The sequence below is a fragment of the Lathamus discolor genome, chromosome 1, assembly GCF_037157495.1.
Source record: "Lathamus discolor isolate bLatDis1 chromosome 1, bLatDis1.hap1, whole genome shotgun sequence".
In the NCBI taxonomy this organism is placed as follows: Eukaryota; Metazoa; Chordata; class Aves; order Psittaciformes; family Psittacidae; genus Lathamus; species Lathamus discolor.
In genome coordinates, this window is record NC_088884.1 from 127,156,486 (window position 1) to 127,300,664 (window position 144,179).

Below are 144,179 nucleotides of genomic sequence, written 5' to 3' on the forward strand. Positions count from 1 at the left end.
AAATATACCAATGTGAAAAATGTTGCATCTGTGGGGTTTTTTTTGGTTAGCTTTAGCTGCTGGTGGCATGTTGTGTTGTGACTTCAGTTTATATATACCCAAGGAGAATGGCAGTTTTCTCCCTGTGGAAGATCAAGTAGGTGATAGTTCTTTCAAATGAGCTATATTTTATAGTTCCTTAAACTAGAGTATGAGTTGAGTTGTGGAGATAGGTGTCTGGTGCCCATATGACTTCACAGCAAATTTTATGTGTTGCTGAAGTTGCTATTACGACCTGTGGTTAGAATCAGCCTATAAACCCTATTGCTTATGCTAAGCCAAATTTTTTTTCCTAATGGCTATTTTGCTGTTCTCCTTTCCTTTGCTCACTGGCTTTTTTGTTTGATCTGTTGTATCTATTTTTATTTTATTATAGTAGTGAAGAGCTAACATTAAGGATGGACACAATGGAGTTTGAGAAGTTCATTCTTGTCTCGTATAAGTTAGCTTTTCTGGAAAAAGAGAAAAGTAAGCTTATCAAAATACATGAGAAACTGTTAATATTTGTGGAGTTTACTTAATTACTTTTTTTTTTAAATGCTTAACATTCTTTAATAATCATTGGTGAACAGAGGTTAAAACAGATTTTTCCGTCAGGTGCTTGTTTTGACATCGAAGTTAGCCGTCAGTTTGAACAGTTGTAGTTGTTACATATTCCGCCCTAAAATTATTTGTTTGGCATTACATTTATCTTTCCAAGCACTTTATACTACCTATAATTGCTCTTCGATTTCTTTCCAGAATCATTGTTGTTTGTTTTTTTTTAACTCTCTGTGGTGACAAATCTCAGTTGTTCAGTTATAATCCTCAGGCAGCAAAAAATGCTTCTTCAGGAAAGGTATTAAATCTGCAAAAATTATTTAATGATAGTATGTTGCTTCTGTGTTATTTAGGCAGATTTCTGTGTGATAGAGGTCTGTGATGTGTTCTGTGTAGGATACTTACGATGATGCAGTCCATCAGCTATGTCATTTGAGCAGTTGATACAAGGATAGTAGTTAAAACACTTCTGACTTGAGTTCCAAATGCGGAGAAGTCATCACACTAAAACAGTGATATTCCTTCCCTCAAGCAGCTTGCAGTTTATTTCATGAGGTGTAGTAAGCTTAATAGCTCTGTTTATGCAATGTGACTAGTTACAAAACTCATCCTGTGTAGACTCTGTCCAGAGCTGGTTTGGAAGAAGTAGCACTTCTCACTATCTGAGGGAAAACTGCTCTACTTATAGGTGCATAACAGGAAGCAGTATTGTGGAGTGCTGGTGTTCAATACAGCTATGTGTGTTGGTTTTCCCTACCCTTTATCTTTCCAGTTATTGTAAAGGAAGCTTCATATGCCATAAAGCAAAGGAACTTCTGATGACAGCAGCAGATACTTCATTTTGCCAATGTTAGATTTATAATTATTCATTTTTAGCATAAACTATATCAAAGAATATTATGCCTCAGGGTATTTTAATCAAAGATACTACAATATTTCAAAAACATACTGCAAGGTCTTCGTAAGCTTTCACACTTGTATGTCAGTTCTCATCTTACCTGGTGTTGCTACACTTCATTGAGTGCGTGTTGAAATATGAACTGGGATTAAGAGAACTGCAGTTAGAGAGTCTTGAATACGTTCTGTGTATGCTGAGAATAGTTTCACAAAGCTGAAATTTTTGGCAGTTTAAGGGATTTCCTCCCACTGCTCCTCATTCCCATCTGATTATGCTATGAACTGCATTTTGTAACTGCTGTTACCTAAGTATACTGTTCTGAAAATATTGGTTGTGGTTTGGGGGTGTTTGGTTTTTGTTGTGGGGTGGGGTTTTTGATTTTTTTTTTCTTTTGTGTGGTTTTTATCCGTGCATGTTCATTTATTTTATAGGTGATCAAGTTGAATGCCTTTCCTGTCGTCCTGACTTATGATCTGGGATTACACAGTTTTTATACCTAAATCTTTGCACAAGTAATTTATAGTAACTTCTTTGTCTGCTTCCTCCAACTATAAAATTAGGTGATTACTCTTGTTTTCCTCCTGAGAGTATTATGTGGCTTGTTTCATTGTGTATGCCCACTTTAAGAATTACAGGGGGAAAAGCTAATGCAAAAACCTGTATTTGGGTAGTAAGAGTTCGCTTAATTGAAACCATTCCAACCATTCGAACCTATGGAACGAACTAAAGGGTGAGTTCATGAACTTACTTGAGCTTATGTATTAGTAGTAACTTAAGCTCCAGCTTCTTGTAGTTTTAAAAGTAGTTGACAGCTGTGATAATTTCAGATGAAGTAGTTGTGCTTTGTGTGAACTACAGAAAAATAGGTGCTGATTTGGTGGAAGATTGCTGGCCTAAATACTTTATCAAATTCTTTTTTAAGCTGTGATATAGCAACTTAAGAGCATGTACTCAAGTTTTCTGCAAGGTCTTTTACCCATGACTGTTGCAACATTTCTGTATTCTCTATATTACCTACAGCCTTTTTCATGAGGATATACCAGCAAACATTTATTGCTCCAAGTATTTTGTGATTGAATGTCAACTTGAAGCTGACTTCGACTTGTATAGTATTGTTTTGATGCACTTATCATAAATTGTCTTCAGTGTGAAATACCTTCTTAACTCTATAAGAGGGGGCACAATCGTTTTATTATTTAAGCATGAAAAAAAAACCAGCAATTGTTCTAGTGACTGTGGGGGCACTGAAAGAGATTTGATCTCTTTAGTTACTGCATTGTTGATCTCACAGCTTTAGCTTTGAGTGAAAGTATTTTTGTTACAGGCATGGCTTTGATATACCTTTGGATTTTTTATTTAGTGAATTTTGTGATGGCCTTGACCCCAATGTAAAAGATTGACATAAATATGTACTAATGCTGATCTAGAACTACAAGAAGCTGCAGTGATCTATAGGTGTTCTGGTAAGGTTTGTGAGCTTTGCTGTACAGGTAGTTTTACCTTGTTAACAAATAAGATAAATCATCATGACCCATGAATTACAGAATCAGAAGAGTTAGGGTTGGAAAGGACCTTAAGATCATCTAGTTCCAACCGTCCTGCCATGGGCAGGGACACCTCACGCTAAACCATATTGCCCAAGGCTCTGTTCAACCTGGCCTTGAGCACTGCCAGGGGTGGAGCATTCACACCTTCACTGGGCAACCCATTCCAGTGCCTCACCACCCTTGCAGTAAAGAACTTCTTCCTTATATCCAATCTAAACTTCCCCTGTTTAAGTTTGAACCTGTTACCCCTTGTCCTATCACTACAGTCCATAATGAAGAGTGCCTCCCCAGCATCCTTACAGGCCCCCTTCGGATACTGGAAGGCTGCTATGAGGTCTCCATGTAGCTTTCTCTTCTGCAGGCTGAACAGCCTCAACTTTCTCGGCCTGTCTTCACACGGGAGGTTCTCCAGGTCCCTGATCATCCTCGTGGCCCTCCTCTGGACTTGTTCCAACAGTTCCATGTCCTTTCTATGTTGAGGACACCAGAACTGCACACAATACTCCAGGTGAGGTCTCACAAGAGCAGAGTAGAGGGGCAGGATCACTTCCTTTGACCTGCTGGTCACGCTCCTTTTGATGTAGCCCAGGATAAAGTTGGCTGTCTGGGCTGCGAGCGCACACTAAAGCCGGCTCATGTTCAGTTTCTCATCGACCAACACCCCCAAGTCCTTCTCCACAGGGCTGCTCTGAACCTCTTCTCTGCCCAACCTCTGGCTGTGCCTGGGGTTGCTCCGACCCAGGTGTAGGACCTTGCACTTGGCATGGTTAAACTTCATAGGTTGGTATCGACCCACCTCACAAGCGTGTCGAGGTCCCTCTGGGTGGCATTCCTTCCCTCCAGCGTATCAGCCGAACCACACAGCTTGGTGTCATTGGCAAACTTGCTGAGGGTGCACTCAATCCCACTGTCCATGTCAGCGATGAAGATGTTAAACAAGTCCGGTCCCAACACCGATCCCTGAGGGACACCACTCATTACCGGTCTCCAGCCAGACATTGAGCCATTGACCACAACTGTTAGTGTGCAGCCATCCAGCCAGTTCTTTATCCACCGAGTGGTCCACCTATCAAACTGACGTCTCTCCAATTTAGAGACAAGGATGTCATGTGGGACAGCGCCGAATGCTCTGCACAAGTCCAGGTAGATGACATCAACTGCTCTACCCCTGTCCATCAGTTCCGTAGCTCCATCATGGAAGGACACCAAATTGGTCAGGCAGGATTTCCCCTTATTGAAGCTATGCTGGCTGTCACCAAGCACCTTGGTTTTCATGTGCCTTAGCATGGTTTCCAGGAGAATGTGCTCCAAGATTTTGCCAGGCACAGAGGTGAGACTGACTGCTCTGTAGTTCCCTGGGTCATGCATTTTCACCTTTGTGAAAATGGCATTCATATTTCCCTTTTTCCAGTTGTTGGGACCTTCGCCCGACTGCCATGATTTTTCAAATATGATGGCCAGTGGCTTAGCAACTTCATTCACCAGCTCCTTCAGGACCTGCGGATGGATTCCATCAGGTCCCACAGACTTTTGTACGTTCAGATTTTTGAGATGGTCTCAAACCAGATCCTCTCTTGCAGTGGGCCCAAGGTCTTCATTCTCACAGTCCCTGCATCTGCCTCCCAAGACTTGGGTGGTGCGGTCAGAGCCTTTGTCAGTGAAGACTGAGGCAAAGAAGTCATTAAGAACCTCAGCCTTTTCCTAATTCAGGGTAGCCAGTTCTCCTGATAGCTTCTGGAGAGGGCCCACGTTGTCCCTAGTATGTCTTTTATTTGCAAGGTACCTGAGGAATCCCTTCCTATTATCTTTCACATCCCTAGCCAAGTGTAATTCTAACTGGGCCTTAGCTTTCCTTACCTGGTCCCTAGCTTCCCGGACAACATCCCTGTGTTCTTCCCAGGCTGCCTGTCCTTGCTTCCACCTTTTATAAGCCTCTTTTTTCATTTGAATTTTCCTAAGCAGCTCCTTATCCATCCAAGGAGGTCTCCTGGCCCTCCTGCTGCACTTCCTTCTAGCTGGGATGTAGCACTCCTGAGCTTGTAGCAGGTGATCCTTGAATATCAACCAACAGTCTTGGGCCCCCCTGCCCTCTAGGGCTATATCCCATGGAACCTTACTGAGCAGGTTCCTGAAGAGGTCAAAGTCTGCTCTCTTGAAGTCCAAGGCAGTGAGCTTGCTGCACGGTCTTCTCTCAAATAAAAATGGAACTGTAAGTGAAACAGGAAAACGGCTCTGGATGAGCTAAAAGCAGGTGCCAGCAGAACGTATTTTTTTAAATAATGCTTAAAATATTAGGTTCATAATGGAATGTGTCTGACAAGCACCCTGAAATACAATAATAATATTGAGAACCATCTGAAGTTAAAATCGTGCAAACGAATAGGCGAAATACACTATAGTATGATGGCCATACTGATAATACAATGGAACATATCTTTCCATGACCAAGGCAACATGAGAATTACAATATAATCTTCAAAGGTAATGTACGGAAAGAGAGAAGAAAGTTCAGACACCTAGACTCTTCAGAAGATCAGCAAGCTTTCCACTTAGGAACACCTCTGAAGCTGGGAGAGTGGTGAGCAATGGTGTAAAAATGAAAATGTTTGACATAATTCTGTTTTGTGTCTGAGGAACAAAAAAAGGAATGAGGCTGTATCCCTTTGGTGGGAGGTGATTGGACTTGGAATCTGAACTAGTGCTTCTGTTCAAAGCTTTTATCTCTGCTCTGCTTCCAGGATTTTGGTAATCCCCTCTGCATTCTCCATGTTTTCATCAGAACACTTAACTCTCTGTTAAAACAATATCAAAACCTCATGCTTTAGAACATAAGTCTTCAAGGTCAAGGAGGAGTTTGTGTCCAGTTCATGCATGATTGGTAAGGTGTATTGAGGTCTTTTGTGTGATGTAATGGGGTTTTTGTTTGTTTAAAAAATATATAGTCCAATATTCATAGCATAAATTAGCATTAGCAAATATCTAAATATAAATTTCATGGAAATTTTAGTGCAATTTTTTTCTTGGCATGTTTTTCCTGCTTTGCTGACAGCCATATGGACAGCTGTTCAGGGTCCCCTCTGACTTACAGATGGAGTGTCAGTCTTGAGTATATTTTACTTTCTCTGCTTCATGAAGTTGACTTTTGCTTTCTAGCTTTTTTGGGTCATATCTCTGCTAATTGGTGCTGAGACACTGAGCAGGTTTCTCAGAGAAGCTGTTCCTGTCCAGTCCCTGGCAGTGTTCAAGGCCAGGTTGGATGCGGCTTTGATCAACCTGTTCTAGTGGAATTTGTCCCATGCCCACGGCAGGGGTGTTGGAATAGGTGAACTTAAAGGTCCCTTCCAACCTCAACCATTCTATCATTCCATTATAGTTTTATATATCAGGAAACTGCACATGGAACAGTGTGAACTGGTCAGTTCATTGCCGGAGAGGGAAAGATTTCAGCAAACTGAATTGGCTAGGCACAAGGTCAAAGCAACACCAGAGCTAGAAGGCAGGAGTAGCAGTTGGGGGGCAGCCTAATCAAGCTTGGGGTGTGTACCCTCGTTGGCAGTAACAAACTGTGATATTGTTGCATTGCGGTATTTATTGCACATCATACTCAATTTCTTGGGGACTGAAAATCCCTTTGCTACTACTTCTTGTTACTAGATTGCTTGCACAGGTTAATTTGCCTTTTTTATGACTTATGAGGTGAGTGAATACTCTGGTACTTCGGTTTCCTGTTATAGTACCTCCTCAGAGAGGCTCGTCTCAACCTTCGTTTGGTCTGATGTGATTTTTTGAGTGGTGTAGCATTTTAGGATCTATATGAGGTCAGGTCTAGTGTCACAGATATCACAGTCACCTTGAATACAGTGAAAACTAAAGCATCATTCTTGGGTTTTGGGGGCTTTTTTTTAGGTGTTGCTAAACAGCTGGAGTTGTATGTTGCAGTGTATGTCTATGTTTTTCTTTTCCTGTCTTAAAATGACAGCCATGACTACATAGCTGTGTAATAATGAAACATTGCAGTAGTAAGCATAATAATAAATATGGTCATTGTTCCTAGCTCTATAAAACACACAAAACACTCTCCTTTGATCAGTGAATTAGTAACATTCACTTACCTTTCATTAATTTTTAAATACCTTCCAGTGCTTTCTAAACTACTTCATTTTGTAATGGGCTAGAAAAGGAGAAATAAATTGTTAAGGTAAACCAAACACTAGCACAGTAAGAAGCTCAATGCTAAAACAGTGATTAGTACACAAAATGAATTAGCTTCAAGCCTCTGAAATACAGCAAAATGAATTCCAGCTATCCATTATTTAAGTGCTTGTAGTTGAACTGGTGTAACAAATGCATACTCTTTAAGGTCTTTCCAAGTCCTTTTCCAACAGTTGACTGCAAGGTTTCACTCACTCTGTTCAAGAAGGACAGGGAATTGCTTGAAGGAGTCCAGCGCAGAGCCACAAAGATGATTAAGGGAGTGGAACATCTCCCTTATGAGGAGAGGCTGAGGGAGCTGGGTCTCTTTAGCTTGCAAAAGAGGAGACTGAGGGGTGACCTCATCAATGTTTACAAATATGTAAAGGGTAGGTGTCAGGATGATGGAGCTAGGCTTTTTTCAGTGATATCCAGTGATAGGACAAGGGGCAATGGGTGTAAACTGGAGCATAGGAAGTTCCACGTTAACATCAGGAAGAACTTTACTGTAAGAGTGACAGAGCACTGGAACAGGTTGCCCAGGGGGGTTGTGGAGTCTCCTACACTGGAGATATTCAAGGCCCGCCTGGACAAGTTCCTGTGTGATGTACTGTAGGTTACCCTGCTCTTGCAGGGGGGTTGGACTAGATGATCTTTTGAGGTCCCTTCCAACCCTTGGGATTCTGTGATTCTGTGATTCTGTGACTCTCCTAAGCGTTTTCTCACCTCAAGAGAACTGTTCCAGAGTTCCGTGTTTTGTCATTGAAATGGGTGCTTTGTCCCTGCAGGAAACCTTTACAGCTGCGCACCTATGAAAGGATGGCAGGAGTTCCCTGAGAAAAGCAACGGGACCAGGACCAGATTGGCTTACCAGATAGTCAGACTACATCACTGCATCTTCTCAGGGAACCTGTTGTTTGTCTTCTGATTATCTGGTATTGTTGTTTATATGCTTTATTCTACACCAACGTTACCTCCTGTGCAAGTCTGTTCCTGTATTTTCTTGCAGGCTTTTAAAGTGCTACAGGTTATGTAACACATACTGTCTCAGTAGGGCAGTAATACTGCTGCAGCAAATGATTTCATAGACTTTTAGTCCATGTGAGGATTGAATGTGACAGTTGGTATCTTGAATGTTGCACATGTCACAGACGTGTGAATGAGAGGAGACAAGTTAATTTGGCAGGTTATTTAAAATTGCACAGATGTCAGGGCGTTTTTGGACTTTGGGTAATAGGCCTTTCAGACCTGTGTTGACCCTCAGCAGCACACTTTAGCGCATAGCTAACTTAAGAGAAATCCATCTCAGTTAAGTTGTCTTGATTACTCATTTTGCTTTCTTTGATTGCAATGTCTTCTGCATTTATCTCACAGTATGAGTCCATCAGGTATGCTAACAGTATTTATTCCTGTCATGTATTTAATATTGGGCAGGGGAGGAGAATGTTTGGGGAGGGGGGATTTATTGTCTGCCTGAGTTAGCTTTAATGTGGACACTTAAACCCCAAGTGTACTCAGCAAGCAACATTAACCTGGCCCAGATAGTCTTTAGTCTCTTCACTCTTAAGTCCATTTGAATAAAACTATGACTGTAGCATATGTAAGCATACCTAAGTTATCGGTAAATTAAGGAGCTCAGGTCCTGACTTGTTGCAATTACTGACTTGTAATGTTGAGGTCATCACAACCCATGAGACCCAGGAAATCTGTTGACCAGAGCATGCTAATCTCTCTTACTGTAACTGTGCTCTTACTGATAACCTGGCTAGTTTGATAACTCCAGTCTTAACAACTGGGACAGAAGCATATATATCATTAACTGAATGGGAGATCTGAAATGAAATGATATTCTCAGTAATTCATGTTACGCAGTTGTAATATCCCATGCATCCCACAATGATTGTTGTTATATGTATATTTGTGTTTCACTATGGGAACTAAAGGGAAAAATACATTTTAAAATATGAATAAAAAAATCAAAAACTTAACTTAGTTAATATTGGGTTTTTCCAGAAATTACAAAATCAGGTAAGAAATAATCCTTTGAGCTTTAACTTAAAACTAGTAAGTTTTTACCAAGCCTGAACTTGCCTGAACTTACCTGAACTCAAGATTTCTATTTTTAAATGGGCTCAGTGCTTTCCTGTTGAAAATTGAAGTTGTATGTGGAGTGATTTAAGGAATAATATGTTGTTTCATGTAAAGTAAGCCCACTAATAATGCACAAATAATACTTTTTAATCTGAACATTAAGTCAGATAATTTACTAAAGGATTGTTATTTTTTTGTTGCTCTGGTGTTAGTCATTATACAAAATTAAAAGTTGACTCTTACTGCAAATAGAACCTATAGCATGTTCATCTAAATAAATCACAAATTGCGATACATGTTTTCTATTTCAGTGTAGTTTGTTGGCAAAGGTAGACAGACTTGTCTACAATAATATGAACAATTTAGTCTTGAAGCTACATTTTCTTTATAAAAGATCAGCATTTGCTGCTTTTTCCAAGCAACAGCAGCCAAGGTTGTCTTATCAGGAAAACAATTAGCTGCAGTCCTGTAAGTCATAGAGAAGGTAAGAACAGCTTTGAATAATGAAACGATGGTGTGAGCTTGCAGCAAGGTCCCTGTGTTTGGGAAGATTAAAGAACTTCCCAACAAGCTGACAAAATCAGCCCCTTTTTCCATGTAAAAATCCTCAGATGCTTAGAAATATCACCTTCAGATAAACATGTTAAATTATACAAGTTATTATTAAAAGCTTAAGCTTAAACTGTCTGCAATATAGAGAATATTTTAAAATTGTGGAGGTTTTTTTCAGGTAAATTTTATGTTCACTCTTTGGTGTTCATGTGGGCTCTTATTTATAACACTGACCCTGAGTTGCAGGTATTTAATATCTTTTGACTTTTAAGAGAAGATGCCCAAGAATGTTTTCTTAAAAATCTCTGTAGAAATTGCTGGTTTATTTCTTGCATTTCTAAATGCCTGTCTACTCCCTCAATAAGAAATATTTTCCTGGTGGCAATGACAAATTATTGCACATAATGGTGGATAGGCTCCGTTAGTTCTAGCTCTCTTACTGTTGTTATTAGCAATTATGTTACATAGTCCTTATGATAACTTCAGTTAGAACTATTTTTGTAGCTGAAAAGGAGTCTTACTCCCTTCTCTTCTCCTTTACTTTTCCCGTACTCAGCCTGCTAATATTTTCCTTCTTTACAAGTTGAAGCTGTGCTTTTCTCTTTACAGAAACTGCTTCTTGCATTTAATGTCTGGAATACATATCTGGGAGAAGAGAGAAAAAAGAATTCATTGCTTTTGCTACCGGTGCTAAAGCTGATTCTCCTTTCTAGTTTTATCTTGGTATTTCTTGTTGTTGAAAATGAAAAAAAGAGGAAGATCAACACTGCCTATATTTTAGGATAAACAGAATTTACTCTATGATTATTTGAAAGAAAAAGGATCCAAACCCAGGATCTTTAAGTAATGTTAAAAAATACTGTTTTCAGCTGTATTATTCTAATATGGTTTTGAGCATACCTGTTACTTTAAGCCCTTTAACTTTTCTGAATAACACTGCACTTAAGCTGATCCCTTTTTCTCTCCTTCAGTAAGCAAGAGGTAAATTATTAATGGTGTTTACCACAGTACCAGGTGAATATGTATTTTGCTTGCCAGTACTTTCACTTATGCCTTGCATTTCAGAAAATCTTTGTCCTGACAGCTTGCTTCACCTTTTTGTTGTCTGACCCTTAACAAAGTGTCACTCTAGAAATTTCAGGTAATTGAAAGAAAGAAAAATTCAGGAATGTCTATTCAGAGCTTTTTCCACATTACAGCCTTGTAGATCCCTATATTTGTTTTTCTACCTGTTCCCTCGATTTACCCAGGTGAAAGTTTTACCTTTTCATTTCCTTTTTACGTTTCTTAGGACAAATACTGGGTTCTTTTGACATGTTAGCTCTGTATGAACTGTGAGCCTTAATGGGGAATAATGAAAGTATAGTACTAAACAGAAATTCTCTCCTAAATATCTCTTTAAAATTAAGATCCTTAAAAAGGCTTCTGCTTCTTCTTTGAGACCCTTGAGGATATTGCATACCTAATGTTTATAGGACTTAAAGTTAGACATTTGTCACAGAAAAGTGAAAAAAGACAATATAGATAAACTTGATGGATTCTAATGAATGAGCGTTCCTCTCACATAATTGCGGAAACCACAACTGTAAACTGACTGCAGCACCCTTCAAAGGGAACTTAATTTCATGCTGTGAGTGGTGTAACATAACTTGCTGTTTGGTACTTAATAACAATTTCAGTTTAGGGGTAATGATTTCATATTTAAAGTCCCATTAAGAAAATAAACACCTTTAAACTGACCACTCAGATCACTTAACAGTGGTGTCTGTTCAGTAGAAAGACTTTATGCATTTTATCCTCTTTCTTTTGGGTTTTTGAGGCCCTCTATCTGGTAGTAAGCTTTAACAAATTGTCTGTGTGAGACCTTAAGGCTACTCATGAAATTCAGGAAGACTCAGAGCTACTTACTTACATACATAAAATTGCATCAGATGACCTGCGAGGAACAGGTACCATTGCAAATTCAAGTTACTCTTAAGATTCCTGTCAGCAATTTCAGCCCTTTCTTGCAAAAGCAACCAAATAAAGTATTACTCAAACATCTGTCAGCAGAGACTTGAGGGTCTAACCCTCAGCTAAGCTAGAAACCCGTAATGAAGGACAGCTGGTCCAAACTGCTTCTGCTTACGTGAGGCTTCAGCACTTCTTTGATGTATAGGTAGGTCATGTTTGTGACAATATAATTTCCTAGAAGTAATCTGTCTAACATAATTTATGCAGTCTGCTTAACTTCTTTTCGTTAGACAGCTTTGTTATTTATCTTCAGATTCTTAAAATACTCTTGTGTCCTAATGTATCATGTCTTTCTTTAAAACTGCTAAAAATTGCTGTGCTAGTCTTTATACTTATAAAGCAATGAGGTATTTCATAATTTCCAAGCTAAGCAGAAGCCTTCTGATCTCCTTTCCATATCCCTGTCCTCTAGCAAGGCAGTAGAGCCCACTTCCTTCTCTAAAATGGTAAGCATTCCAGCATTTATCCGTAATATTCCCTGTGGCTTTTTCCTCTGCTTTATTTTAATGTGCATACATGCTAAGAGCTGGGTTTTTTTTCCCCCTTTAGATTCACCTTGTTTCCAGGTACTTGGATGCTTCCAGAGGTTTTTGAAAGCTCAGGATGATCAAAAAGTTGAGAACTAAGAAAAACTGAGATTTTACATTGCATTTCCAAACGAGGTAAAAGGGGGAAAGTGAAAGGCTGTTCTTAAGAGAACAGTGGATAATTATTGTCATTTCAGTAGATGGTTTAACTGACAAGAGATGGGATAGTTAATTTACTTGGAAAAAACATAAGAAGACGATTAACAATTGTTTACAGTGCATGACACATCTTATAATTACTATTATTATACTAGCAGTAACCTGAACCTCACTGTTGTTTTGGGAGGTGGTGGGGGATCCACATCCCCCAGAAAACAGTGTCTTTGGGATCTTTTGGGTCTCTCACACACCACATCATCCCTGCTTTTAAATTAAATTACTATTTAGAAGCTTAAATATAAATACCTAATGGCTGAAGCTGTTGCTGAACCTGAAGATTTTTTTAATTTTTTTTTTTTTTTACATTGCTGTTCATTTTACTGTTCAAATTTGACTTTTGCAGATTTCTTACATTGCAAACCTCCTGTGTTTTCTCTTTTGTGGCTTTCCTGTTAGGATCCCTGAGTCTTTGTTTCAAATGCCATGTAGAAACTGTTGAACAGGATATTTTTTTGAAAGTGAATATATACAACCAGGGTCCTTAGTTTCTCAACCTTGTATCTAGAAACCCTAATGGAACTAGAATCAGGGTTAGCTGTCATATAAAACTGTCACCTTCCTCAAAAAAGCATAGAAAGCTTTTGTAGGTGGAAAGTGGTTCATTGGTGTGAAAAATCTTGTATAACGCTGAGTAATACCTGACCATTTCAGGAATTCTTTAATGTGAATCCACGCTAAAATATTACTTCCATGTTTGAGGGCGAGTTTGCTACAGCAGGGCCACGTTTTTGCTTCTGAGACCATGATGGAGAGGTGACCCTAAGAGTTGCTGACTTACGGTGTGTAGGTAAATTAATTTTTTGTTTTTATTCCAATGTCTCTATCCCTATATTAATTTTTTATTTTTTTTTTTTTTTCATATCTCTGGGCATTGTTTTAGGTTACCTTGTCCCTTCTTAGCATGTGTGAATATGACTCTAAAGCCTGAAGCACAAAGATATATCTGAGGTGGTTTGTTTGGGTGGGTCTTTTTTTTTTTTTTTGGTTTTGTTTTGTTGTTGTTTGTTCTTTGTGTTTTTTTTTTTTAATTGTGTTTTTTTTTGTGGGTTTTTTTTTTGGTTTCTTTGGTTTTGGTTTTTCTTTTTTTTTTTTTTTAATAACAAACCCTGAAGGTGGTTCAAAAACCTCTGTGAATTTTATGCAGACTTTTTGCTTCTTTGTAAATTTAATTAGGCTTTCTGTACAGCTTTCATGCTTGAAAACTACATGAGATTTGAAGTGCATATATGAATTGCGGTTCTGTGTGTGGAGGGGCTTTGCAGTGTTCTGCTGTTGATGAAGTAGCTTGAACTATGCCAACCCTTACTTTAACAGTGACCTTTTCAAAATTTGCTAGTGTTTACTGACAGTAGCTTTTTATGTTGCTAGGAAATAAGTCTTAACCTCTGTGCCTGGCAAAATCTTGGAGCAGATTCTCCTGGAAACCATGCTAAGGCACATGAAAACCCAGGTGCTTGGTGACAGCCAGCATGGCTTCAGTAAGGGGAAATCCTGCCTGACCAATTTGGTGGCCTTCTATGATGGAGCTACGGAACTGATGGACAGGGGTAGAGCAGTTGATGTCATCTACCTGGACTTGTGCAGAGCATTCGACACTGTCCCACACGACATCCTTGTCTCTAAATTGGAGAGACATCAATTTGATGGATGGACCACTCAGTGGATAAAGAACTGGCTGGACGGCCGCACACAAAAAGTTGTGGTCAATGGCTCAATGTCTGGCTGGAGACCGGTAACGAGTGGTGTCCCTCAGGGATCGGTTTTGGGACCGGTCTTGTTTAACATCTTCATCGCTGGCATGGACAGTGGGATTGAGTGCACCCTCAGCAAGTTTGCCGATGACACCAAGCTGTGTGGTTCGGTTGATACGCTGGAGGGAAGGAATGCCATCCAGAGGGACCTTGACACGCTTGTGAGGTGGGCCGATACCAACCTTATGAAGTTTAACCATGCCAAGTGCAAGGTCCTACACCTGGGTTGGAGCAATTGCAGGCACAGCCAGAGGTTGGGCAGAGAAGAGATTCAGAGCAGCCCTGTGGAGAAGGACTTGGGGGTGTTGGTCGATGAGAAACTGCACATGACCTGGCTTTAGTGTGTGCTCGCAACCCCGACAGCCAACTTTATCCTGGGCTACATCAAGAGGAGCGTGACCAGCAGGTCGAAGGAAGTGATCCTGCCCTTCTACTCTGCTCTTGTGAGACCTCACCTGGAGTATTTCGTGCAGTTCTGGTGTCCTCAACATAAAAAGGACATGGAACTGTTGGAACAAGTCCAGAGGAGGGCCACGAGGATGATCAGAGGACTGAAGCACCTTCTGTATGAAGATAGGCTGAGAAAGTTGAGGCTGTTCATCCTGGAGAAGAGAAGGCTACATGGAGACCTCATAGCAGCCTTCCAGTATCTGAAGGGGGCCTGTAAGGATGCTGGGGAGGCACTCTTCATTAGGGACTGTAGTGATAGGACAAGGGGTAATGGGTTCAAACTTAAAACAGGGGAAGTTTAGATTGGATATAAAGAAGAAATTCTTTCCTGTTAGAGTGGTGAGGCACTGGAATGGGTTGCCCAGGGAGGGTGTGAATGCGCCATCCCTGGCGGTGTTCAAGGACAGGTTGGAGAGAGCCTTGGGCGATATGGTTTAGCGTGAAGTGTCCCTGCCCATGGCAGGACGGTTGGAACTAGATGATCTTAAGGTCCTTTCCAACCCTAACTCTTCTATGGTTCTATGATTCTATATTCAGAAAAGAAAATAGTTTATAATTGTTACATGTCCCGCAAACTTCTTTGAATAGCTATTCCTGTGGATGTTGCAGGTATATCTTTGCTGATGTAAAATAACCAAGTTCATTAACATGTAAGCTTTGTCATCTTTCTCACACATGCTAATAAATTTATATTTTAATCAATAGAAAAATGTTACTTGACAACATATTTTTCTCACTGAAAATGTTCCACTTCTGGAAATTGCCAAGGGCTGTTTAAATCCATTTCTAAATGCACAACAGATCGAAGACCCCAAACTGGCAGTGATAAACACGTTAGTGTAATTTTGTTACCTATTCTGAGGTGCAATCTAAATAAAAAACTCAACAAGAAACATACTGTCCTGGGTTCAGCAGTAGCTGTCTTTTTTTGATCCTTAGTAGCTGGTGCAGTGCTGTGTTTTTGACTTTTGGCCTGGGAACAGAGCTGGTAACACCGATGTTTTTAGTTACTGCTCAAATGTTTAGACTGGCCATAGGACTTTGTGAGTTTCATGCTCTGCCAGGGAGGAGGGGAAGCCGGGAGGAAGCAGAGACAGGACATCTGACCCAAACTATCCAAAGAGGTATTCCATACCACAGCACGTCATGCCCACTATATAAACTGGGGGCAGTTACCCTGAAGGGTTAGATCACTGCTTCATTGGGCTGGGTATTGGTTGGCAGGTGGTGAGCGGTTGTATTCTCTTCCCTTGTTATTTCTCTTATCATTATTATTATTGGTGGTAGCAGTACTGGTTTGTGTTGTACCTTAGTTACTGGACTGTTCTTATCTCAACCTGTGGGAGTTACATTCTTTCGATTCTCCTACCCATCCCTCCAGGACCGGGAGTGGTGGGGTGGGGGAAGGAAAGAAAGAGGGGAGGGGAGTAGAAACTGTGTGGCTGACTGGGTTTAAACCAAGACAGTTCTTTTGGTGTATCCATTCCTTCCCCCTCTACAGTATGTAAAAGTTCTGACTGGGCTGGGCCAGCCCTGTTGGCACATCCTCTAGTCTTGACCAACCAGGTGGCCTTTGGCAAATTGACTCGATTCACCCTCTCCTTCAGCAGTTTCTGCAATTTGTCATCGAGGACTCCATCCAGCTGGCCCTGGACATTGCTGAATGAGAAAAGTGGCCACTACTTTATAGTGACTCATGGATGGTGAAAATCTGACTGACCCTGGCTAGCTCAGTTGTTAGAGCATGAGACTTAATGTCAGGGTTGTGGGTTTGAGCACCCCGTTGGGTGCCAAAAAGAACTGTTGTGATTTAAACCCAGTCAGCCACACAGTTTCTACTCCCCCCCTCTTTTTTTCCTTCCCCCCACCCCTCCCTGCTCCCAGAGGGATAGGGAGGAGAATCAAAATAATGTAACTCCATGGCTTGAGATAAGAGCAGTCCAGTAACTAAGGTATAACACAAACCACTACTGCTACCACCAATAATAACGATAAGAGAAATAATAAGGGAAGAGAACACAATACCACCCACCAAAACGAGCCCAACCGAGAAGAGAATGCCGTTCCGGGTAACTCCCAGTTACCTCCCTGGGCATGACGTGCTGTGGCATGGAATACCTCTTTGACTAGTTTGGGTCAGGTGTCCTGTCTCTGCTTCCTCCCGGCTTCTCCTCGTCCCTGGCAGAGCATGAGGCTCACAAAGTCCTATGGCCAGTCTAAACATCTGAGCAGTAACTAAAAACATCAGTGTTACCAGCTCTGTTCCCAGGCCAAAAGTCAAAAACAGAGCGCCGCACCAGCTACTAAGAAGGATCAAGAAATGACTGCTACTGCTGAACCCAGGACCCATACCAACAAAATTCTTCTGTAATTTCTCCTCCTTGTTTTTCTCTTCGTAAAAATAACCAGGTTTGTAATAGCCAGACAAATTACTGATGCACAGTACTCCAGCATGTTTTCTACTTTTAATATTTAGTACTACTCTCATTATGTTCTTGATAGTATATTTTACATATTTACCATATATTTGGAAGACATTCACATTGTGGTACACACCTGTGGTTGAATCATGTGAATAACAGGTGTCAAGCACAGAGCAGATCTCAATCTTGCTAACTAATTTTCAGAACTGTGAATGAGGAGGAAACTCTAGAAAGTACTGCCTGTTCATGTATGTGTATGTGTACCAGTCCATTTTCTAAAGCTAGGAAACCTGAACTGATATAAGAATCTGAAATACCATAAGGAAATTTGGATGGTTAAATTATTTGTACTCTACACTTGGAACTCAGTAGGCTAAATACAACACAGAACCCATGGTAACTGACAGAAGTGCAGATAAAATGTTAACACTATTCCATATAATTTAAGTCCAAACTATTGGGGCTTTTTTTTTTTTTTTTTTAATACTTTTAAGTACTTTTAAGTACTTTAAAAAAAAAAAAAAAGGAAAATTTGAAGAATTGTTAGTTTTACTAAAGCAAATGCTATTAAATGTCTATTGAGACTAAATCAGAATGGTCAAAAAATAATCACTCTAAAAGTAACTGGGCTATTTTCATTCAATGAGTTACCTAATAGTGGATATTTTACTGTTTCCAAATATTAAACTCTCAGCATTTCTAGTGGAAATCTCCATTACCCATCTGTTGTTCTGAGGTAAATATAAAGACAAATGTACGTATTTATAAATTTTTAGAGAAAGCAATCTCTGGTCAAGGAATGTCTTGGCTGGTGTGAACAGTATATGAGCATTATTCAGGCAGTCTACCTCAGCATCGTGTCTGTAGAGAATTTTAGTTATTTTTTCTTCTAATTAAGTAAACTTGAATTATATCACTGAACCTTTACCTTCCTGGAATTGAAACATAGAATATAATATGACTGACTGAGTTGCTTGCTAATCAAAGCTATCTGTCAAGATAATGAGGGAGGTTTTTCCAGTGTGAGGGAATGGGATGGGAGGATAGGGGAGACATTCAGAACCTCATTGAAAGTAGAAACATGATTAGTGGGTACAGGGCTTGGGAGCATTTGCATTAGGGTTGGCAGAGAAGAAGTTTTGCACTCTACGTTCAGTACTGATGTTTGAGACTTAATTGTTTATATTTGTCATGCTGAGCTGTTTTATATGCTCACTAGGCATGTTTTGCTGATACATGGTAACCACAGAATAGCTATTGACTTAAATTGGAAGAAAACTGCAAGCTCTAATTTAAACTGAATTGTTACTTTAAGGTGAAAATTTCACTTGCTTACTGCAATACTTACAACTAAGTATGCAATTTGGGTGCTGTTTAGCCCTCATTTATCACTTTTGCATACCCCTTTTACAGCTGGATTTTGAAATCCGGTTTTAAAGTTTATTTAACATGCCTTCCAGAAAGTAAATATGTCAGTAAGTTTTGGTTTATTTTACGTACTCATTCTTTAAGGTAGTTTAACTTAGTACAAACCGATGCTGCATTCAAACTTTATTTGGAATTGGTCAAGACTAGTTTATTTCAGATTATGGAAAGTGATTCAGAAACACCTGGAGCCAAGATTTATATCCTTACCTAAATTCTGAAAGCACTGTGTTTTTATAGCTCTTCAGAGGAAAGGCAGGAACTGCATTAACACCTGTTAGAGCAACAGTTAATGCAATGCTGACTAGAACTTCAAAACCCCAATATTAATGTTAAACTGTGAAGGGGGACAAAAAAGAATGTTTTATTTTTAATGCAGGAAATTATTTTTCTCCTTTTGAAAAAAAATCAGTAAAATTTTTAGGCATTTAAGGGACATTATATTAATGCAAACAGTCTTGCTTCTTTATTTTCTGTTGTATTGGTATTGAAAATGAAGACCCTGGGGTACTTCTGAAAGTGATTAATGGGAATAATTATGTGCAGATTTTAAATCCTCACAGATTATGTACCCCACTTGGAGACATGGAAACTCTTTTATTTCTTAAAGAATTGAAATATCTCTTTCCTACTGAAAGTTACCTTGTGCTTTGCTTTTTATTGTAGCAGAGATTCATGTCCAATATGTCAGAAATCTAGCTTTCAAGTTGCATGGATTTTAAAATATCTGACTTTGAGTGCCTTTGTATAGTAATGCTACATCAATTGGAAAAAAGTTGTGTCTGTGTAAACCTGTACTGATGTTTAAATTCTTCTTCAGAGATGATGAAAATTACACTGTGTATGGCCTCAGGCTCCATAATCTACACTGTGTAATTCCCTTGCTTGAAGTAGATAGTGGAAGGCTGCTAGTTATAGAAATTTGGTCAGGTTTCAGCACTCCAGGTGGCTTTTTCAAGGTTTAAGATAGTGCAATGATGCCATCTTTTACTTTCTTCACCAAATTTCAGTCATCCAGAGTTGTTGTTCATCACTGACAGCACTCTATTCAGTATCATTTCACTTGAGTTAGGGTTATAAATCATACTGTGCAATTTCTCTGAAGAGTATAAAACCATTCCAACACTACATCTGTTAAGAATATAATGCTAGTCTTTCCATGCAGCAAAACGCTGAAGATTTAATCATAACAGCACCATTTAGAGGTGTCCGTTCATGTATTTGGATACTTTAACTATGAAAGATTGGTTGCTTCCTGAATGAGAAACAAATACATCATGGGGCAATCTCTTCTATCCAAGCTATTTTCTCTATGAAATGGAATTTTGAGGTATAGTTTTTTAAAATACCTTCAGGAGCTTGAAAGCAACAAGTGTTTCCAGTATTTCTACAGCTGTGTGAAATGGTTTGCATATAAAAATGAAGGTGATGAATTATGGTTTCAAAAAAGGCACAAGCAGATTCTGTTAATACTTTCAGCAAAAGTTGGTTTTGTAACTTTCTTGAAGAGCATAAAACTCGGGTAACAATTGCTACAAAATACATGAAAATTATATATTGGGTTTTTAACTTATTTTTGTAACAACATTGCATTATTTTTGTCTGCCTCCCTAAATATGTTCTGGAGAAAAAGAAATTTCTTCAAGTATTGGAGTGAACAGACAGGAGTTGACAAATCTGTCTCTAAATAGACCATACTCTCTTCTTTTCTGCTGCCTAAATTCCCAAGACTAATTTATACATTCTGTTGTCCCCCTTTTCCTGTATCCTCATCTCCACTTAGTCTAGTTTGTACTATGAGCAGGTACCTTTTGTAGCCAGTGTGATATTAGCTCTCTTTTACACGTTTTAAGTCTTCTTTACCGAAGAAATATTTTTTACATGCCTTTTGTAATATGTAAGTCTTTGGGTACTGTTATATTTAAAAAAATCCTCTGTGCTCGTTCTTACCCCCTTTAGAGCATTGATTCAAAACCTGCTGAAAAGCTTTATTTGGTCACAATTCAGAGAAGTGGGGTTTTTTCTGTTGTTGCTTTTGTTGGTTTTGGTTGGTGTTTTGTTTATGGTTTTTGTACGTTATGTGTGGTTATTTTTCCCCATTAAGCCATTTTCTGTTCTTTTCTGAATGTGCAACTATCCCATTTGAAGATTATGTTGTAATGCTTATGGATGATTTCACATTATTTTTTCCTTAATGTAAATATTGAATACTGGATTTCAGAATAATTAATTTTGTGCTAAATATAAGTCTTTTACAATGCTTTTTTACGTTGTCATTTGGCCTAGAATTGGAACATGTAAGATTATAATAGATGTACTGGGCAGGGCAGTTGTCAAGATGTTAAAAGAGAATAGGTTTCAGAAAGTATGTTACAGCAAAAAGTAAAGTCTTGTGATTAGGGGAGAGGTAATTTTTGTAAGGTGATGTCTATCTTGGTAAGCACTGCAGTAAAACTAGGTCTTTGGGGTGAAGTAGTTGGTAATATGGTCCCGTAGACTGAATACCTATCAGTAGTTGAATATTTTAACTGCCCCTCAACAGTTGGCAAACTGTTGCTTTTGTTAAATCTGAGCAATTTAACACTCCAAAGGTATCTGAAAATTTGTCAAATATATGACAAGAAATGAAACCAAATCTAGTACTTCTTGTGAGGTTAGCATGCAGTTAGTGGCAAATTAATTTCATATATATCCTGTCATTTTATCATGGTTTGTACTTCTAATTTTACACTGTAACTGTAGTTTGGACAAAATGATGCCTAATGTGCAGGGTTGCAGACTTCTATAAAATATTTTCAGAGAAAAAACATTTCCTGCTGTTTGCCTTGCTCTTCTTGGCATATATGTTTATTATTCATGTATCTTTCAAGAACTGAATTGTTTTCACTGATTAAATTAAGTCATGAAATGTTCTCTTCTCTGGGGTCAGGAAGGAAAGGCATGGGAACATCTTAAACTGGCTTTGCTGACTGAAGACAAGACAATATGTCATGTAACTATGCCTTAATACAGATGTTTGGATTCTTTTGTATTCCTTTGAGGGAGAAGCCAATCATGTGCTTAAGCAGTTCTGCAGCACCACTAAACTTTTTAGATGTAAAATTATAATTCATTGGACTGTGGAGTCCTTCACAGTTCCTGTCAGAATTAAGTACTCTCAACAGTACAAAGGAGATTAATTGTTATAAATCATTTTAATACTTTTGCATATAGCCCCGAACATAAGGCTGCGTATTGTCCTAACAAGCAATTAAGGTATTAAAATAAGGTTGTATGTAAAAAGCAAAAAAACTACCCAAGCAAACCATTTACATATCACCCAAAAAGTAAGAAGTACTTTGGTAATACTTTGGAGACAAGTCTGCATGTTACTTTTTTTCTTTTCTCTCCATGAACATCTTGGAAACAAAAGCATAGATTCATCACCCTTGGCCAAAGAATTCCTGTTCAGTAAAGACATTTTATGGGGAATTAACTTGTCTCCCTGCTACTATGCACTTGGATTTCAAGTGCATACCAGGTGCTTTCCTGACTTGGGACCTCTATCAACACATAAATACAGAGGAAAACAGGTAAGATTATAAAGTGAGTTTTAAATAATAGCTTAAAGTAGAAAGATGGTAAGATGGGGGAAAGCTGCTTAAGGAAGATCATTGTATGATAGATATTTCCATGCAGTATGTGTGTGTATTTGCTGTTATCCATCTTAGGCAGTCTTTGCCAAGAGAGATTACTTGTGTCAAATTGCTTTCCTCTGGTTTACTTTAAATTAAACTGGTTTATTCATTTTGTCTCCATTCAAATGGCATAAACCCAATTAAAAAGCGGATGCCTTTATTTTCAGAGAGCATGTTTGCTTCATCTACTTTTTTCTAACCCATTTCATGTTTTCTTTTTAACTTCTCTTTTTTCAGTTGTCTTTTGAACATATGCTCACCTGCTTCAGTGGATCCAAAGCTAGTAATAAAAACACCCCTAAATATATAACAGATGCAGAAGTGAATATAAGTGGAAACAGTTGAATAAGGGAAGCAGACCCAGAGCTGTCATCAAGGTCTTCACAGTCACTAGATTTTTTTTCACCTGCTCATGCAGTGCTTGCTCAAGATCTGTTGGCAGTGACTATGTATTTCATATCTCACCATTTTTTTTTTCTCCTCAACCTCACAGGCTTTTCCTGAGAGTTTGTGACTATATTAGATTCATCTTTAAATCCTACTAAATGTGCTAAACAACGTTAAATGGTTGCCATTAAAAAGGCAAATTTATATGCTGCCAATACTGATGTAGGGCCTCCTTCTAAAGTTTGTTCCTGGAGGCTCTCTGGAAATCTTCCAGCTTGTGAGAGTCTGGTGTGGAAGGGTGTGTGTCAGCTTGGTGAGTGGAGAACTGAAGAGCTAGGAGTTCTTGGGTTTGTTTTCCTATATAAACAAAATGCATTTTGTAAAGAAAGGTGGAAATACCAGTTGGCAAATGTATTTTATGCAGTGTTTTGAATCTGAGGTGTGATACATACAGAATCAATTAAAAATATCATGACCCTGGGTCATCATGACTTAACAGCAAAAGAAATTGCATTTGTCTTTCTTCACAAATGTGTTTGCAAGCAATTGATGCTTGCTGTTCTCTGACACATTCCACATATGAGAGTTGTGTTTACAGAGATGTTTCTAGATGTGTGAAGAAACTTCTGGGCAAGATGGCTTTAAGCAGGGTGCAGAGAAGTTTTGATTTGGTTACAAAAGTAAGGATTCCAGATATTATGATAACTGGATTATTATTTTATATGCATTCATTTCCTTTCAGAAGTGTTCTTAGATCCTGCTAAATACACCAGGCTTTGTTGCCTTTTGTACTCTGAATACAAAGAAGAATATAGACATATCAACACAAGCTTAACAGTCTCTGATTTGAGATAATAAAAACAATTATATGCTTCATTGTGATCCTTATCTCCATTTCTAGGTTGTAATAATGTAGCTGGACAGCGAACTCATCGTAAAAGGATCGTCTCAGTGGCATACCAGCATGATTCTATTAAGTTAAAAAAGAACACTTAAACGAAACCAAATTGACAAATTGCTTTTAAATTCTGCCTACATAGACATAAGGATCTTTTTAGAAGCCTTTTCAGGGACGTGTTTGGACTGTCTCCGTCAGCGGCATAGAGTTCCCTGTTCCCTAACACAGAGTACAGACAGAAAAAACACTTTGGTCACCTTCCCTTTCTCTATCCCCTTACCCCTATTCACACGAAGTGAAATGCAGCATTCCAGCAAATAGTCACAGGGGATTTTTTCAGCCAAATTAAACAATAGCATTCTGGTGCGTGTTCAAAGGCATTTCGTAATTTTTGGTGCTGATTGAATTGGTCTATCTGTGTTCAATATGAGTGCTTAATTTTCCTTCCAGAACTGAGCTGCAGGGTCTTCTGGGTCTTCTGCTTTCTATTCCATAAGACCTCTTGAAACAACATTTTTTTCTTTGTTGTGCAATGTAGTGATCACTTGCCTGTGCAGAGACAGAGCAGGACAGTAGTGAAAGTTAGTTTGGTGGTGGCTTGTGAAACTGCTGCTCTTGTTATACTGTGTACTTCCTTTCCCTCTGCTGAACATATGCCTTTAAATATAAAGTTCAAACTAGCTTTGCCATAGAGACCCATTTCTCTGTTTGTGGACAGATGCTTTGTCCACTGGGCATACAGGCAATTTATAAGTAGAACTTTCCTTTGTTTGCAGCCTCGTTAGTTCTGTATGGTTCCAAAACTCTAAATATGCTTAGAAATAACTGTGCACTAAAACATATGGATCCAAGTGCTGACCTCAGTTACATCACTGTAAATCTAGACAGTAACTGTTATCATTTGGATTTATGCTAGTGCTATTAAAATGAGTGATTTATTAGTGATGAACAGAGTTTTTATGGCCACGTCAGTCTTGCACAAGTTTATAAGGTTGTTTAAGTACCAATACTCACAAGTTTAACTCTTTCTTTTATTATGTGTAAAGAAGTCTTTGGCAGGTCCTTCATTGTGCAGTAAGTGAATGGTATCTAGAATATATTAATTAAAAGTCCCCTTATTTGAGGAAATGGCTTGTTGGACTTTCTTTAGTATCTGGCACACAGTCCTTAATGCAATTTTTTGTTGGTTTTTTTTTTTTGGTTTTTTTTTTGTTTGTTTTGTTTGGTTTTTTTTAGTTTAGATTTAGTTTTTTAGTTGTTGTTTGATGGATGTATCACTATTGCATGATAATATCTTTGGCTCAAAGGAAGAGTGTTAGCAAGACAGTGAGCATGTCTATAATTTCTTTCAGGGATACGGATGTGCAAGTGTTCCCTGTGATATATTTTTGTCCACTTACAGAAATTGTAACCAACATTCATCAGCAAGAGCAGAGGGGGCCGCAGGGAAAGCTTGTTTCAGGGATGTTGATTGTGATTCAGAATACATACTGCTGTTAGGTCTATTGTGTTTCTATTCACAGCTCTTTGTGTTGTTTCAAGCTGCACTGAAAAGGAGATATATAGATTTGCATATGTAGAAAGAATAATATAGGAGAATGATAATCAGGCTGTAAAAACTTTTGTCTTTGATAAACACTTTAAATATGTGTTGAGCATAAAATGCTGTGATTTTATGTCTTTTAAATAGTCTCTAAATAAATTAGTATTTTAGGATATACTTAATTACTACATTAATGAACACTTTGAACATTGTAAACATTCTGTAATGTGCAAAACTGAGGCTCTTGTGAGAAAACTGCCAGTAAGATATGAATTTAGAGGTCACAGGGAAGGCAGTAATGACTTCTCTTGTAAGACCTGATACAGCACCATTTAAGCCTGTGGCAATGCTGTCTTATGCAGTTATCGCTGACTCTCTGAATAAACCATACAATTTCTCTTTAAATGAGCACCACTGTCAGTTCAGATTTAGGAGAATTTGAAGGCTCAAGCTGTATTTATGGACCTGAGCACAACAAAATCATAACTTTTAGGAGGAATGCTTTAAGAATAAATCTTTTAAAGAATGTCCTTGATCTCTGCATCCTGAAGAACTGTTCAGCGTCTAAGAGTATAGCACAGAAAGAATTGTGTACCGTTGTATCATTAATATGATACATGTAGAAACATGTAGAAAGTAGGATTTTTTCTGAGACACATATATGATAAATGCGAAGTCAAGGCCCTAAAGCAGGCCAGAAATACTTAGCTCTCATGATGTCTACAGCTTTTCAGAATAGATCCTACTTTTACTGAAAAAAAAAAAAAATACTGTAAGCGGCTATTCTTGTCTTGATACACATGCATAAAAGTTCTATAAGTTCCCAAGTATCTGTGAGAAATTATGCAAGCCTACTGTGGGGAAAAGGGGCACAAAATCCCCTAAAGGTAGGTGTTTAAATGATACAGAGAAATTATGAACTAATATAAAATCCTTGTTGAGGATGCATAAGAAAGCATGGAGCCATAGTCTTTTCAGACACACAGAATCAATAGATCTAAAATACTGAAGTGATTTCTGATGTCCAGCTCTAAGTCAATAAAAATAGATCTTCAGATTTTTATGTATGAAAACTGGGCTTATAGAATAATAATGGCCATCAGGAGGATGCTGCACATTTGCAGACCTGCCATTCTCAGTGCTGGTATGCTGTCCATATGTTTCTGTCTGCAATTTTGAGACCACTAAGGCTGCATAACAAAAGCTTTTGTTCATCCAGCCTCTGAGTAGCCTCTGTCTGTTCTGACTACAAACAAGGTAGTTTGGAATTTGTGTTGTGGGATTGCTTTGCAGTCAGCTGTCGCCGTTTGCTCAGCACACTAGTTTAATTCTGTTCTGAATTGAAGGAAAGCATTAAAGATGTCCTGAAGTAGTTTTAAAAGTAGGAAACAGGAAGACCTATCATAACTGGTAGCATTATTCTTGGATGTTTGTTCTTGACTTAAATGTCTTTGGAAGAAGGGACATGTAGCAACCTAGATAGAACTGCTAATTGTTTAAATTTTTGTTTAAGAGTACATTGCTTCCATGAAAAACCCACCATGTTGTCATCTCTGCATGAATGAATGAGGAATAAGAAAATGGCATGAGGGCAGAGAAGAGCAGTCTTCGAATTAGAAGTGGTTTAGTCAAAATCTTGGAGGGTACCATTTGGTTTTACTTTCTGGCTTGGTTTTTTTTTTTCTTGTTTTCCTTCTAAAACCTCAAGAAACAGGAAGACTTTTGAAGGACAAAGTCTTCAGCTTGCATTCATTACAGAATATCAGCATTCCAATTTATAGTTTGAAAAAAATATTTGAAAATTAAAATAGGAACATGAAACTTTTCAGCTACTTTTTAACATTAAATGCAACTTTGTAGGCAACTACAGAAAAGTGCATTCTCTGAAAAAAAAATTAAATTGTTATTCTCCAAAGCCAAACAAGCTTTGATAGACTTGAAGAGAGTTACATAGCGTAGCAGAGTCCTTAGAGATATTCTACAAATGATTCATTGTTTCAGACCCAGATATATTCCAATTCATGCAGCATGTTACCTGAGTGAGTAGAAAGCATTATAGAACCAAGAGAGTTAATTACTTGTTGCAAAATATTTCTTTGGTTCTAATTCTCTACAGTAAAACTGACGTAAAGTCGACAAATCTAAGTTGAAGCCGGAAAGTATGGTACCTGCTATTCAATGCATCACCATTAATTTGATATTTGGACACTCGAAAACTATTTGGAATCAATAGTGGAGTAAATTTTGGTGAATTTGTCCTGTTGCTTTAGTTTTTGAGGAGGTTGATTTTCTTTTACAGCCTGGGAGCTCCAAATCAAAACCTCTAAGATGTTTGGCATTAGTAGGTATAGAACAATTTTACCTATATGCTCTATAAAGTAAGAGGCAAGTCTACTCATATCAGCAAATGAGTGATGAGGTAATAGATTGCACTAAACAGAATGAAGTACTTGCACCTGCAGTTAGATAGTTAAAGTAATTTAACATTTAAGAAATGCAGTCGTATTAATATGTAATATATAGTCATCTACAGATCAGATTATCTTTTTCCCAATAAATGCTGGTTATTTGTGTTAAATTAGTCTATCTCCCTGTGTGATACTTGCATACTGGTTTCTGCAGTATTCTGTAGAATTATGCATACTCACCGAGATAGGGAGATCTAACACTAAAACCAGAATTTTCCTCCTTAGAGATAATGAAATTAATTAATACCTGTTTTGTCCACTACAATAACTGTCTTCATTTAAAATCAGTTTTTAAGAGAAGTGATTAAGTATAGCTGTCAAAGACTTCACCTGTAATTAGACATGTAGAAATGCTTTCTCATGGTGTTCTGCTGTACTGTGATTTTTAACTGCAGGATCTGCAGAATTTGCATAGTAACAGAGCACTGTGGTTTGGTGGAGTTTCTGGTTTTGTGTGTCTTTTGTTTTGGGTGTTGTTTTTTTTGTTTGTTTGTTTGGGTTTTTTTGTTAGGCATGTGAAGTACCCCTGATATTTCATTTATGGATTTCAGCTTATGTCTGTGCCTAAGGTTTGAAAGATTCCAGTCTTATGCTTCCTAAGAAATACATTAAGAAGCACCATATGTATTTATACACACAGCATGTGATGAATTCTGAAGGTCTTCCAACTTGTCTGAGCTAAATTCAAGGTAGAATTTCTCTGAGTTTAACTGAATTCTGAGAACAGGTTTCATTTTAATTTGAATTCTTTTTGTTGCAACACATTTCACAGTAGCATTACGTAGTTCTAATTTACTTTCAACCCAGTTAGTGAGGTACAGTTGATATTTGGTCTGCTGTCAGGATAAGTCAGCAGGATAAGGTTATTTGTCCTTGGATTTCACCTGAGAGGATCCTAGTTTTCTGAGAAAGTTAATCCAGACCTTCATCCTGTGGTAGATACTGATTTTTCTAAAAATACCATGACAAAAATATTAGCATAATGTTTTATGATTTCATTATCCCAATCTCTGGAACAGACTTAAAGTCATTTTATTTTTGATAACACAGTGAGAAAATACCACATGTGACAACATATATTTACAGCATTTATGTCATAGAAATAAAATTGGCTCATGACAACATTTTGCATGAGTATCCCTATAGGCACGTTGTGCTTGCTAGTTATTTTATGGGCAAATATCCAATATATATTATATCACATCCAGGAAACAGCAGCTCTTTGCCAGCCTTACTTCTGTCGTGCCAAGTTCTGTGTTTGAAGTGGAAATTATTTGCTAAAAGTCTTATTTGTGTAGGCTATTAAAGCATGTTATACATTGGCAAAGACAGATACAGAGATAGCTGATCTTATATTTGCAGGATAAAAATACAGCATATTTTTGATAGAATGACACTTCTTGCTAATGCAGGCTCCAGCTCAGTCCGGGAGCCGTGAAAGAAATTAACACATTGAAGTTCCCTATCCATCTAGCCACTTGAGAATGGAGAGCTACTTGGGGTGGGGTGGGGCATTTTTGTTTTTTAAATGCATAGCCACAATAAAAACCAGCTGGGTTTTGTGATTGGGAATTGAGCCCCTCTCGAAGCATGTGGTCCTATATGTCATAAGGATGATGGTAACTTTATTTTTACATTCAGCTCTGACTGTAAAGCCCTTGACAGTCTGTGTTCTTTCAGTCAGAAAATTTGCTGCTGTTTGTCTGGTTCTGAAGTGTAACATGCTGAGGTGAACAGAATTTTATGGAAGTTTCAAGGTATCTTTGTAGAATCATAGAATCACAGAATGGTTTGGGTTGGAAAGGACCTTAAGATCATCTAGTTCCAACCCCCCTGCTATGGGCAGGGACTTCTCACACTAGGCCATGTCACCCAAGATTCTGTCCAGCCTGGCCTTGAACACCACCAAAGATGGAGCTTTTACCACTTCTTTGGGCAACCTGTTCCAGTGCCTCACCACTCTCTCTGATAATACCTCTATAGATGTATTTTGTAAAATACTGTATCATGGAAGTTAATGGTTATGATACATACTTGAATTATCGGATTATCACCATCTACTTTCTCTTTGCTCTTCCAGTAGTAACTGGTATTTATGGCCTGAACTGGGCATAGTAGTGGTCTATCAGTAGTCCCATCATAACTGAGGTGGGCCTCATTGTTTGTTGCAGTTTTCACTCAAGTAAAACATGTTTCATCCTGCTGTTGGTCTCCCAACCCCCTTTGCCCAGTAATCTCCTCTGCCCCATACATGATGGACAAAAGTTGGCTTGTTTGTGTTTTGGGGGCAGACAATCCCCAGGTAGCCTCTTTTGTGACATTCAGGATCTTGGAATTCAGTAGTCTTCCTGCTGGTGAAAATAAAATAATAGTGTATTAAGAAAATGCTGTAGAATCTTCATCACCTTAAGAATGCCAAAGTATTTTCTTAGAGCTATTTGGGAGATGTAGTGTAAGGGAAGAGAATTAGGGAAATTAACTTGAAGATAGAGTAGGTCCAGGTGAAAGTGTGGAAGACTTCACATGTTTGTCAAATATGTCAAACTGACAGCTCAGAAGAGGCATCAGAGCATATTTACAAAAATTTGGGCTTGATCCCAACTGTAGTTTTGCTGCGGTTACAGTTCATGCTGCAAAGGTTTGTCCCTGTATTGTGATATTGTCCTGGGTTCAGCAGTAGCAGTCTTTTCTTGATCCTTCTCAGTAGCTGGTGCAGTGCTGTGTTTTGACTTTCAGCCTGGGAACAGAGCTGATAACACAAATGTTTTAGTCTGACCAAGGACTTTCTGAGCCTCATGCTCTGCCAGGGAGGAGGGGAAGCCAGGAGGAAGCCGAGACAGGACACCTGACCCAAACTAGCCAAAGAGGTATTCCATACCACAGCACGTCATGCCCAGGATGTAACGGAGAGCTACCCCGGAAGGGCTAGTGCACTGCAGGGTTGGACGAGGTATTGGTTGGTGCTCGGTTGGTTGGGGTTGGGCGAGTTATCGGTTGGCTGGTGCTGAGGTGTTGTATTCTCTTCCCTTGTTATTTTGTTTATCATTATTATTATTGGTGGTAGCAGTAGTGGTTTGTGTTGTACCTTAGTTACTAAACTGTTCTTATCTCAACCCGTAAGATTTGCATTCTTTTCGATTCTCCTCTCCATCCTTCCAGGTGTAGTGGGAGGGCAAGAAGGGGGGGAGTGAGTGAACAACTGCGTGATTTATGGCTGACTTTGTTTAAACCACGACAGATACTTTGCTTTTTTAACTTCTATGGGTGGTTCCTTCAACATTATCAATCTTGGTATCAAGAAATTCTGGTAAACAGAGAATTACACAAGGTCTACTCCTTTTGATGACTTCCTGATATAACCCTAATTGTAAATGAATAATGGTTGCTTATAAGACCTGAGTGAAAAATACATATGTTGTGGTTCTTACAAGTTGCAGGTGGGAGGAAGTGTGTTTTAAACTGTGAAGGGTGATGGAGAACTTGTTATACAGGTGCTTCCTTCATATTCGCAGTAAGAGCTGGTTCCAGTATGGCCATGAATTCTGCTCAGTGATACTGGCCTTTTTAAACAACTTTTACATGTTTAATAAGCAAGAGCAGCGTACTGAAAGAAATTTCCCTTTGTTATGGTGCTTGTTCCAGCAGAGTTCAATCAATGCAAAAACTGCACCACGAGATGGCGGTGTAGGTGCACGTTTTAGCTTTTCTGAGTTTAAACCAAACTGTCTTGCAGAAAACCAAACCAGTGCTGGGATAATCTAGCCGTGTAAAAATCTACGAATTCCAAACCAGAGCTTTTATAATGCAGATAAGTATGTTTTAAATAGAGCCGAGAGGCATCCAAAGACCTTATTTTTCAGACCCATGTGCCATTTTTGATATTATAAGATGTTCATCAGGGATTGTAGTGATAGGACAAGGGTGATTGGGTTTAAATTTAAACAGGGGAAGTTCAGGTTAGGTATAAGGAAGAAGTTCTTTACTGTAAGGGTGGTGAGGCACTGGAACAGCTTGTCCAGGGAAGTGATAAATGCTCCATCCCTGGCAGTGTTCAAGGCCAGGTTGGATGAAGCCTTGGGTGGGATGTTTTAGTGCAAGTTGTCCCTGCCCGTAGCAGGGGCGTTGGAACTAGATGATCTTGAGGTCCTTTCCAACCCAAACCATTCTATGATTCTATGTTAATGTATGTTCTGCCAGACATTTTTTCTTTCCTTTTTTTTTTTTAAGACTGTCCAGTAGAAAAAATAAGGAATAACCATGTTTTCTTACGACCAAAGGATGTTAGCTTTTTGTGCTTGTTACTTTGTTCATGACATCTGAGTGTTTTAATTTGTACAAAAGCGGTGCAAACATTCAAAAGAAAATGAAGGACTCTGAAAACATTTGTATCTAGAATATTTTGCAATATCATGCTTAAGCACTTGAAAGAAATTTTCTAGCTTACTTTCTGCATCATAAAGTAATAAATTACTGTAATACAATGTGTATTTGATACTAATAATGTGGTTATTTATCTTAAAGTGGAAAAGAGAAATTATTTTTCCAGTCAAAAGGATAATTTGTTAGAATATAAGGCTTCAAATTAAATGTGGTTGCATTAACTCAGTTCTTTGGAAAATGTTAAGAGAACTTCTACTAATCATAAGCAGTCAGCAACTGTGTTGTCGTGTCTTACAAATGTAGAAAAGGGGCAATATATTTTGAAAATATCACTGTTGGACTGATAAAATAGGTTTTTTCAAAGGGGATAGTTAATGCTACTTTTTGTCTGAATTGGACTGACTATTTGAAAACAGACTTCTGTGCATTATTGTGCAGTCATGATTTCTATGTTTATACACCTGTGGTCCTTTCTTTAGATACCTGTTAATCTATGCAATTCTTAGAGGCCTAATAATGCATTCAATCTGGTTATTTACTACTGTCTGTGTTACAAGTTTAGAAGCAAGGCAGGATTATGCTCTTAAATAATAGAAACTGTTATATACAGATATTCCTTGCATGTTGTTCGAGTTTTTTACTATGCTTGTGGGGTTGAGTTGTTTCTGCCTATATTAATGGTGTCATGGTAAGAGATAGAAGTGAAAGCACTTTAAAAGAAGGAAGGTGGAGAGGCAGAGAGACTGGAGGTTAAACGTTTGCCAACCAATAAATGTGACTGTAGAGTGTGTTTTGGAAATTGAACTATAAATGCTCTTCTGTACATGTCAGTGATCAATAAATGGCAGGAAAAGTTTCTAAAGTTAAACTAGATTTCATGATTTATTTTTTTTGCCTTTCTCTCAAAAAGGAGAAAACCTCCATTACCTTACATTAATCTTACATAAAATAATCTTACATAAACCTTCTGACATCTAAGAATTTCTGCATACCACATTCAGTGATATGTCTCTCTAATCAGTATAAATAATCTAATCAGTATAATAAAAATTGTCCAATAATATGTGCTCCAGCTGGCTTTTGCACACAGTGCTTGAGACATTTCAGTTAAGTGAGCTCAGTTGTAATATGTGAGTTATTTGATTTTCTTGACTTGGATTAAAATGTGCTCTCCCACCTGTGTTCCCAAGTACCTGAAAAGGCAAACATACAGCTACAAAAGGATAAAGGTCAAACCATGGTCAGCGTGCCTTGCCCAAATAGGGCATTAGGAGCATATTGAATCTCTAGTGTATTATTTCTCTTGATTCCAATCTGTAGAATTGTCATTGATGAAGAAGTGATAGAAAGTTTCTTGGGGTTTGGTTTGGTTGGTTTTGGTCATTTGTTTTTTGGTTTTTTTTTTTTTTTTTTAAGAATGGATGGGAACCAAATGACTGCTACAGAATACAATTTGACAGTGTAACAAATGCATCTGGGCTTTTAAATCCCATTAGTTCATTGGTAATCTGTTTTGCTCTAAAGTTAGTATAGCAGTAATGAAAAGCCAGAATGTGAAAACATGTTTCCTACAACTTGATTTGACTGCAGCCATAGGAAAGTGGGGAAAAAAATAAGGGGGAGCTTCAGTAAGAAGGAACTATCTATTATCACCATTTAAAATGTAATGCTGTTTATCTGTATCAAATACTGTGTTGTGTTGTAGCAGAGCGCAATACTTGTGCTACAGTCTTGGAGGACTAACCAGTTTAGCTTTGTTCTTTTGGCCTATTTATTATCTGGTTGGCAGAGCCCAATCTGTATGGTTTTCAGGGAAATGTTGAGGCTTTTAGTGCTTTACACAGGTAAGTTACTGATTAATGTTGCAGCTGTTGTCTGTGTTATGTGTCTCCATAAGTGTGCTGAGATACAATGGAAAGAACATCTTGCTGGTATATGGAAAATAGCTAACAAAGAATGCTTGGTTAATCCAAATAATCAGGATTTGGTTCAAATATGTTTCCTATTTTGGTGCCTAGTAGGATTTGTGTTATGTTACCCAGGTTATTGAACAATTTCAATATACTGCTTAAATTTATGTTGGCTTCTGAAGCTGATAGGATGTTCAGGAACTTCCATAGTTGGCTGGCAATTATTGTAGTGAAAAGTGTTTGGCAATCAGTGAAGTCATGGAAACTTACTGTACAGGTTAACTACTGATGTTTGTTTAGCAGATTTCAGTACCTTGTTGAGGTCTCAGTCAGTGCCCTGAGGAATTTACAATCAAAGATACTTAAAGATAACAAACCCACATTGCGTTTAATTGGTTGAAAATTGTTAGCCAAGCCAAGCATGACACACCAGGCATGGCAGATATCATATACCTTGCATTCCAGTGTTAGTAAGCCAGTGAAAACAATTTGCTTATTTAAGTTAAATACAGGAGGAATTAAATTGGAATTGGGACTGGAGGAATACAGTGGAAAATAAGGTAACTCGCATTGCTCAGTAAAAACTTTTAAAAGGGGCAGATTTTTATATTCAAAAAGCAGATGGAAGTTGGAGATAGGATTATTTTATTCTTCAGAGCAAACTGTTTACACAGAAAAATGGCCCAGAGAAGTTTGACCTTCATTATTGTATATAAAAATTAATCCTGACAGATTTTCTATTATTCCTCAGCATTTTGAAGATGAAAAAATAGATATCAGCTTTGTGTGGGAAATGACTTATCTGACTGCCTTCAAAATAGATTACTTTTTTTTTCTTGAAAGCAATTTGCCTCGTTTGGTTTATTGGGTCAATGAAAGCCCAGACTTGAAGCTGAGTCACAAGTGTGTCAATTACTTAGCGACCTCAGTGCAAGCCTGCTCTGTGCTCAATTTGCTCTGCTGAGCACACTACTTCATCACATTGGTGTCAGTACTTCATGGAGTGCTCAAGTGCAAACCCTGCATAGTTGTGTGCTAAAATAGGCTACTGAATTTTAATCAAATTTAAAGCTGTCCTTTCTTATCTAATGGTGATAGTGATGTGTTTTGTAACTTACAAGAGTCACATAAAGTGAATGTCTTGTCAGTAAAACCATAACTATCTATATAGCACAATTGTTACAGATCCATCATCAAGGTCACCCAGTTCTTGCTTGGTTTTACTGGACAGATTTATCTTAGCTTAGTACAGTTAGATGGAAAAGGTAAAAGATGAAAAATAGTTTTTCTTTAATATTAAATCTGAAGGTTGGTAAAGTAGGTGGAGTGAAGTAAATACTGATTTGCTTTATTCAAATTCTGCATGGTCTGAAAGAAGAGGTGGAGGGAGGATCTGAGGAGCTACAGGCCTGTCAGCCTGTCCTCGATGACAGGAAAGGTTATAGAGCAGATCAGCTTGAGTGTCATTATATGGCATGTACAGGACAACAGGACAACCAGGTGATCAGGCCCAGTCAACATGGGTTTAGGAAAGACAGGTCCTGCTTGACTAACCTGATCTGCTTCTATGACTAGGTGACCTGTTTAGTGGATGAGGGAAAGGCTGCGGATGTTTTCTACATAAAGTTTAGTAAAGCCTTTAACAGTAATTCCAACAGCATTCTCTTGGAGAAACTGGCTGCTCATGGCTTGGATGTGTATACCCTTCCCTGGGTAATGATCTGGCTGGATGGCCAAGCCCAAGGAGTGGTGGTGAATGGAGTTAAATCCAGTTGGTGGCCAGTCACAAGCGGTGTTCCCCGGGGCTCAGTACTGGGGCCAGTTCTGTTTAATATCTTTATCAATGATCCAGATGAGGGGATCAAGTGTACCCTTAGTAAGTTTGCAGATGACACTGAGTTGATTGGGAGTGTTGATCTGTTTGAGGGTAGGAAGGCTCTGCAGAGGGGTCTGAACACGCTGAGACAAACTGTAACTCAACAAGGCTAAGTGCCAGGTCCTGCACTTGGGTCACAACACCCTATGCAATGCTACAGGCTTGGGGTAAGAGTGGCTGGAAAGCTGCCCAGTGGAAAAGGACCCATGTTTGTTGGTCAACAGCCAGCTGAATGTGAGCCAGCTTGTGCCCAGATGGCAAAGAAGGCCAATAGCATCCTGGCTTGTATCAGAAATAGTGTGGTCATCGGGACTAGAGAAGTGATCATCCCCCTATACTTGGCACAGGTGAGGCTGCTCAAATATTGTGTTCAGTTCTGGGTCCTTCACTACAAGAAAGACATTGAGGTGCTGGAGCAAGTTCAAAGATGGGCAATGAGCTTGTGAAGGGTCTGGAGCACAAGTCTTATGAGGAATGGCTGAAGGAACTGGGGTTGTTTAGCCTGGAGAAAAGGAGGCTTAGGGGGGGATCTTGCTGCTCTTTAGAACTACTTAAAAGGAGATTGTAGTGAGGTGAGCGTTGGTCCCTTTTTCCAAGTAACAAGCGATACAACATGAGGTAAAGGCCTGAAGTTTTGCCAGGAGAGGTCTAGACTGGATCTTAGGAATTTTTTTTTTATTTATTTATTATTTTTTTTTCTCCAGAATGGTTCTTAAATATTGGAAGAGGCTGCCCAGGGAAGTGGTTGAGTCACCATCCGCTGAGGTATTTAAGGTTGTGTAGTGGTAGACATGGTTTTGTGGTAGACTTGGCAGTGCTAGGTTAATGGCTGGATTCGATGACCTTGAGAGAACAGGCCATCAGACTCAATTAAGGTAATTTCTTAGAATAAAATAAAGTAAAATTCAGTCTGGTTTTGACTGTGACAGAAGAAGGCTGATTACTAGTAATTAGGTTTATCCTCTATGGTAACTATGATTGTGAATATTGAGTGTAATAGTGTAGGTGAACCATCCTGTCTGGTAATCCCACTTTATGTTAAATTCAGTAAGCAAATTTTTTTGATATTTCATTTACTAAAGGGAGGTATGAGAAGAAGGAAAAAGTATATTTTTATTACGAAGAGTAGTTATTTCTTCTGTCTTGTCCTTCTCAACTCCATGTACAATAAAAATAGAATGAGATTAATTTTTTTTATTTTGTTGCTTTTTACATTCAGATTATTCAATTAGAATAACACTCCCAAGCGGTCTGTACATTGCAGTCTGAGCAAGCTCAGGAGTATGCTTACTTAAGATTACCTCCCCATCTTATGTATTGATGTACCTGTGGATTATTCTCCTATTCAGTTTCCTAGTGGCAAAAGCTAATGGGAAGAACAGGAAAGGGAAACATCACTTGAAAGACAAACCAAAAAAACTGCTCCAAAGGAGTGGGAGGCTGATTTAGTGTGGAGGCAGTGACCATATTACTGATTTGCTATAGAGCTTGGTAGGAGTTGCGGCTGTATTACCCATGAGCTGGATACAGACTTTGTACTGATGGGAGTTACAGCAGGATTATTTGTAACCTGAAGCTAAATAGTCCATTAAGGGATCATGCTACTGCATTGTTACCGATTGTCTCCGAAATCCTTAGCAAAGGGTATTTAACAAATAGATCTAAGGAATAGCACCTTTTATCTTATGTGTTTCTAGTAAGGTAATTCTAGGGTTGTAAAGACATGGAGCCCTGACAGTCATGACTTGCTCTAGATCTTACTGTAAGCACCTATCATATATAATTGGTAGGCTTATAGCAACACCCTTTAGTGGAGAGCTTGCCAGGTATACACACATTTATAATAGGTTCTTCAAGATTCTGGAGAATCCTGAATGAAAATGGTCCCTAGGAGTCAGAGTGCACTTCCCCCTTTTTTTTTTCTTGAGGCAAGAGCACAAATAGGGAAGCTTACAGTCGATGATGCCCTGCCTGCAAGTGAATGATTTCCTTCTCTGTTTCCTTGGGACTTTGTAGGGCTCTTTTACCTTCTAATTCAATTTGCATCACTCGAGCAGCAGTGTATTGCTGAGAGCTGTCAATTGCCTTGTCTAGTTGCTAATCCTTTAACAAAAACATTTCAGATTTCTGATCTTATGTTTCCATTGTCCCATACATCCTGGGGTCACACTGTGCTCGCTGGCAATATGTTGTTTGGGATGAATCAGATATGTGTTATGGCACTAGTAATATGGACTGTAGTATCTCACTGGAGTCCCCATAATAATAATAATACTAGTGACTATGAGTCAGTGAAGGAGTGGCTAAGATTAACTCAGAGTTTTGAAGAGCCAAGAGGTGATTCATCCTTTGAAATAAAGAGAAGCTGCTAATAAACAGTAATAGATATTTTCAGAGTTGTTTGCAGTGTATCAGTACTTGATGTAGTTAATGGGGAAGTAACACGAGGAACTGAGAATGTCATACCAGCAGCAGCTCAGTAAGCAATGACTTAGTAGGTGCACACTGAGTTGTCACTGCTGTTGGTATCAGCACTCTCTAGTACCAGGATTCAGCAACAAGTTTCACTGGTTTTGCTACAGCAGCTGACTTTTTTCCCCAGTCCTTAGTGGTGTTTCTTTACGCTTGAGATTTGCTGGGTATTTCCTTGAATTACTGTATGTGAGGTGCATTTTATCAATAGAATATATGCTTAATTTTATGCAATCATAGAATGGTGAGGGTTGGAAAGGACCTGAAGTTCCAAACCCCCTGCCATGGGCAGGGACACATCGCACTAAACCATGTCACTCAAGACTCTGTCCAGCCTGGTCTCGAACACTGCCAGGGATGGAGCATTTACCACCTACTTGGGCAACCCGTTCCAGTGCCTCACCAGCCTCACAGTAAAGAACTTCTTCCTTATATCTAACCTAAACTTCCACTGTTTAAGTTTAGACCCATTATCCCTTTTCTTGTGCTAAAGTCCCTAATGAAGAGTCCCTCCCTGGTATCCTTGTAGTCCCCCTTCAGATACTGGAAGGCTGCTATGAGGTCTTCATGCAGCCTTCTCATCTCCAGGCTGAACAGCCCCGACTTTCTCAGCCTGTCTTCATACGGGAGGTGCTCCAGTCCCCTGATCATCCTCGTGGCCCTCCTCTGGACTTGTTCCAACAGTTCCATGTCCTTTTTATGTTGAGGACACCAGAACTGCATGAAATACTCCAGGTGAGGTCTCATGAGAGCAAAGTAGAGGGTCAGGATCACCTACTTTGACCTGCTGGTCATGCTCCTTTTGATGCAGCCCAGGATATGGTTGGCTTTCTGACCACCAAGCGCACACTGAAGCAGGCTCATGTTCAGTTTCTCATCAACCAACACCCCAAGTCCTTCTCCACCCAACCTTTAAGTGTGCCTGGGATTGCCCCAACCCAGGTGTAGAACCTTGCACTTCAGTTTGTTGAACTCCATGAGGCTGGCATTGGCCCACCTCTCAAGCATGTCAAGGTCCCTCTGGATGCCATCCCTTCCCTCCAGCATGTCAACTGAACTACACAGCTTGGTGTCATCAGCAAACTTGCTGAGGGCACACTCTAACCCACTCTCCATGTCCCTGACTAAGATGTTGAATAAGACCAATCCCAACACTGGCCTCTGAGGGACACCAGTTGGACATTGAGCATTGACCACAACTGTTTGTGTGCGGCCATCCAGCCAGTTCTTTATCCACCAAGTGGTCCATCCATCAAATTGATGTCTCTCCAATTTAGAGACAAGGATGTCGCGTGGGACAGTGTCGAATGCTCTGCACAAGTCCAGGTAGATGACATCAACTGCTCTACCCCTGTCCATCAGTTCCGTAGCTCCATCATAGAAGGCCACCAAATTGGTCAGGCAGGATTTCCCCTTGCTGAAGCCATGCTGGCTGTCACCAAGCACCTGGGTTTTCATGTACCTTGGCATGGTTTCCAGGAGAATCTGCTCCAAGATTTTGCCAGGCACAGAGATGAGACTGACTGGTCTGTACTTCTCTGTGTCTCCCATTTTCCCCTTCTTGAAAATGGGGGTTATATTTCCCTTTTTCCAGTTGTCAGGAACTTCACCTGACTGCTGTGTTTTTTCAAATATGATGGTCAGTGGCTTAACTTCATTTGCCAGCTCTTTCCAGACCCACAGATGGATTTCATCAGGTCTCATGGACTTTTGCACATTTTTTGCATAACTTATAGTGTTTAAAGTGGCAAATGACTCAGATAACAGGAAGGAAACTTTGAAGTAGATTCACTGGTCAGGAGAATGAACTTACTCTCCATAGAGTAGATGCGTTTGTTCCTCCAGCTTGCAGTAGTTTTTGCATATCTGCCAAATCATTTTAACTGGGATCTCATGCTACTCTGCCTGCTGTGACAGTCACTCTGAACCCCTACTGCTTCAAGCCTTCTTCACAATTCAGTACTGAGCTGTACCTGGCTGTTTTCCCATGTGCTTCCAGCTCACAAACTCATTTGCTTTAGGTGGGCAATGGTGTGCCACTTATTTTACCCAGCCGTCAGACAATGTCTTGGACTTCCTTGCTGGTGTGTCCACTTGTAAGAGAGCTTTTATACATTTTAGTTGTTGTAGATGTTTGCGTTTTATATGGTCAATGGAAAGAGAGAGATCAGATCAGACTTGAGAGTATCATGATACACTCCAATCGGTATCCAGCATGATACACCTGCCCGCAGGGATTTTGTGCCTCCCTGCATGTTGCTCAAAGTAGAAGCTAGCTTGATGTGTCATAAACTGTCATTCTTTTCCTGGTATATTTAATGCACATACAACTGCTACTTTTGTTGTCTGTGCAGTGCCTGTGGTGGCCAATGCTCTTCCTTTGTCCAGACAAAATAGTTTAATTGCATAAACTTATGTTAAGTTATGTTACTTTTAAAGGGAGAAACGGGAAAGAAAGCACCAAGGATACTTTTACTGACCGCGTTTGTGTCCTTGATTTTTTAAATTAGGTATTGATTTTCTTTTCCAGTATCAGGTGTTAAGTGAGCCAAGACCTACTTCACAAACATTTCCAGAAAAAGTTGTCAGGCACTTTTCTTAACACTCATACACTCCTCCCATATGTGTTACTGTAAAATTGATTTTTTTGAGACATGCTTTCAAGATGTGTTTTTCATTCTTTTTTTTATCAAGAAAAAATGATGTAATTTTCATTGCAATTCGTCTTCAGCATTAAAGGCTTTTCACTGACTGTGTAGATGTTTTGAGGCCATCATTCACACAAACAACTGTCAAACATTTTATTCAGCTTTCCTATTTGTGTTTTTGAACAGAACTCTCCTATACCATGGGGAAAACACCTTTGTATCTGTAAATTCAGGTGTACTTTTGCAATTTGTCATCTCTTTCAGTGCTCAGCTATCTCAAATTCAGTGTGTGCGCTGTTGAATGTTTACTAAATTCCTCCTTTTCGAGAAATGATTGGCTTAAAACCTTAGTTGGCTTAAAACCAAACAGGTGTTGTTTGGTTTGTGTCTGTATAACCCTGCTTTCACAGGAAAAATTCCTTTCAGAAGAAAGACTGTTAAGTACACATCTGCCCGTAGCATTTTATAATGTTTTACTTAAGGGGAAAATGCGGAGTAGATAGTGTTTTCAGAGGGACTTCCTCCACCCTTCCTTTTAAAGTTTTTCTCTTCTCATGGTCTCTAACAGTCTGGTTTATATATTGGGCTGAGCTGACTCTGATTACATATTTGACCTACATCTTGTTAAAATATTTTATTTGTTCTGATTACTTTTGTGTGTGTGAGCATACTGGTTTTGGCTGGGATAGAGTTAATTTTCTTCACACTAGTTTGTATGGTGCTACATTTTGTACCTGTGACCAGTTTTGATGCAGGGGTGTTTTTATTGTTGCTGAGCAGTGCTTACAGTGTCAAGGCCTTTTCTGTTTTTCTCACTGCCCTGCCAGGTCACAAAAATGGCTGAGACAGCTGGCCCTAACTGACCAAAGGGATATTCCATACCATATGAAGCTTGTGCTCAGCAATAAAAGCTGGGGGAAGGAGGAGGAAGAGGGGACATTTGGAGTGATGGCGTTTATCTTCTTAAGTAACCATTACACATGATAGAGCCCTGCTTTCCTGGAGATGGCTGAACACCTGCCTGCCAACATTAAGTAATGAGTAAATTCCTTATTTTTCTTTGCTTGTGCCTGCAGCTTTCATTTTATCTATTAAAATGTCTTTATGTCAACCTAGGAGTTTTCACACTTTTACCCTACTGATTCTCTCCCCTAATCCACTGTAGAGGGAGTGAGTGAGAGGCTGGGTGCAGCTTGGCTGCCTGCAGGGGGTAACCCACGACAGTAAGTTGCCTTGCTCCAAAATTTTGTCAACTTTCTCTTAATGAGCTCAGGAGTACTGTGCTGCATGTGAAGAGTTTATTGATCCATCCTTCTTACATATTCAAAAGTGGATTATCCTTGGCTTCAAGTGAGGAATCTGCTTGCAAGGAAAACATTCAGGTGACACTGTATGGGTAGCTACTACATAAGATTGCACAATGGAATTGTCTGAAAAAGAGATGGAGTTAAGAGCATGTAAACATTATTTTGTTTCATAAAAATGTAAAACATACTTTTGTGATCAGTGAAGTGATTACTATATTTTCTTAATGCTTTTGTGTTGCAGGTTTTGTTAAATCGGTAAGGAACCTGACTAGTTATGTCCCATCTGGCAACACTTCTCTAAAAGAGATTTGTATTATTGTAATAATGTATGTAATCTTAGTGAATTTCTATCCACCACAGGCACTAGGGATCTTTCTACTTTGGAAACTGAATTACTTTGTACAAATACTTTGTGGGTTTTTTTTTCCTCACACTACTAATTTAGTACATACTACTGCTGCAGCATTCAGGTAGATTAACTTTCATTTCACATTTGAGTATATGCACATATTATTTTTCTCTTTCCCTGGTAGAACTGGTAAGCATTATATAAATCACATACTTCCTAAAACTCAGTGTTACTTAAGAAAACTATGCAAGTTTTCCCAAGTTGAGACATCTTTCTCCATACCTTCTTACAAAAGTTGTGTCAACTTTATTTAATTAGCATTGACGTGATATCAACGAACAACTGTACAGGCTGTTCAGAGACCTTTGTGTTGCAATGTGGTGTTCCTTTTCATTGTGGGATGACTAGATTGCTCTGCAGTACTGGCCTCCCTCATAACACATTAAAATTTAACCCATTCATGTTCTGGAAATAATGGGGTTTGCAAGTTACCCTTACACTTCTGTGTAATAGTAGAAACCTTCTTTTCTGGAAAAGTTGCAGCTTGAATAATTTAGTGGGAAAAAATGTAATTAGTTTAGGATTCCTGAATATTTATTAGACAACAGTTAGCAATACCCACGTGTACAAAGCAGTTCATACTTTTGAACATGGGGTGAGAAAAGGGAAAGAAGAACAGAAGAAAAAGATGGAAAGTTGTCTTTATGTTGAAGCTATTTCAAGTTCTTAGTAAGCTAGAGAAATAATCAAAAAACTACAAGACAGTTTAGTACTGAGCTCTCAAGCAGGTGGAGTCTATTGCATTTTTGTTCTACTCTAAACAGTTGATTGATTCTTTCAAATTAAGTGTACATTTTGAAGTAGGAACATTCCTGTGGCCTTGAGAAAGCCAGCCAAACTCAAGGTGATTCATAGTAAGACTCTCCTTTGCGGGGATCCTGAATTAATCAAAATAATTACGGAGAAAATAATGCAGATATCCAACATCCGGAGACTGAACAGTTTTGTTCAATTTCTTTTGATATGGTCTATTTTTGTTAATCTAACTCTGCATGCACACTGGACATAAAATGATATTGCTACATGAAAATAATGTAAACATTATTTTTCTGTTGTGTAATAAGTCTTCCCGTTGTTTTTCATTTGGAAATTTAAAGTAGATTAGTTAGTTACTAATTATTTATTAAACAGAATATTTGGCAGTGCAAGTTATTTTGGAAGTTTGCATCTCTGTGCTGGCTCCCAGTGTATCTCATAACTGTGAGCTATTTCTCTTTACTCTGTGAGCACTTGGTGGCCTCTGTCTTCACTGTCCCTCTTTCGCACTCAGCTGCAACGTGGCCTTCATCTCTGTCCTGATATTGATTATTAGGTCAGAAGAGTGAAAGAAAAACAACAGATAAAAAAGAAAACAAACATCAGCTTGTACTTGCTTATGTTTTTCATGTTCAGGTACAAATAATAAGAGGAATTATTTAGTATAATCCACTGAACTAGTAGCCAATGCAACAGGATGAAATCTGTAAAATAAAATTGGGACTTGAACATGTGAAAGCTTCGTAAGAGTGAAATTATGAAGAAAGAGACATTTGATAGAAACTGTGGAAATTCCAACATGGTGGATTTTCTAGAACAAACTACATCGAGTCCTTTCTATAAAGAGCAGCCTGTATTGAGGTATGCTGGATGATCTAACCCAGCAGGTCTGTCTAGTGTTTTGAGGTTTTTTGAATGGCATAGAAGGACTGGATGCCAAAGATAAAGAAAAAAGTTACCTTTGGATCCTAAACTAGTGCTCTAATTATCTGATGTGATAATACCTGGCAACAAGAGGAACAGAAGCTGGTATTAAGGTGAACTGCAAAACAAAAAGTCACTCCCAAGTTTCATCTAAATCCTTCTAGGCCACTTAATTCCCACTCAATACAAAAACATATTTTCATTATAACTTTTCATTATCTTTAGAAACTATGTATTTTTTTTCACAAGGAATTTTACTTTTGTGACCTCAGTTGTCAGAGAATAACATTTTTGAAGCTTTTGATGGAGAAATTTAAATGAATTTACAAAGGATGATATTATTATAAAGCTTCTTTAAACTTACTTTATGCTGAATTTTCTTTTCAGTTTGACCAGTGGTAACATTCAACATTCATATTGAAAAAAGGTGCTTTTTCCATCTTGTTTTTCAATTCACATTTGAAATTACTTTGAAGAAGATATGACTTCTGAAAGGTAAAGAGACTATCAGAGCTGTGGAAAAAAAAAAAGAAATCATTCTTTAGACTGGTTTCACAGGATGCCTTAAAAATTAGAGGCATTTTAGGAAGGTCAGAATGACTTTACCAATTTATGATGTTGTTCTGAGAAGCAGGACTAGGTTCACTGAAGTCCTGTAGGGAGTTACTGTTAAAGTAGATAATATAAGGGAAACTGCTTTGATATTGCTAGTACATTTCTGTAGAAAGTTGTGTAATACTTTATCCTGAATTTTAATGGTGGCCAAGCACACTGCATAATTCAAACCTCATTGACAGAGCTTGAGGGTGGTTGTAGAGTAGAAACCTTGTACGAGCTGTTTCTGTTTACTACCATCGGCAATCTTGCATTAGAAGTGTGTGTGTCTTGGCTGGGAAAAAGAACGGTCTTCTATCATTAGGCAATAGAATTGAGCAAGAGATGGGATCTTGGGCTGTGATGGAGAAATGAGATGTTTTTTTGGAAATACACCAAAAGGTCAAGAATTTTTATGTAGCATCAAAGCTAAAGGAATAAAGAACAGGCTGAGCCTTTGTAGAGGTAGCAATATTATTCTTGGTTTTTGCAGTTATTTTCAGGATGGGTATCTTCTAGTCAGGAATGAGTGTCAGGTAGTGGAAACAGCTTTCCAGGATAGGGATATGTTGTTCCTGCTGCCTGCTTTCTTCTGACAGTGATAGGGACTACTATCAGTTTGATAGTTTCTGTGTACTCTGTAATACATTAACTGTTTACACAAAGCAGAGGGAAGTATTTTCACTGTACATTACTTTTACTTTAAATGGACAAAAGAAACCCAAAAAGACTAACTGAAAAGTCTATGTGCCAGAGAAGTACTTTGTAAAACATGCAAGAGAAGCTGCATGCATTTCAGATATGAACTTTTTAACTGAGTTTTCTTTTCTTACCCTATAGGCAGAAGGAATAAAAAAAAGACTGTGCTGTCCCAATTGTTGGGATTTCATAACAATTTTGATCCTTTTCTCCTCTTTAAAAAAACACCCAAAGACTGTAACCAGCTACAGAATGTTCCAACGTATGTCATCTGCCTGACTGTAGTCAGTTCTGGGGTTCAGGACCTGCCCTGTTTACAGTGACTGAAATGAATAGATTTTCCGAGTTTATTTGGTTTGCTTCTCACAAAGTAAATTAATTATTCTTACTCTTTTTTTTTTTTTTTTAATGTGGAAGCAAAAAAGGAAAAAAATTAGAATAATTATTATACAAAAGTGTTCCCAGAAAGCACAGCAAACAAAAGAAATCCAAGATTGTGACAGATAAAATATGTTATTAGGAACATAGCTCAGAGCTATTGTGACTTGTGGCCACAAACACAGGAAGTAATTTTCCTCCTGGATCCTTTTTAACTATAGGAAAAGAAAAAAAAAGAAGTAAGTCTGGTGATTGCAGGTGTGGTGTGTGGGAGACACTGAAAGGTCATATACATGTCTGAGCAAAAGGATGGAAGTACCCCAGTGTTTGGGCACAGCAAAAGCTTTTGGAAGGATGAATGACTTTTGTTTGTATATGAATTAAAAACTCTTAACTGTTAATTTTTTTTTTTTAGGATGCTACCACTAATAGACCAGCTTCTGAGATGTAATTACTTAACTTCTTAACAGAACTTCCTTTCTTAACAGTCAAACAACGTGGTATACTGCTCTTAAGCCTTGAACAATACGTTCACAGAATTGCTTAGAAAAACTCTTTCTGTTTCCATTACGTCAACATCCAGAAGTACATGCACAAGCTGTAGGCATTTTAATAATGAACTGTCTAGACTGATTAAAAACTGGAGACAAACACCATGTATATGAAACAAATTAACCCTGTTGAGATAATAAATCAAAACAATTTACTCTCCAGAACTTTACCTTCTTCTTCAATACAGATCAAATAGTGTATATGTTTATCTCTATATGCATAGTGTATGTGTTTATCTTTAGGTGTGTTATTTTCTATGATTAATAGGTAATTTTCAGCTTTTATTTAGAGTTCAACCAACAGAACTTTCACTGCTTTCTCAGGAGACTTTATTAGCATTTATGTTTGTATATTATATACATACTCTTTAATCCCTCTGTAAATATATTCCTTATAACAACTGATTTTTTGGTGCTGAAGTTGAGCTAAGTATCTTGCTAGTGGGTTTTTGACTCAACTCCATGTTTTTCATGTTGTATTTCACAGTTAATTTTTGCAAATTCAAACTGGTATAGTATTCAGCAAAAAATGCATACTTATTGCTTAGTGGCCATCTCACTTTCCAGGTGCATCTTACCAGCAGTTCACTGATTTTTCCTGTTTTGAAAAGACTAAATTTTATCTGCAAATATTCTCTCTTTACTATTTATTCAGCATTTAAATTAATTCTTCTCCACATCTTTGTTTGTACTACACCCTGAGGGGAAACCAATTGCTTTCATTTTAGATTCATGCAAGCAGCTTCCGGAACAAACAGAAATGAAGTTTTGGTGAGATAAGCAGAGTTTGCACATTACAGGAACTCTTTCAATCTAGAAATCAAAGCTCCTAGAATATGAAATTACCACACTTGGAGTGAAATAGTTGTCTGTGTGGTATCTGGGAAAGGCGTTGGGGTTTGTGGTAGTCTTGCAGGTTGTTTACTTTTTTAGTGTTTCCCAAAGAAAAGGTTGTTTTTCTTTCCTCCACTAATTAAATGTTTGCTAGATACAAAGCGCAGCAGTTTCCTTTAAAAAGGACAGGTGGTTAAAGGGCTACCCAGAAGTTTGTTTCAATGCCCCATGGATATCAAGTGCCCATATGAATCTTGCTATACAAAATATCTCCATTCAAGAAAATAGTAAAATCTCATAGACTTCTTGAAGGTAGGACTTTAATGTCTCCTTGTTTCAGGTCCTCCCCTATATATTGCAATAATTCTTTATGGCACAATCAGGCATATAAAATAAAGAATATGCTTCAGTAATGTGAGGATGGTAATTGTAGTAAAACATAAGATAGCAATGCAGAATGTGATGATTGCAAGAGTGAGCTTTCTATAATTTATTCAATTTTATTTATTTATCTCTTTCTGGATCCCCAGCAGGATTATAGATAGTGCAAAGAAAAAGTATGAAGTAATCAGCATTCCAGAAATCATACAGTGGACTCTGGAGGAAAGCATGCAAGCAAATTAAATAATGCATATTTAATTTCATTAGTGGTTAGACATTGTGTTGATCAGAATATAAACAAAAGTTGGCAAATTTTGTCTCAAGGGAAACAATACTGAAGCTGAAGCATTTAAATTAAAAACAATATACTTGGACTTGTTGAAAGGAAAAGTTTCAAAACTTACATTTGTGATATTTCATGTCAATTATTTTCATCATTCTAAATAGGTTTTAAAAGAAAATAGTGGCAAATTTTATGCATATTTTTCATTAATTTTTAGTGACAGGATACTGGAACTTTAACGCTATCAGGTTCTATGGGGAAAATGTAATTGAGGTCTTGATGTTAAAAGAAGATAAAGTAGCTTACAACACAGCCTTAAGTCAAGATTGACTATTACTAGCTCTTATAATGTAAATTTAAGTTCAGATATTGAAGGTCTTATTGGAAGCAGTGGGGAGTTCCAAACTAGCCCAAGATGCTACCTTTGAGAAACTTGCCAAAGGAGTGTAAAATCATCACTGCAAGTTTCATCATGATACCTGTGAAAAACATTGTTTTTTTCCTTTAGGCTGCTTTTCCTAGAAAAGGCTCATCTCCGTAACCCCTATTCAGCAAAAGCTGTATTTTTGAGGGGGAGGTTCTTGGTAAGTGTTTTGAGAAAGATTTTTGGTTTTGCTGCAGTATTAGTCATGTAAATGTTTAGGGGCTATGTCCAAACAAGAGCTGAGTAAGAGATGAAAACAGAAAACATTGTGTAATATTTCTATTGCATTTTTTTCTGTTACTTGGAATTTCAGGTTTATTTCTTGAGATCTTCGTTATTCAGTCTTTGTTTTCTGCTTTAATTTCTAACTCCCTTTGCTAATCCCATCCAGAAGCTGCTGGATATTGTTAGCTTTTGAGAATTCCTTTTCTTCAGTGTGGGTAGTTTGAGAAAAAGATTTAGGATCGAGGTCAGGGGTTTGGTAGACCAAGGACAGAGTAAAGGACTCCAAAAAACTCCTGAATGAAAGATGCGCTTGTGTGTGGTCTAGCAAAGAAGAGGAGAAGGTATGTCATTCAAAATTACCTGCCCCATTTTTCATGTTCTTGTTCTGTCTCTTACTGAGAAGAGCTTGTTGGGTGAAGCCAAAAGAAAGGGCAGTCTGCCTCTGCCTGTCAGCCACTTAGTACTTCATCAGTTTTACCTGTCTTTAAACACATACACACACACATGGCAAGTGTCACATAAACACATACACACACACAAGGCAGTGCCTGCAAACCTTGTAGCAGGAAGTCGGGTCTTGTAATGAATGTACTTTTTCTGCATCAAACTTTTTTACCTAAATTAAGGCTACTGATTTTATGCTGTACTATTTCTGCTGGGAATAAATTTCACATAGAAATGCCCAAGGAAGTAGGAATTTCACAAGACATTTTACTTGCAATGTTTTTCTCTTGGTGTTTGGTCCATAGACCTTTCATATTCTTCTGTAGCATTGGCTGGTGCAAGGTTTCTAGTGAGAGACAGGATGGTCATATTTATTAGAAAATGGTTTCATAGCATGCCAGAAATCACAGACTGTTTGGAAACCAAGGATACATGGAATCATATGATTCAAATCATACAAGTGCAGAGAAATTGAAGAATTTTTTATAACAACTAGCAGCAGACAGCTAAGTCAGAGGAAAAACCTGAAGGCAAATAGAGAAAACTATAAACATACCATTTAATTCCCCCCAAAATCCAACAGCTCTACATTGGCAAGCACCCTTTGTGGTTTGGAAATTAAATATTATTAAAAGTAAATCCAGTAGGCTTTTCTCCTCAGGCCAAGTGTAAGAAAGAAAAGCCAAACATGCAAGCCTGGTCATATACTTATAAATATCTTCCTGCGTGGTCAGGATGTGGGCTCCTCGTGCCTCCATGATCCCTAGTGCTGATGCTGGTGCTCCCTGGTTGTATGAACTGGCTCAGCCTTCTGAAATCTGAGTCACACATGTTGTGAGGTACAAAAGACTGTGGAGAAGCTCTTGCATTATTTTTGCCACTTTATCAGCAGCTGGCTTGTTTACAGGAACAGCTCATTGAGAAAGCCTGTAATGTGACCATGATGAACATCTGGCAGTGAAGGAACAGGGTCAGGTTCTTGATTCGCTTTTCCCTTTTTACCTGCCATCCTAAATTTCAGCCCTATCTGTGCATTTAACCATGACCACCAAAGTTGTAGCTTTTCAGTAACCTTACTTGTGTTACTCCTGTTTTACACAAGAAACAGAAGGCAGAATACATTTGTTCCATTTTTTCTCATGGAGCCTGTATAGTTAAAAGTTATTAGATGTAAGCTGGAAAAAAGAAAGCCCAAACCAATAACCAAACACATGGAGCTATCTAAAGTATGTTTCTTTTTTCAAAAACTTATGAATTACACAATTTGTGGTATGGGTCACATGGTTGTTACTACGTATTTGCACATATGATAGCAGAAACATTGCAATTCAGCCTTTTTTCTGAATAATAATACAATGTGACCTTCAATAACCTGCCTGGCTACTTTAAGTGTTTACAAGAGAGTAAGGAAGATAAGGTGTGCTTTGTTACATAGGTGTTTTAAAATATTAATGGAATGAAATATTTTTCAACTCTTTCTCCAACCTTCTTTCCTTCTAACATATATTTCATTTCCTTCTAAAATATGTTGTACCTTGAAGCCTAATCTGTTTGCAATGCAGTATGATAAATGTATGACAGCTAGTGTTCATGAGAGAATAGAAATCATATTTGAGTATCAGTTAAAAAATAGAATTTCTACACCTACACAGTAGGGTAGTCACAGCACTTAGTTACGCAGATCAAAGTGAGTTTCAGTTCCAAACAGGTCACAGATTCTTAAGAATAAATGATATGAGCCGAAGCAAGTAATGCTGGAAATGATGTCACAGCACAAATTATCTCTGAAATGGAAGTGTTTTGCCTTGAGCTTCCCTACCTGCCAAGAAAAATAATGTAAATGCTTCTAGCACCCCTAGTCTCAAATAGACCAAAAAATAAAAAATAAATCAGGATTGTGTTTATCACTGAAAATAATCTTCCATATATGAAGCATTTTTTATCTTTTGGATAAAGTGAAACTCTTAATTTTCCCTTTAATGTTTAAAAATATTAAAAGCCTTTTGAACATGATGCTAGCACAGCCAACAGCATCTTCTGAGAAATAAAAGATTAAAGAGAAATCAGAGATATAAGAATATTTTACTAATAAAGAATTTGGTCTTTTTATGTGAGGAAGCCTGCCTTACTAAAGTAATCCTATTTAATTTGCGTTCCATCTTGAAAACTGTCTGCTTTGGCAAAGCCAAAAAATATTGTCTCAGAAAATGCTGCAGCATTTCAATCTATATTCACTGCTTTCTTTCTAAGCTTGCAGCTCTGTTTTTGCCATGATTTTCACACCATAGAATTAAGACCAGCCAAGGATGTACTTGTTGCATACTCCGGGTTAGCTGATCGATTCCTGCCAGTACATAGGCCAAGAAAGGGAAAGGCAGGCAGGCACAATAATGTCCCTAGATCTCCTGGGCAAAGTTGATATTGGAGAGTATATAGGCATTCAGGTTAGGTTATACTACTTCATTCCAATCTGTCAAGTCTGCAGTTTCCTTAATGTAGGAGTGTATCGCTGCTTAGGAAGCCCTTTGAAATGTTAGATACCTCCTTAATGACTACTACCCCTTCTCATCCTTGACCATTGGACACCCTACCTCAAAGTGTAAAGACATGAAACTGCAGGTGTAGAGGGCTCAAATATATTAAAAATAATATAATTTGTATTTTGAAAATAAAATATTTTAAAAATATTTTAAAAATATCTTTAAAAGATTTTAAAAGTTCAGCCTGGCACTAACAGCACATGAAATTAAAAACAATGCTTTACTAGGTAAGGAAGAACTGATTGTACATAGGGAGGCCCCAGTCCTCAACTATCAAATGTTCTATCTGACTCTAACCCACATCATTTAGAGCAGGAAACCCAGAAAAATCTGTTTCCTCCAGATCATGTAGACATAATGGTATACAAGCTAATTAATATTCTGGATTTCAAACTGGCCTACTGGAATCCTCAAAGGCAAAATAAGACAAGAAAGCAAACAAAGCATTTCCTCTCTTTTCCAGAGAAAGATAAATAGGAACAGCTAAGCAAGCTATGACAAGCTTTAAAATCTGATATGAAATTGGATTGTATTATACCACCTAAGGAGGATGCCAAAGTCATCAGATTGATAAGAGTTGGTTGTTCCACTAAATAAACCCCTGTTTTAGGAAGGAAAAAGTAACAGTTGGTGACTAGAAACTCTTTTAATCCAGAACTGACATGCTGTCTATGAAACTATAAGGTGATGGTTTAAAAAGCCTAACAACCATTTGCTAGATATTAAAGGAAGCAAAGCAAATCAACTCTCAAAACTTTTTTCTTTTTTGATCTTGAGCCATTTAGTTAGGAAACAACTCCCCGACGTATGAAATCTGCAGGAAAATAGTGGAACAGATCTCTGAATGTTGGAGTCCAAGTACTTTGGTATTACTTCCAACTTTGGCTTAAAAAGCAAACAAACATGCTTGAAGTTTATCACCCTTTCCCCTGTCTTTTTCCTAATTCAGCTAAGTACTTGGAAAGAATGCGCAAGACAGGTAGAATGCGGTTTCTCTCTGCACAGAGGTGGCTGTTGGTATGCAGCTTGCTAAAGCCAGTGATACTTGTGATGAATTGATTTTGTTATTTTAGTATATCTACCAACTTCTGCTATCAGACAAGATGCAGGATCCTGGTGGATTTTAGTGCTTTTCTTTTAATCAAAAGAGTGATATATGGCAAGAGTTTGCTTTTTACCAGCTTCAGGTTTTTCCCCTTTCATTGGCCACTAAGTAGAAAGGCGGTGCAGGGGTGCTCGATTTAATGAGTACAGTTTTAAAACTAATTTAACACAAATTTATCACTCCATTTCATTTTTGTGATATGTGAGTGGAGTTATGTATCAAACAACAGATATGCAAAACCCTCAAATACTGCCAAAGAATACAAGTTATACAAGCGGGCATGTCACAGGCTGACTTTGTGACTCAAATCTTGGCAGCTGCCCTATAAACAAAGCTACTGAATTAGTTTGAATCTGTCTCAGCTTCTTATGCAGCTCACTTTCAATGATATGCTTTAAAGAATTACTAGAGAGTGAAAACTTGATCAAAATGCATGAATTGCTAATCAGTTGACAAATTAGAGTAGGCTTTAGAAATCCATTCATATTGGTTATATTTCAGTCTCAGAGTTTCAGTCAGACAAGAATGCATGCTAAATCAAAATGCATTCCTTCTGTATTGCTGTAATTTGCATTTCTGCTTTGGGACTCAGGCTGCAACTCCTGTACCACTGTTAGAATTTCTGATCAGCTACAAAAACTGATTTTGAATATCAAGCAAACATTGAGGATCCAGGATCCAATGGAGTAAGTTGCTTTGTGGATGATTAGAGGCGTGTTCACACACTCTGAGACTTAAATTTACAAAAAAATACTAGTGTGCAAGGGAAAAAGGTAAATAATTAGAAACCAGTCACTGTGAATTTTCAGGTTAGATCTTTCATCAAAGTTTTAGTGTTACAGAGGTAGCTGAGTTCCAAGAAAGGGTAGTCATGATGATTATTGTTATTTGCCATCTTATAGAAGTGTATACTCCAGAGTGTATGGAGTGTATAGTCCATGTATACTCCAGAGTGCAATACCACTGAGTGTTAAGTATTCATATTCATTGAGGATACCTCTGCTAGCATAAAATTTCCTACTTGGTTGATAGCAAGCCACCTTAATTAGATACCTATAAATATTAAAAATTTAGAATGATTGGTATACTATAGTGCTGGAGTCTTTTTAGGCAGATTTGTGCTAAACTGCACCTGTGACTATAGTCTCATTTTATGACAGTTTTTACTTTCTCTTTTCATTTCTTCTAGAATGTTGTTTGTTGGCTTCCAGAACTTGGGATTCAGTCACCGGTCCCTGGAGACAAGGGAAAAGGTATTTGTGGTACATTTGCCATTTCGTTTAGAAATTGAACATGAGATCTCAATTTATGTGTATTTTCAACTGCCATTAGCGAAACTTGATGGTTTGTCACATGCTCTGGAGCAGGGTTTACTGTTTATTAGTGCCCAAGTCCATACAAGTTAACACATTTAAATTTTTTTTAAAGGTGTGCAGGTCAGAAGCTGTGGCCCAGTACATTTGGAGAGGAACTTCAGTTTTCTGAAGTTTGGTACACCAAAAATTATTTTTAACTGAATGTTTCTCTGGGTACCCAGAATTTAAGGGAAGCTGGAAGTGAAGACCTAAGACTAAGAGAGCTAACAAGCTGCTTTTCTCCAGAAGGCAGAGAGCCATGTCATGCAGAAGGAGTTGGAGGCAGTCAGAGAATTCCAGCTTTTTTCTCTGGGGATTCTTACATAGTTCTTGCCTTCCCTGACTATAAGTGCTGTCCGAAATGCTTAGTCCTCACAGGAAGATCTGGCAAAGCAGGAAAGCTCCACACCTTTAGGACCTATATGCAGTTAATGCCTCACTGCTGTATGCTCTCTCACATCTTTTTGTCTATAGCGCAGAGGTAGCATCTGATTCTGTTGACTTGTACGCTGGTTTCAGTCTCACTGAAGTTGATGGGATCTAAGAATTTCCATGAAGCTGAGTGTGCATTTTCAAATATTGTTTTACATACAGATATTTCTGCAGAATGACTAATGCTTCAGGGCTGAAGTTCCATTTAATTTAAGAACAAAAATATTTTGTTGTAAATGTAGCACCAAGGCTTGAAATTTACAGAAATTAAACACATTTAGTTTATTTAAACAACTGTGATTGCTTTTCAAATTATCATTAATTGAAAATTCATTTAAAAAAGTCCAATATGTTTTTAGTCCCTGTGTCTGTCAAACAGAGCCCACAGATCTTTGTTGGCACCCTGTAATATTTTAATTTATACTCCTAACATATTTTCATGGTCAAATGTTCTAAGAAACTCTCCTTGGAAGCAAAGTAACTCTCCTAAATCAAAACAACAGCAATAGTTTTGATAAGTGTCAGCTAATTTGTAAGCATTGCTGAGGGCAGTGTATTTAAAAAGCCTTACAAATGCAGAGCAGAAACAAAGCTCCATAAAGGAACACTATATCTGTTTGAAGTGAAATTGCCAGAAGGATTTTGTACAAGGAAGCTGATTCACTTTTGTAAGAGCTGTTCCAGAATAAGTTGCAGAGATTTCAGTATTCTCTGCCCATCTGTGGGTCTTTCTTGAGAAATGCAGAACTTGTGTATGTGAGGTTAATTTTTTTGCGGTCTTAATTGCAGAAATATGCCTTCAAGGTCAGACACTGTACAGGATTCTGAAATGTTGTCATTTATGTAAATAAGAATGGCTAGATGAGCTGAAATACAGCTATTTTTCTGAAGAGTGTTACATTCCTATGTTCCAAAAATATCTTTATTTCCTCTTCTCTTCTGTAGGTTTTGTTTGCAGCTGTGGGAAAGTGCGCTCAAAGTTCTCTTTGTGCTTTTTTTTTTTTTGCAAGCAAGCAGAAGTGTGCTTAGTCTCATGTCCTATAGTGGAGGGTTCAAACTGAGTAACTGAGAGCCTTATTTCCTATTCTTCTTTCTTTAGTTTCTCATGATTGTGGCTGCTAGGAAAAACTCACACTGAAAAGATAAAACTTCTACTGAGATACCTGGAGCCACTTGTGCAGAGTGGAGCATCATGTGAGCTAATAGACTGTCCTTACAGTTTGTCTGAAGTCAGTGAAATGGGTAATGTCTTAAGCAAATATGTTCTTGGTGACTGCTGAAGAGGTGCAGTTGTGTTTTTGTGCAGCTGGAGTGTAGTTCACTGCTGAAATGCTTGTGTTTAAGGTGGTCCAAAGGAAAGATACAGAGAAGGCAGTGGCAAGATCAGGGTGATATGTAAGAGATTTAATAGGTATTTTGCATTCTTCGGGGTTGTCACTACAGTAATTTTCTGCTTCATGAGGCTAAATTTAGAGCCTTAAACCATCCAAAAATCCTGGGCTAGATATCAGAGCAGTCACCAGATGATCTTCCTGTCCTGTGTGGCCTCTCTTCTATGTGAAAACAAGAGGGCTAGGAACCCTATGATGAAAGTGAAAGCTGAAAAAGTGCAGTTCAGTAGCAAGAAATTAATTCTGCCTCTGTAGTGGCAATAGTATGTAAGGTTTGCCCAGCAGATGCCAGCAGTTAATTAGCATAGAGCTTGTGGAAGAATAAAAAGAGCTGAATAAATAACTGCTTAAAGGGTGACTGCTTGAAAGAAATTAAATATTTTTCATTAAGGTTAATTTTTGCTCTGAAGATCCTTTTTTTTTTTTATCCTCTCAGTTTCTGAGACTGTCTGTATAAGAGTCAGAGAGCATTTAAGTTTCGTCCAGTTCATAATAATGATCTTCCACATAAACCGTAGGGTTAAGTTACTTATTTTAAAGATGTTTTAGGTTTTACCTTTTTGCATCTTATATATTTTTACTTGACCTGTTCTCTTCCTGTTTACTGTCCCCTTCAGAGTATGAGCATAACTTTCCTTATTTACTGTCCCTCTCAGTTTGAATTATAAATTTGACCTGACATTAAGCTGTTGCTTTTTGTACTGGAGGGATACAAATTAATAGTCTAACTCATGTGGTATTACCCTTCACTTTCATTGAACCATCTGGACTTCTGGAGCTGGAGCTGAAAACTGTCAACATCTCTTGACACAAAGCAAATAGACTGAGCTAAAAGGGAAGTTCAAGCTGGAAAATTGTCCTGTAGAAAGTTTAGAGAAGTTCAGCACTGGAGGAAGGAAATCATTATCTGTCAGAAGAGCCCCATCCTGCCCAAAAGCCATAGCATTAGGTAAATAATGCTGTTCCTTTAAGGATTAGGCTCACATTCAAGATTTCAGTGGAAATCAGATTTTGGTTTCATTAAAGTTTATTTTTGGTTTGCTGTTTGAAAAGCTTATGTTCCAAGCAAGAACAAGAAATCTAGGCATTCATATCGGTACCTTCTTAATTTAAGGAAACTGCAAGAAGGACTTGTTCTGGCATGGATCACCCCCTCAATAATAAAATTGATACACATCTGATTTTATAATAGATGTAATACAAGTCAATTCCAGATCCTTCTGAACTGTACAGGATATAGTGTGTTATCCACATAATTATGTTGATGATTGTGGGTATGTACTTTTTAAAAAAGATTTCCTTAAATCAAGGGGTTATATAGTACAAATAAAGTAACACTGTTGCATCTCAAAGTGGTTGGAATGCCTTATGATTTGGGCCCTATGATTTTATGTAGGATCATAAGCACTGAAAAAATGGAGGTCACTGGTAATATTTATTCTTTACTCATAAGATTCCTATTTGAAACTGTAAGGATCCAGTGAAAAGTAAACTTGTGTCACATGAGGTTAAATGTTCATTACAAATAATGATCATTATAAAAGTCTAGATTATTACTTGTCATTTAATGTTCTTGGCAATTAGTGTATGTCATTTAAAATATTTATTTTTTCCTTTTGGCTGAGTTTACCTACAAAACTGGAACAGTCATCTTAAAAGCAATGATCTCCCAGGCAAAATAAATTAAGTGTTGGAAATATGTCAAGACTTTAAACTGAAGACAAAATTTCAGAACAATCTTTGCGCAAAAATGAAACTTGCTTTATCCCTTTAACTCATCTTTTTACCTACTGCTTGTCTGGGTGTTTCTGTCTGTAAATCAAACATATGCTCTTCTCTTGCTTTCTGGAAGGCTTCCAAAGGTTGGGGGGAAGTCTTACAGGAAACCTTTCCAAAACATATTTAGGACTTGTTCTTCCTGTGCAGATAAACCCATCAGATGTGTTTTAGTACAGACTAAATGAAACTGAAAAACTGTGATACTTGGTTTGGGGCATTTTTTTTTAATTAAAAGGTAGAAATTTGATGGCTATTTTTCCTATTAGAATTTGCATCAAGAGTTTTGCTTCATTGTCACTCCCTTGTTTCTTTCAGTGAGTTCCACATGTGCTAATAATTTGAGATTTATCTTAGTATAAATGCTTATTTGATCAAACAAGCATATATTTCATTCTAAGACTTCCTTATCGGATTATCGTATGGAAGAGAATGCAGTATCTGCCTTCCATGAAGTTTTCTGTAATGCTTTGATTTGAAAATGTGCCTTTGAGTTACAAAACTAATCCAGAAGACCTATATATACAAGAAAGATATGGATTTAATTCTTTCCCAGATATAGGCTTAGATTTTCCAGGCGTCCTGGAGTCTAATTGCATATTTTATTAATTTGATTTTGTCTTGTGTAATTATTGATATACCACATAAATGGAATCCATTCTTAGAATACTGCCAATTCAAGAATTAGATTTTTGTACTAGTGCAACACCATGAGTTATTTGTGCAATGTCTAAAGTGATTGACTGTAATTAACTTAAATTTATTTGGTTTTCGTCCTTCAGAGAGCATACACCAGACTTTTGGTCTATTATTACTGATATTATTATATATTTTTTCATTGATTACTTGGAAAACTCAACCCTCCCTGTTTAACAGATATTTCTTTCAGGGCAGCAAGAAGTAACAAGCAACAAGCATTCAAGGCAACAATGTATCATCAACACACATACTGACATTTACAATATTCTCATTGTTATTTGAAGTATGCTATTAAGAGAAGCTTCAGAGTTACTATCTAATTTAGTGTGGTGTTTGCTAGTTACCATGGTTTGTATATATTGTCGTCATTATGAAACCTTCCCTTGTTTATAAACTACATTGAAATGCTGACTAACAGAGAGAGAAGAGGTAGATAATTATCAGTGCTAGAACCTAACTAAAGCAGCATGCTGACTTTAAGTTTACATCTTTTTTTCTGTCATGTATCAGGAAAAGCTCTGATTTTAATGAGACAAAAGTAGAAATTGATACAATCAAATTACTGAGTAGTTTTTAGTCCACAGGGATATACAGATGCTTTCAGGAATACTGCTGGTGTAGCTAGCATCATGTATGCATTCAAGATAGGCATTAAAAATCGTGTTAACGTTATGAGAAATAGAGGTGGGAGAGAATGATGAGTAATTAATGTTACGCGTGTCTGCTTCTTTTCTTTTCCCCACAGTCTTATTACTCCCTGACTTCCATAGAAGGTAAATATTAGTGACTCCTCTTTTTCAGTTACAATGCTGAAAAAAGCAGTGCTTCTGTCAGTGAAATTGAAGTCAGTACTCCTAAGGAGGATAAATATTAAATGTTGCCAGCTTTCCCAGGAGTTATTAAATCTTGTTATGCTATAAGCCTAAATAAGTTACCATGTGTCATAGTTTAAACCCAACCACAAACCTTGTTCACTCACTCCCCAGCCCCTTCTTGCCCTCCCCCTGCTCCTGGAGGGATGGAGAAGAGAATTGAAAAGAATGCAACTCCCATGGGTTGAGATAAGAACAGTTTAGTAACTCAGGTATAACACAAATCACTGCTGCTACCACCAATAATAATAATGATAAAGGAAATAACAAGGGAAGAGAATAAAACACCTCAGCACCAGCCGACCGATAACTCGCTCTACTCCCCCAGCCAAGCACCAACCAATACCTCATCCAACCCTGCAGTCCCCCGCCCTTCTGAGGTAACTCCCCGTTACATCCTGGGCATGACGTGCTGTGGTATGGAATACCTCTTTGGTCAGCTTGGGTCAGGTGTCCTGTCTCTGCTTCCTCCCGGCCTCCCCTCCTCCCTAGCAGAGCATGAGGCTCAGAAAGTCTTTGGCCAGACCAAACATTTGAGCAGCAACTGAAAGCATCGGCGTTATCAGCTCTCTTCCCAGGCCAAAAAATGAGCACATAGCACTGCACTAGCTACTAAGAAGGAGAAAAATGACTTCTACTGCTGAACCCAGGACACCATGTAAATTTATTTTTCCCAAGCATGTAACCCATAGAGTATCAAGGTTTATTTCATAAATGTAGCTGGGGATTGACCTGGATTCAGAAGGTCCAGTGATGTTCACGATGTAGGAAGCTCATTTTTCATTGCCACTATATGACATGTTACATCTAAGAATATGTATCATGATACCAAAATCATGATACCAAAATGGATATATGTTAAACATGAAAAAAATCAGACAATTCAGGATTTAATTGAGGTTTTAATCAATCAAGGCAAGAAATTAGATTTAAAGTTTTATAGATTTAATGAGTAAGTAGACATTTCAGCCAATGCCAAAGTATTCATCCTTGTATATACAGAAAGAGAAAATTCATATGTATATATCTATAAAAGAAAACAAAAGTATTACTGTACTGTTTTATAAATAGCTAAAATCTAGGGTTTTTTATGTCATATGCAACATACCCAGTTGCGTATATAAAGGAGGAAAGAAAATTTTGCCTTGTGTTCTATTTTACATTTCATAAGAAAAAGTAAATTCTTAATTCCTTACGGCCGTATTTGTGGTCTAGATTCCTGAACTGAATCCCAGTTTGAAGAATTCAAGATATAAATAAGTAGACACTTATGAGAGTGAAAAGAATTATATGAAGTAAGTCAGGTCCACCAAAATATGCTTGGAGTATGTAGATCAGAACTACCAGAAGGGAAAAAAACTGGCCCCTATTACTGTATAATCAAAAATCTTCAGAGCAGATGGTTTATTCTACTGAATAAATACTATTATTAGTGCTTATAGTATTAAAATAAGATGGTAACATCTGCCCACGCCAGATTTTCTTGTCCATCTCTTTGTTATTAAGATGCGAATGTTTGAACAGTCACTGCTCTAGATACAGCACTAACCATTTTTTTCCAAAAATTACTCTTCAAAATTTTTTATACTTAAGAAAAGATCAAAAAAATCAGCACAAACCAATTATTTATCTCTTTGATGTAAAAGGTGTTTGGCTGTATTGTTGAAAATGAATCCCTTGGGATGCTGTAATCTTCATAACTTCTCCATTTAGAGTATCATCTTCAATAATTGTTATCAGTCCCTCAGCTATTCTTGATGGGCTGAAAAAAAAGTAAATTGTTATTTGAGAATCATGATGTAATAAAACACATGAAAAGGACAAGTATAGAAACTCAATGAAAATCTATATATCCTGAAAATTAAATGAACAGGTATTTGAACGAATTTATTTTCAGGTTTGCAGAGGTGGTGGAGAATTTCAGGAGATAAATTCAGTCTCCTCAATGAGGACATACAGTCTAAAACAGCAGCAGCTTTGCAAATTGTCATTTGTTTGCTGTAGTTACTGCTAAATCCCTGTGGACATCCAGCTGCCTTTTGAATCCTACTAAAGTTTTCTCTTTCAGCGCAGTGGACAGAAGTAGTCCTCACACAATCCTCTGCAGCTCTTTGCTGTTGATTTATCCTGTTCCTGTACTGGGACTGACATGCAAATTAGTGTAAGGAGAATTTCCTCACATGCTGTTTGCTGCTGTTAATAGGTGCAATATACTTTACATATGGAAATGTGTGGGTGAAATAACACAACCATACAATTTCCTTTGTGCAGAAATATCTGAGCACCCAATTGTTAGAGACCGAGAAAGTGTTTTAAAAAATACTCCTTTATACTACTGGTCTTGTTCTCACACGGTTTCCTGGCTGTCTGGTTTTGCCCTTTGTTTGCAATACCATAATGGGCTAGGTAACTCTTTGATCCAATTCATCATTGCTGCTACTATCCTCTTGTGAACCTAGTCCAGTTTTCTAAGTTCTTGGTCTTCTATCTTGGTTCACTTATTTTTTTCATTTAAATTTTGTGGAAATTCAATAGAAATTATATACCCTGTATCTCACAACAAGTTTGGTTAAACGAAATTCTGGAAGTAGACCAAGGACTATTAAAAACTAAACCCACCACCTTTAACTTTTGATTTTGATTTGCACTTTGCTGGGAAATAGGAATGCATAAAGGGAAATATCGTCATGTAGATAATACTCTTAAAATAGCTTTAGATATCTGTAATTTGTTCCTTGTACAGGGAACATTTGTATAGAGAACACATTTGATAGGCTTTTATCTGAAGCAGTGTTTCCTTTTTATTTTCAGTTTGCTGAAATTGCAATTTTGTCTGCTTGTTCTTCATTAACAAAGGACAAAAACCCCACTATATCTGACTTGACTTACTCCATCACGCCATAGAATTGCATCATATTTTTGATTTCATCCTTATATGAATAATATTGTCCCATATTCTCTTCTTTATCTATTGACTGAAGAATTGGTGTGTTGACGAATCCTGGACAAATTGTGTTGAGTCTTACACCATAGTTTTCCATATTAGCAGCTAACTAGGAAAAAAAAAAAAAAAGAAGTTAAACATTTATCATCAACGTTTTAAACCGGCAGCGTGTAAAGAATTTTTCAAAGAATGATACTTACCACTAAGTACTTTCAGCCCTTGCCTAGTAAGCAAATCTTGTTTCAACAGCCAAGTTTGAAACATTTTTTTTTCTAGTAATGTACTAGATTACTAGGAAAATCTGTTTTGCTTGGAATTTTAGAAGAAATCAACACTCTTCTTCCCATGAAGCTGTTTTGGGGTTGGGTTTTTTTTTTTTTGTTTGTTTCTGTGGTTTGAGTTTTTCTGTTGTTGTTGTTTGGGGTTTTTTGCCCTAATATTTTTGTTATTATTTTGTTATTAGTGCTATTGGCGTGTCATTAACAGTATTCTGTGGTGATATAAATCTGTTAAGCAAAATGAGGTAAAAAAAAAAAATCTTCAAAATGTATGCTTCCAATCTTATAAGAACTTTCTTATTGAAAGAAAACTAACTGAAATCAAATCAAGATTTAACACACAAAAAAAAAATCACTTAAACAGAAACAGCATTTGAGCTGTACCCCAAGAACTGTGATGCTGAACCTTTCTGGCTGCTCTGTTGTCCCTGCAAAGGGACAAATCTGTCACTGAGCATCTCCACAGGAAAGTCTCTGTGGACTCCAGGAAAGAGGCAGGAGGACTGTTTTTTTCAGGAAGCACTTCAGGAACATGATGAAAGCAAGCAGCACAAATTGTTCTAGGAATGGTGGAACGCTTCATTTGTGGTGCAACCAATGCATATGTGTTGCAAAGAAGTCTGATCAGCATCCAGGCATATGCTGAATGCTGGATGAACTTTCTTAGTGATGGCACAGAATTTACAAATTATACATGACACATCCAAGATGTTTATCATAACAAGTGTTCAGCACTGAGTTCTATTTGTTTTAACACTTAGCAGGAATCTTTTCTGGTATTGCATAAATCATGTAATTTTCATGATATGGTATCCTGCCCTTTCGGTCTGGAGGAGAAAAGAAACTGAAGTCCTAGATGTTTTGTATCATACCTGCCCAGTGTTAAGCTGTACTGCCTTTCCTGGTAAATACAGTGACTTGCTATGTTTATTATTCTCTTTGACATTACCATGTTCCATAGAGACAGCATTTACTCTAATTTTCTAGCAGACCCTTTATTTTTGAACTTAGATGGTGGTGTTAATTTTATAATGAGAAAACAAAAATAGAAAACCAGGTGTTGGGTTCATGCTCTGGCTAATATAAGCAACACTTATCCATCCTAATCTGTTTAGGTTAAACTAAGAAAAAATCTATTAGGATGGGGGTAGGGGCATAAAATATGGATAAACCATCCAAATGATCATTTTGGGTAATTTATTCTTTAAATTAGATTGGAAATCTTATATAAGTAGGCTATTTTTAATCTTAGTCTGTGAAAGTGTAGTCATATTTGCTCCCTCCAGGTTATTTTATTATACTGCTTGTTCAAATTAACTAGAAAGTTACAGAGTCAGAGGCTAAGGCTTACTGTATGATCATATAACATCCAACGTGTCCCATCCTGAATATGTCATTTTGCATTTTCACTGTTTTAAAAGTTGGTATGAATAAATAATGGTAAACATTTTTTATTTCAAGTCACTTTCTCTACACTTTAGCACCTATTTCTCATTAAAAAGTCATCAACCTGACTTAGAAACACAGAAACCAAAATGTTAAAAGATTGGCATGGAGTTATGAAAAAATATTTTTAAAACTTGGATTAGAATTTGACTTTTGGGCTCCTCCCATTGTCCTTAAATCACTTTGCAACATCTTTTCTCCATGCTCTCAGAATCTCAGATCAGTCACAAACACACAGGACTGACTTATTTCATCTTTGTGAAAAGAAGGAACCTCCTCTGCTTCAGACGTTTAATTTTCTTTAAATTAGTTCCAGTTGTGTGACAATAGAGAGGGAACATGAGAAGCTTAGCAAAGCTGCTGATACTGTTTCCAAAAACCCATACTTACTGCTATTGACCGTGTGAATCCAATTACACCATGCTTTGTAGCACAATACACAGGCTGAAATGCAGCAGGCATGAGTCCTTTAAAATAAAAAGGTAGCTGAATAAAGATGCTGGGTACTCCTACTTATGATTATCTTAAACACAAATATAGGTCTATACTGTACAAAATAAGTGATGGATTTAGAGATGCAACAAAATAGATTAGTTACAATTTTCAAATTATATTTTGTAATCTGAGATAGGCTGGGAAAAGATATGAGAAGGATAAAAATGTGAAGAGGCAAAAGAAGTGTAATAAAAAAGTAACTTTTTAGAGGAAAAGTTATATCTATAAAGTATGACTTAAAATTGAGGACAGAATCTGTAAGAAAACTCAAGGATGAGATTTTTGAACCTTCTTTGAATCTGTAAAGCACTCAAAGAATATAAAGTATGTTAAGTTTTTTATATAAGTTTTGCTGACACCCTAGGTGCTGCTATGTAAACTGAACACCTGCAATCATTTACAGTGAATTCAGGAAGTGTGGAAAAAGGTAAGAGAAATAGCAAAACCCATTTTAACTACCGTAACTGCTTTAATTTTATCTTTGCAATAGATCAAAACATAAATATAATGTCTGACTTAAAGCCCTTGCTTATATTGCTTCGGTGGAATAGTTACAAAACTCAGCCTCTGATAAAACTTTTCCCCTCACTCTAATGAGAGAGATGAGAATAAGTATGCTGCACAGCTGTCTGAAGCACAGTCAGCTGGTACATCTACCCATGCAATACTGCTTATTTATTTGACCATGTGGGTAATACAGTAACAAATACACCACACTTTTCCATAGTGGGTTTTGCAGTAGGGAGCAACTATAAACAAAAGTAAGTCAGACTTGATGCACTACCTGAGGCATTGTAAACTTTATTTTACTTACAAGAATACTCTGATAATATTTCATGAGTGATAGTTTTTTTGGTTATTTTTTTTAAGGGAGTAATATTAAATAGGAAAGCTGTTCTGCAATATACAAATGGAAAAAGTACTAAGAAGAGAATGTAGAACCTCAGTGCAGAGAGAGTGTAGATATAAGTGAGTAAACACTGTGAATGAAATGGCAAGATGAAGGCATTAGATAGCAAGCATAAAGAAATGGAAGCAGAGATGTGGATAGAAAAGCTTCATGAAGCATTATCTAGATTGAATTAGGTTGGCTTAAAAAGAGTTCATGGTATGGTACCTCCTATAGTGGGCCCTGTTCAATGAAAAAACAAGATGAAGATTTTTCACGAGGGAACAGGAAAAAGGTAACTATGCTGGATAATACCATTGCTATCTTTTGTAAGGAAAAGGAGAAACAAAATAAAGAAATGACTGCTAATATTTTGAACCTTTATGGTGGGAGTGGGACAGCATAAAATCATTATTTGTAGTGGAGAAAGGAAACAGAACAGAGGTTTTGGAGGAAAATTAAGAACTTAGTTCCAGTAAGACTGAGTTTGATGTCAGAAAGCTGGTCAAGAGTTGATGACAGACCATGAGTGCATATAAACTTCTGCCCATTATGCCAACAATTTCCACTATAGAGTGACAGCTGAACTGGACCACATGAATGCTGTAGTTACATCTGAAATCTAAGGTCTTGTGAATAGCAAATCACAACCTGTCATAAAATTAGAGGATAAAATTTGTCTGCATTCCTGAATGTGGCGTTTTAAAACTGGATACCCATTTTGATGCGTTAATGTTTGATTCTAATGGCAGTCATTCCAATTAATATCTCGATATGTTTTTTCATTCTTCATATTTCATATCTTTCAGTGACATAATGAAGAAGGGGTGTACCTTACCTCAGTGGAGATAAAGAATACATTACCCAGCTTTAAAACTGGATTTGCCAGAAAAATTATGTATGCCAGACACTTGCATGGGCTCTTTGCTCTGGAATACAATTTGTCTGACAGAAAAAACTTTCTAAGACAGCAGAAAGCTCTAATTACAATCCTGACAGCTTCAAGATTTTATCTTGGTTTAAATGCTACACTGGTGATCCTGTGACAGCAACACTGTTATTAGCACTGTTAAATGCTAAACTTAATTTAATGGCTGGTTGTTCTCTTGTGTTTATCTGCTTAGCTTGGATTAATGTGTTATGTTTCTGATTGAGAACTCACTTTGTGAAAGTGGCTTTTGTGTTGTCGTCTGTGGGTTGTCATGGCAATATAGGCTTAATATTCCACTATTTGGTGACTTTTGATAATCATCACCGTTCTTCAAATAACTGGAAACCTTGGAATATTAGCACATTAGAAGTATTCCGATAACTTTTAAAATCTCCTGAATAGTTTTACATGTTTTAAATAGAAAAACCAAACAATCCCAATGAGGCTGCAGCTGACAGACGTCCAGAAGACAAACTACTGGGGAACACAGGGGGGGAATTTAGAGGGTTTTTTCTTTTGTTTTTTGTTTTGTTTTATTTTAAACACAGACAAAATACTTGTTACTTGAGAGGGAAGAGAAACAAAGTCAAGAAATAAACAAAGGAAGCGCACAGCTCACAGTAATGCAGTGGAATAAAGTTCAAAGACTTACACTTAAATGTCAAAAGACAGCAGGAATAACTAAGCAGGAAGGGAGGAACAAGTTTTTTTTAATCAAAGCATTAAAACCAGTTACTTTTTGACACTATTAATTTGCTAAAGTGGAGAACCAAGAAAAAAAACACTAGTTGACTCACTTAGAGCCAAAGCAGTGACAATGAAGACTAGTCCTAACATTCCTCATCCAAAACAATGACAATCCTGTCTCACTTTTGTTCCTGAGTTCAGTACACAAAGCCATGGTGTGGGATTTCCAGCTCTGAGCCTTTTCGCATCCCTGGGAAGAGCTGAACCTTTCTCTCTCTGTTAGTGGTGTGTCCTAGGGATTCTGCTAGCAAGTATTTTGGGATGAATCTTGTGACATTGAGCCTCCTCTGCCTATGCACTTATTCAACTACTTATTCAGAGAGCAAGGATGAGTTCATAGCATATTAATTAGGGCATTCATTTGTTAAAAAATCCGGATTCTATTTGCTTCTCCATGAAGATTTAATTATCTTATACAAAGTGGAACGACAATAAAGCAGACTGGAGAACATTGTGCACAAAATAATGGTGGGAGGAAGGGGATGGTGTTCAAATGGATGGTCATGGAGCAGTATGCCCCTGGAAAGTGATAATGAGCTTCTCAGTCTCCCTTAGCAAGTAGAGCCACAATGCTACACCACTGAACTATTACATGAAAAGGGACAGTGAAGTTCCTTCTCCACTGAAAGGATCTTCATTGAGAACTAATTAGTGAACTGCAAATAATTTCATGATGACTGAAGGTGCTGAAGGTGCTCTTCGGTTTATGAAAATAAGGTAAATGTGGGCCAGTGTCAACTGTGCTCTGTTCTATGTTTCTCAGTTCCTTTCAGACTGACAGAGACTAGCCCTGGTTATACTCTAGTCCTCTTATCAAGACCACTTGAGACATGGTGTCAGGCTTCTCACTACAGGTGCTTATTTATCATGGTCAATAGTTTCAAATCCACAGCTTGAGAAATTAGTATTGGAGGTGGAGAATGGTATCAATAAGCTCAATTTTTATCAGTAAGCTTTGTTGAAACCAAAATTTTCTTTCAGTCCACTGAAGAGCTTTGATAAATACGGAATTAATAATTTTTCACCAGGCACGATGTCCCACATGCTGCCCTCAGAGATTTAAATAAGTCTCTTTCTTTGAATAAGATTTATTAGGTTTTAGATGACCTCTATACCCTCTATTTGCTCCATGGGTGCACTGTTAGGCAGCTTGAGACAAATGTAATTTTTGTAAACAGAAATAGTATCTTTAAATTTCATTAATTGTTGGAAGAGTGTATTTCATGTTTGCATGAGTATGGCACACAGAATGAAGAGCCGTAGTCTGTTTTCTAACTTGGCTGTTGATTTCATGGAGGCTTTGGATTCATCAGAAAGCACTGCTTCTATGCTATGATTTTGCAGTGATTAAGCTCTATTCTGAGTTATACTTTAGAAAAATATATTCACTGTAAAAATATTTAAATATTCCATTAAATATTTAAATATTCTTTCACTAATGTGGTGAGCATCAGTGCCAAGTGGCATCCCAAAATTCTAAATTTTTCCTTGTTTCATAGAATAGTTAGGGTTGGAAAGGACCTCAAGATCATCTAGTTCCAACCCCCCTGCCATGGGCAGGGACACCTCACACTAAACCATCCCACACAAGGCTTCATCCAACCTGGCCTTGAACACCGCCAGGGATGGAGCACTCACAACCTCCCTGGGCAACCGATTCCAGTGCCTCACCACCCTAAGAGGAAAGGATTTCCTCCTTATATCCAATTTAAACTTCCCCTGTTTAAGTTTTAACCCGCTACCCCTTGTCCTGTCACTACAGTCCCTGTTTATGAAAGAGATATGTGAAAATGCTGAAAAGTTTTGGCAAACTGTTGGAACTTATTTAAAAGCAAACCAAAACTGTGCTTTCCTCTGTCCTGGGAAATAGTGCCAAAATAATTTGTTTTCTTTTCTGTATTAGATTTGGTTTATAAAATATACTTATCAAAGCCTATCGCAAAACCTAGAATACTTATAAGGAACATCACAAGATTTAACTGTATTTATTTAAATTAAATGTGCTTCCAAACCACATTACAGAAATCTCCTCTGTTGCCCTTAAGCTAAAGTCTGGATACAGAGTGTGGAATATGCTTACAATGTTCTTTAAAGGCGAAACCCGCCTTTGAAGAAGTGGATGTGTAACTAGAGAAAGAAGCTCGGGGCATGATGGTCCTACAGAGCTATGATAGAATTGATTAAAGGGGTTTGTATATCTTACTCTATTCTTAAGAACAGGAAGGCGTACAAGATCATGTTCACTGTGTTAGTTAAATACTGCTGTGATCTGTGTCAAAACAAAGGAGACACAGAAATCCTTGCAAAAATTTTAAGCTGTGTCATTTCTAGGATTTTTTTTTAACATGAACTGAAGTCTCAAGGGAATAATTTCTACATTTCCTAACTTTATTCCTGTGGATACTGCTCAGAATCCTTCTTTTTACGAAGTTTGGGATGTGGGGGGATGGACACCAGAAGCTTTTTCATGATGCTGAGCTGAAGGCCCCAGATATATAGCCATTTACACCTTTGCTCCACTGTATCGCTGTGATAAAGTCTCATCATCTCAATGATGTTAACCATATGCTTAGCTCTCTTCTTGTAATATATATAGAACCAGGTCCTAAAGAAGCCTGCTTGCTGTGAGGGATACTTTACGTATTCCTTTTGCCTGAAGCTTTCTGTAGGAGGAGGACAAATGGCTGCTTGTGAAGGCCGAGTACTTGAAATTGAGTGCAATCAAACTGCAGATGTGGCTGTACAACAGGAAGTTATCCAGATACACTACACATGGAACAACCTCTCAAAAAACCTAGTGTAATCTTATATTAAGAGTTTACCAATTTTTAAGACACCTATGAATACTTTGATTTAATTTTATCTACTAGAATCCACACAGATAGAAATTCAGTTTTACAGAATACCTTCTTGAAAATACAAAAGCTATAAAATCAAAAGTGCATGCATACACGAGTTCCTTTCCCCTTTATTTACTAGAAGTATACAGGTACCAGCCACCAAAAGGTAAGAGACTAAGCTAAATTTAATCATGTAAATAATCTCATTTAGTTTTATGTGCTTTTTTTCTGCTGGTTGTAACTATTCTGTTAAAAGTAAAATTAATGTGCAGCTTCCTACTGGAGAAATTTTAAGTCATTTTACTCTTTGAATTTGAAATGGAGTTTACTACAATGCAAAAACCTGTGGTCATTGGCATTATCTTTTATGGGGAAAAGTTGGCAGTAATGTACATTTCCCATTATCTCAGCTGTTTAGCAGCATGACTTCCTCTTGAAATAAATGTACAAATTTCCATAAAATAAAGAAGTTTTTATAGCTTTGAGATGCAGTGGGTTAGGAGTTGGGTGCTTGCTGCATGTGCTCACATATTTCTCTCCCTTTCTTGATTAGTCCTGTCTTGTGGAGACACTGAAGGACGGAAAGTTCAGTACTGGAAAGAGTGGACGCTCTGGCCTCCATCCAGCTGAATGAAAAATTTAAGCATCCACTTCATAGGAAGTATTTATATAATTCTGTGGATGTTTAGAAATACAAACCAGTAAGGCATGGTTCTGTCCCCAGTTCAAATCATTGGCAAAATTCCCATGGTGAAGAACTGGAAACTAATTAATGTGTAAAGCAAATATACTGAATGTTATATAAGCACTAAATATAACTCTTCTTGCTCTGCTGCAGGACACAAGAATATTTGCTGTCTGCAAACTATACCTCAAAAATCTAATAGAGAACTTGGACTGGGGGGATCAACCACTCAAAAGTTTAATGATCAACAGAAGCTAGCTCTGAGAAAACACTCAAAAGTAATGTTAAGCAAGCTAATGGCAGTTTTAATTTTATATATAGAATAAAATGCAAGACTTATGCCTTCAGATTGAAAAGGAGAATTAGAGTCACAAAGCACAAACAGTAGTAAATAAATAAACTATACAAAATAGTGTTTGTCAGCTTTTATAATACGGTTTTCCTTATGACCTTGGAAACAATTGCTAAATACAAGCCATGTGAAAGGAAACATAAAAGAGAACACTTTGTTTTTGACAGATACCTACAATCATTATGGCACAATGTTAATGTTAAAAAAAGGAAGCAAATAAATGCAAATTTTAATCAAATAATTAAAACAGCACTTAAGATCTTAAGAAACTGAGAACAGCCTTAAAATCATTTGAGACTAGTTAGAAAAAGAGTCAAACTATTTGCTACCTCTGACCTTTCTTAAGAACAGCATGGGCATCTGCACTTCTGTGAAAACGTTTAATCTTTTACTTGTGCTGATGAACTCTTGTACTGCAACAGCAGTTTCCTTCAAGTTAATTTGGTCCCAATACAATGTCTATTTGAGCCAACAGAGATGAACTTACTGGCATCAGTAAGCAATGTGTTAGGCAGTATTGCAAGTACTGGATTAAAGGTATATGGAGGCTTTATAAAGACCCTCTCGTCCATATGAGGTATGTGCATGTATTAAGTTGGATCCTCAAGACCTACATTCATAATGTCCATAGGGTTTACTGGACTTCTCATCACAAAAGCTAAGGTTTGCAGAACAATTTAATACTACTTGGAACATTCGCATCTATCCACAATCAGGAACTATGTCCGTTGCTGTTTTTCTGGTTTTTCATTGTTAAAACACATAGGAATACCTAGAATAAAGTCACTATCATTTGGTATTCTGCATGTATACCAAAGAGAACAGTGACATTCCGTGTGTAAGCTAGCATATGTATTGTTTTTTCCAGACAGTATGACAGGAGCAAGAGAGAACAAACTCTTCAAACAAAGAAGAGAAAATACAGGTTTTACCCTACACATTTATTGAGGAATGGTGTCAGGTGCATCCTTCTCTATTCATTTGCCCTTCAGCTGTGCTTTTTTTTGCTGTGAGCCCAGCCATTGCCATGTTGAGCATACCTACAGGAAAGGATGCAGAATTCTGCCTCATGACTAAGCAGCAATGATCCTGACTTAAAAAGCATGTAATTCTATTTTTATTCCAATAAAATGAAATGCAGTTCTAACATAGATAAGTAGTGAGAAAAGTATGTTCTTGCTTAAGCTTAATGAAATATGACAATCTTCACTAATAAAGTAGACACAGTCTAATCTTAAGTATTCCTACAGTTGTGCTCCTATGGAGTTGAATGGAGGACATCCTATTGCTTTCTCCCTTTCTGTGAAAAAAAAGATTATCTGATTTTTCATATTTGATAACTTCATAATAGAAAAAAAAACAAAGTAATCCTGTATTTAATTAGGTCTATACATTAGACTTCATTTTTTATACACAGTGTGGTGCACATTATCTTTTGATTCAGCAGTGTTATTTAATAGTGTTAAATAAGCATGATGAATTGAGGCTAGTTAGGTTTTCCTCAACGTGTGGCAGTATTGAATCCTGAAAAAACCTCTATTTACATCATGCTTAAGATTATTAAGTATGAGACTGATAGGTTTGGAAAAATACTGAATTTTTCATTGAACTGAGTTAAATAAAAGCAAATGAAGGTAGTGGTACTTTGGTATTATTTCTGTTGCTATGATGAAAACCAAATCAAAATGGGAATAAACAAAGAAGAGCCATAAAAGAGAAGAAAAAGTATGACTGATCAGTATGATGCACTTATTTTAGAAACAAACCAGTGAGTAGAAGATGTTTACATAGAAAATATTCTCACCTGCCAAAGATGAGATATTAATGATTACTCCTCCATCACCTCCGTTTCCTTTTCTCATGTATTCTAGGCCAAGGTAGGTTCCTCTAATCACAGATGTCTGAAGTAGGAGAAAAAGGGATAATTATATTAAAAATGTCTATCTTCTGTACTCCTAAGAAATGAAACTTAATTTTATTGTGGTGTCTAGAACCTGTATTGCTTTTGCAACAATCTTATTTATAATTTGCAGATTATAAATGCAACAGACTCCACAGTAATACAACTCAATAACTTCAGAAGCACACTTGTAATAGAGAAAAATAATATAGCCTTTGTTATTTTTCTTAACAAGATACCAATCAAACTAAAATGCTACAATGTGAAATGAGTGGCAGATGAAATGATCCAAATTGTAGCATTTTTGTTGGGACACACTGCTCTACGTTATAAAAAGATGTATGGACTGAATCTGAAGATTCACACTAAGACTAATAACTTTATTTGGCTCAAGGCATGAGAAATTTACACTTTTTAGGATCATGTGATATATTAATATCACAATATTTTAATATTACGCTATTAAAAATTTGAATTATTTTCTGACTGAAGTTGCCGGAGTTTTACCATTCCTCTCAAATGAAAGTTAGCTTAAACAGACAAATACAAAGAAGGTAAAAAAGTATTCTAACAGATACAACATGTTGTTAGCATAATATTTGCTGCACCATGTGATTTTTAAATAAATGTTTTTACTTTATTTCTTTTTTAAAGTAAAGACTTTGAGGAAGACAATTTTATTGAGACCTGTATAATCTTGATTCCTTAAGATCTGTTTCTGAACCCTGTTGCAGTGGAGAAATTCTGCTAGGATTCCTCTCACTGAAGTTCAGACATTTAAACTGAGATGCCTAAAGATACACCAAGCCTGGGGTTATCAGCCTCCTGAACTAACCAAGTCTCTCCCAGAAAGTAAGCTGCTTGATCTGAGATGTTATCAAGTTGTAATAGAAAGTCAGCAGACAGTGCTCCTAGTGGAAGATATGAACTTTTGTGAAACGTTCCTCCTGATGTTAACGTGGAACTTCCTATGCTCCAGTTTACACCCATTGCCCCTTGTCCTATCACTGGATATCACTGAAAAAAGCCTAGCTCCATCATCCTGACACCCACCCTTTACATATTTGTAAACATTGATGAGGTCACCCCTCAGTCTCCTCTTCTCCAAGCTAAAGAGACCCAGCTCCCTCAGCCTCTCCTCATAAGGGAGATGTTCCACTCCCTTAATCATCTTTGTGGCTCTGCGCTGGACTCCTTCAAGCAATTCCCTGTCCTTCTTGAACAGAGGGGCCCAGAACTGGACGCAATATTCCAGATGCGGCCTCACCAAGGCTGAGTAGAGGGGGAGGAGAACCTCTCTTGACCTACTAACCACACCCTTTCTAATGCACCCTTTCTTGGCCACAAGAGCACATTGCTGGCTCATGGTCATCCTCCTATCCACCAGGACCCCCAGGTCCCTTTCCCCTTCGCTACTTTCCAGCAGGTCAACCCCCAACCTGTACTGGTACATGGGGTTGTTCTTCCCCAGATGCAAGACTCTACACTTGCCCTTGTTAAATTTCATCAAGTTTCTCCCCGCCCAACTCTCCAGCCTGTCCAGGTCTCGCAGAATGGCAGCACAGCCTTCTGGTGTGTCAGCCACTCCTCCCAGTTTTGTGTCATCAGCGAACTTGCTGAGGGTGCACTCAGTTCCCTCATCCAGGTCATTGATGAAAATATTAAACAGCACTGGTCCCAGCACCGACCCCTGAGGGACTCCACTAGTCACAGACCTCCAGCTAGATTCTGCCCCATTGACCACAACTCTCTGCCTTCTTCCTTTCAACCAGTTCTCGATCCACCTCACTACTTGATCATCAAGCCCACACTTCCTTAGCTTATCTATGAGGATGCTGTGGGAGACAGTATCAAATGCCTTACTGAAATCAAGAAAAACTACATCTACCGCTCTACCATCATCCCTCCACCTAGTCACTTCCTCATAGAAGGCTATAAGGTTGGTCATACATGACTTCCCCCTCATAAAACCATGTTGGCTGTTCTTAATGACCCCCTCATCCTTGATATGCCTAGTGATGGAGTCAAGAATAAGTTGTTCCATCGTCTTTCCAGGGATGGAGGTAAGGCTGACCGGTCTATAATTACCCGGGTCCTCCTTCTTGCCCTTCTTATAGACTGGTGTGACCTTTGCCATCCGCCAATCCTCAGGCACCTCTCCCGTTTCCCACGACTTACCAAAGATGATGGAGAGTGGCCTAGCAATGACCTCCGCCAGCTCCCTCAGCACCCATGGGTGCATTCCATCCAGACCCATCGATTTACAGATGTCCAGATTGCATAGCTGATCCCTAACCCAATCCTCATCTACCAAAGCAAACTCCTTTGTCCTGACTCCTTCTGGGGCTACAGAAATCCGGGGCCCTCGGGGAGAGTCTGCAGGAGTAAAGACAGAGGCAAAGAAGGCATTCAGCACCTCTGCCTTCTTTATATCCTCTGTCTCCAGGGCACCCACTTCGTTCAGCAGCGGGCCTATATTGCCTCTTGTGTTAATTTGCTATGTATTTGAAGAAGCCCTTTCTATTGTCTTTAACCCGACTAGCAAGATTGAGTTCCAAGGAGGCCTTAGCTGTCCTAATTGCCTTCCTACATCCTCTAACAACTGTCCTATTTTCCTCCCAAGCGGCCAGCCCCTCCTTCCATAATCCATAGATTCTCCTTTTCCACTTGAGTTTGCCCAGCAGCTCCTTGTTTAACCACGCTGGTCTCCTAGATCCCTTACTTGATTTCCTACTCATTCGGACGCTCCGATCCTGAGCTTGGTAGAAGTGGTCCTTGAATGCTAACCAAACGTTGCCATGTTACTGCATTAATGATGTGTTTCATAATTATTTACTGAGACTTTTAGGTCTCCTTGTAATCAGTTTACAACTTCAACTTAAAATGAACAAATGTTTGGAACATTATTGAAATATTATTTCACCTTTTAAACACCATTTATATCTTATTACTGTTTAGTGCTATTTCCTTGACCTAAGTAAAGATGTTAAAAAGATGAAGTGATGATGAACTCAGATGGACTGAGACTTTTCACTGGAGAAGGTCTACAGAACTGTGAATTGTGGAGAGGAAAATTTCTCAAAATAATAAAAAACACAATGAAAAATCTGTATATGCCTAAGACCTAATGGAATGTGGCTAATTGTACTGGGGAAAAAAAAAGTTTTTAAAATCAGAATATTAAGAAATTTTATATCACTATCTAAATTCCCAATTCAAAACTGAAATAATTTTAAGATAGGTTTTACATTTTGATATTACCTTTCATTTTTATTACCTGATATTTTTAGACATACATGTTATAAAACATGAAATATAACTTCTAATTTAATTTCATGCTTGTTGGTTTTAACACAAATCAGATTGGGAAGACTGCATGTCCTGCTTTATTATTATTATTTGTTCATTTTCCACCTAACATATAGTTAAGCTGTCCATTGATAGAGATAAAAGAACCTGGGACCTCATTATCAAGTTTGCTTTGGAATGTTGATAGTGAATCAGCTTTTTTCTTTTTCTGTAGGTACAGCATTTTATGTGATATTTTCCTTATTAATCTATTTCCTTGTTAATATATTTAATATATATTTTCTAGGAAAACAAGTATATTACTTGTTTCCTAGAATAGTGTAAAAAAATTCACAAAATATTAATATTTTAAAATTCTGAAATATCACTTTAAATTTGTCTTAAACAAAAAATTCCCATGAAAACATCTTTTTGTTTCTCTCCTGGAAAGTTTTGTTTCAGGTAACATGCTTTTTTAAAATGTTTTCATTGATACGAAAAGTCTGTTACTGATTAAATGCTTTAACAGAAACTTTCCAAAGAACTAGCTTCCGTGGTTTGAAAAATACTAAACCAAATCTGATTTCTCTTGCATGACCTGGAAAGTAACAGAGCCCTTACAGTGCAGTGCTGTTTAGTGTTAACATATAAATTTTAAAGGATTAATTGAAAACCAAGATTACTAATGCCTGGTACTGTTGGTGTAGTGGATGCTTATTCTGAACCAAAATTCAGCAGCAGCTCAACGGAAATTAGATTTGGACTTAAGAGTGAGTGATTTTTTTTAGTATAATAGGCTCTACACAAGACATTTTAGAATGTTTATGGAGAGTAGGTGCAGGTCCTGTCATGCCCTGGAGCAGGGGCTCAGCCTGCAAAACAGACAAAGAAAATTCCACTTGGGATGATTAGAGGATATAAATCAGTTGCAGGGCAAAGTAGCCTGGGGCTCCTTGAGGATTTCCCTATTCCTCCAGCCTACTAATCCAAAGAGATAAGAGAGCTAGATGAGTCCTCGGCCAAACCACAGTTATAAGACAAGAAAAAAGTGAGTACCTTGACTCTGCTATCAAACTCACTGTACTGCTCTTTTTTTCTGTCTGGAATCCACTAACTTAGCATTTCTTCACGTCTCTGGATAAGCCTTCACATTTATGTAGGTATTACAAGAAGCTGTCTTCAGAATAATGGCAGACTTTCATTTGGATATTGCCCTTATGCTTGCTGTCATACTTGCATCATCAACTGTGGCTGGTCTAAGATGACATGGCTATTTCTGATGTTTGGGCTGATAACGTAAAGGATTATTCTGGAGATAAACTCTGAACCAAATATACAGGTAGAGAATCACCTAGCTGTCTCTGCAGTCAGCAGATGACACTTCAGATGAAAGGCACTATGTGATAGTTCTCCCATTCTTTTGCCAGAATTACCCTCCCTCCAGGAGAGAAAGTCCTCTCAATAGTTCTCCAAGGAATAATAGCAGTGGCTGAAGTTACTATAGTATGAAAGTTGTACACTGTGTGCTTAGAAGTCTTAGTGCCACTTTCTGTCTGAGCCTGTTGATCCAGCTGAATTAATCAAGCGAAGCTGGCTTTCATATCTGGGTGCCAAACACTCAGATGGGAAAGAGGTTTTCCAAAGAACAATAAACTTTGAACTATTGTTTTCCAATGAACAGCAACATATTGGATTTTTATTTTGACTATTTTAAGATGAAAATATGTTGGGAGACTTAACTTTGTACAAGAAAGTGTGATGCGTTTTACAGTTAATTTTTTTACAATTCCTTTGTTTACAACTGCATTTAGCTGCATGGATGTTGCCCATAAACATGTCAACAGCAAAGAGTAGGAAAATATTCAAATTTGCCACTAAATGCAGGTAAAAGTAAAATTGGGACAGGTGACTCTTACCTTTCTTTTTTGTTTGCTCCTGGCTACTGAAAAACTATTATGATTAAATTAGGAGAGTAATATAAATGGTTGTCCTCCAGGCTTCTGAAAAACCTGCAATCTTAGTGTTACTGCTGTTTTCTTACCAAAGTATATTGGTTTTTTTTATAGCGCATAATGAAGATGGACCATCGAGGTGCACTGCAGTCTGAGTGTGCTCCTGAGAGGCAATTTTACTCTTCAACTGCCAGAGTAAAAAATTTGGGTTTTTTTTTGATTGGATTCTTTCCAATGAAGTTATAATAGTGAGTGTGGGACTATCTCTTTGTATTAGCTTGCATAAATTACAGATTTAAATTAGAGGAGATCAGACATTCTGAAATACCATGTAGTAATAAATCCAAAACTTAGTGTCTGAAATCATGGCAAACATTGCAAAATAACTGTGCAAATACTCTAAACATTTGCAGTTGCTTTTGTAAGTATCATCAGTAATTGGTAACTTATTTAACAAATGGTTAAATAGCAATTTAGGTACAAGTGTCAAAATCAGAAACAAAACTTACAAAATCTGTGATTCTTGACATGTTTCTAAATTCCATGGCTGTATAGATTTAATTGTATTGTTCTAAAAAAAGTAAAAATCCTTCAGTGCTGAAGATGAGTGCTGTATTGTTACCAAGGTCATAAGGCAATATGAATTGCTTTGAGGAACAAAATTGTAACCAGCCCTAACACTTTGTGTAGTTTTCTGAGCTAATCTAGTTCAGTGCTAGGAATACCAAACAATAAACAAATGAAAGAGCCATTGACTTGTGGTTTCATAAAGCAGGTTAGCACAGAGCTGGCATTTGACCCAAGATCATTTGACTTCCATACTATGATGTTGTAAATTGAAGGCTATCTATAAAGGAACATTTCAAAGTACTTTATGAACTATGTAAGATGAACTTCAAAAGTCTGAAACTAAGTGCTGCTAGTGATATCCAAAAGTTTAGCGTTTTCCTGTTGGACAGGGAGGTGGGACTGATATTGTCTTTAATGTAGATTTTCTAGGAAGCAGACAGGTTGTAGCAAGCGTGAAAGTCCCTTGGCATTCCTAGGTATAAGTCAGTTTATGTGCTATATGAAATGAAATTTCAGGCTCTTGAATTTTAATTTCCTGCTCAAAGTGTGGAAAACAAAAAACTTAGGGAGGGAGAGGGAGAAAGGAACAGGAATATACAGTAGGATTTGATCATTTGCTAGAAATCAGTAGCTTTTGTACTATGTTTTAGTTTTTTACTGTTCAGTTTTCTTTACTTCCCTGTCCTTACCCCTCCAACACACATCCCTGAAAAACTTAGGAATAGTGTTGCAATTTGAGTAGCTGGGCTTACATAGTTCTTAGTTCAAATAAATTTTCCTTTCATTGTACTTCTACATTGGTTACTGTAAATATACATTAAAACTGTAAGCTAAGACATACAGTGACTTACTGTGCAATTAAGGTAAGTCTGTGTCCTTCCTAGGGCAGTATGGACAACAGAAATAATTATACTAACAGGCTTCTTTATCCACTTAGAGGATTGAACCTCATACCACTGATTTCAAGGTAAGAAGTACTTTTCACTTTTTGGTGGACATGTGTCTCTCACTAGACACTTAGCTCCTCTTTCTGACATCAAATTATGCTGAAGAATAAGCAGCTAAACCACTGAACAAGAGAGCAAGGTGTGTGGACCAGAAGGCTGCAGCATGCTCCCAATGGATTCCTTTTATAGCTTGCACAATAGAGCAGTCTTACAACGATCAGGAAGACTTTGTCCCAAAAATAAATAAAATTAATCACTTCTGAAGTTTGCCTAGTTACCCTTATGGTTGCTACCAATACATTAATTGGCCTTTTGAGCAATAATTCCTCACTAATGAACAAATGAACTGATTTTGGAAGGTTTACTAGTTGCCGGTACCTTTATTTCACCATGAGCTGTATTGAAAAGAGACACACATATGTAGATACAGTGTTGCATTCTATTCTCTGTAGTACCAATCTATTTTACAGAGACAAAGCCTGAATTAGGTAGACTCAATTTTAGAAAAGGACTTTCCTAAATTCACAGAAATTTGTTACCTTTGCCATTTATGGAAGCTAATTATGCAATGCCATGAAAAATGTAAAAATTTGGAATTGTTGGGTTTTACCACATTTTGCCTAGTAATGTAGGATGAGACTGTCACACACCTGAACAAATCTTACACGTGTGTTTGAATTCTACTTGTGTTTGGCCATCACTTTAATACTTGAATCTCATATGACTGTGTTTTTTGACCTGACCAAGTTAAGGCCTGCAATTTAAAGTTTTACCAGAACAATGTGTTAAAATGTGCAAAATCATCACATAAACAGGAGTTAATTATGATTTTGCTGTCAAATCCTTTCATGAGTCTAATTTCATTTGGGAAATGGTTTGAATATATCTGAAAAATAATTAATAAGTTGGCATAAGAAAACAATAAGATAAAATGATATGTAAGGTGTTTTGGTACTTTTGATTCAGGTAATTAGAATGTAAGCATATTGTGATACCAGTACTGCTACATTTAACTACAGTTTGCAACCTATGTCAGTTTTCAGAAACCTGTGATAAAAGCATGAAAAAAGAACCTGAAAGTAATTTTTGGGATTGTCTCAGTGTAAAATGTGCTAAGTGCATTTGTAAAGAGAAAAGATACTGTAATTATAGCAGCTACTATAATTAAAGTGGTTCCAGAAAGCCTACATCATCAACACGAGATAAAATTAGGGAAGCTTCTTAGAACACTAAATTGTATTTAACAAACATATATGTGCAAGGCCCAGAAAGATGGGGGCACTCTTTTTCAGGGACTTGAGGGGAAAAAAAAAATCTGATTAGAAAATTTCTGGATTCCTTAGGCATACGTTCTTATAAAGCTGAATGCAGGAAACACTGTTCTTATCATGCTGGAGGACTGTAGGTAGGACTCTTGATAAGACTGTATGTGTCATGTCCTTGCCCTAGTCTGTGCATGGGTGTGTTTGTGATGGACTTTTGAAATGACAGTAGTAATATACATTTAAAATTAAATTCCTGTATGGTTGCCAAGATCTTTCCTTATATACTATAATAACAAGAATGTACATTTGTAAGGGAATGAGTAGTTGAAGCTGCCATTGATCAAGCTCATATCGATCAACACTTACCAGCTTTGGAATTTTGAGATGAGGAATAGATGGCATTGCTGGAATATGTAACTAAAAAGGTTGTTAGAAATATTAATAAAGTAATGAAAAGGTGAGGTTGTTTAGCACAGAATACAGCAAAATGATAAAAAAAAACCTGCAACAGAAGTCTTTTCAGTGGTTGATACTTCCCTCTGACTCCCCCCACTTTATCATGATGTCTTTTCTTGCACTTAGAAAACTGTAATGAATACAAGCAGGGATTGTTTATTATATCTCTTTTTCCTTCTGAATTAAGCTCCACTTTTTGAACTTTCTTCTTAGTTTCTGTTTTTCAAGCTTTCTCAAGCAGTAGTACCAGGGAACTTCCTTACACTCCTTTAAAAATATCCATGAAGACCAACTGGTTCTGTGAACTGTTTTAGCCATAAAGAACACACCCCACACGTGTTTGTTCTGATTTATCTTCTCTGTACTACTCTAGTTTTGTACTTTGTACTTTAAACTGACGCAGGGAATATTTGTTGTATTGGTATATAAATTAAATCACTAAGATGAAGACTGGCATAGTAAGAATTGTTTTCCCCCTTTGTTCAAGTAGAAAATATATGCATAATGTGCATCAAAATGTGTGGCCATAGAAGTTATTCCTGTTCTTGGTGATAATACATAGGATATGATGTCAGGGAAACAGAGACATTTTAAGATAATGTTTTTTTTATATGTTTTGTTCCTTTCTTTACAATAAGCAAAAAATATTTCTGGAACCAACCAATATAACATATTACATGCAGCAGCTGTTATTCTTCTATTGTTATCATTAAAAAGCAAAAAGTACAACATGTTATGTATTAGTTTACGGAAACTACAGCAACTAAATAGAAATAAATGAGTTAGTCAACTCAAGTTTAGACTTTCTTAGAGGAAAAAATATTAATTTAAAGATAAATGATCTTCGTGTCCTCGATTTAACCCACACGGGTATACTTCTACTCTGCTTGATCATCTTAGACATTCTTAATCCAGCCACCAGCATGTATTGATGAAATCTTTCAACTCTTAACCATGGATTAATTCATGAGGACATTTATGGTGAATTTATCTATACAATAATGTATCAACTATATGACCTTCCTTTTTAATTGTTTTTTTTTGCCCACCTATGGTTGGCTTCAGCCCAGTCACTGGTAATAAGACAAAAAAAGAGTAGAATCAGAATCATTTAGGTTGGAAATAACCCTTAAGGCCATTGAGTCCAACTGTTAACCCAGCACTGCCAAGTCCACCTCTAAACCGTGTCCCTAAGCACCACATCTACATGCATTTTAAATACCATCAGGGACAGTAGCTGAACCATTTTCCTGGGCAGCCTCTTCCAATGCTTCACAATCCTTTTGGTGAAGAAATTTTTCCTAATATCCAATCTAAACCTCCCCTGACACAACTTGAGGCCTTTACCTCATGTCCAATCACTTGTTACTTGGGAGAAAAGACCAACACCCACCTCACTACAACCTCCTTTCAGATAGTTGTGGAGAGATGAGATCTCCCCTGAGCCTCTTTATCTCCTGGCTAAACAACCCCACTTCCCTCAGCCCTTCCTCATCAGACTTCTGCTCCAGACCTTTCACCAGCCTTGTTGCCCTTCTCTGGACCTGCTCCAGCACCTATCTCTCTTGTAGTAAGGAGGCAGAGCTCAATTCAGTATTCTAGGTGCAGCCTCACCAGTACCCAGTACAAGGGGACAACCACTTCCCTAGTTCTGCTGGCTACACTAGTCCTGATACAGGCCAGGATGCTGCTGACCACCTTGGCTACCTGGGCACATACTGACTCATGTTCAGCTGCTGTTGACCAACACCCCCAGGTCCTTTTCTGCTGAGCAGCTTCCCAGCCACAATTCCCCAAGCCTGGAGCATTGTATGGGGCTGTTGTGACCCAAGCACAGGGCCCAGCACTGAGCTTTGTGGAACTTCAGACAACTGGTTTCAGCCCATCAATCCAACCTATCCAGGTCCCTCTGCAGAGCCTTCCTACCCTCCAGCAGACCAACACTCCCGCCCCACTTGGTGCTGTCTGCAAAATAGCAGAAGAGGTTCTCAATGCCTTCTGTTTGAAGTTCTTAGAAATGAAAAATTACTTGGTCATCACTCTAAGTTAGGAAATCTACCTGGACATTAAATATCTTCAAGAGATGCTCTCAAATATGCTTTAATTTTTTGAGCTAAATTTAAAAGTGAATCACAGACAAATGTATTTCCCACAGACTTCAATTTTTCTGCTAATGACTATCTGTGCTTGAAAATTTGACAGGTAGATGGCTGCCTACAGTAACTTATGCCCAGTGTTAAACCAGGCACTAAAATAGAGAAATAACTCATCCAGAACACAGCTAAATTATTCTTTCAAATTCAAGGGATCTGTACTAATAGATGTTGATGTTACATAGCACTGATGATGCCACGTTCCTGTTACTTCACAGTGTAAATTTTACTGATGTTCAGTTTATCAGAATATTTTAGAAATGAAAGACGAGGAAATATATGCAGTTAAGTCTTAAAGAAAATGTAAAAAAAAAAGACAAAGGAAATTGAACAAATGTATTTCTCCTATTGCAAAAAATTTAATCTGTGATCTGATTTCAGTCCTTTCCAAGATAAGGAAATCTGACCTTGGATAGATACAAAAGATCAAGAAAAAATACTAAATTATAACTTTTTTCCCCCAAATACATATTTTCCCATTGATTTTTCTGTAACTTGTCTCATATACAGCTTGTGCTGTTTCTTTCCTGGTTTTGGTCAGTTTTGTTTGGTTGTTTTTATTTGGTTGGCTTTTTCTGTTTTGTTTTGTTTTGGGTTTTTTTTGATAGTTTATTTTCATAGAGTCGTTAGGATACGAAGACTTGGGTATCTTTGTCCTTAAAACTTTCCTCAAAAATAAACTCTTAATTTTCTTATTATGAGCTTTCTTTTCACACTGACAAATTCCAAATGATTAATTGGAAAAAACTCCATCCTTACACGCTTCCTTTTGCTACTTTCTTTGCAGATCATGATGATAACACACTGTGAGGGTGGTCAGAGGTGACTTGCTGAATCGCCATCAAATTAGAACTTCACATGTGGTAAAATACAAGCTAGTCAGAATTTTACTAACCCGGAAAGCTAACCTTTCCTTTGGAGCTTAGCTCTCCTAGCAGTGTAGTCTATATTAATGTTTTTCTGCCTGAGAAACAGATATTGTGGTGTCCCCTGATGAGATACCAGATAATATCAAAGAACTGGTAATAGTCTGAAAATAAACTTTACAGGCTTATTGAATGTACTGGATTTTAGTAAGTGCTCTCAAATGGTGTGCTTCTATCAGTAACAATGGTGAAATGGCCTATATTAAAAGCTCAGATTGTATGTTTGCTTCACTGGTGAAGCAAATGAGGAGCTCTTGGTTTAAGTTTTCTTGTAATACCAACAAATGGCAATTTACTCTCTAATGCAGGCCAGCTGAGTCTCACAGGTAACTAAATGTTCTGAAACATTCATATAAGCAGACTGGCCTCCTGTAAGTGCAGATCTTCTGCTTTTGGCACCAAATTGTTACACCAACCTGGGATTCTGTTGGGTTTTACAGAAAGAGAATGTTTGGTACTAGCCTGAGTACCTCTACACAGTTCTCTATGTCTTGGACAGGAAACTTAAAGGACTCACCACACACACACATATTAGTTAGTACGTATGCAGTTATGTGGTTATTTCAATAGCTGTGCTTACTAATCCAGTAAACAATGTTCTGTGATATGGCACAGTCTGTACCAGGCAAGGGCTGTTAAGTGTATTCCAGCATTAAATACTGAAGTATGAACATGTGAAAGGTGATAATGCTTACCAAGTTAATTTGTATAGTGCTTTCCCAGTCCTTCTCATTGTTCACTCCAGCATTATTAACCACAATATCCAGCCTTCCAAAATGTTCAATTACTTTTTTGAAAGCACCTATAGTAAGATCCAAGGGTGAAATTTCTTAGCACTTATGGAAAGTAAGACCTAAAAATACAATGCATGCATACAAATTAATGTTCTTTTAGTCTACCAAAATGTCTTCACTGTTTTCTTAACAACTAATGAGCAATATGCAATTAAGTTCTTTGTCTAACCACTCACCAATATTAAACATATTCAGGAAAAATTAAAGAATCAAGATACCATAGTTGCCTTTTCATTCAGTTTTATAACACCTGATAACAGGAGCTAATGAAATTTCTTAGCACCCATACATTCCATATATTTTATATTAGATAGGATATTTGACACCCTAATTATATGAATTAAACATTTATAGTTTGATTTGTAATAGTTTGATATATCTAGTGAAATCAAGATTTGGCATAATCTATTTTAAATGCAAAATAAAAGCCTTGTGTTTGGAACCGTTTTCTTGGTTGAGTCTAAATTCAACCTAAGAACCCAATTTTTATTCAATGATGTAACTAATATGAATCTTTCAACTACAAATAATTCAGCATAAATGGATAAATTTCTATACCTCTTACTTTTTAGGTAACTTTAATAATGTGTTTCTCAAATTCAAATCTTCTTCCTTCTGTGGATGAAGACAGAGACCCATCTTCCAAAGAATTTCAAAATAAAGAACTGGGAAACTTCCACAATCACATTGTGTTCTCCCAGGTGACAGTGTTTAAACTAAGATGAAAGATGTGTATGGAAAAACATGATGATGTCATAGTGATGAGCAAACTCATCTAGGCTGGCTCTGCTTTGACAGGATAGTTGGACGAGTTGACCTCCAGATGTTCATTCTAGACTAAGATTTTCCACTACTGTAGACATTATCTAACATGCATATACAGTTTTTTTTATTTTTTCCCTCTAAATAATGTTCCTCATCACTAAATATTTATAATGTAAACAAGATGTCCCCCTCCCCCATATAGCTTTAAAATATATCATTTGGTGACTGAAAAAAAAAACCCCAATCTTAGAGTGTTTCAGGTACGCTGAAATTATGCTTGACAGGCCTTAACGAAACCACTTCATTAAAAGGTAATCCCAGGACCATCTTAATTCCCTGATCTTTACTCTTTGGCTATTAGTGTCAACCAGGAGCATAGCAGCAGCTTTGAGACATGTACGCTTTTGCAGCAGTTGCAGGGGCTTACAAAGTCTTTTTTCCTTGCACCAGATGGTTGGTACTGCAACAGCCTTTTCTTTGCCTGAATGCTGCAGGTCCATCTCAGTCATCATCTTGTCATCAGAACAAGAGCTGGGCAGCTGATGGGAAAGGTTTTATTTGTTCAACTGCCTTTATTGTACAGCTTTTTCTAATATTCTTATTCTGTACTAGAATACTTTAATATTACTAAACTCTATTTTTGGCTGTCTGCCTTTTTGGCTTCTGCTGTGTTTGTTGCTAATTCGTTCTCTGGTTTGTCTACTTAACTCTGCAATCACTTCTGATCTTTCCAATCCTACATCAGTATGGCCACATGAAAACCTTTGGCTTTATCAGGAGCAGAACTGATAATCTAATATAGTTTCAGTGAGTAAAATAAGTACAAATTAAGTACAAAAGAGCTTCCAAATTTTGCATAGCAAAGAAATAGCATCTTTTAGCAACCTCATTCTTAACAGAATATTTTTCCTTCAAAGCCCACCATGGATAATTGTACTTTTTCCCATTACTTTTGCCTATTATTTGTTAAATCCATGCAGTCTTACTAATTGTAGTTTTCTAGTTTACACATTGAGAAATGATCCAAATGCTTTTCAGCTGTTTTCATATCCAAATAAAAAATTATTACCAAATTTGGAATTTTTCTCATGAAAGTTTACCTTCCTACAGTAATCCCATATGTTCCCTATAAACAAAGAGAAGAACCTCTTTATAAATCTTTTTATAAAGTTATCACCTGCACATCAGTTTAAACTGACGTGTTCTTCCCCTTTTGAATGTAGAATAATCCTGTGTTTACATTGCACGCTAGTTAGTGCTTATAGAATCATAAAAATTAAAATCAGATGGTCATATAAAATACTGTATGAAGAAAAATGAAAAATTAAGAGGAGGATCCATTTTAGAGGAGAGGTGAGAAAGAGTGGAAAGTAGGTACAGACACCAGTGAGCTTCCTAAACATTCATAGAGAGCAAAAGTACACGTATGGTGGTTTTTCAAAAGTAGGACAAGTCAAATCTTTATGGGGGACTGTGTGAAAAAGCCACTAGTGAAAAAAGCATAGGCAAGATTTGAAAGTAGATGAAGCAGCTAACTTCCTACCCATAAGCCTTATATACCTACGGATACTAGTTCTAGTACTGCGACTTGTTTCATACCGAAAGGGCTAAAGTTAAAATAAGAGGAACTTCTTTCATACACATGACCTTTCACATAAAGGACAAGTACAGGACTTGATGCATCCACTAAGAACTTTAAACACTGGAATGAAATTAATCTAAGTTTATTAAGTAGTGGCTTGTAATTACAAGTGCAAAATTAGGAAAATAAAGCAATAAAAATAACCATAACCAACAAAATCACTAAAAAATGCCCCAGAAACCCCAAAAGATTGTAAAACAGGATTGCAAATTTATGCTTCCTGCATCAAGATTAATGCAGTATCAGAGAAGCATAAGTTCTTGCTCTCATTCTTTGTGAGAGCCCATTCTTATCCTATTCCGATTGCTCTTCTCCTACTAACTTGGTTCCAAAACTTCCCCTGCAGACCTGTCCTGCTCCCTCCAGTTCCTTGCATACACCCCTGTTGGTCTTGCACCAGCTTGGCACTAAAGGAAGGAGTGATCATGGGGGAGAAAGCACACTGAGGTAACATCCAACCTGCAGCACATGCTATTCCTACCTCTTGGATGCTTTTTCTTGCTCCTGGTTTACTCCTCCCACTTGCAGAAAAAGTCAATGATCAGCCTACCTGATAAAAACTTTGCTTGTCGATTAGAGCAGAGCTCATATTTAAAGTCCAGCACCTCTCTTACAGACAGACAATGTAAAGCTTTGGAATTAAGCATAATCATGTTAGGTTGGAGTGGTGAAGACTATTGCCGAATCCTGAACTGGTTGCAATGATTTGTGAAAGAGAAATGGATATGCTCAATCACTGCTGCTGTTGAGAAAGTGGCCAGTTAAGTGTAGTGAATAAAAGCAGAACTAAAAATGTTCACATCTAGCCTGGCAAAAAATTAATCTGAGGAACGGGCACTGACGAAAGCGATGTCAAAATCTGAATCTGAGTCACTACCTATGAATGCATCATTTTTAATAATGAAACTTTGAGAAGTGATGTGCCTGATATGAAATATTATAAAGAGCACATCGACGTTATATGATTCTCTAAGAGCTCAGTAGGGCACACTATATATTTACTAAGTGAAAACAAATGCAGATCACGCCCGAGGGAAGCTCTTTGCCATTCTCTGCATCTGCAAAATGTGTGTGAAATGTTATCAACCCATACTTAACACTGTGTAAAGCAGCGTGCCATCTTTTGCCAGCCCAGCTTTCATCTACAGCAGCACATGTTGAGAGTAATTGTGCTCTATGGAAAGAGCAGTGCAACCCAGAGCAGAATTTATTACTCCTGTGACGAGGGAATGCAGCTTGGAGTCGGTACTGAAGCCTCATAAAAAGCAAGTCCATGCTTTAAACTTTATATATATTACTCATAAAATAACAATTATCTTCTGTAGAGGCTTTCATGCAAAAATATCACACACAACGCTCAATGAAAATGGTTTCTTTGGCTTTTCTTTACGATGTGCCAAGTAACACAGTGAAATACATGCATGCTGGTAGCAATATTTCACATCTGCAGGTTCAGAAACAAATCCTTTTTGAGTCACTGTCAGAAGAGATTGGGAGTAGGCTGTCCTCCAGAAACCTTAATTGCACACTTATTGGTGCAGCAGCCCAGGCTCCTTCAGGTTGCTGCATGTTAAGCAGGAGCCCAGCGCTGACAGTTTCCTTCTTACCTTTCAGCTGCTCCGGGTCCGTAACGTCGCACTGGATGAACACCGTCCTCTGCGCTTCAAACTGCTCGTCCAGGGCCGCCTTGCTCTCCTGCCCAGCCTCGGAGTTGCGGTCCAGCAGGGCCACCTGAGCGGGGAAGGAGCGGCGGGTGGGCAGACGGACAGACTGACGGGTCCCCCATCGAGGAGAGCCCGGCGGCTGCCGCCGCTGCCCCGCACCCGCGGGTGCCGGGCGGAGAGGCGAGGCGGGAGGCGGAGGGGAGAGCAGGGGCTCCTCCCGGGGCTTACCTTGGCGCCCTTGCCCAGCAGCGCCTGGACGAAAGCCCGGCCGATGCCCTGCGCCCCGCCTGTGACCAGAGCCACCTTCCCATTGACGTGCATGGCCTCCGCTGCCGGCCCCGCGCCCGCCGAGCCGGAGCCAACCTAGCGCGGTGTCACCTGCCCGGTTTCCTTCCTCCCTCCCTCCCTCCCTCCTTCGCTCGCTCGCTCACTCGCTCTCTCCCTCCCTCCCTCCTGCCCTCCCTTTTTCCCTCCTCCTCCTGCCGCCGCCGCGGCGGCTCATTCCCCCTCGCTCCCCTCTCGTGTGACCGAGGGCAGCCCCGAGCAGCCTGGGCGGAGGGAGCAGGGGTGGAGTAGGTCATTAGATCGTTCTCCCGAGTGTCTAGATTACCCCCAAAGTTGAAGAGCCAGAGAGAAGATCAACTTCAACCCCTCTTCAGTCCCCGGGCTGCCGGCGAGGACTGCTCCCGCCCGGCAGCCCCACGGCAGGGGTCTGGGGCACCCGCCGCTCCTCTTGGCGTGGGGTAAAAGCCTTTGCACCTCCATAAATCGCGTGAGAAGCGGCTACGAGCTCTGATAAGGGTTCTTGGCAGCTGCTAAGGCCGTGTACGTTTTGGTTGGCCCAAGTTGTGTGAGCAGCGGGGTGAAGAATTAAAAGAAAGTTCAGCCTTGGAAAAAAAACAAACATAGTACCTTTTATTCACACTTCACAATACCCTACCAGCCTTCTCCCTTTCAGTCTGTCAGTAAGTAGAGTTAGTGTGTATGATAAAAACTCAGCCATTAGAAGTTACTGATATCAGACATATTTATATAAGTATTTTCTAGATGTTTTCAGCTCTATGGCTAACCTAACTGTACCTTAAAATATGTTTAACCACTATTCCAGTTTATAAGCCAAATTCTGTTACATGATGTGATTTATATGCAACTAAAATTTATCAATGAAGTAGAAATAAGAGCAACCTTAATGGTCTAAAAGACTAAATAAATTTTCTTGTTTATTAGCCTGTTATGAGACTCACAAATGGCATCTCATAGAAAATAATAATGTTGTGGAGTGTTGGGTAGATGGGAAAAGTCCATTGCCCCAGTCTTCAGCTGTATGAACATATGTACATCATGTATATGTGTGTGTGTGTGTGTGTGTGCGTGTTTATGAACACATAGCTGTCCTTTGCGTTCTCTGTTTTCTTTTGCCTGGTGTACCGGTTTTAAACTTTTTGCTTGTGTTTTCAGCCCTGAAGTACTCTGGCTCAGACTTCACCTCTATCATCAATGCTTGTTGCCATTTAACTTGTTTCTCAGCAACAGTGTGCCTATTTTGTCCATCTCTTATCCCAGCTGTCTGTTTTCTACTAGGTTGCCTTCATGTATGGGATGCCTTTCTTTTGTATTACCCAGAAGAAACAAATTATATTGTTTCTAACACCAGCAAACTGTTAGAGAACCATTAAGGTAACTATGTTACCTAATTGAGTAAATTGAGTAACACAAGATCTTGTTATTATAACCTTTGTCCTTAAAAATGTGAAGTAATACAATCCAGCTGCTAAATTGGACTGCAGCCATTTAGTTTTCCTAAAGATCATGATTCACTTCATAAAAGCAGTTGGAGCTGGCCTCTGGGGTTAGTGATTTCTTTGAATATGATACCTGTGTTTTTGTGAGGCCTCCAGATTGTTTTGGAGCTGTGAAATGTGTGCCACCTAAAGTGCCATGCCTAATGAGCTCTTTCCCAACCAGCTGAGCCAGCTTCCCTGATTTGTTGAGAGACAAGTATAGTGTCAGGTCAAAGGCGCATCATGAAAAAAATATTACCGCATTAGGGACCTAACAAAAGCCTTACAGTGGAGTCTTTCACCCTCAACCCAACCCCCAAAGCCCCCTCCCCACCCTCTTTGACCAAGTCATGATCAACATCTGTCATAGTCTTTATTTCTAGGACATACTAGTATTTTTCCAAGTGCTAAGCAAAGGAAAAGATCAATAAACCCCCTTTGTGTTTCCAAACAGCTGCAGCTGGAATGACCTTTGGCAACTGCACTTTCTAGGTTGTTGGTAACTTGGCATGAATGTTAAGAACAATCTGGACTCTTCTGAGATGCTGGAATACTTAGAGAGCTGAGTGCACACAATGTTTCTGTAAAACAAATCTTACAAGCTTTCGTCCCAAAGATCAGTTTGGTTGAATGTAATGCTGGGTGTCATATGTTGAAATAGTTTAAAGGTATTGTGATAAACTAACCCAGGGCTTCTAACCTTGATTTTATTGGCTGAATGGACTCTTTCCATGATTCCATTCGAGGACTTCCTAAGTGGCCAGCTGACAGAAGACAGAGCATATGCTTTGAGTAACTTATTCTGTGTGTGAGAGAAGCTGATATGCTCATTTAAGAAAATGTGAGATAGTTAAAACTGATGTTGCAGTATTCAATGGTAGAGTTAAACCAAATCATATCACATTTAAGATTTTTTTTTTTCACTGAAAGATGCTCTGACGCTTGTCCAAGGGGTTTATTATACAACCTTGGCAAAATACATTTGAAATTAGACACAGTGATGCTAGCTAGATTCAAAAATATGACGACTATTATCTGAAATCACAGGCATGAAAAGATATTAGATGACTTTGAATGTTTGATTTGGGTGCTTTGGGAGACAAATAATGCACTTTCTGTTCAAAGTTAAGAAATAACAATAACACTAAATAATGTCTTCTATGCCAAAGCTGTTTAGATGTTGAATACATGTTAACACTTGCATGTTATTTGTCTGCAGAATATGATTTCATTTACTGTTTTCTAGTAGACCTTTTGTCTAGCAATACGTCTTTTTCATTTTCCTTTTATGGCTGTGGTGCTTCCTCTTCCATTTCACTCCGTATACTTACATTTATTCTTTTCTATGGCCCATGGCTTATGTTCCACTGTTTCACATGAACCACAGTGGCATCAAAGCATGAAGAAGTTCCAGGTGTTTTTAATCTGTTTTTGAAAAGGAGACTGGAATATGACCTCTCACAGACATGTGCCACCCTATTAGTTCAAAAATTGTTTTTCAAATACCTCATTTTTATAACCATCGTGCAAGGTGCTACTCAAGTTGCTATAAAAACTAAATAAGTGATATTACACCTGTGAATGGATCACCAGGCAATGCTTTTAGGAGAGCGTTCAAACACAGTTATGCAGCATGAGCACTTTGATACATAGTTTTGGTATGTACTACATTTCCACAACTTCTACTGAAAAGAATGGTTTGAAAACAAAGCTAGAGAAATGCCCCAAATGTCTAGCATTGTGTGGGGTAATTAAAAGATGTTTCAGGTCACATACTGAATATGGTACCAAACCTTCCTTAACAAGAAACTTAATTGTTCAACAAATATAAGACAGTTTTCCATGTCCAAGAGTTGCGTTTTTGTTTTTATAATGTGATTTCTCTGTGATCTTTCTGTATGCAATAAGGTAGAAAGGCAGCAATTGCTGCATAAGAAAATGAGGTTATATAGCTATGCTTTATTTCAGATATTCTACCTAGCTATTAAAGCAAAATAATTCAAGACAGACTGTCTGCCAGAAATGTCAAACTAACTTAAAGGGCAAGAAACTGAACGAACACCAGGCTTAGAGATTTGCCAGAATGCATTTTTGCAGCATATCATATTATCTCATACTAAGTGAGTGGCTAGATTATTTTGCTCATGCAGGACAACAGCGGTTCATGTACCTCAGGAAAATGAGAACCCAGGATACATCAAAGCAGAGTATAAGAAAATAGTTACGGAAAATCTATTACCAGAGCTCATATTGTATGAGTTCTTCAAGACATTGAGACTTCCATGGCAAGGTCTGGAGGAAGACACGAAAACAAACAGCCCCGTGGTTTTCTGTCTTTTCTAAAATAGCAGGCAGGCTAGGAGAAAATAGAATGTGTTATTGAAAATATGAGAAATAACAATCGTAGTTAGTAGTATCATCAGAATAGAAATAGAAGTTGATACCTTAGCTCTCTGAACTGGTGCAGCCGTCTGACTACTACCCGCTGCTGGTTTTTCAGGTTGGCAGTGACGAAATTATTACGAGGAACGTAAGGGCGATGAAGAGAGACTACAGGGCCCTGGGACGGCTGGTTAAAGGGTCTGGAGCGCAAGTGGTGTTTGCCTCCGTACCTGTTGCAAGCGAGGGTGAAGGGATATATAAGAAGACTCTGCAGGTTAATGTATGGCTACGTGACTGGTGCCAAAGGCAGGGGTTTGGGTTTTTCAGTCACGGGCTGCTGTATGGGACACCTGGTTTGCTGGTGACAGGCGGGATACACCAGTCCCAGAGAAAAAAAAGGGTTTTGGGGCAGGAGTTAGCAGGGCTTATTGACAGGGCTTTAAACTAGTTAGGAAGGGGGGAGGGGATTTAACTGGGCCTGTTGGGGACAAGCCCAAGAGGAACATGCTAGGGATTGAAGGATGGCGGGCTAAGGAGGACTATCAATCTCTTGTTTCACTTGTGGGAAAGGATAGCTCTTTAGACCCTGTCCCGCAGGGGAAAAAGGGTACTAGGACTGGCTCCCTGAAATGCCTGTACACCAATGCACGCAGCATGGGGAATAAACAGGAGGAGTTAGAAGTCTGTGTGCGGGCTAAAGGTTATGATCTAGTGGCGATTACAGAGACATGGTGGGACAGTTCACATGACTGGAATGTGGTCATGGATGGCTATGTCCTTTTTAGGAAAGATAGGTCAGCGAAGCGAGGTGGTGGAGTTGCTCTTTACGTGAGAGAGCAACTAGAATGTATTGAGTTCTGTCCGGGGTCGGATGAGGAGCAAGTGGAATGTCTGTGGGTACGAATCAAGGGGCTGACTGGCACGGGTGATACGGTTGTGGGGGTCTATTACAGACCTCCTGATCAGGACGAAGGAGTTGATGAGGCTTTCTACAGGCAACTGGAAGTAGCCTCGCGACTACATGCCTTAGTCGTCGTGGGGGACTTTAATTACCCCGATATTTGCTGGAAGACTCACACAGCCAGTCATTCACAGTCTAGGAGGTTCCTCGAGTGCATTGATGATAATTTCTTAATGCAAATGGTGGACGTACCAACTAGGGGAGCAGCGCTGCTAGATTTAGTACTCGCCAACAAGGAGGGTTTGGTCGAAGTGGTGACGGTCAATGGCAGCCTTGGCTGCAGTGACCATGAGATGGTGGAGTTTAGGATCCTGTGTGGGAGGAATAGAATACCTAGCAAAGCCACAGTTCTGGATCTCCGAAGGGCCAACTTTGGCCTATTCAGTCAACTGCTAAGGGAAGTCTCATGGGAAAGTGTACTAGGCGGTAAAGGGGCTCAAGATAGTTGGTTAGCATTCAAGGACCGCTTCTTCCAAGCTCAGGATCGGAGCGTCCCAATGAGTAGGAAGTCAAGTAAGGGATCTAGGAGACCGGCGTGGTTAAACAAGGAGCTGCTGGGCAAACTCAAGTGGAAAAGGAGAATCTATGGATTATGGAAGGAGGGGCTGGCCGCTTGGGAGGAATATCGGACAGTTGTTAGAGGATGTAGGGAGGCAATTAGGACAGCTAAGGCCTCCTTGGAACTCAATCTTGCTAGTCGGGTTAAAGACAATAGAAAGGGCTTCTTCAAATACATAGCAAATAAAACTAAAACAAGAGGCAATATAGGCCCACTGCTGAACGAAGTGGGTACCCTGGAGACAGAGGATATAAAGAAGGCAGAGGTGCTGAATGCCTTCTTTGCCTCTGTCTTTACTCCTGCAGACTGTCCCCGAGGGCCCCGGATTTCTATAGCCCCAGAAGGAGTCAGGACAAAGGAGGAGTTTGCTTTGGTAGATGAGGATTGGGTTAGGGATCAGCTATGCAAACTGGACATTTGTAAATCGATGGGTCCGGATGGAATGCACCCACGGGTGCTGAGGGAGCTGGCGGAGGTCATTGCTAGGCCACTTTCCATCATCTTTGGTAAGTCGTGGGAAACGGGCGAGGTGCCTGAGGATTGGCGGATGGCAAAGGTCACACCAATCTATAAGAAGGGCAAGAAGGAGGACCCGGGTAATTATAGACCGGTCAGCCTTACCTCCATCCCTGGAAAGATGATGGAACAACTTATTCTTGACTCCATCACTAGGCATATCAAGGATGAGGGGGTCATTAAGAACAGCCAACATGGTTTTATGAGGGGGAAGTCATGTATGACCAACCTTATAGCCTTCTATGAGGAAGTGACTAGGTGGAGGGATGATGGTAGAGCGGTAGATGTAGTTTTTCTTGATTTCAGTAAGGCATTTGATACTGTCTCCCACAGCATCCTCATAGATAAGCTAAGGAAGTGTGGGCTTGATGATCAAGTAGTGAGGTGGATCGAGAACTGGTTGAAAGGAAGAAGGCAGAGAGTTGTGGTCAATGGCGCAGAATCTAGCTGGAGGTCTGTGACTAGTGGAGTTCCTCAGGGGTCGGTGCTGGGACCGGTGCTGTTTAATATTTTCATCAATGACCTGGATGAGGGAACTGAGTGCATCCTCAGCAAGTTTGCTGATGACACAAAACTGGGAGGAGTGGCTGACACACCAGAGGACTGTGCTGCCATTCAGCGAGACCTGGACAGGCTGGAGAGTTGGGCGGGGAGAAACTTGATGAAATTTAACAAGGGCAAGTGTAGAGTCTTGCATCTGGGGAAGAACAACCCCATGTACCAGTACAGGTTGGGGGTTGACCTGCTGGAAAGTAGTGAAGGGGAAAGGGACCTGGGGGTCCTGGTGGATAGGAGGATGACCATGAGCCAGCAATGTGCTCTTGTGGCCAAGAAGGCAAATGGCATCTTAGGGTGCATTAGAAAGGGAGTGGTTAGTAGGTCAAGAGAGGTTCTCCTCCCCCTCTACTCAGCCTTGGTGAGGCCGCATCTGGAATATTGCGTCCAGTTCTGGGCCCCTCTGTTCAAGAAGGACAGGGAATTGCTTGAAGGAGTCCAGCGCAGAGCCACAAAGATGATTAAGGGAGTGGAACATCTCCCTTATGAGGAGAGGCTGAGGGAGCTGGGTCTCTTTAGTCTGCAAAAGAGGAGACTGAGGGGTGACCTCATCAATGTTTACAAATATGTGAAGGGTAGGTGTCAGGATGATGGAGCTAGGCTTTTTTCAGTGATATCCAGTGATAGGACAAGGGGCAATGGGTGTAAACTGGAACATAGGAAGTTCCACATTAACATCAGGAAGAACTTCTTTACTGTAAGAGTGACAGAGCACTGGAACAGGTTGCCCAGGGGGGTTGTGGAGTCTCCTACACTGGAGATATTCAAGGCCCGCCTGGACAAGTTCCTGTGTGATGTACTGTAGGTTACCCTGCTCTTGCAGGGGGGTTGGACTAGATGATCTTTTGAGGTCCCTTCCAACCCTTGGGATTCTGTGATTCTGTGATTCTGTGAATATATGAATATAAAGGGGCTTGCTTGGCCTAGGAGTTTATGAAGGATCATAAAGTGAAGACTAGATCACTTTGCTTTATAAAGTAGAAAAGGGAAGTCACTGGAGACATTAAAAAACAGAATGAGAAACTTTTACACTGCATTTCCTGATTTGCAAGAATGCTTAGAAAGTATACAATTTTTGTGAAAAGATTTGTCAGAGCACGTGGGAGGTTGTTACAGTAAATGAGGTGAGAGAGGTGATGACTGGTTTTTAGATTACATTTAACCAGTATTAAAGAAGGAATGCTAAGAGTCAGAGAGTTCCCTGCTACTTTGGAAACACCTACTACAACTGAAAGAGAGGCTTTGAAGTGAAGAAAATTATCTAGTGGAAAATATCTAGTGAAGAGGGGTAGGAATTAGCTGCCTTAGGAAGCTAAGGACAAGGGGATTTAGGAGTTCAGTTTTGGACACCTATTCAGAGAGGCTTTTTTAGCCCTCCAGCATGCCTTTCCTTGATCAAATTCCTACTGTCATTCTCAACATTACCATAGCCTGTATCTTAGGCATCATAATAGTACATTTTTCAGTCGGTTGTCCTGCATATAGATCAAATAACTGGGGAATGATAAGCTGCTAGTGTTTCACTTTAAATGCTTAATGCTTTTAAAGAAAAACCCTTAAAGCAATTAAGGTAACAGTGGTCAATGAGGATACAAGTATTAGTATTTAAAACCCTTAAAAAGTCACTAGATAACTTAGGGAGTTTGGAGTTAATTCCACGCCTGAAAACCAATAACACATTTAAGAAATAATTATAGTCTACTAGAAGAATGTGAACATGATCACAGATGTGTATGGCCAGAGCAGTACAGGCCTTGCTAAGAAGGCAATTCTGCAAGGTGTTAAAACTTCTGAAGTCTCGAGCCAGGCCCTAAATGCATAAGGAAGGATTCGGTGTTAAAGCATGCCCTGCCCTTTCTCTATCTGATATAACTGTAGGAGAACCTTTAAAACCCTGTATTTGGCACTGTCTTTAAACACCACAGCAGTATAGCAGCTGGCAGTAAAAACAAAACAAAAATATGTGAACCCCTCCCATGCCTCTTGCAACTTTGGCACACGCTATGTGAAGGGCTGACTGTCTACCCTGTTCATCTGATTATCAGCTCATCAAGTAGTGCCAATGTCTATACTTTTGGAAATTGTTCTATGCTTAGGCTCAAACTGTAAAAGGCTTCTTAAAAAGCTAGTGTGAGCAAGTTAAATCAGACCAGCCACCACATAAAGTAACTTCTATTATTAGAACTATGTAATTCTGGTGGAACTAAATTGTTGTCTATTTCCCTAGAAAATTACAACCACATGCATAAAAATCATGCTTTTTTATATTTGTTGAAATATGACTACTACTCATTCTTTGACTAATATCCATTTGAAGAGAGAAGGAATGCATTTTTGATTATGTTTTAACTTCTAAAAAGCAAGAAACACCCACCTACCTCTCTAAAAAAAAAAAAAAAAAAAGGAGAAATCCTACAGAACCTTCATTCCAACTTTGAAAAATGAATTTGAAGGGAGCCTTGAATCCAGTGAGTCCTCCTTATTCTGCACTCCAAATTTCTGCAGGGGCTGACAGTGATAGTTGTCTTTCTAAGCAATATTTTGGCTCCCTCTTTTATTTTCATTCTTTTTCTTCACACACAATCACTGTCTAGGTACACCAATTTCTGGGTGGTCTGTTTCAAGGAAAAAAATATCATATACAGAACTTTTTTTGAGGTGGTGCAGCGTATTTTATACTGCAGAGTTATTGTTAAATGTATGTTTTAGGGAAGTCAGAGAACTTCTACAATTATTTTGTGCACAAAAACCTGGAAGTGCTACAGAATACTTGTAATGTACTACATCTTACCATCTGGTCAGAATAACGACACGGTGACATTCAGAAATAATACAGAAATATGGACCAGAACTCAAAGAAAAGATGTGAAAGAAGGAAGCAAAACAACTGATGAGTAATGTACTTAATAGAAATGACACTTTTCACTTAAGGTGAAATTGAGAAATTAGTTGAAAATCTCATACGTCAACACCATGGCACTTTTTTTTAATAAGAAGTTTATGACTTGAAATCATTTTTTATGCTTAGTGTTATGAAATACAGGAAATTGAATCAAGAACTGAGTAACAACAACAACAAAAAAAAAAATCATACAAAACTACCAGAATCAAGTTATTAATTTCACAAGGAAATGTAACTGTGATATGATTTGGTGAAAATAAAAAAAAAAAAGCATAAATCTTTATTTCAGGCATGGTCGGTGTAACCTTAAATGTAGGTTTTAAAAATAACAACAGTTAGTTGAAGAAAATATGTATATTAAAATGTGAAATAAATTAAGTCTATGTCAAAAGAGAGCCCATAGCTAATAAAATTTAAGCCAGTAGGTTGTTTGTAAAGTATTTTAACTATTAGAAGTTTACAGTCAATTACTGGATATTATTCTGATAATTTAAAATGTTTACGGCTACAAAATAAACTGTATTTGCCAGTAAATACTGAGATCCTTAGACGAATCTTGACTTGCAAAACACAGAACATTCCGTGTTTTAAGGAAGTCAGCTGCGCAGCTTGGTGAAAGGAGCATGTTATGTTGGTATAAGCACCTTTATTTTTAATGAATGCAGTCACATTCATCCTTCCACCCATGTTAAAAGATCTAACCAAAATATTTAGTTCAAATTTACGCTGCATCTGTACATGCTGAATTCATTTGATGAGACCTACTAATTACTTCCTAATACCATTAGGAAGAAACTGAAATCCTCAATGTAATTATTAAGCCAAACGCAAATTGGTTGTTATATTCTTGGATATCTGGAAATCTTACTAATAGGTACATTCCTCAATCATAAATAACTAGATATCTGTCTTCCATTTTATATTTCTACAATTGAAACATTCAAATAAACTTCTCAATTTTGAGAATTAAAGACATTTGAAAGCCTTTTTTGCTACTGGAAAAAAATACATCTTTGACTATGTTATAAAACTTGAAACCTTCTGTCATAGTTGTTGAATTGCAAAAAGTTTTATGTGAAGCCATATAGATAAGTCTTCCAAGATATTTCAGAAATCATAAAAACAGAATCCACAGCCACATCAAATATGGTAACATACTTAGGTATTCAATAAGGTCACCAGTATGTCATTTTAGATGACAATGCAGAAAACGTAATGGAGAATTATTGTAAAATAAATTGGGATCTGAAATTTTTCTCTACAACCCATTAATGTAACATTACGCATTTGCATTTGCAGAGCAACCTGGGAACACTTCGTAGAAACAAAGAAGGAAAGCAGATCACTGCCATGGTTTTCAGAAAATGACTTTTACTGAATACAAATGTACAAGGAACTTTTGAACACGCATCACAGCAACTAAAAGTGCTCAACAAAGCAATGCACTTACTTCAAACTAGAAAAGTAATTGATTACAATGGTGAAGAAGCCCCACTAGTACTGAGGTATACTGGATTACATAAAAACCCCATATGAGGCTTCCTCACTTAGGAAGCTGCTTTGGTTTGCAATGTGTGTATTGTCCAGATATGTCTCTGACACATACTGTGCACTTCTCTGGAAGCTGAGTCAGACAGTAAAGTAGTCTGACAGAAAAGTAGCTGATGCACTCTGCTTAACGTTTCCAAGTTTTTCAATTAGTAGCTACAATACAGAATTAATCAAACCTCAACAATTATTGGATTAATTCCATCTTGAGGTAAATCAGACAGCAGCTGGCAGCAAAAATAGTTTAACCTTACTTCATCTTATATATGCACATTCATAAAAAGATTGGTATAAAAAGATTAAGATCTTGTATATCTATAAATTGGGGACAATAAAAAAGATCTCCGGAAAGCACTTTATTTTGTTCATGCACTGAAATCACAGCAGTGTATGAACTACTTTTTTTTCCAAATACAGTGGTGTTTTGTTTTTTTTTTTTTCATTTTGAAGTTTCACAGGTATAGATCTTAATTAAAGAGAACATAAAATATTTGCTTAGAAATTATTATGTGGGTAAATATAGACAGGATTGGTAGCATATTCTAAGAAGCAGTCTCACCTTTCTTATTACAATTAGTCCACTTAAAATTCTTCATAATTCTATCATGTCAAAAGTAAGAAATTTACATATCATATGTTTTCCTTAAACTGGAAAACTGCATGTAAAGATAAGTTAAATAAGAACTGAGACTACTCAGATTTGTCTGGTTAAGTCTGTAGAATGGTAAATCAGAAATTTGAATTAGCTCTGATCTGCCATGGAGTTCCACAAGAAAGGAAGGGAAGCCTTGGAAGCTTCATAGTCTACATTGTTCCATTGTTTAGGGACAATTAACAAGTCTTTACTTTTTTCTGCTTCACTTTCCTGTTCATTCCTTCCTCTGATTCCCAACACTAGGTATGTAATTCCATGCTTAAGCAGCTGTGCAAAAAGACAGTATATAAATATCTCTGTCAATAATAATGTCTTGTCATGTGCTTTACAACAGCTAACTCAACTTTCATATTATTAAATCTGATAAAAATGTTTAATTTTCAAATACAGCATTGATAATTATTTTTTACTTTCCAGTTCTGTTTTGTTTTGTTTAACATTTCACTGCAGCATTGAGAAATGTACTCATTCAGGTTTGAGAACAGAACTCAGGTATGAGAACAAATAAATTGGGAAAGTGTCTTTTGGGGATAAAATGCATGATGTAATAGTATTTAATTTCCTAAACCTTTCCTTTAATTTAACATTTTGAAGATGATGTTTAGAGCTAAAACTGTGTGTGTAAGAGCGCACTAGAACATTGAGGATTAAAATAAAAAAAAAAAAGGAATTAATGTACATAAAGACACTGGAATGAAAATTAGTTTAACACATGGATATTCCATTTAAACCCAACCACTTTTCTTTTGATGGTAGGATTAAGTAAGGAATATAACACCGCTGACAATATGAAGCAGTTGTTGCCTTGGAGAAGGTGAAGATATGTGAACAGGTAAGGACATTGCTAGTTGTATTTATATGGATTAGATATGATATCTTATATAATCAGAGTTAGCGTACATAGGATAAGGTGATTGAAAAGAATTCCTCATTCTTGTAACCTTTTGCATATTGAAACACAGAGAGTTATTGTATTTCTCCCTCGGCTTCATGCTTCCTGTACTTTGGCCATGTCGTGCAGAGCTACATCTGCAAAAGGACCTCAGTACTTTTCAGACAAGTGCTCAGCCACTGCATCCTTTGGGTGTGTTTTTGTTTTTACCAGGAAAACTGTCTCACCGACAGTGTTAATGTGTAAAGTGTAAACTGTGTGTTAATCTTTGTCTAGTACATGCATAAAATCTTCTGGTCTTCTGACCGGTCCTATATGCTGCGACGTGAGCAGTGGGCACAGATCGTATTTGGCCTTTGTACATAATACTGTGGTGGCGCCTCTCTCACTAGATTATGTTGTTGTGCAACTCCTACTCTTCAAAATAATTCCATGGCAAAATATTTGCCTAGTCTGTGGTTCTTTTCTTTTTCCTGTCAGAGAGAGTGGAAGGTTCAAATGCACAACTCTTCTGAGAAGCATTGTTTACTCACCTAAATTTAAGCTGTTTCAGGGCTTAAATGCTTCTGGCATTCTTGTGATACATGGCAGGCAACAGTGAAATTTCATTAGGCCAGGTACAAAGTGAAATATAAAGGCAGGGACAAAGCAAATACCTTCCACTTCTTGTTTCTTACTTACTGCCTTTGACCATAATTAGGTGTATAAAGTTAATGAGCTGAACAATATTGTATTAAGCTAGTCAGACTTTTTATTGGGATACCTAATTTCCCTCCTATATTTTATATGTACCACTGTTGATGGACTTAACAGGTCTATCGAAGTGAAACATTTCTATGTTTCATAGATACTACTGAGGTAAGTAGGTATGGATCTAGACCTTCATCCTTATGTGATTGAATTTTATTTCGTGGAATGGTGATTGTCAATACCTTAGCGTTATTCTATTAAATAAAAATATCTATTTTTCATAGAATCATAGAATAGTTAAGGCTGGAAAGAACCTTAAGATCACCTAGTTCCAACCCCCCTTCCATGGGCAGGGACACTTCATACTAGACCATGTTGCTCAAGGCTCTGTCCAACCTGGCCTTGAACACTGTCAGGGACGGAACGTTTACCAGTTCTCTGGGCAAGCTGTTCCAGTGCCTCACCAGCCCCACAGTAAAGAACTTCTTCCTTATGCCTAACCTGAACTCTCCCTGTTTAAGTGTAAGCCCATTCCCCCTTGTCTTATCGCTACAGACCCTGATGAAAAGTCCCTCTCCAGTATCCTTGTAGGCCCTCTTGAGATACTGGAAGGCTGCTATAAGGTCTCCATGGAGCCTTCTCTTCTCCAGGCTGAACAGCCCCAACATTCTCATCCTGTCTTCATATGGGAGGTGCTCCAGCCCCCGATCATCCTCGTGACCCTCCTCTGGACAATGAAAGCAAGCATTCTGTGAAATACTTTATCAGTTAAGAGGGAAATATTGCTGCCGTTTGAATTATTTTATGCCCTGTAGAACAAATAAAGATAATACTGCTAGACTGTATTCCCATGAATGAAACCATTGATTCAATCACCCCATGATTTTTAATGTCTTCCAATTATTGCCTTTTTCTTTAGTCATGAAGCTCTCACAAGATAGAGTGACTACTGTACAAAAATTTGTTAGATATGCCAGGTTAGTATGATAAAAACATCATCCTCTCAGTTTTGGAGGAAAATTTTGTGTTGGCATATAAATCGCAGCCTCGGTGTTAAGAACTACGTAATCCATTTCTAAGCAGCTGAGACAGCATAATCTATAAGGTAATTTACAGTATTGCAGCAGAAGTCTTCAACAGAGTTTAATTAAAGTGTTCTGGCGATCTGAAGATATTCGTAACCCAGCACTGAAATTAAAGAAGTCCACGTCAACAGAACTTTTTCTCAGGCTGAGGATGCCAGTTGGCATTGTTATGCATATATCTATATATACATATTATATATGTATAGTTTGTATAAATCCACAGTTAATGACCAAAATACAGAATGGTTGTTCAATCACCTCCAAGTAATTGAAGCAATGTCAGATTATGAGGCTTCTAGTCCCAGCTGGTTGATTCAGATCACTTAAGTGAGGCATTCTGTGCATAAGCTTTTTATGCAGTTCATGGAGAGAATGAGGTGGGTGATCCGAAAGGGAAACTTTTCTGCTGAGCTGCTTAAAGCTTGTGAGTAAGAATGCTAAGCATCACATAGGGCTGAGCTCTGTGCTTTGGGTGTCTGTTCATTTGGCTCCAGCACCCTTCCTCAGCACCAGAGTCTAACTACAAATAAATATTTAGCTATTTAAAAGACAAATCTTAATCGTGGTGGAATCATTGCCAGATGGACAATGCAACTAGACTGTGGAACCCATTGCCATTAACACCAAATTACCATCAATGAAAGTGAAATAGCAATATGTGGACAAATTACAATACATATATATCTCTTTTGTTCTAGTTACTCTCAAAGAATACGTGGATCTTTGTTCAGAACAAGTACAGTCATGTTTTTGGTATTATGTCAGTACTGTAATGTCTACTAAACTAAATAAATCTATTCCACATACTTCCCAGAACATTTTTTCAAGATAAAAGAGACTATTTTTGAAGAATGTTTGATTTTTTAATTTAATTTAGATATATTCAGTCTTTCTTTCTATATCATATGCATTCAAGAATCAAAATATATTTTTGTGTGCGCGTATAAATATACATAGCCTGTATACCTTTCTATACCTAGCAATTTATACCTAGCAAACAGTTTAGTTCTCCATGTCACTAATTTCTATTTGAAAGATAAATTAGCCATTTCAAACTCCCCAAACTGGTATAACCTGGCAAAAGGGCAACAGTATTTACAGAGTGAGTTTATGTTTTTCTTCCTGGCTTAGATGACATTAGGTGGGGCTGATACTGTTCAGTGCCAAGAAAAGCATATGTATTTATCTCAAAGTGCCTTTTAATGAACTTATTCTGCTTCCATACCTTAAAAGAAATATACTTGTTTAAATGAGAAGAAATAAATTTTTATATCAGACAAGCTTGAGTTATTTTGGGCTCTGATGCTTCTAAGGACTGGGAGTCTGGTATGATCGTGATCACACACACTAAAGACCATTCCACCACAGAGCTTATAATATGGTTTAAACCAACAGACAACCAATGTTTAATAGGGAATAAAGAAAGATAATAGGACTGGTTGGGACAGATTTTCACAAATGGGTTATTTGCACAAATTATAGAGTTAGAATAATAAGGCAGGGAAAATTTTTAGCATATTTTTCATGACTGAATCGAAACATGTAAAAGAATGAGTATTCTTCATAAAGAAGAATAGCACAATGCTTCTTAATATCATTGGATAATCTATTCCTGAATATTTACTTTTTTATTAGACTTTTTGCTTTTACAAATAAACCTGGTTATTGCTTTTTATTTATGTCTATCTTCTACAGGGAGAAATATGTTCTCTTGAAGTCAGTTATGTGTGGGCTTCCCACATATAAGGCACAAAAGTCAGCTCTCCATATGTTCAGTCAGAGGCGGCTAGTGAGTGCAAATGATACTGATAAGCTGGAGCCTTCAGGTTTTCCGTTGATAGTTTTTCTGAGATAAGGTTTTGCAGCATTGGGCCTGTGGATGGAGCATTTGTTTGCCCAAAGTTTTTAAAGTACCTTTTACACATGAAAAGTGAGGGTGGATCTTGGCACCACTGTAGGTTCTTTTTTCATATCTCTCTTGGTCTTTTTTGAGTTTCTGGGCTCTAGCTCGTAGTTACTAACCACATCTGGCATCTGGTTCATAAAAAGTTCAAGGCAAGATGTCTCAACAGTCAGCAAAGATGTCCAAAAACGTAGAGACTAACTACGTGCAAATTCAGAATCATACACTAGGAATCTAGGAATCAAGACAAATCAAATATTGCATGACTAAATGTAATCCAATGAAGCTAAGACACACATGAATTATTTCATGCTGATTCACTTAGGTATATGACTAATCAGGCAGAGCTAACACAGTAGCAAACTCGAAAGGGAGAGAGAGCTGGAGAAATCGGCAAAGTTGGAGAAAATATTAGTAACTGGGAAAACACTTTGCTTAACACTTTTAATTTATTGCACAAGTTCATTGCATAGCTTCCTTCTATTGCTCTGAGAACAAATAATCAGCCTAAACAATCAGAGATATGTCTATACTAGCCTTTTGCCCTACATCTTTCAAGCATTAGTTGAAAGTGAGGAAGCAGTCCTCATGGTAGCTGATAGAGTACTACTAGCACCAGTAGCTCTTAGCATGTCCAACTGCAGATAGTGTGGTGGTCAAAAGTAGTAGTAGTAGTAGCAGCAGCTTTCCCATAGCAGACCAATACAGTTTCTCCTAATACTAGAATTATTCTAGTTTAAATCAAGACTCAGGGAGTTTTAGGCCAAGATACGCAAAAATATTAAAGTGCCAAAAGTGGATATATAGATGGTTTAAGCATCTAAATCCAAGAATATGATTCTCAAAAGTCCTGTTGAACAGTTTAGGGACTATATTTTTAGCAGTACAACTCCTCTAATGCAGAAGATTCCACTCTTTTCAGTGACTGCCATCTCATTAGGATGAAGACTGGCAGCTGTTTGAAACTTAAATCTAATTCTAATTGAATATGGGGTAGGAGTTTCAAGACTTTCTATAGAATGAATTAACTGAAATCCATATCTCCCTAGAAAGTGTCTTATCCACGGTGAGGCTGCATGGTGATACTGTCTCAGTATGGGGGACTGCCTTAGCTTGAAACTAGGGCACTGTAAGAAGTTTTTCCTGAAGTATGCCTGTGTATTTTAACCTAAATGTTCATTTTATGTAGCTGCAGAAATGGTCAGGCTTATGTAAGGTACTCCTGGCTTTTATTTGTTGTTAAGTTTAAAAATACACTGATACAATTCTTTTAAACTCTAAACTAAATAATTCCTCGCAAAGTCTGCTTTCTCCCCCTGTGGGGAATCCTGAAAAATCCTGAAACTATCAGCTCTAATAATAAAATACATCTTGTCATTGCTGGGGATTAATTGTTACATCTAGATATTGCTAAAAAGGTCTTCAGGAAGATCACAGAATGAAATAAGAGTGATAGATGCTAAAGTAAAGTAGAAAGATTATGAGTCTGTTGAATTCTTATTTGTTCTTTTAACCAAGAAGTTGTATTAGCAGGATATGTCAGTTATCACGACATTAACTGGTTGTGACTAGTGTTTAAAAAGGTTGTGGTTTTTTTTTGAGAACAAAATGATGTAAATACAGCTGAATGTCAGCTTAGTTTGAGATAAATGTTCTCTTTGTTTTTCTGGAATCAGACAGCATTTTTGGGTTACAGAATCCAAATGAACTTTCAGTGCTGTATTTATGGAAGGCACATGGAGTCAGAGTTAATGCAGAATAAAAAAAAACCCAAACCAAACAAACAGCCCCCTACAAAAAAAAAAAAAAAAGGAAAAAAAAAAAAAGCAGAACAAGAGAGAGAGAGAGAAAATGAGAAAAGGAAATAAATAAACAATATGCAGTAACCACAGTTTAGTACAGTTTAGTGCATCATAAAGGTGAAATACAGATGGAGTATCCTGTGACAGCAAAGTTGCAATTTTCAAAGTTGCCTATTTCTTCCAAATTTCCAAAAGAAATTAGATCTGTGTATGATGCCCAGATGTTTAAGAAACTAGACTATCCAAACATGTCAGAAAATATCAATTTCATATTCAGATTATAAGAAGTTTTTATGTTTATAAATTGTCTTTATTATAGTCACTGATAAATAAGCAGTAGTCAACAAAAATGCAGATTTACCTCTTATGACTGGTTTTTCTTTTCCTCTAGTTCAAAGACAACAGAAAGTATGCCGTTTTGTCTACAAAACTCATGTCTGTTACGTATTCCTAAATTAGGCCAATGTCCTAATTTTTGATCACTGTCTATTCTGGCTATCTTCTGTTCCCTAAGAATTCTTGACAGAAAGCATCAAAATAGTTGTTGCTCAAAAGTCAAGTACTGAACTGAGTCTTTGACCTGCACTATACTCTGTAATATAACTAGTTTAGAGACAATAATGGGAAGGATTCTGCTGCTTAGTCATAGGCATCCACATAATTCTAGATGCTTTAAGGAATCTTAGATACCCATTGACAGATATAAGACACTCAAGAAACACAAATTTTGTGGAGCAGCAGTGAAAATGTAACCATGAAAGTAACCCTGAGATACCAGTCTGCCCTAATGCAACAAGTGGAGATTTCCTGTAAGTTAATGAATCATAGAATCATAGAATAGTTAGGGTTGGAAAGGACCTCAAGATCATCTAGTTCCAACCCCCCTGACATGGGCAGGGACACCTCACACTAAACCATCCCACACAAGGCTTCAACCAACCTGGCCTTGAACACTGCCAGGAATGGAGCACTCACAACCTCCCTGGGCAACCCATTCCAGTGTCTCACCACCCTAACAGGAAAGAATTTCCTCCTTATATCCAATTTAAACTTCCCCCGTTTAAGTTTTAACCCGTTACCCCTTGTCCTGTCACTACAGTCCCTGACGAAGAGTCCCTCCCCAGCATCCCTATAGGCCCCCTTCAGGTACTGGAAGGCTGCTATTAGTTCCCCACGCAGCCTTCTCTTCTCCAGGCTGAACAGCCCCAACTTCCTCAGCCTGTCTTCATACGGGAGGTGCTCCAGTCCCCTGATCATCCTCGTGGCCCTCTTCTGGACTTGTTCCAGCAGTTCCATGTCCTTTTTATGTTGAGGACACCAGAACTGCACACAATACTCCAAGTGAGGTCTCACAAGAGCAGAGTAGAGGGGCAGGATCACCTCCTTCGACCTGTTGGTCACGTTCCTTTTGATGCAGCCCAGGACTGTCATATCCTATTGATAGTCTTAACAATCTTGAGACCTATGAATTATGCTGAGGAGACAGAGTACATATGTGTGTCATACACATGCATAGGTGGAGACAAGGAGTTAATGAGTTCATGGTAACGTGAAATGTTTGTGATCACACAAGTGATTAATTATCAATCCATTGCAAAGTAATTTGAGATTAAGTCTAGTTGTGTCTCACCTCAGAGCAACTCATGCTAAAGGCATCCTAGCCATGGAATAATAGAAGGTGATAAATCAGAAATAATTTGAATATTTTGGCTGTCATATCAGGATGTTTACAGCTACAGAGTATGAAATGAATTATTACCAGAGGGTGACTCCAAGAAGATATATGTGTATTTGGAAGATGAAAGATTAAAAAAAAATGTTGTTTCAGGCACATAAGAGACTGTTATTTGTTTCAGTTTACTTAATGGGTTCATTAAAATAATTTAATTTAGCTATGGTGTCTAAATGCCAATAGTTGTTATATAGATTCTTTACTGCACAAATACAGTCAAGTAGCTATTGGTTTACATGTCTTTAGCAAGATTTTAGCTCCTCAGTGTGTTCCTAAATGCTAGTACAATTGTATTCCTCCTGAATAGACAATAGATTTTTCAGGCAGTCACAGAATAGTCTGAAGATCAGATCTCTGAGTTATTACGAATCTATTCTGCACGTTACAAGAAGTTTTCAATAATGGTGGTCCAAATTTCTCATGAATGGCATTTTTCCACCAAAAATACTGGTAAACTGAAGCCACATAATTTGTACTGGTTTCTGTAAAATTCCCAGTAGCATGCTCAAGCTAATTGAAAAATGTGTTGCCTATTGTGGCTTTACTATTTCATTCTGGGTTTATTTCAGGAAGTTTTATTTATGTTATATGCTATTGCATGTGTCTGTTGACTGTGTGAGTTCACACTGATGATACACGTGGTTCACTGCAGCAAACTGAAATAACACTAGAGCCCCTTATTGTAGTTGTAAGTTTGTCCATTTAAAACTGTGCCTCTTTACAGGGAAACGTCTTCCCAGAGGAACAGAGCTAGAAGCAGCAGTCACTGAAGAGGATTCCCTAGAAGAGCAGGCTGGTTGCATAAATAAGTATACCTTTTGAATGATGAACAAGAGGATTGAGAGTTATTAATTTTCTTAGTCTCAAGAAGGAAATTGAACTTTCTCTGACAATGCAATATTGCTGTTTGATCTGGCAACCTCACAGTTCCCAAAGCCACAAGCTGCGTTTATGGTTCTAGGAACAGCAGAACAGGCTGTACACAGATAGCATTCCTCCTAGGGGTAATTTAGAGGGAGAAACAAAAAGTCCTCTATGTCTGGAAGCTTGCTAAATGGAAAAGCTAATCTGAAAGTTTTGCAACACGAATCCCAAGAATCAGCAAATACGCATTATCCAAACTCTGACCCTGAGGCACAGCCCATCACTTTGACAATGTTTATTGTGTAGAACAGCATCTGTAGTCAGTCTAGGATCACCTGAGATAACTTCCCCAAAGTCTTAGCCATTGTTGGCTTTTTCCCAGAGATTACGAATTAATTCTGTAAGTGGTCTGTTTTCTATTTTGGCAAGAATGTTGGGTTTTTTTTTTGTGTTTTAGTTTTTTCACATCACCTAGCCAGAGGAGTTACCTACTGGGAGATCAGGTAGCATATTACTTGGTAGAAACCATCTGCAGCTGTAATTGTTAAATTCTGTCAGCTTTTGAACCCAAACCTTCTGAATAACGCAATGGCCATTTGATGGCTGCGCAGATGTTTTGATTGTAATCCCAAGAGGGTGGGGACATTAGGCATAATAAAACAAATTATAAACAACCACAGAACAAACATTCCCAAGGAGGTTATTTGAGGTGAAAAAGAGGCAAGCACTGTACCTGCTAGCAATCTGAATATACCACTGCTGCTTCTTGTGATTTCGTCAGCTCATTCCAGCAGCATGGCTGAACAGACTTTAGCAAGTCTTTTCAGAGACAGCAAAGATATCATTTCAAACACCCTGGAGTCATGAACTTGGTCATGTAATGTGTGTGGATGCTGACCACAGTTATGCTTTCTTCTTGGGAAGAACAGAGACATTAGATGTTTTATTGCTACTACTGCCTCCAGTGACAGGTTCCCCATAGTCTGATAAATTCCTAAAATGTATGTAGACCTGTTTTCCAGGTGGTTGATGTCACTTTAAAACCCAAAGTGAGTCATATTTGGTCTTATAACAAATTGGCACTTCTGTGCATTTGGAAGCTGAAACTGATGCATCAGTTGCTACTTCCTTTCTTTCATCAGGAAGCAGCAATATAAGGGAAAAAAAAGTAAAAAAAACCCCTGACAGACATCTCTGAAATCTGTGTGTGTTTAAGACAGTATCTGCGTCAGACAGAATTAGCCTTTAAATTTTGCTACAAAACCCATGTTGAATTCTTTTTAGTTGTATCTTGTTAAACATATACCTCTTCTTTCTAATCCTGTGGATGGGACCATGAAAGTGGCTTAAAAAGGTGTGTTCCTCTAACTCTTTTAACCTAGAAGCTCTTTTCCTGGTTTTGACACAATCATGAACATGATTGTATGCACTGCATCATGTAATTGCATGCTGTCAAGTCAAAGTAAATTCATGCACCACCCTCTAATTGTGAAAATGAAAACAACATCCACAACTATAAAAAAAAGTTCAGGAAATAGAAATCGGAAATAAACCAAATTATTATTAAAAAACAACTACCAAATCACGGCTGAATGGTGTAATTGAATCTCTCAGTTCTTACACTCTTCTTATACAAGTCAAAGGAATGATTTAAAATTAAAAGGAATGATTTAAATTTAAAAGGAATGGTTTAAAAAATTAGTCTTGTGAAACATTCTTTAGGGAATTCAAACTTTCTGTTAATACAATTGTCATCACTTTGTCAATCTGGCATTACTTATTGATAAATCATATTTAATATGTAATGGATGAGAATTTAAAAATCATATATAATTCATGACTGTAGTGATAGGACAAAGAGTAATGGCTTGAAATGTAAACAAGGGAAGTTTAGATCTGATATGAGGAAGAAGTTCTTTACTGTAAGGGTGATGAGGCACTGGAATGGGTTGCCCAGGGAAGTTGTGCATGTTCCATCCCTGCAGTGCTCAAGGCCAGGTTGGACAGAGCCTTGGGTGGCATGGTTTATTGTGAAGTGTCCCTGCCCACGGCAGGGGGGCTGGAACTAGATGATCTTAAGGTCTTTTCTAACCCTAACTATTCTATGGTTCTATGATTCTATGTTTTTAAACAAAGGCTGAATTGACTTCAGCTTTGCCTCTCTAGCAAAATCTACTTGTTTACAAAACCAAATTCTCTAAGTTAGGACAAAGGACAGATAACCTCCAAGACCTTGCAGAACTGTACAGAAAATAACAGGAACTAAACTGTCTAATATTGCAGACACTGTTGTTGCTGCCTGAGAATATGTTCATAATGTACATTTCAAAAATGAAAACAATGGCCCTCTAACGAAGTTAGGAGTGTGTTTCTTTGGGACATGTCTGATGTTAGAAGATATGCTTTCAGTCGAAAGCATCCTAGACCACAACCAAAGGGTCTGAAAGGTTGTACATTAAAGAAGTCAGACACATTGATGTGACAGTTCTGAACAAAACACCATGGTGATCACAGAAGGTGTGGTCGATGTAAATGCAGAATATTTCTTCACTGATGTGAAGAAACTCAAGAAAAGACCCAGTATTTGATCTAGGAGACTAAAGTGTCTTCTAGTATAAACTGACAAAAGCAGTCATCCTTATGTGGTATATATGTTGCCTTTAAGTTTGCATGAATACAAAAGGAAACACAGTTTTCTTGGTTTTAAGTTGTTGCTGTGCAAATTCTAGCTGATCAGCTGCAGTTTTTGGAAGGTCTAATGGCAGTGCCTGAGGTATAGCTCCATAATAGGTTATTATTATGATTATTACAAAATTCCTTAGAGAACCAGATCAAAAAGCCAGTATTCCCTGATGGTAGCAATGAGTATTTTGATATAAGAAGCAAGGCCCTGCAGAATAGTTCTTTCCCTGTTAGGCACATAAGGATTTAAAAAGTAAGGGAAAACAGCCCAGGCTCAGAGCTCCCCTTTAAAAAGCTGTTATGTGTCTCCATGCTTCAGACAGTGCTTCCAAGTAAGAAAGTCATTCCTTGGCCATTGGGCTGACCTGGAAGTTTCTGTCAAAATGTCAAAATATGCAGCTGCAAGAAGCTGTGGTGACTAAGATATGGAAAAGGAAACAAAAAATAACTTCTCTGTTTTGGCTGCTGAACCAGAAAATTAAAAGAATTTTTCTATTGAATCAAGATACGTTTTGTTGTTTGGTGTACTGAAAGCAGCTTGATCATTACTTTCCTCACCCACTTCTTAGCAAAACACTTTGTTCAAAATAAATGCTTTCCTGGTTTTGTTGAAAAGCCAAAGTAAGGAAGAAGTGTATTCACAAAACCAGTGAAAGATCATGATTCCTTTTGCGGGGTGGCTAGGGGTATTTAGACATAGAGTCAGGGGTCTGGTGTTTTCTCTTGAGAGATTTTGAAATCATGTTGTTTACCTCCTGAAAGAGCATCCTGGCTACCTGAGTGCTGAATGGCTGTCTTAACGACTGTTTTGGTCTGTCCTACCGAAACTGCAGAAAGAAAAGTGTGAGACAAAAAGTAGGAAGGAGAAGGGTGACTCTATTTTGTCACTGGGACATTCACTATAGGAATGAGACACCTTGATTCCAATTTCTGCAGTGTTTTAATTGTTACTGTTTGTAAGGATAGGTAGAGCACACCTATCTCTGAGAAGGATGCTCATTTAGAGTGTGGGAGTTACAAATAATCAGCAAGTTGTAAAGTAAGTTTTCCGGCTTTAATCTCAAATAGGCTTCTCTGCACAGGCTGGTGCTTGCAATTCACATGCTCAGAGTCTGGGAATTAAATATTGTATTCCTTTTCATTCTTTTCTTAATTCTAAGGTATGAAAACATGCAGAATTTTTAGTAATTTCACTGTATTCAGTATTTTGGTATCTAACAAATACCTTACCAAACTAAAACACTTTACCAAAATAAAGAATCTCGCTACTGTGGATTGATTTACAATGTTTGTTTATATTTCACTGCACTTGGGTGCTGCCAAGTTTGGTTGTTGATTTTGTTGAGTTTTTTTTTTTTGTCTGTCTCTAAATGCTTATTATTGTATGAGCAAGCATTACGCCTAATCCTGTTGTGGTTAAATGAGAAGATTTAGCAATTTGATCCTATGCTTTCATCTTTAACTGTTCATAGCCATGCATTCATGTCTCTTGCTACTGTTTGATCTGTCCAGAAGAAATTCAGTCCAGAATGTCACATATATGGACTTTCATTAAGGGTTATGGACACATTATTTGGGGGTTGTTAACAAAAAGATTTGCTGTAAGTTGCACCGTCTTAGTTAGAAATAGGAGGAGAAATTTAAGGGATTACTGATGATCACTACATGGTCGTAAATTGCTATTGGGATGGCACAATGAAAAAAGGCAAATGTGACTTTGAAAAATTCCCCACCAAGAGAATTCCAGGAGGAGAGCCAACAAGTGGGTTGACGGTGTTAGGCTTTGGTGTGCAGTCATCTGGGATAGTCAAAACTTCAGACATAGACATAGCAAAAAATGAACTGAAACTAGTTCATTTGCAGAGAAGGCGGCTAGGGTGAAAGGAGGAATGGGGTGTCTGATTAATGAGAGGAGGTGGAAGGGTGTGACTTGTTTAAATTTGCAAAAGGAAGGCCGAGAGGGGATTAGATTGCTCTCCTCAGGGATAAACACCATGAGGGAACAGATCTGTTTAAGTTAAAGAACAATGTTGGCACAAGAACAAATAGGTATAGGCTGACCCTGAAAAATCTTGGACTGGACGTTAAAAGAATATTGCTAACTATTAATAAAATGTTCTTCAAGTAGTCATAACCATCTCGCAAGGATGACCAGCACACACCTGTACCTGAAGCAAAGGGATTTGCATCTCTGAGTGAGGATGGGTAATCCAAAAGAATGAGAAATTCTAACCCTGCAGATTTATGTCTCTGTCACCAACTCATTTCCTTTTAAATGTGGATTACCTAATGAATCTGATGTTGTGTTGCTTTTATTAGCAAAGGGCCAGGTGTAAAGACTTTCTCTTCCCAGCACATATTCCCAGCACATGTTCCTAATAGGCTCCTAAAATTTAACTGTTGGAAGTTAAATTCTTCTGTACTGCAATATATGCCAATTCAAGAGCTAACTTGAGGCAGCATTTACTTGCTGTTCCATTACTGATCTGCCCTGTGTATCAGGTCTTAACAAAGCCCATTAATCTGTGGGTGACCTGACCATAGGTTCACTGAAACCCAGGGTTTCTTTGGTATTTTTAGATAATAAATATATTTTTTTTTTAAACAGCAAATGATTTTTGCGAACAGGGATTTGCCATCAAGCTTTGTTATGACGTTTGTGAAGAGAAAGTGAAGAGGCTTTGAAAATTACATCACTTACAATAGACTATTTACTTTTGGCTGTCACTAATGAAAGATTTAGCACTCTGCCCAAGTTATGTTGCAGAACATTAGGGTTTATGAACTTAAAAGCATCTGGGTTTTTTTATGTAGTAGACTAATAAGAGATGTACTGTTATATATTGTGTGGCTTTGCTTGCAAGTAAAGCCTCTGCTCTGCTGACAGCATTATAGTGAAGACTTTTTTGCTAAGGTATCTTCACTTTTGTAGGGAACAGAGACATAAGGCCAAACACTGGGCATAAAAAAAGCTAAGATATAGTCTATTGGGAACAGTATATTTACATAAAGGAAAATAAAATGCAGTTCTGAAAGAAAATAAAGATTAAAGCCTCTAGTTACCATCTTCTCCTGATTTAATGTATCACTGAGTTCTTAGTCATGTTTTTGTAACTCAAAGTTAGCACTTACTAAAATTTAAGTCATGTCCTTGCACTACATGATTTACAATCCAGTGAATCAACCCAGTAAACATTACATTGAGCATAAACCAATGGTTAAAGAAGCAAAATAAATTTAGACTATTACAAGGATCAACACAATTTTTAGAGAGACAGCAAGTAATAAAACTTGGCTTGTGCAGCAAGGAATAGCCTATTTTCAAAAAACCTGTTGTCACAGAAAAATGGTAGATGTTTTTACTTTATTTCAAAACTGTTGCAGTTTCTTGATGCAGATAGCTCAATGATCACAAAGATTAGCCTGTTTTGCTAGAAATATCTGCTTCACATTTGGCTTGCTTTGTTTTCTAAAAATGACAGCAACTTTTCCTGTGGTAGGCATATCTTAAGGTGTGTCTCCATTGGGGTTTGTTTGTGTTTAATAATGTACAAACTGACCCTGCATCTTTTCTCAAAGTTTTAAAAACTGCATGGTCTGGATTTTCTCCCTGGCCATCTCTTTTCATAAAAACCACCTCTATCCTTCTACAAGATCTGTTTAAAATCTGTGAAACGGTTTGAGAGCTCATGGGAGAAATTAAACAGTCACAAAAATATATATTGACAACATATTCACATCAGTCTTGTTTCCATGGAACATCATCTTAAAGATGAAAAGAAATGCATTCAAAGTATTGTCTGTTGTCCTGCTTTCTTATGATACTGCTGGTAGCCATATTGATAGTTGTTTTAATAGCCTGCTGTGCATATTTTGAAAACGTAAAAGTAAAAACAGTAGAAGAGAAGTTACCTTTAATCTTTTGAAATGGATAACTTTAGAACTTTAAGCATTTGATCATACTTTATCACCTGATTAAATCTTGTTCTCACAGAAACTGTGAGCTAGAGTGGGAGAGCAGAAAAAGGGAAGCAAAGGAAAGATGGTAAGTGAAAATTAGTTTGAAATGCTCAGCCTTCATTGAATGAGTGTTTGCTGAGCAGTAAACTGAAAAACAGTGTACATCCTTTGTGGAATTTGGAGTGTTTAGTACACATAAACACAGATTTGAATTTACTGAGGGGGAGGAAGACCATTCCCCTAAGACATGAAGCCACCAAATTCTGCTGCCGAAATGACACCATATGTGATCCTAGCGCTACGTTAAGACTTCTGTCTGATGCTTGACCCTTCAGAAAGATAAATGGAGCAAAGATGGGATGTTGACAGCATATAAGTAATGTTTCTCTTTTGTCTATTGCAGACTGGCTAGCATCATCCACCATAAACCAGGGAACATCCTCTAGTCTAGTTCTCTCTTTCTTTGTAGATGTCCTTGAAGCCATAAATGTTTTTTCAAAAGTTCATTCTTTACTGTGAAGGTGGTGAGGCACTGGAACAGCTTGCCCAGAGAAGTTGTGAATGCTCCATCCCTGGCAGTGTTCAAGGCCAGGTTGGACAGAGCCTTGGGTGACATGTTTTAGTGTGAGGCGTCCCTGCCCATGGCAGGGGGGTTGGAACTAGATGATCTTAAGGTCTTTTCCAACCTGAAACATTCCATAATCCTATGATTTTATTACTGTGCTATTAAAAAATTTATATGCTTTTCTTTAAATGCAGATGCTTACCCAAAGGTGCTTCCAGTTAACTGTAGTACATTCAGCATTGGTCGTACATCAAGAAAATACAGAAATTTTTCTCACAGACCTTAGTGGAGATGCTAATTTAGAAAACGTACTACTTTACTGATGAAATGACAACTGTGCTTTTAAAATGGGATATTCAGGTCAGAAAGGAAATCAAGTGGAAGCTGAGGGAAACACAGTATTAAGCAAAAAGAGCAAGTTGTCCAGAATAACCCCTGTTCCTTTCATTGACTGTAGCTGAAATACACATCAGATATTGGGGTGCTTGCTCGCTTAACATTCCTGAATGTGCCATGGACATAGAGTGTGAAACAGGTTCCTGGAAACAAATTTTTGGCCTGCATAAGAAATTTTTCATTGTATCTAAGTTGACTGGTGCAGAATGTTTTGTGTGTCTTCTTGTGTGTGTGTCATTGAGAAGAATTAATAAGAATAACAAAGAGTAAGAAGAGAACTGAAAATTTACGATTCTGCTGCAATGTATGGCCAGTCCTCTGGGAAGAGCTCTGAGAGATTTTGTGTGAGCTGGCAGTGTTTGTTGGACACAACAACCTAAAGGAAATAATACAGACTGAAAGTCATATTAGTCTGAGCTTCCCCTCACATGTGCCTTTTTGCTTCTTCATATGACAAGTGAGAATCTTCACAAGGGAACTAAATTACGGAACTTAAGATGAAAAGTGTCAGGTCTGAATTTTGGCATGCAGACATTTTTCTGGGACATGTTCACTATGTGGGCTGAAAATGATCTCCAGCTAAGTCAGTAAAAGGCAGTTTCCACTTTAAAATCCATCCCAAGTATCCTGATTCACAAGGTAATTTATTGTTAGGACTCATGCGAAAGGTGTTTTCTGCTAGAGGCAAATACAAAACAAAAATAGAACAAGTACACTAATAAAGGAAGTTTTAGAGAGACAAACTTTTAAGATCCTCCTGTTCTTCCCTAAGATCTGGAAGAGCAAGCAGTAACTCCAGTACCTGCTTTGTGCTCTGTGTACAGTCTCAGCACATGTGCCATCTGTTAAGCCCTGGCACAGAGACAAAGCTGTCTTCAGGCCTGCAACAGTGTCTAGATAGCTGCTTAGCAGTTTTCTATTTCAAACAGATATTTAGAAGGCAGATTGATGCAGAATGTACTATTCAAGATTCAGTTTACAAGATACATCATTTGTTACTATCTTAGTATCATTAATTTTTCAGTTTAAGGTAGGTTAGACAAATTAGTAGTGATATCTAGACCAACCCCCGCCAGAAGCCTAAGTAGTTACTATCAAGTGGATTACTTCCTGCTAAGACTTCTCTGAGACTGTGCAGAGCAGGTCCCACATCACCAGTATACCTCAGCCACTGGATATTGCAGGAAGAATAAGGAGTTGGCCTAACACAGACATTCCTTTTTATTTTTATTGTGAAGGTAGGAGCCACTTTTTGTGACTGTCCTGTTGCTTCCATATGCTCCAAGAGACTATCCACCCATGTCTGGTGCTACTTCCCCACCAAGGTGCTGTGTTTGTGTCCAGCCAGGGGAAACCTTCAGCCCTTACCAATCCCTCTGGCACTGGGGTTAAATGAGAATGACTCTGCAGCTCACCATGATCCCCTCTTTGGGAGTGCCTCATCCCTGTTTGTCTATCCAGTAAGTTTCAATGTCTGTGGATCACACAGACCACAGCATGACAGTGGGGTGATGTGTCTGGCCTGGTCCCTATGGGCACTGGGGGAGCCCCTGTAGCTCTTGGCTGATATGCAGAAACTGAGTTTGAACATGATAACTGTTCTTCACATGCACAAGCACAGGGTGTCGTTTTCATGAGTAAACTGTTGTGTTTAGTAACCCATGCCTTTTTAAAGCTCTGATCTTTGAGGAAGAGTCCTCACTAACCCACATGTTCATGTAACTTCTATAAAGGGAAGGGAGTGGGTAGGTACTGACAGAAGCATGTCTACAGTCATAGGGAGAGCAAGCTGTGAAAACTGGGGAGCAGGGAGGTTGAGGTGGAATGGGCAGGCTATATGAATACAGGGGCCAGCGGATACCAGGAAGGAAAGGCAGCAGGTTGTCACAGATCAGAGACCACAGCAAAAATACTCTGCCCTAAGCTTTCACATATACTATAGAGACATGTTTAATGCACATAACTGCTGAAGTGTGCTGGATTTTAGTGGGTAACCTGGAAGTTACACGTGAACAAATATGGTAACTATCTGTGACCTACCTGTGCTTGCACCCAGCAGCCTTTCTGTCAGGAACCTGGAAAAATGCCTGTTGTAAAAACTGCAACCATCCCTGGGATACTTTAGGGACTTTCAAACTTAGCACATGTTGTAAGGTTTCTGATAACTTCAAGATTTCTTGTGATTCCTTCTTAGACTATTTGTTGTTTGTCTTTGCTACTGCTTTTCTGGTACCAAAAGGTCATAGAGAACTCTGCTTAGCAGGCATACCCAGCTAATTTGCTGGGAACACACCCATTTACTGATAAAATCACCCACAGCTGCTACTATCCCACCCCCTCTCCTACCCCCCCCCCCCCCCCCCCCCAAGTAACAACAAATATTGTCAAGGTAAAGAATATTTCTTTCTTTTGCAGCCACACCCAGCATACTGTAACCATGACTCAGTCCTGAGTTCATCCTATGCAGCAAAGTTGCTAGCCTAATTTTACAAAGGTAAGAATAAATGACCATTCTTTTTCCAGCTGACAGTGTAATAGTCTTGAATATTTCTTTCCAAGGCAAAATATACAAAAAAATGACTGCAGAATATCCTACTTTTCTCCTTAAAATGTCTGATTATGACTGATGATATGAATCTTATTTACAGTTGTTTAAATCTGGAACATATGTGTTGACTTCAACAAAAAGATTCCAGATTCACACTTCTCTATGCAGAATTTTTCTTAAGTTATGGTTAAAAAATGTTCACTGGATTACAACATTTAAAATTTCCATTATACTGTAAATTCTGAAGCAAAACTTTTGTTTTTATGTTAAACTCTTGTAAAAAACTATTACATATGCCCACGGTGCTATGAGAATATTTGGGGAATGTAGGACTTCATGCTTCTTTTATCTCCAAATCTCAAATAAGTTTGAAATAAGTCTTATGTGTAAACTGGAAAACTGTGATTTGTTTGTCAAGTAATCATAACATGTCACAACGTTTTTTGCCTCAGGAACAAAAGTAAGGGATTTTCCTGGTTAGTGCACAAAGCTATTCCTCTTCTAAAGAAAAGTTCTAAAGATCAGACCTTGCAAACATTTTGACATGTGTATAAAGTAGGTAAGCAGTTTCTATTCAGTTCCATGGAACTACTTTTGTATAATGTTTACTTATAAATTGAAGTCCTTGTACTTGAAAAATGAAGTTAAAACAGGGAGATGAACTTTGGAGGAAATGCTTTGACATGTGGTACGAGGATAGGAAAAGTGTGAAAAAAGGAGAGACAAAAGCTCTGAACAATAATAGAATTGCCCAAGTAAATTGATACAAAGTAATTTGCATTTGCAGTCATTTATTGTTAGATAAGGTTGATTTTCCTGGGTGCTGCTGTACCTGTCAATATTCTGCACCAAAAACTGACAAAGTTAGATGTAATGTACTTGGTGATAAACTTGCCATTTAGTTTATGTACTCTCAATACATGAGAGATAATTTACTAGGTGTTTGCATGATCATGGTCTTCCCAAGAAAGGTGACACAAACATCACTGGGGAAGAGACATGTTGATCCCTGCTTACAATTTCCTGTTAATACAGGTTATAGAATTGACAGCAACTAAACTTCAAATCAATCAACACACTTCACTAACTTTCCTGAACCCAGTTTCTAGAATCTTACTAAAGTCAATGTGGAGTTTGATTTGGCATTGGTACTGCAAAGTATAGACCTTCAGTTCATTTCAGTGGTTAAAAATTTATTTATTTCTCATTAATCATTATGAATTATTATTATTTATGTATCAAAAATTATTAATGATTATTAAATTAATTCATTAAATTTGTGTCTCTGAGAAATATAGATGCATAAATAGTACACCCTTATTCCTTATGAATAATAAGTGGAAACTGAAATAAAATAAAACAATATGTTGGACAATAAAATAATGGGGACAATATTAAGTAGTTAGCATCTTTGCTATGTATGAGGGTTTAAAGGTACAGCCAAACTATTCTTATAACTTGATTTTCATTTAGATAATATGTATATTTATTTTTTATTATATTTAATATTTGTACCTCTGATCCTTATAATCAGATATTCTATAAGCTCTGTTAATTCTTTAAAATAATTATACAAAGTTTCTGACTCTAAAATTGAACAGTTCTGTTTAGTCTAAGCTGTGACAACGTGAAGAAAAAAAGGAAAACAGAGGACAGATATTAGGACCCCACTTTGTCGCTTTAGCTTACTGAGATAAAATCATGAATCTGTTAGGAAAAGAAGACTGTCACAGCTCATTTAAGATCTGTGTTATTTCTATATAGAATATATTTTAATAAAAAACCCAGCTAATGTTACAATTTTATCTGAGATGACAAAATTAAACTTATTTCAGTGAGGTGGACTCAGTTAAAATAGACTATAGGCGCAGAAATCACAAATATTCTTTCAGTGCTAGAAAGAAAAGGGTTTTATTGGCCTGGAATATTTCCAGATCTCAGTAAGACCAAGGAAGCAGCTTGTTTCCTGAGATGTGAAACAGTGCTTATGCCTCTTCCAATCTACCCTTTTTGTATAAAAGAAAAATATAAAAGGAATAAAGTAAAACTATCTTCTTTTTCCGTATTATGAGATCAATTACAATGCAGCTATGTGAAATTCATACTATATCAAATAAAACCTGTTTTCGCAAAGTAAAACCAAAACTGTTGCAACCTAGAACATACATACAAGCAGTGCCAAACATAGCAAAGAGAACATAACAGAATCATAATGCTTATCTTATTTACACCACTGTGCTTTCCTTGTCAGAAGTAATTGGGAAGGCAAAGCACAACAAATTTGTCAGAGCTTTCTGATGCTAAGTGGCAGTCATGCATAGGGACAGCTATTAATTGTAATGCCACTTTAGATCCTAGGCTTGAAAGGGTACTGCTGTAGATTGCTTTTGATTTACACCTGCTCCCATTCCAGCTGTCAGGGCTTGCTCCTTAGTCTGCCCAGTATATTCTGTAATTCAGCTTCATGGGCGATAGAATGTGATCCATTGGTTTCCATACTTCCTAATTGTTCTTCCTAACTGTTGCACGATCAGACCTGAGTGAGACAAAGACTGTATCATTCCAGACAGAGCTCTTCTAAGGAGGTTTTGGTTGACAATTGCCTGTGCAGATTCGCCAGTTTTGCAGACTCTGATCCAGTTTCTGCTTCATGTATGAGACCTCTCCCAAATGGAAGCTTTCTGGTGATTAAGCATGACTAATTTTAAAAGATGGTATCACAATGCACTACCTCTGCTATTTCCCATTAAAAATATCTCAGACAAATAATGTCCTCATCATTAGGCCTGAGGCACACTTCTGACAACCTGCTGATTATACCTGTGTAGGTTAGAGATTGTTAACACTTAACTCATATGAGCTCAGTCTTTATCACCTGCTCAAGTCTGGATGTGAATACCTGCCTAAGATTGTCATGCAGGTCTTTATATTGTGTGGTATAAACCATTTGGCTGCTTCTTTTGGCATAGCACTCTCTTTATAAATTTGAATATTTTACCGTAATGTAAATTTACTGTGAATCATAGAAGTGTCTGTCACATATAAAAAAATCATTCTTAATGTCCTATTGTGAACAGCTTTTCAGGAAAGCAATAAATACTTGTCAGTGATGCAGTCCTCAGCTTCAAAAATATTCTGGATCCATAGCAAAAATATGTATCCTTCTCAAGAAGCATTGGCTTTGATGTTTGACCATTTTCTTTGGAATTATCATTATCCAGACCTGGAGTTAATAGATTTCATTCCATATGATTTCACAAATGTATCCATTCAAAATTGAATTACAAGTATTTTGTGACTCACAGGCATTCCTTGTCTTTTAAATATGCTTTACAGCAATGATGGAATGCATTCACTTGTTTAACAGAGAATGGACTTAGCACAATGTGGAACAGCTTTCCAAACTTCTCTACAAGAGCTAATCATAAGAATTGCTTATATTGGAAAAACATACTGTTGTATATATTTGTTAACTAGAGATTTCATCCTAACAGTATACATTTTTATTAATTGTCATCTACTTCTGATATAGCAATAAATTTATTTGCTTATTGAGTTATACCTACTTAACCAATACATCATCTGCCTAGTACAAGATCTTGTGCTGTGAAAGCCTTACTCTAACTATAGAAATGGTGAAGCACATAAGTCACCTGCTACCTACAATCTGTGTTGTAATAAAATAGTATTTTCCACAGGCACAGACAATTTTGGCTCCTCTGGTAATCCGTTCTATAATCTGGCCGCAGTTTTCTGTATAGCTTGCATTGCAGGATTTTTATGTGTGTAACTTTTACATATTCACCTGATTTGTGAGAGCTGAAGTTTATAACATAGATCAACGCTTTTTGCATCATGTACAGTAGTCCATTAGATGCTGTTTTTGGTAATGTAACAGCAAAGCATGTCTTCATTACATCTGTCACATTTTCTGCTAGTGAAGCTTTGTGTGTTACATTTCCCTCTGGCTATCATGGCAGCCAGGTTCTTCTTCTTGGTTTCCATAAAATTTCATTCTGTTTCAGTGAGAGCACACATTACTTGTAGTAAGAATTTCCCAATCCGGCTGCATGATGACTGGGACAGAGAGGTTAATCTAGAAAAGCATGAAGCGCATGTAAAGCAAAGTGGTGACTGGAAAATCAGACAATTGGAGAATTAAAACTATGAATTTATGTCCATGTATTGGACAGCAAGCACTGCAGTCACACATAGCAGAGCACTGTATCTAGTTGCTGCAAAACTCCATCATGTTTCTCGGACCATGGCCAAGTTATCCTGCTGTCTCAGCAGAGCTGTCTTCCCTCGGGTGCCCTCTGTGGTTAGTCTAATTATCTGCAGGATGTTTTGTAGAGCTTCTACTAGAAAAATTTCGTTTCACTACTGCTGAAGTCTTCCTCTTTGCTGTCATCCATCTAGATTCCATTTGTATTTGCCATCATTCATCCCTCAATTATCGTTCATCCTAGAATTAAATTAATATTTTCTAATTGGATTGTTGCTTCCTTTTCTTCTGTTTCTGATCATGTTCCACCCTGATTGACTGTAATTATCATGTCCCCAGTTATTATGTGGATGTCCATAATAACTCCATATGTCTCACTGTTGTTTTGTTGAAACAATTTCCTCATTGCCCTTATTCCAAAAGCTAGATGTTATCTATCTTGTAGCTGCCTCAGGAGTTCCATAGTCTAAACGATTCCTCATTTAAACAGACTTGCCAATATCGGTATTGAAGATAATGTTTGTCTAGAAGAGTAAATATGTTTTCACCAAGTAGTTTATGTTGGACATTTGTTCATGAACAAATAATGCTTGGAGAAGGACCTGTTAAAATATCTGAGATTAGGATAAGTTATGAGGTTTTTTTAGTTGTGACTAAATTATAAACCTCTGTGGATATGTTCATTTTGGCCTTGACCTTCCTTTACGAGATGCTTGGGTACAATTTTGCGTCTGTCTCCTGCAAAGAGGCTTTTTTTCTGGCCTCTTGTTAATAGTGACTGACTGATATCTGTACTCAGCTGGCACATTTACAGGCCTGCAAGGGCTTCTTGAATAGTATGATCAAATTTTTTCATGTGTGCTGGCTGCCTTAATACTTAAGAGCTGTATTAAAGTATTGTGGCTTCTCAGTCTAACACGATAGACAAAGAACTGAAGACTTGACCCTAAATGGTTTTCAGGGGACTTAGCTTGGAACTGTCATCTGTTATAAGCATAACACCAAAGTAGGTGGGACCTTGGCATCTGTCTCAAAAGCTGAACTGAGGAAAATCTTCAGACAAAGTGTCAGCCTTGATTATTAAAATGTGGAAAATTGAGATTTGCTCTGCATGTTGAACTATTCTTACTGCTCAGCATTATTCTATTCTGTGTGCAAGTTTAATTAGATTAGTTTCAGCCATGCATTTTGAGTATTACTGTACAGGTAAACTTGGTTCAATTTCTCATATGAATGTGTGATTACTTAATTTTATAATTTTTCAACATGTTACTCTGAAAGCAGAGCAAAATAGTACCTGGACACTATAGCATACATGCACTTTTCCTTTGTGTGAGCTACTGATGTCTCTTTTATTTATGTTAGCTAGGAACAAATTGCTGAGGACACCCACAAAATATGTTTGCAGTGTGGAGAGGTTACTTCAGGTTAGCTCTAGGCTTGCAGGAGATTAATGTCTGTTACCACCTGACTCTGAAATGTGGTACTTCCTACGACGCTTTGAGCTGGCAAGAAGGATGGAGGGAGATTTCTATTTTTGTGCCAATGTCTTGCAAGAGCCTGGTAATGACTATTAATTTTTTCCATTCCAAATCAGTATCTATGATAGTCTTTTCTAAAGTCATCTGTTCCTGTCTCCTGCTTCATCTTGACTACATCTCTTTTTGGTATTTCCAAATACATAAGTTCCTCTTACCTGTGCTATATTACAAGCTTATGCTACTGGCTTTTTCTTATACAGAAAAATTGCTAGTCTGTATGTAATTACTTTGAAGACTTTGTCAGAGTCAAAATGTGTTTATAACCATTACACATAATAAAAAGCTGTTATAAGCTTTGAGAATCTTAGTTTCTAACTAAGCTGCACCAGCTACTAAGAAGGAGAAAAAACGACTGCTACTGCTGAACCCAGGACAATGAGAATTAAAACAGTGTTTAAATCCCTTTCTACTTTAGTTTTTTTCTGGAGACTTGAGTTATATGGGGAATGCTGGTCCAATCACCTCAACTTTTCTGCAAAATTGCCAAGAAGAAATTAGGCTGTGAAGAGCCTATAGTTTTTCTACTCTATTTTTTTAATATTGTTTTTAAATTAATTTGTGGGGTGGGGTTTTGTTTTTTGTGTTTTTTTCTTTTTTTTTTGTTTGTTGTTGTTTTTGTTTTCGTCATATATCTATAGTCTCAGACAAAATAACCTCTTCTTGCTTTAACCCAGCTGGTGTCACTTCTGACAATATTTCCCAGCTGCTGGTTTTCCATACTACATGAATTCAGAGTGAGACCAAAGGATGTTGAAAACTTCCCTTGCTGAATACTATATTTCCAGTCCTCCAGACTAAGTATGTTTCATATGGAAGTTGCTTGCAACTTCTGCATCTGACAAAAACTTACTTATTCGAAATGACTTATTGTAATACAGCATCATTACAGTATAATACATTTGTGTTAACTTATTTTTTGAGTGTATTTATACTTCTATATTTACTAAAGAGGAAAAAAGAATCAGATCCTCTGTTCATATTAGAGCATGGGACATGACTGAAAAATGTGTAGCATACATACCACTTCACTCATCTAAATAGCCTCATGATGTCGAATAGGTTATTCAGGTAAGCAAAATAATTAAACATTTAAGTATTGTGAGAAACGTGCTCACTTCTAAAAAATTATTAGGGACAAAGTCAATGGATCAAAGAAAACAGTGCTGGGAGCATGACCATAGCCAGAGGCGTGCTGTTATACTTGTACACAAGCTTTTTATCCCTTCTATACTGTATCAGCCAAATACATATTCATAGTTATCCTGAGAACAGGGAGGAATTATTACAATTGCTTCTCTGAAAGGATTTCCATAAGTCCGCCCTGGTATCCTCCGTTTGGTGCATTCTCTCCATCTCCTGGTGGTTGTCTCGCGGGTCTCTGGGGATGAAGTAAGACGTCTTCCTCTAAGGTGAACTTTTCACCCTAGGTCTTGAGCCAGTTCTGACCAGTCCTGTGGGTGTTAGTTCTTTCAGTTTCTCTCACTGGTGTTACATTACAGGATGGTCATGTTTGATAAGCTTTTATCTTGTGCAGGCCACATATGCTTGGCAAAAGCAAAATTTCATTAACCCTTTATTACCTCTCACAGTACCTATGGGGTCAGAATCTTAATGTGCATTAAAACACACTAAGTGGTAGAAATCTGGATAAATACAATCCTTTGGGAATATTCAGTATAACTTCACTAAAGGGAGGTCCTTCATTTCAGACATCTTGAAGCTCTTCAAAGGCATCAGCAAGCATGTAATTAAAGATAATATGACTGATAGTTTACCTGTATTTGTCCAAAGACTTTTAAAGTAGCTGAGTAGTTATGCAATAAGAGGGAATGTCCTACTGATAAATGGCTGGTTAAAAACCAGTAATAATAAAAAAGAACTATATATATTTTTTATAATAGAGGGAACTTACCACTGCTGGTCCACTGCAGCTGTGCTCATCAATGTATTTATAAATTACTTAGAAAATTATATTATCTGTGGGTGAGACAGTTTCCAAGTTATATCATTTACTAGAACATTTGAAAACAGCTAAAGTACCTTAGAAGTCTAAGTGACTATGTAATGACTGGGAAGTTGACATTCATTGTAAATATATACAACATGATGCACACCAGGAAACACAATCTTAGAATCATAGAATAATTAGGGTTGGAAAGGACCTCAAGATCATCTAGTTCCAACCCTCTGCCATGGGCAGGGACACCTCACACTAAACCATCCCACACAAGGCTTCATCCAACCTGGCCTTGAACACTGCCAGGGATCTTAACTTCACATGTGAAGTGGCAGGCTGCAACTATGTCATTACCATTCACAAGAGAACTGTTGCTATGATAAATAGTTCTGTTGAAACATCAGCTTACTATTCAGCAACAGACAAAAATAAATGTTAAGAATTATTACAAAAGGGAGAAAGTGCAAATGCTAAATAAATGTTTATGCTACTTTGTAAATATATGCTTCACCTTCTCCTAGAATATGGTGATTTTTTTCTTATCTCGCTACAGCAGAATACAGGCCAGCAGCAGAAATTGTAAAGATTCAGATAACAATAAGGATGATCAAAGATACAGAGCAACTTCAGTATGAGTAATGGTTAAACTGAATGATTTTTGACTAAAAGAAAAATGACTGGATAGGCATATGGTAAAGCTCTGCAGAATTGTAGCTACCTGGAGACAACTGTGGAGAGGCTGGAGAGATGTTTTTACTGTCTCTTACAGGACAAGAAGTAGGGACTAACGAATAAAGTTGGTAGGAATCTAATTTAAACCAGAAGGAAGTGGTTGATCATGCAGTGGGATTGTATATCTTTTGAACTTTTTGCCAAAAGACATTTTATATTCAGAAAAGTAACGTGGACTCAAGCAACTGTAAATATACTTAGAAATGTGATGCAAGCAGATAAATTACATCAGCTTCAAGAAATCCAATAACCTGAAAATAGTTGAGGCCAGGAAAGTCTTAGAGGAAATATAATCTGTACTTGCCCTGTACTTGCTTTTCCCTAGTTACTTTGTCTTTTAGAATCAGGATACTGGGATAACTATTATCTGAAGCCATGGTCTCATAGTTTTCTGTACTTCAGTTCTGGTTCATTGTTTATTTATATAGTCTACTAGCTACTTTTATTTTGCAAATAAATGTAGTTTCTGCATTAGTACATTTCAGTGGTTGCTTTGTTGAAAATAGTTCATTTATACTGGCATTCCTAACAAATTTACCAGAGAACCAAATTTGTCCAGAGACTGTTATTCATGTTATTAATAAGGAATATGAATAAAAGCCATGTAGTTATATACTGGAAATTAGTGGATGAACTTTACCATTAAATTAAGTTTACTAAATTTACATGCAAAATTACATTTAATAATTATTGTGTAAGAGTTTTTATGTTCAGTTGTTTCTTCTAAGTTTATACTGACTTTGCTCTGTTCAGAAGCTGTGGTAAAGGTGTGGTACTGTAGGATAAAGTACAGAGTTGCTTTAAACTTTTAGTCAGAATGTGTCAAGAGACATGACCTGAGAAAAAAATTATCTGAAAGCTACACAGAAGTTAACCTGGTTCTATGTCATATTCTCTTGGAAGGGAAAAAGGAACTTGTATTCATTATAGGAACTTAGTATTCATTAAAGAGCAATAATTTCAGACTACTACCAGAGCAGGCATCAGACTTCATATTGTTACCAATGTCATGCAACCACCACTCCAAAAACCACAATTATAAAACCTTAAACTGGCTTTCATTATTAAATAAGCTTTTACTTCACGGTAGTTAGTACAAGACAAAATCAGTACAGTGACAAGGAGCTTTAATATTTATTTACCTGGTAGAAAAACTGAAAAAAAAAAAAAAAAAAAAAAGTTAGTGACCTGAAGGCATACTGCTGACTTAATCTGTGCTACCTAAAGGCAAAACTAAAGAATCCTGCCTTTATCAGGCTTTTACTTCAGCATAGGTCTGTAAATCTGGATGTAAAAATACAGCAATGCAAAAAGAACAATAAAAACCCATCCCTCTCAAATTACCATTTTCTAAAGTAATAAAACAAGAAATTGTCTTCACTGGAAAACAGAAAAAATAACAACAACAGCAAAAAAACCCCACACAAACCCCAAGCAGGATTCTAGGAACATCACACCTGTATGTTTCACTTAGAAAATCAGGCAAATCTCTACCAACCTGGTTTAGATTTTTAAAGGAATGTAAACCTGCAGGCTTTTTGCCGGGAAGACAACAACAAAACAAAAACACCTCCCAACAAACCAAACTACTACAGCAACAAAACTATTTTATTTGAAACCCCCTATAGGACTGAGGCTAAGAGTTTTTGTCAAGAATGGCCCTTGACAAAGGACAAATATCTATACCCAAACATAGTCCTCCCCCACCCCGCAGGGACCATTATGAGTTATTTGCATTTTAACAGTTTGAGAAACTTCCGTCTTTTGTAACACTGAGACGATAAAGATCACCAGACTATTCTCAATGTAATCGTTAGTAGACTTCTTTGTTTTCGGATGAGTCCTAATTTAAACCTCAGGTAAACAGATGAGCTATCTCATACATCTTGTTTTCTCCAAAAAACCAAGGTGTTCATTACTTACTTCATCTAGCCTTTAAAAAAGATTACCAGTATGAGGTAAAATCCTAAATGAAGATAAATCAGTTCATAATTTTAACATGAATTTGAAGATCAGGCTGGATATTTGCTGTGGCACAAGCTGCTATGGCAAATTACTAATGTGTGAAAGCTACAAATTGCCTGTCTTCATTAGGAATTTAATAGGCATTTGTTACCATAGGTGAAGACACACGCAGTTTCCAAGTAAAGACACATTCTCCCTGAAAGTGGCTTCCATGCTTGGAAAAGGTTTTGCTAGATGCAGGCAGACAAGTAAGTAAGCAAACAGACTTAAACACAGACTTTACACTCATTTGGACTACTTGCCTGCTTTAAATTAAGCAGCTGCTAAACGCTTTGTGGCTCAAAGCCTACATTTTGGAATTTGTGACCCTTCCCCCTTCTGCTGTCAAGACCTTTATGAAGATACTGTTATGCAGACCTTTAAACATTTTGCTTAGAGAGCTATGTACAGTAGGGGTATGTTTAATTTATCTAGCTAATATTTGTATTCTTAACAGGAGGTTGCTTATTTTTGTTTGTTTTACTGGGGTTTTTTGCTCATTTGTATGAGATTATGTTCATGTAGTAGAAAGTTTGTGGAACCAAAAGAACAAATAGTAATGGTGCTACAGGGTAGATAAACAGCACAGCTGAGATTGTTAAGAAAAAGTGGCAGGAACTACTATCTAAAAAATCCTGATGGGGTTTTACTTGTTTTCCAGAAAGTTAACTGAAAACAAATTTAGCAAATGGCAAGATTCCAAATGCTGTAGCTGCAACATGCCATAATTAATCTTATAATTGTTTTGTGATGTATGACACATAATGATTCATTTTGCAATAACTGTTTAGTTTAATACATGAGTTTAGTTTGTTTTTTTTTTTTTTTGTTATGGAAGACTGAAAACAAACAATGTAGGAAAAAACTGTCTTACTAAGCCAGCTGTGACTGTGAGAAAGCAGGGGATATAGGAATGGACTGAGGATCTAGGAAGGTACTTCTCTTGCAGTTAAAACAGATAATCTTAAGAGAAATAGTTAATCCAATTACACCTTTTGTATGTCAATCATACAGTGGTAATTTAAAGAGCCCAATGTATATGGTATTGTTTACATTCATGTATAAGCACACATAAGCTTACACAGATGTATTTAAACACTACAATTCAAAAGAATTAGGAAATATTTAACCATTTGTTTTCTCATCTTATGAGTATCACTAATTCAACAAATTAATGCAAAATAGAAATTGATAAAAATTGTAGCTCAAGAATTAATCTATTAAATGGAATTAACAGAAACTATTATGAAACAACATCTTATACTTTTATCTAAACCGATTTCTTTTTTCCTTGTTTTTTCTTGCAGACTGTGTTTTGAATCAGTTCTATAACTGAATAGCAAAAGGTCATTCTGTAATCAGTTATCTAATTATGCTTAAGATTCATGCTAATTCTAACATCTATCATGACAGAGCAAATTTCCCAAACAGAAGGTTTTGATGTAGGTGTTCTGAAGAGTCTCACATTTTCAGGTCAATGATTGTAGTGAACACAAGGCATAGTTTACATTGCTTCTCCAATGTTAAATTCAGCATGTGCTGAAGTTAATTAGATTTACTTCTAGAACATCTTGGAGTAATATTTTGACTCCCTATCACCCTGGCAGGATAGAGGGCTCTCAACTCTGATCCAAGAAGAAAGATAGTAAGTGTAGAATACATGGGGCCTTTAAAGGTATACTATGCAAACTGAAATGGATGTTTTGCATGTATACTCAATTTATGAAAGTTCTTGACCAGAAAGCATAATATGCTCAAACAAGATTACAAAGTAAAGGTGATTTTGTTCAGGTGACAGTAAGGCAGCTGAATCTAAGACAAGCTGCTTGACCTGTTCTGACTTGTGTAGGGTGCAACAAGTCGTTAGTAAGATCTCTGTCTTATCTCAGTTTCCCTCTCAGCAACATCTGAGTAACAACAACCACCCAGCATCAGTTAGTTCTCAGAGGATGCTTGTACAAGAAGGTGGGTGTATAGAATCTAACTTTGTGTTCCCACTGGTGTTCCACTCAGATGAATAAGTAAAATGATTGCTCTGGCTTTACACAGAGCAAAATCAAGTCATAAAATGCGGCAGATAATGTTTTTGTCATTGTGCATTTTGCTTGACAACTGCCATGTATATTTGTTTGCAATGAAATAGCAACTTATATCAGTGTGGAATAAATCTTGTTCTTGGATGTTTTTTTATCTAACTGATCTACCTACTGGGCCTAGTGAAAACGAGAAACTTGTGAGTGAAATCTCCAACCTTAATTGTCAAAGTGGTATAGTTTTATTGTGATAACTGCATACATTGTGACACAGGTCTTTTGCAGGAAGGTGAGGACTACGTTCAAGATTAGTTACGCATATTGATCTGATACTTGCCTAAATGTTTTTATTGTGCTACTGTCCTGAGTTCAGTTCAGTGTGCAAAACAATGCTTTTAATTAATTTGACTTAGAATTTCTTTTTGGCTTCCTTGAAATTACAAGACTATATGTTATTTTAAGAGTTGAAAATGAAACGGTTTAAAATATTGAGGTTATCTACAACTTTTGGTTACACCTTTTTTTTTTATTTATTTTTATTTTGTAAATACATTTATCCCATTGCTTGTCTTCTTAAGATTGTCCAATAATCATGGCTTTTCGATGTGGGAGGCTATGTTTATGTTCACCTACCTATTCAAGGTTGTAAAATGTGGAGTAATTATCTGCTAAAGGTCATATATCACATCGGGTTACAGCCAATGTTATAAAATCTAGATCATATGATACCTAGTGCTTTCATTTAGTTTGTATAATGGCTAAATACTAACTGGTGAGATTGAATCACCTTGGAATCTCTGGAAAGAGAGAGAAGTGAATTGAATACGAACTTGCATATAGGATGAAGCCTCATCCTCGCAATTTGCCTAGCAATTTGTATAGTTAAAAGTGTACAAGACCTAATTGCTAATAGTATTGGTTTGTTTGCTTGCTAGTTCTGTATATGCCTTAGTTTGCTTTTAAAATGGACGTATAGAAGAAATTCCTGCTTTTAATGACATATTTCAGAAAGGACTTACGATGCTTTCTTTGGCTAGTTTATGATTATATAAATAAGCCAAAGGAGAAAAAAATAGTGATATTGACAAAGTATGTTTTAGAGCCTTTATCTAACACCTGATGTGATTTCCATAGCTTTTTCAGTAGCAATAACACTACTGAGTCAAAACCGGGGCAGTGTGGAAGCTGTGTATATTTTGGAAGTTCCAGAGATGATAAGATTAAAAACTAGCATGTGTCCAGTAAATTCAGGCAACAGTGACCTTACTGCCACAGCGAATGGATATTTTTTTTGGTTTATGTTCTTATATGCTGTTTCTCAATATACAGAGATAAACTACATGTGTTTGAGAGGCCAACACTGGATTAAGGAAACAACCAGAAAAAATGATGATGTATTATGAGGAATAAGTGCTTTTCCATTGTAACATTTTACTTAGCTCTGTCTTACAAAGCAAGAGCTGTCTTCATGGCCAGACAGTTTTTAGGAATACAAGGTCACCACAGAAAAAAAAAAAAAATCCCATTGTGTAATATATTTGGAGGTAAAAACATGCTTTGAAACAGAGAAAAGCTTGCACAGAAAATCACATTGGATTTTCAGCATACGGTACCACACAGATGTTATTTAGATAATATGTGACTAGTGGTGTGCACTGTAGATATTAGCAATGATATGTAGTGGTATGAGCTTCACATGCACTTGATACTGAATCACTTAGACAGGATATCTGGAGAATTTATATTGTAATTGCTAGCACTATCTGGAGAATGTGCTATATGTCTCTGATACAGTTTTACTCAGGCAGCCTAGAATTGCTACAGGTACACCGAAATGTGACAGTTATGCTGAGTCTGATTGATTATATTTTAAGGCAATTTGATCCTTCTGACTTACAGATGTTTATGTAAAAAATGACCTAAGGTACTTGAAAAATGGCTGTTGTTGTACTTTAGGTTTTTTTTAAGTGTATGAATGCTGAGTGGCAAAATAACCCGCTACGTATTACCATGAAAACAATCAGCTAAGAAATTCCTGGTCTTGTAATCAGTAATAACTCCTGAATTCCAATCAAAAGTATTTTTCATACAATGCATAGTTGAATCTTGGAACTCCATTCTAGAGATGCTGTAAATACCAACATTTTTATTTACTCCCAAGGAAACTTGAACAAGTTCACAGGCTAGAACTCCAGTAGGGGTTTCTAAGTATGCACTACCTATATATATTTTCCTATAGCTTGGAAATACCTGCAGACACTGGTAATCAGGAATACTAACAGAAGGTATGTTATGTGCTTTTCCAGTTCTTACCCTTTTTCTAGGTATATAATATTTGCTCTTTTCACATTTATGGACTACATGGACCTTTGGTTTAAAGTAGCATGGCTCAGTTATGCTTCAATCATTCTTTTCAGTCTTGAGAAAATTATAGATCTATATTGTTACACAAATGAAATTTATGCAGATTGGCATCTTATGTAAAAAAAATTAAAAATAAAGTAGTTGCACACTGCACTAATAACAGTTTTCTCAATTTATTTATTATTATTCTTTTGAAAAATAATTAAAGGTTTATTTTTTTTTTTCAGAAGGGAAAATACATATCTGTGGTGTAAAGTCTTTTTTGCGTGAATATTTCTTACGTTTTGTGGTAGGGAAATTAACTTCTGTTCAGTTATGACGTATGTCCAGCTGAAACTGCTGAATTCATAAAAAGGGGAATTTAAAGGGTAGCAATAATGAGATTATTCATTATAGCTCTCATTGGGATTGTAAAACACAAAGTAATCTCACTTTATGCGGTCCCTAAGCAAAGATGCCTTTAGCATGAACAGGATCTTTTATATATCAGTCTTGTAAAACAAATCAAAATTCTATTAAGCTTGAATATTCTTAAACATTTTCAACTAGGCTGATTACTCTGTCTAATAGCATCAAACAGTTATTTATAATAGTAATGATGGATGCAAAATGGCAAAAGCATAGCATAACACATCTTGGAACTGATTGTGTTTTGAACCAAAAAGCATATCTTTTATTTTTGGAACTTGGAAGACACAGTTCTGCATATCAGTAATTAGTCAATTTCATGCATTTCTTAACAAAAAATAAATGTGGTTTGAAACATGCATGGTCACTATCATCATATGACAGTTCAGGAAACTCGACTTAGGTTTTTGTTTGTCCATTTGTTTGTTTTTCTCCCCAAGGGAAACAAAATTATCAGCAAGCTTTTTAATATCCTGTTTTCCAAGGCAACTACTTGACATATTTCTAAGTCAACTGAAAACACTCTTGGCAAGTTTACTCAGCATAAATTTAATATGTGACAACTAACTTATTATACTTCTGGTTTTGATACTGTTCACAAGAATGTGTACACAACTGGAGGCAAAGAAAATTCTAAATTTAGGAGATCTTTAAGCTTTAACTGAACAAAAGAAACAAATTTATTCTGCAGAATCCTTTGTATATCATTTCCCTCCTCTGTAAAATGAATTTTCAGGGCAAAAAGAGTTTTCCACCCTATTCTTCTATGCCATATGAAATAAGCTATTCATCACAAGTAGGAAGGCTCATCAGTGGCACCAAAACCTCCCTCTTACATGGTTTTGAGTTAACAGGATCAAGTGAGAGACAGTAGTCCATCAGCCCTCTTATACAAAGATGAGAAGTCTTTCAAATAAACAGATGAAGCTGCTGAGGTAATGATTAAACAGAAGGAAAAGACTCAGGAGAAGTTTGCTCTCTGATTTATATGATTTATATACTTATATTTTATTTCTGCAAGCACACACTCACTATCCCCCACACCCACTGATGACAAGAAGTCAAATTCTTGCATGCTCACTTCCTGGACTATGTTCTCTCTGAAAAGACACTCTTTGAGGAATCTAGCAAATACCACTTTTGCAGTCCAGGCAGTTATTTCAGAGTTTTCCAGAGCAGAAGTTAAAACAAAACAAAACAAACAAAACAAAATGGAAACAACAAATAAATGAAATCTTTCTGCATTTCTAAGGAAAAAAATCTGAATTACAGAAAGAGAATAATTTATTTCAAGTTCCAAACCCACCCACTTTTACAGAGCATTTCAGCCATATATTTGATCTCAAATTTTTCTCCCTTCTCATAGCAATGCTCTTTCTGAGACTGTGTACTCTGAAGAGCAATTGCCATGGTTGTGAGGAAGCAAGGTTTAAAGTTCTATGCCATACCAAAAAACAGCTTTATAAAATCGCACAAGTATTTACATTCACATTTAAATGTTGCAGTTTGAGGAAGTGTCAGGAAGTGCAAAATGCAGCTAAAGATACCAGAAGAGAAAGAAAAGCAAAGGTCACTGGCTTTGATTACACTGATAGTGAAGCTGTTATCTATAACTTGTTTTGTGGACTTTGTGTGTACTGTCATAAGAGATAAAGCTTCCTGATGTCGCATAAAGACACAAAAATTCACCACTGACTCAAAGTGAAAGAGGAATCAAAAAAACCTATTCTGATTGTAGACATCATAAATGTCATACAGAAATTTTATGTAAGATTTTTTAATATATTTTCTAATTAAAAAAAAAATAAATTTGTAATTTAGAGTTGACCCAATGACGGAAGGGAAAGAGAGTGCATCACTTGGAATTGGATGATGGAAGAATTTCAGCCCAGATATTATAAACTCCATGAAAGCAGATATATATCTGAGATTTTCATTATTTTCAACCAGTCTTTCCTAAGAACTGGTCAAGCATTTTGACTCCATCCAGTCTGATTTGTAACAAAGCACAATAATATTTCCACAGTACACTGCCAGCACTTGTGCTTTTCAAGTAATTCCCTTCACAATGGGAAACCTCTCAACAAAAATACCTATGGAATTGTAACCTAGAGAGTTTAGAGGAAATTGAAATGTATGGTACTCATAAAAATTTGATTGCAATATGTTTGCTGAGGCACAAAACCATAGCTTAATCTGTAGACCCATGGGTCTGATGTTAGCTGTCACTTTAGCATCATGCCTACATCTTACCGTATTTTTTTCTGTTGGCTGACAGTATGCTGCTGTTGTTAATACTACTAGGCATATGAGATGGATGAAGGCAGTAAAGTAAAACACTAAATTGATCCAGTGTTTCTTGTGTTATGATTGCATCATTTAAGAACTTAAGGAGGAAGCATGATGCTGCTATTGGCTCAGTGTAAGCCCCTCTGCTCATCTCCTTTAGGGTTTTTCTGATTTTGAAATTTTAAAATAATTTCTCTTGGTACTAATTCATCATTTCTTCGATACTGTAAAAATGCAAATGGAGGTGTAATGTGGTGTTCAGTATTGTAGAAATGACACTGTGTATATAAACCTATTAGATACAATTAAAAAATGCAGAATATAATGTAAAAACCTCAGCTTTTTAGTGATGATGTCCAGATTCTGTTTTGCGGTAGCAGTGATTGAACAGCTCGTTTAATTACCTGTGTGTGCTGGATACAGCAAGCCACAAATCTTATCCCTGCCTCTCATGTGGGGCTTGAGGCAGTGGCTCCTCATCACAAATGCAGTAGGCTGGCTAGAATTGTGCCGGAGGTTTCCTTAATGGCCAGTGTTTAATGGCATATATTAATTTAGGGCTTGCCTTCTTTCAGTAGTCCCTCTGTGGATAGAAGAGAACAAGCTAATCCTGGATACATATTATGAACTCCTACTATCCCATTAACTCTGTTAGCTGAACTATTTGTGTATTCATTCCTCTCAGTCAAAATGAACCAGTTAAAGTCCAGTTGTTGAAACTAACTCAGCTCATTTTGAAGAAAGCTGCTTAGGGACTTGGGAAACTGAGCTAACAGACCTCTAGCCTAAGAAAGGCCTCTAGTAAGGAATTTGTCAGCTGCTTCTTGTAATAGTATAATTTCTTTTGTTTCTCTGGAAATACCCAGGAAACCCTGAGGTACTAGAGAGCAAATACTGTTGCTTTTTCTTGCTAGGTATGTTGGTCATTATTTTGCATTCAGAGGGGCAATTCTTGGGATGAATACGATGTACATTGGTTCAGACCCATGTGTTTATGGAATCCATTAAGCAAAATTTTGAACTAACTTTCCTTGTTTGTAGTTTTAAACTAGAAGCTCTAGTCAGTTTGATTTTCTTCTGTCGTCACTGTTTCTAAAGTAAGTCTGAAAAGACTGTTATTGCACAAGCGTTGTCTATAATAGGCATTGCAACAGATACCTGCTATTTATATGGTTATTCCAGAATACTATGCCTATTTTTAATATGGTTTGTTACATAACACAGACAATAAAAGTTGTTGCCGCTGAAGAGGAGGTACCATGAAATCAAATAATAAACGGAGATAAATTAGGACTATAGATATGATGCCAGACACAATAAGTTAAAAATTAATCTTGTCACTAATGGGAATTAAGTGTTCAGCAGCTATTAGTTTTTTCTACTTTGACATTTGCTGGTGATGTGACAATCTCACTTTAGCCATCTGATTAAAAAACGTTAAATCAATAAACAGAGATACTTTCTATCCTATTTTCTGCCTCTTACTTTAAAGTTTGAATAATCTGAATGAACACATCACAATTATCCCAAAGATGAGAACAACTTTTATGTAAGAAAATGCTGGATTAGGAACATCTAGCCTCATTTAGAGATTTGTAATGGCTCCTGTTTGTCAAGGATGACTGTGGAATGAATATTTTGCTGTATTCCTGTATGTAGATAGACTTAACTAGATAAATGATTATTTCAGTGTAATTACACAATATATTATGGTTGGTTATTTATCATGTTGATTGGCTACTTGTCACTAATATTGAGATTCCTACCAACCTGAGATTTATAAGCCCTAGTCAACATACAAATCTGTCTCCTGAGAATTTCTTGTCAGTACAAGGCAGATCTAACCCCAATCAATTAAACCAGTTTGAGTATACTCTTTCTCCTCCTCCCTTTCTTATCCAGAATAGAAATTCATCAGTGCCACAGGTCTTTTTAACTATAAATGTTAATCACAGGTTTTGAAATATGAAATGGGTAACTCAGTTCTTTAAATGCGTATAATGCAAAAATACATGCACATTTTTACCTATTCAGCAGAAATTTAGATCTAAAGTTTAATAGTTTACTAGAAATATACTAAATGTAAATGAGTGCATTTTTTGGGTATAATTTGGGAAGGCCAGGTTGGATGGAGCTTTCAGCAACCTGGTCTAGCAGTTAGAACTAGATGGTCTTCAAGGTCCCTTCCAATCCAAATCATCTTCAAGGTCCCTTCCAATCCAAATCATTCTAAAATAATCCTAGACAAATTACCCCTCCTTCCTGCTCCTCAGCATTTTGGCAGAATGATTACCTAAAAGAGATTTGAGAAATTGTTTTTTGTCTCGAGAAATAGTGTTTTTCATCCATTTTAAATGCAGTTTTTGAATACAGTTTCAGATGAACGAACCAATTGAAGAACATTATATACTGAAAGATGTAGCCTTGTCTCCCATGGTCCTGACTTTGAGAGCTAAAGTTGAATTTTCCTCCCCTGCTTTTATTGGTAAAACAGAAATAGTGGGCTTAGTGATATGAATTAGATTTCTGAAGTGTGGCCTCAGTGCTGGGATGAGGAATCTGGCAGGGCTGCCTATTTGGGCCTCAAGGAGGAGAGTGGAAGTAATGAGATCACCTCCTTCATGGTCAGTGGATTGCTGGACTGACAATTTTTATCACACCATCTTGAAGACTGTGCTGCACATGATGTAACAAAGGAGTTAGCACTGACTTCAGTAATTCCATTAATACCATGACTGAACTAACAGTAGTAACAACAGGCCCCACTTGGCTTTCTTCTGACTAATTGTAAGTCCATGATAGAGCAAGAATTCCACATATGTACCAGATCTGGTGTCCTAGTGAGTCACTGCTTTTCAGGGTATACTAAGGCACAGTAGATCCTAAGTAGTTCCTGGTAAAATACATTTGTTCTTGCTTTGCTGTTGTGTTTATCTATAATAAAAATATTGTATAACAACTTAATGTCAATAAAAATACTGACTCAGGGTTATACGCCCAAAGTACATATTTTGCTTTTGCAGTGACAAGAGGTTATGGCATTTAATTCCTAGTCAACCTTTCACATAGCTACATTTACTGTTCACATGTGTATAGTCAGATCAAATACTACACACTGTAGTATTTGGGTAAAATGCATTATACAGTAACATGTAGTTTCTATGTACTGAAAATTTTATCTGCATATACATATATGTGTGTATATGTATGTGCACTGGTGCATATTCACACAGTAATGGAAACTGCAGACAAGAAAGAAATTACTTAGTCATTGAGAGAAATTCTATTCTGCTGTAGGCAATCACCTTATATTCCATACAAAGAGTTCTCCCCTTGAAGGCTTTCATGCATGTTGCTTTCACTTGAAGTCTATTTCAAATCCTGAATGCTCCAACGTTAGAACTCTTTCATCTGTAGGAAGAAAGCCTAAAATACTAATGACTAATTTTATTATATTTTTTTTTCTTCTGACATTCTTTCTTAGCTTAAAGAGCTCTTTTTTGTTCTTGGTGTTTATCCATTGTCAGGATTATAAGGATATGCTCAGTTTCCAGAGATCAGTCATATATTCTTGCTGTTTCTACTAGCAGATTAAAAAAATAAGCTCTTCGAGCCTTCTCGTGTGAAAAACAAGTTTCATAATCTCTTGTAATCCAAGTAGTCCTCCTCTGGATTTCTCTTAGGTTTTTCAACATATGCATTCAGACCACTTCCAGGACTATTGAATGGGATGTGTTTCTAATAATAGTGTACCTTCTGATGTTTTCTAGGATTCCTTTTTCCCACCTGCAACATGTGAAAGTTTACTATCATTCTATAGTCACCTTTAATTCCTTCTTCTGGAAGTTATCAGCTTCCAGTTTACAGCAGAATTTTAAGACTTTCTGTGTTAAACTATTGAATGAAAATAAGCCCCTCCCTCTTCTCCAATATACAAGATCCTTGAGAAGTTTATGGAAACTGTTTTCCAAACAGCTGTGTTTAGATATTGTGAAACAGAATTTTAAGCTGATAGTGCTGATCTGGCATTGTGCCTTGTCCTTCTAATGTAGTCAAATGGTTGACTGGGCAATAACTGTTAAATGTAACTTAATCAACTGCATCTATTTCTTAGAGAAAGTTTTTGCTACCAGGAATATGTATGTCTGTGATTTGATAATGGTTCTAACGTGACAAGAGCCCAGAACCACCCAGGAAATTTCCATGTTCAGCGTAATGCAATTTGTTGAGGCTTCACCTTCATATGGAAAATTCAGCCAGCTATGCCTTTTTTATTTCTTCACTGTCTCCTTTTACTTATGGCTTAAAAATAATAGTGATAATTATAAAAAGCAAACAAAGCAAACAGTTGCATTACTACAAATTTACAATTTGTTTGGTTAAAGAATTTCTGCCAGATTTGTCCCTGGTGACAACCAGCCCTTCTTGTCTTATAAAATGTAAATAACTTGTAAAATATAATCTTTTAAGTAAATATATTTAAAGTATCTTATAAAATATAAAAACTTGGATTTTTTTAGTTATTTACACCACTGCAAGCCTGTAAAAGAGCATTAAGTCAAAATAACAGCAACCTGTTGGATGCAATATGAGTAAATACAGAAATATCCCAGACCTGTTGGGAAATAATAGAAAAAAAAAAAAAGGCAATGGAATGCTTTTTACCATGCTTTATAATGTACTCTATCTACATTCTTTTTGCAACAGAACACAGCTCTTTCTGCACCAGATATAGCATAACTGAAATAGTATTCTGTCACATAATTCAATATATCTAGTAAACCAAGACAGCCATTAAGCATGAACCACAGTACAAAAGAAAAACCTTATTAGAAAAAATAAATTCAGGTGAAGAGAACAAATGCTTTTTCTTGAAATCTTGAAGTTCTTAATATGTTATTCAGGGCTAACTACTGTACTTCCCAGTGGGCACACAACCTCATATTCTGTCTCCCACTTGGGAATCAGAGATACAGTTGATATGGAAGAGGGAAGCAAAAGGACAGCTCATCTTCACCAATTGATAGCTGACATCTTTTCTTTAGAAAATGTTTAACAGAAGAAATACTCCACAGTGAACCTGAGTCAGCTGATATCAAATCATCTTCCTACTTATACCAAAGAGCTTGCTTTTGATAGATGAAATATTTCACTGCCCTCCCTCTCAATTTTAAAATTAGTATCTTCTTGTGTATGCATTTTAAATAGTTCATAACTATATGAGATAAAAGGCAGTGAGAATCAGGTCTATTATCTCCTTTATGTCTTTAATGATTTAAGAGGAATCCTTAGCATTGGGTTAATAATATTTTTCAGATGTTTGAAGTTACATCAAAGGAAGCATTTGGACTTGCTGACATTTCAGGATTTTGGAAGACTATCTAGGTCTCTTTCTTTCCCATGTGCTCTCTAAAATAACTGGCATTCCCATCTAATAATTCTTGAAGTGCTGAAAAGTTTGATAAGTTCAGAGAAAAATGCCCTTTAAAAATAAGTATTGATTCTGACCGTATTGTCCCTAGCCTCAGGAAGGAGGGAAAAGTGATGTGGGTTTGCTCTTAGAAGTATTGTAAACTTAGCTGTAAAGGATATTAAATTGTTGTGCTATATTTTACTGCATTTTATATCACTGCAATTAAACAAAACCTCAAAACAGTCAACTGTATCTTCTTTAAGAGCAGTGCAAAATAACTTGAAACACAGCTGTTCATAGCAGTACTACAGATTTCCTGAATCCACCTTCTGGAAAAGCCTTTCTTCTCACTGGATCCAACTGTCTTTCCATAAATGACACTGTCTTTTGGGTATAGCTTTACTATAACTATTGGGACTACAGGCAAAGAATGCTAAAAAGTTATACTATCTTCTTTATTCGCTAGTGGTTGAAACTCATTTAAAGGAAATGTAAAGGTTCTGTACTACACAGATGAGAATATGACATTTAAAAAAGCTGTGCTTGGCTTATTCTTCACCAGTTTAGCTTTTACCAGGTAGAGCTTCTGGGAGATAGAAACCATTTTAAATTAGCAAAAGGGTGGAGAGTTAGATACTGGGCAACATATGCTGCAAGATCACTTTATGTTCTGATTATCAGTACCTCCAGAGGAATGAAAAGTATTAAAAAAATTCATAGTACTTTTATTATCAGTTTGCAGTGGGTCATGTCACTTGCATTAATTACATTAATTTACAGTGGATTCTCCTGGAAGCTGAATCTAGATACTCAGCTGAAAATGGGATGAAGTATCTCAGTTGCTTATTGGAGATGGGTGTTTTCTGTTCTTTTCCCTATGAGAGGTGATGGTGTCAATGCTACATTTATCCAGTGATGGCAAGTTTCCTAGTATTCTGAAAACCTAATGTTTAATTTTTCTATATGAATCTGTCATCATTAGTAGTCAAAAATTCTAATCTT

The 144,179-nt window shown here is 37.5% G+C and overlaps 1 protein-coding gene and 3 long non-coding RNA genes across 25 annotated transcripts; 2 read left to right on the plus strand and 2 right to left on the minus strand.

Moving 5' to 3' along the window:
- Positions 1 to 12,197: 12,197 nt before the first annotated feature.
- LOC136007359 (uncharacterized) lies at positions 12,198 to 14,355 on the plus strand. The gene is made up of 3 exons (XR_010609657.1): positions 12,198 to 12,533; positions 13,269 to 13,404; positions 13,986 to 14,355. It is a non-coding gene; the product is annotated as an uncharacterized LOC136007359 (long non-coding RNA).
- Positions 14,356 to 42,209: 27,854 nt separating this feature from the next.
- On the minus strand, positions 42,210 to 46,244 carry LOC136022019 (uncharacterized). Of its 3 annotated transcripts, XR_010615983.1 has the most exons (3): positions 44,928 to 46,244; positions 44,686 to 44,834; positions 42,210 to 42,355 (listed from the first exon to the last, which is right to left on the minus strand). It is a non-coding gene; the product is annotated as an uncharacterized LOC136022019 (long non-coding RNA). The 3 variants fall into 3 exon arrangements; XR_010615978.1 differs by having other exon boundaries at positions 44,686 to 46,244; XR_010615979.1 differs by having other exon boundaries at positions 42,210 to 43,936; positions 44,686 to 46,244.
- A 1,328-nt stretch (positions 46,245 to 47,572) lies between these two features.
- LOC136021986 (uncharacterized) lies at positions 47,573 to 109,991 on the plus strand. Of its 17 annotated transcripts, none has more exons than XR_010615965.1 (11): positions 47,573 to 47,689; positions 48,550 to 48,625; positions 53,969 to 54,032; positions 55,666 to 55,760; positions 59,178 to 59,205; positions 64,832 to 65,651; positions 84,230 to 84,305; positions 86,378 to 90,910; positions 100,189 to 100,394; positions 101,849 to 101,924; positions 103,230 to 105,039. It is a non-coding gene; the product is annotated as an uncharacterized LOC136021986 (long non-coding RNA). The 17 variants fall into 17 exon arrangements; XR_010615967.1 differs by having other exon boundaries at positions 64,832 to 64,894; XR_010615964.1 differs by lacking the exon at positions 59,178 to 59,205 and having other exon boundaries at positions 64,832 to 64,894; positions 65,594 to 65,651.
- HPGD (15-hydroxyprostaglandin dehydrogenase) lies at positions 60,187 to 89,658 on the minus strand. Of its 4 annotated transcripts, XM_065694726.1 has the most exons (7): positions 89,462 to 89,651; positions 89,177 to 89,300; positions 85,064 to 85,170; positions 72,716 to 72,812; positions 64,363 to 64,439; positions 62,194 to 62,357; positions 60,187 to 61,066 (listed from the first exon to the last, which is right to left on the minus strand). In XM_065694726.1, exons 1-7 carry the CDS (start codon positions 89,552 to 89,554, stop codon positions 60,931 to 60,933), a joined length of 798 nt encoding a protein of 265 aa, XP_065550798.1. In that variant the 5' UTR covers positions 89,555 to 89,651; the 3' UTR covers positions 60,187 to 60,930. The 4 variants fall into 4 exon arrangements, with proteins under 4 accessions (XP_065550798.1, XP_065550814.1, XP_065550821.1 ...); XM_065694742.1 differs by lacking the exons at positions 85,064 to 85,170; positions 89,462 to 89,651 and having other exon boundaries at positions 89,177 to 89,428; XM_065694749.1 differs by lacking the exons at positions 60,187 to 61,066; positions 64,363 to 64,439 and having other exon boundaries at positions 62,211 to 62,357; positions 89,462 to 89,657.
- Positions 109,992 to 144,179: the final 34,188 nt, after the last annotated feature.

Coding starts and splice junctions, on each gene's coding strand:
- HPGD (XM_065694726.1), bottom strand. CDS start 89,554: ATGCACGTCAATGGGAAGGTGGCTCTGGTCACAGGCGGGGCGCAGGGC. Junction 64,440..72,715: donor TAATATCTCATCTTTGGCAG/GTGAGAATATTT, acceptor TTTATTTTAAAG/GACTCATGCCTGCTGCATTT. Junction 61,067..62,193: donor CAATTCTATGGCGTGATGGA/GTAAGTCAAGTC, acceptor CTTTTTTTTCAG/CCCATCAAGAATAGCTGAGG.